Source organism: Mytilus trossulus, unplaced genomic scaffold (genome assembly GCF_036588685.1).
Source record: "Mytilus trossulus isolate FHL-02 unplaced genomic scaffold, PNRI_Mtr1.1.1.hap1 h1tg000247l__unscaffolded, whole genome shotgun sequence".
Lineage (NCBI taxonomy): Eukaryota > Metazoa > Mollusca > Bivalvia > Mytilida > Mytilidae > Mytilus > Mytilus trossulus.
The window spans coordinates 2,852,370-2,991,099 of record NW_026963318.1 but is presented as its reverse complement, the minus strand read 5'-3'; the positions used below and the strand labels follow the sequence as shown (position 1 = coordinate 2,991,099).

At 31.9% G+C, this 138,730-nt stretch overlaps 7 protein-coding genes and 1 long non-coding RNA gene across 8 annotated transcripts; 4 read left to right on the top strand and 4 right to left on the bottom strand.

Moving 5' to 3' along the window:
* Positions 1–11,876: 11,876 nt before the first annotated feature.
* Positions 11,877–13,580, bottom strand: LOC134701675 (uncharacterized). Its single transcript, XM_063562809.1, has one exon. The coding sequence runs from the start codon at positions 13,578–13,580 to the stop codon at positions 11,877–11,879; it is 1,704 nt and encodes a 567-aa protein (XP_063418879.1).
* Positions 13,581–23,970: 10,390 nt separating this feature from the next.
* Positions 23,971–24,588, bottom strand: LOC134701674 (E3 ubiquitin-protein ligase TRIM39-like). The gene has a single exon (XM_063562808.1). The coding sequence runs from the start codon at positions 24,586–24,588 to the stop codon at positions 23,971–23,973; it is 618 nt and encodes a 205-aa protein (XP_063418878.1).
* An 11,510-nt stretch (positions 24,589–36,098) lies between these two features.
* Positions 36,099–41,224, bottom strand: LOC134701580 (tripartite motif-containing protein 2-like). The gene is made up of 2 exons (XM_063562713.1): positions 41,153–41,224; positions 36,099–37,952 (listed from the first exon to the last, which is right to left on the bottom strand). The coding sequence occupies exon 2, from the start codon at positions 37,932–37,934 to the stop codon at positions 36,219–36,221; it is 1,716 nt and encodes a 571-aa protein (XP_063418783.1). The 5' UTR covers positions 37,935–37,952; positions 41,153–41,224; the 3' UTR covers positions 36,099–36,218.
* A 5,773-nt stretch (positions 41,225–46,997) lies between these two features.
* On the top strand, positions 46,998–76,688 carry LOC134701581 (CD82 antigen-like). Its single transcript, XM_063562714.1, has 10 exons — positions 46,998–47,084; positions 60,271–60,338; positions 64,198–64,279; positions 65,499–65,708; positions 66,087–66,161; positions 70,594–70,689; positions 72,662–72,730; positions 73,737–73,856; positions 75,222–75,308; positions 76,508–76,688. Exons 3-10 carry the CDS (start codon positions 64,220–64,222, stop codon positions 76,562–76,564), a joined length of 774 nt encoding a protein of 257 aa, XP_063418784.1. The 5' UTR covers positions 46,998–47,084; positions 60,271–60,338; positions 64,198–64,219; the 3' UTR covers positions 76,565–76,688.
* Positions 76,689–83,873: 7,185 nt separating this feature from the next.
* Positions 83,874–89,650, bottom strand: LOC134701582 (mediator of RNA polymerase II transcription subunit 18-like). Its single transcript, XM_063562715.1, has 7 exons — positions 89,563–89,650; positions 87,841–88,040; positions 86,706–86,772; positions 85,731–85,853; positions 84,940–85,018; positions 84,511–84,647; positions 83,874–84,027 (listed from the first exon to the last, which is right to left on the bottom strand). The coding sequence occupies exons 2-7, from the start codon at positions 88,013–88,015 to the stop codon at positions 83,973–83,975; spliced, it is 636 nt and encodes a 211-aa protein (XP_063418785.1). The 5' UTR covers positions 88,016–88,040; positions 89,563–89,650; the 3' UTR covers positions 83,874–83,972.
* Positions 89,651–94,849: 5,199 nt separating this feature from the next.
* On the top strand, positions 94,850–96,631 carry LOC134701602 (uncharacterized). The gene has a single exon (XM_063562743.1). It carries the CDS (start codon positions 94,858–94,860, stop codon positions 96,547–96,549), a length of 1,692 nt encoding a protein of 563 aa, XP_063418813.1. The 5' UTR covers positions 94,850–94,857; the 3' UTR covers positions 96,550–96,631.
* Positions 96,632–99,626: 2,995 nt separating this feature from the next.
* Positions 99,627–128,811, top strand: LOC134701595 (uncharacterized). Its single transcript, XM_063562736.1, has 10 exons — positions 99,627–99,706; positions 110,399–110,556; positions 110,829–110,907; positions 111,424–111,533; positions 111,851–111,937; positions 116,737–116,840; positions 119,974–120,080; positions 123,362–123,430; positions 125,771–125,839; positions 127,684–128,811. Exons 2-10 carry the CDS (start codon positions 110,422–110,424, stop codon positions 128,649–128,651), a joined length of 1,728 nt encoding a protein of 575 aa, XP_063418806.1. The 5' UTR covers positions 99,627–99,706; positions 110,399–110,421; the 3' UTR covers positions 128,652–128,811.
* Positions 128,812–131,678: 2,867 nt separating this feature from the next.
* On the top strand, positions 131,679–137,301 carry LOC134701620 (uncharacterized). The gene is made up of 2 exons (XR_010104163.1): positions 131,679–131,802; positions 136,973–137,301. It is a non-coding gene; the product is annotated as an uncharacterized LOC134701620 (long non-coding RNA).
* The last annotated feature ends 1,429 nt before the right edge of the window (positions 137,302–138,730 follow it).

The following is a 138,730-nucleotide window of genomic DNA, read 5'->3' as shown; positions in this document are numbered from 1 at the left end:
CATGATGCGTTAAATAAACAGTCACAATCAATAAAATAGTCAAAATATGGGAACATCAGTCATCATCGTATAACAATTTAACAGGACACAACAACATCTACTATCTACGAACACATGGATTGATTTGAGTGTCTGACGTCAGAAAAAATATATACGTCACATAAATTTGTCGTTCAATGTGCATACAATAGTTATCCAAAGTACCTGGATTATAAACAATTTTAAATTTTACATAGGCAATGAGCGCAGACAGGGTTAAAAAATCAAAAGTATGTAAGAATAAATTACAGAAATCAAACTAGTCCAAAAGTTATACATATAATTTATGAGAATCCAACTTTTAAAAGGAACAATTTAACAGGACACAAAAACCTATCCACGAACATATGGATCTACTTGAGTGTCCGACGTCAGAAAAATTATATACGTCACATAAATTTGTCGTTCAATGTGCATACAAACAATTTTAAAATTTACATAGGCAATGTACGCATACAGGGTTAAAAAATCAAAAATATGTAAGAATAAATTACAGAAATAGACCGAGATTCAAACTAGTCCAAAAATTATACATAGAATATATGAGAATCCAAAACTTTTTAAGAACATATGGATTGATTTGAGTGTCTGACGTTAGAAAAATTATATACGTCACATAAATTTGATGTTCAATGTGCATACAAACAATTTTAAAAAAAATTTCATAGGCAATGTAAGCATACAGAGTTAAAAAATCAAAAGTATGTAAGAATAAATTACAGAAATAGACCGAGATTCAAACTAGTTCAAAAGTTATACATAGAATTTATGAGAATCCAAAAATTGTCAATTCCACTACGCCATTGATTGATTTTGACGTTTGTGGTTCAACGTATAAAGTAATTCATAATAGAAATATATCATAATGACATATTATAGACAAATATCATACTGACGGGATCTTTTAAAGTACAGAGTCACGTTATAAGCACAAAAGAAATACAAAGAGTCACATATACAAAACAAATCACCAAAAAATGAAAGCCAATACAAACACATTGACGAGATGTATAAGTACCGAGCCACGTCAAACGGATATCACATAAAACCATTCAACAGTAAAAGTAATCTTAATAATAGAACAAAAACAAATAAAAGAACAATAAAACATGTTGTTAAGATGATACACAACATCAGTACGCAGAATCTATACATCAAGACCATCGTGTATTATTTGAGAAGTTGATACGGAATATTTATCAACAAGGTCTTGGTACCTTCCGATGAACTTTTTTTAGAAAAAGGACGAGACGTTCTTTGACATACCCCTGGTTCATCAACTTTCTACTCAGACACTGATGACGTTTTACAAAGTCTGAGTAGGAGCTGCAAGCTCTTGAATATCGAATAAGTTGGGAAATATATATCCCATATGCAGGTGAAGTTGGTATATTGATACTAAGGTGGGGGAAATTTATAATTTCGAAATTAAAATCGTCTCGTTTGTCATAGATTCTGGTACTGAGATGACTGTGTAAGTCAAATTCGAGATATAAGTCTAAAAATGAGGCGGAGGAAGCCGTGTCTGTTGTTTCTTTAATCTCGAGTTCTGGGGGATATATTAATGGAACCCAATCAGAAAAGTTCGGATTGTTTAAGGAAAGAACATCATCAATATATCTGACAGTGAAATTAAATAATCTGGCTTCTTTGATCCTCTTGTTTTTGACAAGTGTCTGGAGGAACTCCGATTCATATGAAAATAAGAAGAGGTCGGCAAGAAGAGGCGCACAGTTTGTTCCCATAGGAATGCCGACAACTTGTTGGAAAAGTCTACCTCCAAACTCAACAAATATGTTGTCGATAAGAAACTCCAGCATACTGACTACTTGTTCTTCTGTGTAGCATGATTTACCTAAATTTGGTGCAAAAAGACGGTGGGCATGGATGAGATAAACAAGCTCCGTTGGAAATTGGTACTATTTGGGTTCAATTTTCAGAATACAGTAATAAAGTACTAACACCACACATAACTGTTTTATCCAGGTTTTTATTATAAAAACTGGTAAATTTAGAAAATGTTAGTATTGTCGCCTAAGGCAGAATAAATAGTACCGTTTTCCCTTAAGTTCTATGATCGTAGACTTGTTTTGTACATTGTGGATTGAAATGATAAAAAAACAAATATTCACCTTGTATTATGTGTTGGGGTTTTTTTTTGCAAGGCGGCAAATGTGTTAGGCAAAATATCATCATAGTTTAATTGGTCTTAAAGGTTCATTTCTTGGACTTTTTACGACCATCAGTGAAACCCTCGATAAAGTTTTGCGTCTGTTTAGCTGTGCATGATAATATTTAATTTCGAAGCCAAGTCCGGTCAGGAAGTTGACGGTTAGTCCACAGCAACGTGAAGAGAATGTACTATGTCACATTTCTTCACTTAACGAACCCTTTCAAAAACTGTAAGGTGGTTTGTTGCAAGGATAACAATCTGTCACTATCCAAATATATACCCTTATATATCGCTGTTCGTGTTCGATCTTCTTTTTTACAGAACCGACCTAGTGTATTAATTGTTTATTTATCCTGAACATTTATCACGTATTTGACGTTGAACATATTGATCAATTTATAAATACTGTAATATTCTTGACATAACATTGCATTAAATTAACAAAGATGCACTCTCGATATTAAATCATTGAACAGTAAGAACTGTTATAAGTATACAACGTCAAGAAATGATTTCAGTATACTGCAGTCAACAGTGTTTTATTTACTTAAATTCGGTAATAGTTTTGACATGATAGTTTATTTAATGATAACATTATGAAAATATTCCAGGAGTATTAATGTTATCGGACGTTCAACAACAATATATAGACAATAACTGTTTAGTGTCTTTAAATATCAGCTGTATTTGAACTAGGAAATAAGGTGTATGCGAGCTTTTAGCGAGCTACTACACCTGTTTCGACCCGAGTACAAATACAGCTGATATTCAAAGACACTAAATAGTTATTGTCTTTATCCTGCAATTAATTCTGTATATTATTTGTGTTTTGAAAGACACAAAAACACATGTTTTGCATTCATTGTCGATTTGAAATCTTTCTTTAGGCTCGTGTAGTAATACGATACAGTAATCACGCATTCAGCTGAAGATGGGTTCGCAAACAAAAATAATTTCGAATGGTCAACAATAATACATCGCTCAAGGTGAATAATTATCTACTTTCACATAACAACTTATTTCAACAGTAGAAACAAATAACAAAACATTGTCCAATTAGAAACAGTAGTGTACGAGTTGCCTAGGCCTACGCTTCAGACTCGACATGTATGCTGAAATTGACATGGTTGTTTTTGTTACACAATTATACACATTCAAGTTTTGAAATCGATAGTTGTCATCGTAGAAAAGACTGCTGTTCATGTGTGTGTGTTATCAGAAAATTGGTGTGATTCTTATTGCTCTAAAGAAATGTTTGAAAACAAACAGAACGTATAAAATAAATCGTTAATTCGCCATTAATACGTCATTATAATGCGACTGCAATACACATTCCTGGTATAACTTAGTACTTAAAATTGAGAATGGAAATTGGAAATGTGTCAAAGAGGCAACCACCCGACCAACCGTCGTGTTGCTCACGTGATTAAAAACCCAGTAAATAGTCTGATTGTTCCTAATGTAAACTAATTAACTAACTAATTTCATTCAAACTGAGTATAAAATTCAGTACAAAAGGATCATCACTGAAACACATGAACACATATAAAAAAACATATACAAAACAAAACAACAATAAAACATAACAGCCAACAATTTTGACTTATAACAAGCAAGAGACAAAACTCACACTTCAATATTATGCAATTATTCCCACTGATGAATGTCTAATCAAAATACATTTGTTTATATATATAAGAAATCTGGTGAGAACATCAATCTCCGAACAGTTCATTAAATTTTTAAATTTATCAAAATTATCTAAATTACAAAAACATGGTATAATACTAACAATGTCATCATAAAACTTTTCTCTCTCGTCTTGATAGAGGTTGCATTCACATATAAAATGAAACTCATTTATATACATATTAAATGTAATGTAAACAGTTACGGTTACAGACTTTGCAACGAGTTATTTCAACCAAAAATAGGTTAACAATTGTACTGATATTCGTTTGCATATGTCATTTGCCGATTTCTATCCGAAGCAGTTCATTTATTTATGATGTTTAACATTTTAAGATTTTCTAGTAACCCAATCATAATTGAAAGATGTGTCAGATTACAGAAAAAGAATGCTTTTCTTCTTGTATTCGCGACTGAAATGAATGGACCGCGGTTCAGAGAGCCCTTCTATTGCAGATAACAGTTGTCGGTGCTGTTTTCCGTCAGGAGAGATCATTATAAGATAGTTTGGGCTACGACCTACTACGTATATATTACCATCATTATCTACAAAGATGCCCGTGGGTGTCTTTAAAACGCTTTTATTTTGAAATGACCATTGAGTTTTACCTTGTTGATCATAACATGTAACGGTATTATCGCCCGGATTCGTATAATAAAGTTGGTTGTCAAATGTTGTAACGTAGCAGTCAGCTTGCATTCCATTTTCGACTACGTCGCTTATGCTCTCGTCATTTGGATTCACCATTCGAATTCCCCGACGTCGCCCAGAATAAACTAATTTGGATCCATTATATGTTATTCCATCTATATACCCATTTACATAAAAAGATTTCTTGACCCTTTGGTTATGCATGTCAATAATATGTATATACTTAGAAAGAGAACCACCAATTTGAAAGTATTGTCTTCTGCTATGTATGTTACATCGAAGGATGGTGGTGGTAACCCTAGTTCAAAATTTAGTGATCCATTTGCGTTTAGAACGATTTAATAACTGGCGTAATAGCCACTGCTGCAAAATAACATCCTTCCATCGGGTAGCCCACATGTACCAAGAATGTTTTTGTCTTGTTTTATGCTCATAGTCTGCTCTAACTGTAGATTGATATTTTCGAACGATCTTGACAATACTTTTGTCACCATCATTTGAGCTTGTTTTTGCTTATTCGTTGTTAGCTCAATTTCAGACGGTTTACTTTCCACCAGGATCTTTCCGAAATTAGGGATTTCGGATATAAGATTTTGAATTGCAGTGTTGATATTTAATGACAGATCTATCTGATTCATATTCTGATTACTTGATATTGAAGTAAAGTAATCATTTTTGTCAGAGACCTCCGTTTAAAATCGTTTCATCAACTAAAAAGTCTGGAGATCCGATGCATGCTTTTTGTTATCAGAAATACTTTCTTGCAATATCACAATCTTTTGTTGTTTTGCCTCTAAAGAATTAAACAGCTGAAGGATTGTTCTACTCTCCTTGTCTTCCGATGCATATATCTCTTTTATTATATCTGCTTGTATTTTGTCGATATGATTATTGATTGCTGTTCTAGTTTCTAGGATTTCCTTCTCAATTTGTTTTCGTGTCTCGGTGAACGTTTTCAGACTGTTTTGTCGGTCGTCTCGGATTTTTTAAATATTTTCATCGACGTCCTTCAATGTCTGTTCGATCTCATATAATGCATTTTACGATTTGACGTTATTAATGATGTCTTCTATTTTTGAAATTTGAATGAATTTGTTGTGACTTTCACCGTTCATTCACACCATTCCCGATCGCACGTTACACAATCACACCATTACACCATTCCTCTTACACCATACACCATACACCTTACACCATTGCATCATATGCCATACACCATTACACCAAACACGTTTTTTTAGAAAACTTACACCATCCAAGGGCTGTATATCCTAAATATTTGTGTGTTGTCTCTTATTCATTAGTTGCTTTATGAATGTATCGAAAACATTACTAAAACAATCCTGTGAACCAAATTATTGTATCACAAATATTGAAAAATGCCAAACTGCTTGTTGCAACAATTCTGATATCTTATACATGTACAGTGCTTTTGTATTAAATCAATAGCATTATAAGGTTATTCTATCGTATTCTACTCAATTTCTTGAGTAACTATTCTTTAAGACCGAAACATGGCGTCATACGCTTGATAAAATGCCATACTGTATCATTGCAATACATATATGTGCCTTTTCTCCTAAATTTAATACTGAAAGGCTAGTTTATTTTATATTCAATATAGCTGTTATATAATAAATAACTAGTATGGTTCAAATGTCTGGTAAAATTAATCTATGTGTCGACAACAACGTTTGAATACTCAGCGGGAAGACAGATTTCACATCTGAAACATAATCTGAGTCTACTGGAGTGCCTGATTTTACACCCTTGCTTTTAGTTCGGTTCTTGTTGCTCAGATTTCCATGTTGTTGGTTTTTTTTACTGGTGTTTTATGTTCTTTGATTGATGTTTTGTTTTTGCTTAACTTTCGACGTTGGAAAATGTTTGTTTTTCTATATATTTCGCCTTTTTAAGCCCATATTGGTAGGAATATCACCGTTTCAATCTCAAAACCTCGGGTGTTAAGGATGTTCGCTGCTCTGTTTGACAAATTTTACAAGCTTTTTTCGAGATTGTTGTAACATGTTTAAACTGATAGTATATAAATAAAGGAACAGAAAAAGCAGAAAAAACTAATGGTTCGTCTGCTTATTTTTAAGATATAAGTCATTGAAAATTGGCAGGAAATTATTCCCTCTAGATTTTTTACACACCTTTAACATTGGCACCTTTTTTCTTTTAAAAACAATGAACACATAAAAAGGATGTGTTAAGATTTTCAAATATGGCATGTTAAACTATATGAATACATGTAATAATGAGGGAGGAATTATGTCGTGCAATGTGCATGTCGCCTCATTTTGTATAAAGAGACTTCGTCGGTAATTTGTACTTTTCTGCTTCAAGTTGACTCTAATGTCTAAAATAATTTCCTGGATTGCTGACTGAACAGGGAACTAAAAACTATTAGGCAATGACGCTAAATGACAATTTTCATGCTGTTTATTTTATCTCGCATTCATTTATCATAGATTTAAGCAAACATCTTTTTTCATACAATAGAACATTTATCGCAACGTTTAACGTGTGTACACAACTTACAGATAAAAGAATAGTGACAATTTAAAATAAAAAGACAAGGTAAAATAAACAAAGCACTCTCTTTTAGTCACCTTTTTTGGTACAAAATTAGTATAAGATAAATTATCTCATTAATCAATACAAGATGTATTAAATAAGTATTAATCATTTATACAAATTATGTTAAACTCATTAATGTTACCTGGTACTTACGAGTATTTCAGTGATTATCTTATGAGTCGTCCAGGATAATAAATACACAACTGAGCACATGGCGTGAGATGATAAACAATGTATAATAGCTATCATAATAGTATAACATGTATAACTTAGTTATAACATGTATGAATGAAAGTTATTTAACTTTCTCGCTCTCTTTCAAATATATATGTTGTATCTACTTTTTAATGTACAATAAAAAAAATATTTATTTTTAATCATTTTGGAGCACTCAATCATTTCAAATTGAAATAAGGAGACAACTATCAAACAAACTTCGAATTGTGTGGATGTAAGCAATTATAGCCAATCATTCTGCCTTTAATAATAAGAAAATCCATTCCATTTAGGCGGTTCTTAGAGGCCCCGAAATAAAAGGTATGCAATAATTAAATTGAGAAAACTAACGTCCTAATCTATTACAAAACATTATAGGATTAAAAAATATATGACAGAAACACGAGACAAGAGACAAAGACGACCACTAAACTACAGGCTGCTTACTTTGGAAAGGCACATACAGAATGTGACGTGATTAAACATGTGTGTGAGCGCACAACCTTCTCCTTACCTGGAACAGTGGTGTTACAACACAACATAAGTACAAACTATACAAATTAATTGAAAAGTGCTTACGTATCCGATAGATACAAAACAAAAAAAACAAATATTGAACGTCGCTTGGTATGTATCAATTAAATATTCCTAAAAACAAACAAAAACTGAGAGTACTAATAATCAACAATGATCAATGAATATATTTGAAGTTTTAATTATTTTAAACATTTTAGAACATCGGTAAACGAAGTTTGGTTTAACTTGCTTGATAAGATTCCAATATCGACAATTCGTTCTTGTATACTGATTTATGTCATTAATATATGTTTTATTTTTTTAATTATTAGATGGAATTTGTAAAGGCTGTAAGTAATTTGTAATAGGCAATTATTTATTCATTCTGTAAAGCCGAAAAAAAATATAGAAATTTTCAAAATAATGATTTTTCGATTGTTTGTTTTTTATTTGCGTTATGTCCAGTCGCAATTACATAATTTTGAAAGGTCAAACAAGAACAACAATTAAAATATCTTACTTTTATCTGTATCACAATTCTTAAATTGAACAATATTTTAAAGAAGAAAAAAAATTCCAAATAGTGTTTGAGTAAAGATTAAAATGTGCTCTCCCCATACACACACATCTGATGTTAAAAGGATGCTTAAAGATTCAGAACCTTAAATATTCATTGTTTGATAAACATGCAAACAAAGTGTGTATCAGCATACTACAAGGCTAATTCAAATAGAGGAAAGTCCATACAGACTGACATAATCAAACGCTATTAATGAATGGAACCAATGAAAAACAACTTCCATATTCCTAACTTGGTACTGGTAATGTAGTCCGTGCTCTACTTTATCTGGTTATATACGTTATGCCATATCCCGTATAAAAAACGACATTAACGACGAGTACTATTAATATCATACAGAGGTTGAATATTGTTGTTTACATGGTTGTAATTTTTATATACTACAATACAAATATTATACAGGTACAATCTTCATAGTTGGCAAAGACAACCCTAAAAAAACATACGGAATTTCTTTCCATTTGAAACTTAATATAAAATCAGGAGCTTATGAGTTACAACTGGGCATATATACTGAGTGCTCATGAAAACGCAACACTTTTGTTTTTCAAAAAAATCTTATAATTTTTATTTCATTTATATTAGAACTTTGTATAGTTGGTGTAAAATGACTTTTAAGACAATTGACGACAACTTTACGGTTGAGTGATTTTTGGAACAAATGCGAAGTAAGGGTTATTTTGAACGGACATAAACCGAGTTCACCGATTTTCACCATACGCACCATTTTCACGATTTTGTCATTTAAAGCTTGGCTGATGTCATGAATTTTCCCGCCCTTATTGTAAGGAAACTGCAATAAACATCTGAGTAAATGCAAGGACTTTCTGACAACCAGCGACATGCAGTTTTGGGCATGATCCAATGAAGCCTTTTACTGCATACAATTACGAGAAGACTGAAGTTGAAGCCTCACCAATAACCCAAATCATCCACAAATTCACCCAAAATGGATCATTTAATGCTAAGCAACATCCCGGAGTACAAAAAGCAAGAAACGCTCAGCCAGACTGATACCTTTGGTCTTAAACATATTCGATATTGACTCTGATGGGTGCACAAAGGTCACGGAAGATCCTTTCGAGCAATTTCAGAAAGCACTATTATCGCAGAAATTGTTAAAGAGTACCAAAGTCTTTCCTTAGTGACATCTTAACGGCCGTATGGCGTAAATATCGAATTCTGTAGATCAAAAATCATTCATTATGTACCAACAACCGTCAATGGTGGCTACATAGACATTTGGCTCCCATCTTTGCCAAAAGTCATGTGTTTCGCCCGATTTTACTTCGATCGAGCAAATTTTGCATCAGTTGGACATTGTTCAGACGATGAAAACCATCACTAATATCATAAAGTCAGCTTGAGTTTGATATGCGGGACAAGTGGAACAACATTCCTCGAGATCACATTAAACGTCCGGGAAGATTAGTTCCACGGCACTGTCGAGATTGCGCTGCACAACGGGGTTGTAACATGTTTTGTTAGGAGTGTGAGTTGATGAATCGACATTGGATGTTTCGTTTACCTGTAGCGTTTGGAATTTTGCATTTTTGGTTGATATCGATCTATTGTTAGAATTGTTAATTTTCAAGAACAAATTTGAAAGATTATCATTTGTAATATAAATTTTATTTTTGAAAAACCAAGTGTTGCGTTTTCATTGGCACTCAGTATATAAAACGGCTATGTAGCGTTGTTGTTCTTGTTGTTAAAGTGTAATATAAAGTCGATCAATGCAACAGACAGGCGAAGATTAAGATCTGCTCTAAATGTATTCAATGTTCCAAGGGGAATATCTCTGTTTCCTTGAGCGTGTTTTTTAATCGTAATATATTTTATATAGCTTTTGAAATAATAGAGAGTTTGTTGTTTACGCGTTCATATATTTTTTAATTATACTAAAAAGTAAAATCATAAAAAAATACTGAACATAGAGGAAAATTCAAAACAGGAAAGTCCGTTATCAAAAAGCAAAACCCAAAGTTCAAACACATTAAACTATTGTTTTTAAATCATAGATATAGGAAGATGTTGTATAACTGCCAATGAGACAACTCTCCATCCACGTAGCAGTTTATAAAAGTAAACCATTATAGGTCAAGATAAGGCCTTCAGCATGGAGCCTTGGCTCACTTCGAACAGCAAGCTATAAAGGGACCCAAAAATTACTTAAATGTAAAACCATTCAAACGGGAAAACCAACGGGCGGTTCTAATCTATATAAAAACGAAAAACATTTATGAACCACATAAACAGACGACAACCAATTAGCATCAGATTTCTGACTTCGGAAAGTTGCAAAGAGTTGAAGCGTGATTAAACATTTTATTGATACCAACCCTTTTACCTTTTCTGAAGCAATAGTTTAACATTACAACAAAGAACATACCATCTTATATTATTCGCTTAATATTGATTTTTATATCAGACTAAAATGGTTCTTTTTCTGTTTTGGATTTTACTCGCAAACAAGTTGAATATGTTATTGGATTGTATCTGCTTTCATTGTTTATTTCACGGGTTCATTGATGTCGAGAAATATGGTCACCTTTTTGTATTTGTTGTGGTCGTCAATTAAAACCGATATATCCATTTAACTGTACAGCATCTTTGAATTCATTATCACGTCTGGTGATAATACAAAAGGTATAATCCGGTGCTGCATGTAGAAGGAGAGGGTCTTTAAACGACTCTTTAAGGTGTATGTAGGTGGCTAGTAGGTAGGCTGAAATTCTGTTGAATTTTTGCGTCCTGAATATTCATGAAATATAAAAAATGTATATATGTGTGGATCTCTAACTTTCTTTTTACCTAGATCTTGTCCAAATATTTTGCAGATAGGGTTGGGAAGACCAGGTCTATATATTGTTTTTTATGAATTTCTGGTTACAAAGCAGATATGGTTGGGAAGACCAGGTCTATATATTGTTTATATGAATTTCGGGTTACAAGGCAGCAAGATCATAACACTTCACCTTGTGCAATCTTTTGATAAAATATAGCTACTGCTAGGATATTGTAATTAAGGTTAGTTAAATTTCTTTATTTTACACATTTACTGTTTTAAATATGAATATAAATTGTGTTCCTATCTAATTATCAAATCTAATAAAACGGTAGCATTTCTAATAAAGAATACCGGACCAGGTGCTAAATTCAAATCCGTATCGGGGCGCTACAGTTTTATGTCTAAACATTACCCAACAAAGGTGCTACAAAAAGTTAAGTCTTAATTAGATAAAAGAAAATACTAATTTTATTGTTTTTACCTTGGTACCTTTGCAATATATTCAATGCAAGGAACTCAGACCATAATATGTCTATGATACTTAAAGTTTATGCACGATATTAGGAAAATATATTTGTTAATAAAATTTCAAGTGTTAACTTTTCCTGCAGTCACAATATCATAACTGCAAAATTGTTCAGTTTACTGAATATAAGAATGCTTCTCCTCCTCTTTTATTGGCAACAATCAACATATTTTTTTCCTTACTAAAATGAATCGCCCATGGTTCGGAGAGACCGTCAGTTCCAGATAACAGTTGTCGATGTCGTTGTCCATCAGAAGAAACAAGTATAACATTCTTTGATGCACGGCCTACTACATAAATATTACCATCATTATCTACAGAGATGCCTGCGGGTGTCTGCAAAACGCTTCTATTTTGAAATGTCCATTGTATTTTACCTTGGAGATCATAACATGTAACGGTATTATCGTCTGGATTTGTATGATAAATTGTGTTGCCAAATGATGCAACGTAGCATCTATATGTCATTTCTCCTCCGACTATATCGCTTATGGTCTCGTCATTTGGATTGATCATTCGAATTCCTTGAAACCGCCCAGAATAAATCAAACCAGATCCACAATATGTTATCCCATATATAAAATCCTTTTCAGAAATACGTTTCTTTACTTTTTTGTTTTGCATGTCAATAATATAAATACACCTGGAAGCAGAACCACCAGATGATACAGCCAAAGTATTGTCTTTTGTTATATATGTTACATCAAAGGATGATGAAGGTAAGGCTACTTCAAAACTCAATGATCCATTTGCATTCAAAACAGTTATAGTATCCTGTGTATTTATTTTGCGGGAAAATATCATCCTTCCATCGGGTAGCAGATATGTACCAGAAATGTAATTGTCCTGTTTCGTGTATATGGTCTGCTGTAACTTTACATTGATATTTTCAAACGATCTTGCTGGTACTTTTGTCATCATCATTTGAGCTTGTCTTTGCTTGGTCGTGGTTAGCTCAATATTGAACGATTGACTTTTAACAATGATATTTCCTAAATTTGGGATGTCGGAAATGAGATTTTTAATTGCAGTGTTGATAGAAAATGACAGGACTATCTGTTTCAAATTTTTGCTACCGGATAACGACCTGATGTATTCATCTTTGCTAACGACCTCCGTTTCAATTCGTTTCATTGATAAAAATGTCTGAAGGTCTGACGCATGCTGTTTGATATCTGAAATGTTCTTCTGTAATATCTCAATCTCTTGTTGCTTTTCCTCTAAAGAATTTAACAATTGACGGATACTTTTACTCTCCTTGTCTTCCGATGCATAAAGCTCTTTTATTATATTTGCTTGTATTTTGTCGATATGATTATTGATGGCTTTTCGGGTCTTTTGGATTTCCTTCTCGATCTGCTTCCGAGTCTCAGATAATGTCTTGATGTTGTTTTGTCGATCTTTTATGATTTTCTCAATATTTTCGGTTACTTCTGCCAATGCCCGCTCTATTTCGAAGAATTTATTTGAAGTTTTGGCGTTATGAATGACGTCATCTAGTTTTACGATTTCGTCACATTTGTTGTGACTTTGAACAATGCAGCTGCTGCAACATGGACATGCATGCTTCTTGCAGTAAATGATGTATTTTTCCTTGTGTTTGTCACAAAACTGAGATATTTGAACTATATCCTTGGGTAATTTTTCAAATTCAGAAATTGGTATGACAGTATGAGTTCGGGATGATTTCGATAAACTGTGATGCTCCTGACAGCCTTCGCAAAGTCCTTCATCGCATTCACTACACCAAACCGCAGAAGGTTTGGTGATATGGCGTAAATCACAAACACCGCAACTTAAAGATGAAGTCGCCATAATACAATAGAAAATGATTCCCTGAAAAAAAGGAATGACAAGAGGATGAAGTAGCCATTGTATTGTATCATTAGAAATCAACGTTTTGAATTCATAGCGGTTTTCTTATTTATTATCCACATCTGATGCAGTCTCGGGGGCACTTCCATACTTCATTGGTAGGAGAGTGGCTGGTGTGCTGCTACCCCACCCTTTTCATATAATATAGATCTTAGTAATGTTTACCTTTTCTTATATTGCGTAGGTTAAATTGTTACCTTAATCCATGAAGCCTTTGTTTCGTGCGGTGTATTGAAACAATGGAATATTTAAAGCTAAGATTCTGTGTGTAATGTTTAATAACGTCGAGACTATAGGCAGTGAAAAAAGACAGGGCTTTTCATATACAAGAAATTGGAACTTTATCGACATTATCATATATTTCTGTGAGTTTTCCCCATCCATTTCCATATTTTCGAGGTAGGAAAAGCGACCTATTCCAGCAGCACGTCCCATCAGCTTGTATATAGGAAATGCCCCCCCCCTCCCCCCACCGCGAGGATGCAGCATAAATTTATTTTCAATAGCTTTATGTTTTCGTGACAGGTTGTTTGACAGATTTTTTCAATTAGACTATTTTATTTTTTGGAATAAAGTATCATACTAGTACTCGCCTGAGTGGTTTTACATTCCATATTGTCAAACAATCTTATGGACTTTTGAAAATATATGTTTTCGTGACAGGTAGTTTGACAGATTTTTTCAATTAGACTATTTTATTTTTTGGAATCAAGTATCATACTAGTACTCGCCTGAGTGGTTTTACATTCCATATTGTCAAACAATCTTATGGACCTTTGAAAATATATATATATATATATGGATTTGCTTTGCAGTCCTTGTGCTCATAATTTTTTCATATATATTTTAATTATTATTATCTGCCGACAAAAATTGCAATCTACAATTGCACTTGCAAGTAGAAAATAAAAGACAAACCACCAATAAATGTGTTGGTTACTGTAATGTTTGTTTGGCTTCCAAGGCATATATTGCATGCACATCTTGGCCGAGAACAGATAAAGAAAGCAATTGTCATTTTGACTGATTGATTGAACGGAATGAAGAGAAGAGGGTTTTGGTTGCATCGCAAAAGAGACGCCTGGTGAAAATAGGGAAATCCTTAGGAACCCAATCGGATGACTTATATTTCTACATTTATAAATGCCGGTACCAAGTCAGGAATATGACAATTCTTGTCCATTCGTTGTAATGATTATTTTTTTTTTTTTTTTTTTTTGGGGGGGGGTCATACTTATTGAAATATCGTTTTGAGGGGGGTCATTAGGTGGTTAGTAAAATTATGGTGGGTTGCCAACAAAAATTTTGATGTGAAAAAAAATTTGAACCGACCCCCTAAGCGGATAAAAAATGACCATTCCCTAATCACACTTGCACGAGGAAGCTTCAAAAAGAAATCTTGGTCAAAAGTCTATAAGAGAAGCACAAAAACAAAGATTAGATATTACAAAACTGAAAAACGGGCCAACTCAATGAACATATGGGATGTTTGCAGTAAAATAATCTGGAGTTGTTCTCTCTTTTTGTAACTTTCGCTTTCTGTGGAAAAGAAAAAGTGAAATTATACTTACTATTTATATCTTATTTATAGATTAACAAATGATTAATAACAAAACATTTATACAAATCAAGTTAAATTCATTCATTTACCTGATAATTATGAGTGTTTCATTGTTGTTAATAAAAAGGGCGACCAGGAAAGTCATTACACGACTTATCAAGCGTCTTTATATGGTAAATGGTAAACATGATATACACAAAACTAGTTTAACTGCGCGGTATATTTTAAATGTGTTTTATTAAACATGAATAATTTATAAATAGCTTATATCATGCAAACTTAATTGATTATTTCTTATCAGAAGTGATCTATCACTTTATAAACTTAATTATATAGATTATGTGATTCAATAAGTGTAGGACTGGCCCGACATTCATAGTAATAGTTAAACCAATCTATTTTAATATGGCTCCGAAAATGAACCTTGCATTTTTCTCTGAAAACAATGTTAGTAATTGTGTGAAGATGAAAAGGGAAGTGGTGGATGTTGGGTTTCGGTTAGTTTTAATTGTTTAACATGTGTGATAACATCGGTTAAAACAACTGTTGAATAAAGTTATGATCCTGAAAAAAAACACCTTATCACTGAACTAAATTAGAGACATATATCAAGTATTGTAATATATGTCTCTGCATTAAAAATAAAATGAAAGCAACAGGTTCTACTGTAAAGTCCTACAAGTGTTTATAAAGACTGTCTAACAAATGACTGACCTTAACTTTTATTATATTTTACTAGGTCAATGTGATGATTTATCAAACATTGCTTTTGAGGGTCATTTAAGGATGTACACCTCTGAGGAGCCAAAAATTTCTAGAATTAAACTTTTTTTCTTAACCTGATTTTTAGGTTTATAAGACTGTAACAAAACAATTGGTGAAGAAAAAATCATATGGTGGTGTGCTTCTTTTTTTTCTCCGGCCCTTTGAAAATGCCCAATTTTGATGATTTTCTCACTTTTCATCGATTTTTACCTATTTTTGGGCTATTATCGTGAAAAAAATCACAGTTCCACAATTAAACTTTTTTTCATACTTTCCATAAAGATGAAGTGGACCAATCTGAATAAATTTAACTTACAAAAACTATAGGTAGGTGTTAATATAAAAAAGTTTTGTCATATTTTGATGCTTTTTTGTGTAAAATTTACCATACTGCCAATTTTGTATTTTTATGATTTTTCTCATTTTAAAGAACAAAATGCATATTAATTCAACTTTTTTTGTTATAAATGATTGAAAAAATACATATCTAAGAAATTAGAAAAGACCAAAATGAGATGGGATGTATATTATTCTTGTAAAATCATTTTTTGTATCCCTCACCCATTTTCTCAAAATTTTGACTAAAAATACTGACTTGAATGGTCGTAAAATTTGAAAACTGGATTATTCAAAAACCGTTCATGGTAAATACACAATTTTTTCACAGAGTTATGTTTGATTATAATATTTTTAAAGTTTATTGATATTTTCCACTTCTATCATATGTTTGGGAAATAATTGAAGAACGAGATTTCAACGAGACTGAACGAGACTGAAAAGTCAGAAGAATACATCCTTAAGAGATACAATTTAGACAAAACATTTAAAAATGATTCTGTTTTTTTATCAAAAAATGCAATATACGGGAAGTATTGAAAAATTATGATGAAATCAGATTAAACAAACAATAACTAAGAATCGCTGATATATTACAGTGTCTTGCAAACTAATAACTATAACTCTTATGTATTCCTTAACATGGTAACCTTTACATGATACGGCGCTGGGTTTGGCTTGTGCTCAGCAAGTGTGCGCAAACATACATGCAGTTTTTAAAGGTTAAATAATGGAGTTGTATGTTTGTTTTTGGTCAAATGAACATTGGCAATGTTTTCGGGGGCTATATCAATGAATTAAAATTCGTTACAGTCTAGTGCTAAATTACGCGCGAAATGATGAGACTTTATTATGGTTTCATGCACGATTCCTGTGGAGTTGCTATAATTCTTGTAAATATTTTCGTTGGTCATTTTGAAGGTAATGGTGATTGAAGTCATATATCCCTTTGAGATCAAATGAAAATACAGATTTTTATAATACAAATTACCATTATCTATATCACAAACACTAAAGTGAACCTTTTTTTTTAATAACAAAACAAGCAATGGTAACGCAAAGTTTCGCGCCTTACTGCGTGTTGTTATATAGTTTATGTTACAACCTGCATATATTAGTGAAGAGTAACTTCCATCATACAGAGAACAAACTTTAATATTATTTAAGAATTGAATGCTTCTTTTTGTAACTTCATTGGGGTGTAAAATCGTTGACCGAAGTACATTGTGTATGAAGCGCGGAAGAGCTTCATTCTAAAATTGTATGCACGGTCATCGCTTTTACAACCCTATGAAGTTACAAAAAGAAGCATGCAATACTTATAATTACATTTTTTTATCATGAAAACACGAATTTTATATTGTTTTTTACTTAATTCACATGTGCACTTTATTGTGGGACCACGTGTTATCATGGATGATAAGTTTTATTGGGTGATACAATTGTTGAAGGAATAACACGTGATGTGCAATTAGCCAATTAGAATATTAGAGTATCATAATGAAACATACATCTAATGTAATTATTGAATGTTAAAATGCTCCTAATACTATTAGTTAAAATAATATGAGCAATTAAAACGATTTAACAGGAAACGAACGTGTCATTATTCTTAAAGTCAGGACATCGAGGGATAACTCTAACATTTCTATAATGAAGTTTTTGTTTATTCATCATGATATCTTGTTAACCGCTATTACCATATTCAAAATGACATGTCTTATAACAATTATATTAAGTGTTATTATCAGTTTTGTATACTATGATATCACCGAAATTGAAAATAATACAGCCACTTTTAGTAATGTCCACAATGTTCTCATATTCTTTTGACAAAAAGGGATCGACGATGCCAAATTTAGACATGCGATGTGTAGAAAAGTTTATTTTTGTGTTTTTTTAATCCGACCCTTCGAAGGGTTTTTGTTACGTGGACTGTATAATGTCGCAGTCTTTACATCTGTAATCTATCAATGGAAGCAAACATAATGTGAGATTGGTTTGTTTTGTATGATTTACACAGAAGTTTTCTGTATTCGAGGTTGCAGTTAACGAAAAATTTGATATTTCAAATGACTCTTATTCATTTCTATATCTGTGTTGTTAACTTATTCATGTTATTAACACTTGATTTTATGGAAGACCTACTAACATCATCAAATTTCTTTTATTTGTAATGAACGTCAGTATGATTCGAAGTACTGTAAGTTGTTTACCTTAAACTGCTAATGTTGTAATGGTGCACAAAGAATTAGTTCATGTATCATTCCATATCGCCCTTTCTCTAACACTTTCTTCCACCTGAAATCATAACAAAACAAAAACTATAATTTGATATTTACGAGGGAAATTATCCTGAAGGAGTCCTATCGTGCAATTGTGCATGTCATTTACAACTTCAAATTGACCATATTGGCTTTAATATGGGGACGAAGTCCCCAATTACGGTAGAAAAATCAATGAAAAAAAATGAAAAAATAAAAATCTGGGAAAATTTCCCGAATTTTTCATTGTACTAATGAACTCAAAATCGTTAACGTTTTTTTTCAGATCTAGTTCCTGTTCCGGTTTTCCCGCATTTGCGCAGAAATCTGTCTTGTTTGCATGAGACTTTGATTTTTTTTACATTTATCAGTCTACGGTAAAACATAAGATTGGATCTCAATACAAATTCAATTTTAATAATTGTTTGATATGAAAAAAAACCGTTACGTTACCTGATGAAAGCGTTTCTTTTGTTTACATCGAATATGACGTCATAACTTAAAGAACGTCACAGCTAATTCCCTAACAATAGAACCAAAATCGGGAACGTTACGTACGGTATATCGGTTTCTTTTATCAACATGATTGAATTAAGAAAATAATACATTCAGACTTCGTCCCCATTCACAGGTTATGCCTGCCTCATATTAACTTCCCAGATTGCTGACCGAACAAGAAACTTGACAATATTAAGCAACAATGTAACATCATAGTGATCATATTGTTCATGTCCATTCATTTGACATATAATTATGCATATGAGTTCATTCATAAAACAAAACAACAATCGCCACGATAACATTTTGTTCACAACTTTATACCGATAAAAAGAATATTGACAATTTGAAATAAAAAGACAAAGTAAAATAAACAAAGCACTTACGTTTTGTCATTTGTTTGATATGGTAGAAAATTAGTTTGAAAATGAAAAAATAACAGTCGCAAGATGTATTGATTGAGTAAAGATCATTAACAAAATTATGTTCAACCCATTAATGTTACCTTGTAATTACCAGTATTTCAGCGATTATCTAAAGGGGCGTACAGAAAAATAAATAAACAACTGATCACATGGCTTGAGAAGATAACAATGTATGATAACCATTATAATAGTACAATTACATTTATCAATCAAAATCATGTAACGTGCACGTTTAAAATCTGCATATTTTATTGTACATTTATTTATCTATAATAAATTTTTAGCGTTCGTTCGTTTCAAATAAAAATATGGTATGAAATCAATAAGATAACTACCAATGAGCTATATCCAACCAACTTCAAATGAAGTAGGTATAGGCCATTATAGGCATTCATTCAGTTTTCAACAATGAGAAAAAATGCATACCGTATAGTCGGTTATAAAACTTTGCAAAATGAAAAATATGAAAAAGTTATCAAAAGTGCCAGGATTATACATGAGATAATGCAATTTATAAATTTACGAAAAAAATAATAACAGACAAGAAACAAAGACGAGATTTTTTTATTTCAAAATAATGTTTGTCTGATTGTTCGGTTTTTTTTTGCGTTTTGCGTAATGTCCAGTATTAATTACTTTATACAAAAAGGTCAAATAAAATGATGATAAGAATCTATTACTTTTATCTGTAAGAAAATTATTAAATTGAACCATATTAAAAAAAAACAATGATTGAACAAAGATTAGCATGTGCTCTTCCTATGAACACAAACCTGCTGTTAAAAGGACGCTTATAGGTTAAGAACCTGAAATATTCATTGATAACATGCCAAAAATGTGTAGCATCATACTTTACTCCAATGATAATAATAATAGAGTAAGGTCCATAAAGACTGACATAATGAAAAACACCTACCATATTCTTAACTTACTTGGTATTGGAAATATAGTTCGTGCGTTACTTTATCTTGTTATATAATGCATGCCATATCATTGTATGACAAACAAAGAATGCTAGTAATTTATATATGCCATACAGTCAGAGGTTGAGTATTATTGTTTACATGGTTGTTTATTTATCATACTACAGGACAAAAACTATATCGGTTCAAATTCAATATCAAATAAGGAGCAAATGAGTGACAATGGGACATGTTATAAGAGAACAGTTACACACATTTGATATTTATAAAACAGCTGTGTAACGTTGTCGTTCTTGTTGTTACAATAACTATTTTGTAATATAAAGTTGACCATGGTTCGCAACAGACAGATGAAGATCAAGATCTGATCCATAATATTTAGTGTTCCAAGGAGAATACATCTTATCCTTTGAGCGCTCTTTAGGACCATAATATATATAGCTTTAAAAATCATAAAGATAATTGTTTATGCGTTCATATATGTTATCATGATACAAAAAAGTCAAATCATAAAAAAATACTAAACATACTAGAAAGTTGAGAACAGTAAAGTCCCTTATAAAAATGGAAAAAATCTAAAGTTCAAACACATTAAACTATTGTTCTTAAATCATAGATATAGGAAACCTTTTTGTAGTCCTTTGGGTCGTCAATTAACCCCGAAATATCCATTTACTGTACGGCATGTATGAATTCGTTGTAACGTCTAGTCATGATACAAAACGTATGAACCGGTGCTTCATGTAGAATATCCACGAATACTAGTATACAAATTGTCCTACATCCAAATACAATTGATACTAATGAAAATAAAAAAAAAACACAGTATTCGAATCATAACAATGAAATATCTATACGAAGCCTTACTCATGCAATTGTGTATTTAAAAAAAAACTCAAAGTGGCTTATTGTTTTCAAAAGTGACTGTAGTTTATTCAGAAAACATTTTAAGTACGCGGTAGTGTAAAGTTTTCCTGTATAAATAACGTGATTATTTCGCCATATATGCTAGTAGTAAATGCAATGGTGAGGGACCAGTAGTAAAAAATGTAATCGGGAGTACAACAGGTGATATGAGAGTGACGAAATGCAAATGTTTTTATCTTTACATCATCAGATAAAATAATTATCGTCTACCATTGTAAGATACGGTAAACTCACTACTGTTTTATGTGTGTCAAGGTATTCTACTACCTATTATGAGAAATGAAGTAATGGATACCAGTCATTGTCTCATACAATATAATAGTTCATGATACATCGTGTTATAGAATCAACATCCGTATATCAAATTTCTCATCATTTGAATGACATTATACCAATTGTTCGTTGCTGTTCATCATATAATGTGTGTTTGTTTACTTGTTCAACCAATTGTTTTACTTTTTGTTACCATGATTCCTATTACAGAATACTAAACGGTATGGATTTTATAAATTGTTGAAGTCCCTACGATGACCTGTAGTTGTTAAAGTTGTCCTTGTCTTTTGTCGCATTCGCTTTAATATTTCAGTCAAGTTTTCATCTGTGTTGATCTCTCTCTTTCTTTTGACCTAGCTCTTGTTCATTTTTTTTGCAGATAGGGTTGGAAAGACAGTAAGATTATAACACTTCACCTTTGGCAATATTTTGATAAACTATAGCTACTGCTAGGATATTGTTATTAAGGCTAGTTAAATTTCCTTTTTGTAACATATTTATTGTTTTAAATATGAAGATCAACTGTGTTCGTATCTAATTACCATATCTACATGACAACGGTAGCATTTCTAATTAAGAATACCGGACAGCCTGCTAAATTCAAATCCTGATCGGAGCGTTTTTGCTTTAATGTATAACCGTTGCCCCACAAAGGTGTTTTAACAAGTAAACTCTTAATAAGACTAAAGAAAATACTAATGTTATTGTTTTACCTTGGTACCTTTGCAATGCATTCAATGTAAGGAACTCAGACAATAATATTTCTATGAAACTTAAAGATTACGCACGACATTAGGAAAACATTTTTATTAATAAAACTTCAAATGTTTACTTTTTCTGCAGTCACAATAACTTATAGCTAACTGCAAAATTGTTCAGTCTACTGAATGTAAGAATGCTTCTCCTCCTCTTAAATTGGCAACAATCAACATTATTCTTTCCTTACTGAAATGAATCGCACATGGTTCGGAGAGACTGTCATTGGTAGATAACAGTTGTCGGTGTCGTTTTCCATCAGGAGATATCATAATAAGATTGTTTGATATACGTCCTACTACGTAAATATTACCACTTTCATCCACTGAGATGCCCGAGGGTGTCTTCAGTACTCTTTTATTTTCGAAAGCCCATTCTTTATTACCCTTTAGATCATAACATGTAACGGTGTTATCCTTCGGATTTGTATGATAAAGTTTGTTGCCAAATGTTGTAACGTAGCATTCAGAATTCATTTCACCTCCAACAATATTGTTTATTGTCTGGTTATTTGGATTGATCATTCTAGTTCCTTAATTCAGGCCAGAATAAATTAATTTTGATCCGTTATATGTTATCCCATATGCATAATCCTTTACAGAAATAGTTTTCTTTACTTTTTTGTGTTGAATGTCAATAATATCAATACAATAGACCACTTTCGAGTTCATCCGTCACCGAAAAAAACTCGTCAATTATTCGCGCCTTTATCACCGTCATTTGTGCGTTTAGGGGCGTCGTCACTTCCTTCCAATGTTGAGCGAGTGGTTGGAAAACTATAATTCTATATTGTACGAATTATTCGGCAAATTGAATTCTCAAAATTGACAATCAACACTGCTGTCATTAGGGAATTGTCAGTAAGTCCTACATAGTAACCATTATTTCTAGTTTATCCTGCACAAAGACGATCACCAAGACGCTTGATGAACGTAAATAGTGCAGGGATACAGGCGAGCCCCTCTATCTGGTAAATGACGTCATAAAGGCGTGCATAATTGACGAGTTTTTGTCGGTGACGGATGAACTCGAAAGTGGTCTATTGAAATAATAACCATCAGATGATACGGCCAATGTGTTGTCTTCTGTAATGTATGCAACATCAAAGGATAGTGATGGTAATCCTACTTCAAAATCTACTGTTCCATTTGCGTTCAGAACGATTATAGTACCGTACCCATACTTATTGCCGGAAAATACCATCCTCCCATCGGGTAGCAGACATGTACCAAAAGTGTTTTTGTCTTTATTTATACTCATGGTCTGCTGTAATTTTAGCGTGAAATTTTCAAACGATCTTGACTGTACTTTTGTAACCACCATTTGAGCTTGGTTTTGCTTTCTCGTGATAAGCTCAATATTGGACGGTTTACTCTCAACCGTGATCCTTCCGAAATTTGGGATTTTGGTAATGAGATTTTGAAGTGCAGTGTTGAAAGCAAATGACAGACCGATCTTTTTCAAATTATCGCTATCAGATATTGACCTGATGTATTCGTCAGTGCCATATATCTCCTTTTCGATTCGTTTCATAGACAAAAAAGTCTGAAGATCCGAAGCATTCTGTTTGATATCTGATATACTATCCTGCAATGACAAATTTTAAATCTCTTGTTGTTTTTCCTCTAGAGAAATTAACAGTTGACGGATTTTTCTACTCTCCTTGTCTTCTAATGCACAGAGTTCCTTTATCATATCTGCTTGTATTTTGTCGACATGATTATTGATCGCTATTCGGGTCTCTGTGATTTCTTTCTCAATCTGTTTCCGAGTCTCAGATAAGGTCAGGTGGTTCTTTTGTCTGTCTTGTCGGATTTTTCCAATATTTTCGAGTACTTCTACCAATGTCTGCTCGACTTCGTAGAATGCATTTGATGTCTTTGCATTTTTAATGAAATCATCTAGTTTTACGATTTCGTCGCATCTATTGTGACCTTGTACAATGCAGCTGCTACAACAAGGGCATTCATGCTTCTTGCAGTAAATGATGTACTTTTCATTGTGCTTGTCACAGAACTGGGAAATCTTGATAACATCACTTGGTAATTTACGATATTCGGAAATTTGTATAACCGTATGATATCGAGATCCTTTAGATAAGCTGTGATGTTCCTGACAACCCTCGCAAAGTCCTTCATCACATTCAGTACACCAGATCGCTGAAAGTTTAGAAATATTGCGGTGATCACAAACACCACAATTCAAAGATGAAGTCGCCATAATACTATAGAGAATGTGCACCCTACAACAAAATAATATTATAATAACAAAAAGTAGTCATTTCATTATATCATAAGAAATCATCGCTTACAATTCCTAGAGTTGTTCGTATAATCATTTTCCACATTAAATGTAGTATTTATTAATTTATCTATAAATGTATATTGTAATGAAAGCTAGTTTGAAAGATTGCTGCCATTGGTTAAATTTTTCTACGAACCGAATGTTATTTAAAAAAAAAAAGAATCGTCTTAAACATGTTAAAGATATTAGATTGTGTAACTATTATTTGACACCTGCTGATGTGCACATGCGAATAGGCTTTCACTTTAATATCCTAGATATTTATGTAGTTGTCATCGGATTGAATCAGAAATATGACTTAAGCATCTTATTTGCCAAGCGGAGCGATGCTACAAAATTACCAAATGGTTTGGGAACTGCAGAATCCCCGAAGAAGCTATAAAACAAATGATGCAACATCATGTTTCTGGACGTTTCCCAGACCCTTTCTTATTCTAAAAAAGCAAGTATTTTGGTTTAAAAGCAATATGCATAGATTCAGTGTTAGACTTTAATTTAGGGTCAACATCAAAAGATTAACATTAAGAATAAAGCAAAAATGGTATTTACATGGTTAAGTTTGGCTGCTGTTCTTTGTTTACTGGTGTTTCGGCTTGCAAAATTTTAATCTTTTACACCTGTAAAATGTGTTTTTTAATTAAGTTGAAAGGGGTCTGCATATCATTGATATAACTATGTCGAGTAAGTTTTTATAAAACATTACAACTTGATGAAGCTCCTAACTAGGATGCAATTTAAAGTAATGAAGTTGTGAAAGTTAGATAAATAGTCTTAAATAAAATAGATCTCTTGATCAAATTTAAAACAAAATAACTAAATTACAAACGGATTTTGAAACTAAGAGAATACAGAAGGGCAGACAATCAATGCACAAAACACAAACCCGAGAACAGATAAAACAAGAAACGACAAACAATAAGACAAATAACACTGAAAACGAAAAATAAATAAGAAACATGAACACCGAAAAGTTCAAGAACAGACGTTGCTTCTTGCAAGACAATATATTTTAGGTCAGATTAACTATTTTGAAATTACCAAAGAACAAACCATTTATTTGTGATTTTCACAGAGGCTGAGTTATATATTTTCAAAATCCTCCTATATTCGCCTAGAAGAGATACGAAAAGCAAATAACATGTACATTTTATTTTATGGATTGACCGGACTGAAAAGAGAAGGGTGTAGGTTGCATCGAAAAAGTTAATAAGGGATAAAATCTTTTTGAATTCAGTTGGTTGTCTTAATGAAGTGTGTCAAACATTTCATGAAGGGTTTCAAAAGGAAATTTTGTTCAACATTCTATTTGAGAGGCGCAAACACCAAAGATAAAGGATTGCAACACTGAAAACCGGGTCCAGTAACTGTGCTTATGAGACAGGGGTAAATTCAGTAAAAAATCTCACATTGACTTAAATGCTAATATTTGCTTTGATATTAAATTTATACCTCATTTACGTTCAGAAATTAAAAGCTATCATATATCATTCATATCTTTTGCAACAATAAAAACATAGGGTCATGCGCTCAGGTCATGCGGCATATTTGGGCATTCACATGGCCTTGTTTACAAACACTGTAGATTCGCACTTAATTCCTTTACTGACCCACATTAACCCTGTAGTAAAAATAGTTAGTATATTCAACATTTATTTATTTATTACTCTAGATTTGATCCATTTATCTACAAATATTTATAACAAGCATTATCTACTATTTAGAAGAGCACAAGACTTAAGTTTTACACAGAAAGCATTCCTCCAAATTGGAGGTCCCTGATGACGTATATGTATTTACTGAATTTACCCATCTACGCAGTAGAATAATTTGGTGTTGTTCTCTCTTCGTCACTTTCGTTTTTTGTGGTAGAAAAGGAGTATTATTACCATTTATATCTTATTTATAGATTAACAACTGATTGATAACAGATCATTCATCCAAATCATGTTAAATTCATTACCTTACCTGAAAACTACGAATATTTCATAGCTTTTGTTGAAAGGGCGACCAGGAAAGTAAATACATCGCTGATCACGTGACTTTATATAGTAAACGATTAACATGATGTAAACAACACAAGTTAAAGTGCGCAGTATATTTCAAATGTGTTTTATTATACATATATAATTTATAAATAGGGTATATCAAACAAACATAATTGATGATTTTAGAGGGATTCTATCTCTTTATAATCAGTTATGTATAGATATCGTGAATATCAGTTTTTCAAAAATCAATTAAACAAAAAGTTACCAAAACAAAAGACAGTAATTGTTTTCTACCATATTCCGCGAAAAATGTATCAAATGGAAATTATTTTCCAAAAACAAAATTATGCACGTAAAAGAACACGACGTTTTGCGCGGTGAATATAATTTTTTAGGAAGTCAATATGTTTTTTTATTCAAAATCCCATTCATATAGAAAAACTAACTAAAGTTTTATCAATATGGAATAATAACTTTTATTCAATTTTTCTTAGTGAATGTGATATATTATCAAAAATGTCTTTTAAGGGTAATTACTGAGATAAGATTTAGACAAAACATTAAGGTGTGATTCTTTTGAATCCGAAACTGGAGCAAACAGGAAACGTTGAATTTCTTAAGACTAGCAACCGCTTCGGTGAAATTATGATGAAACAAGATTAAAAATATAATAAACAACAAAAACCATCGTTGATATATCACAATGCAAAGCAAAAACCGTATTTTTTTTTTAACATGATAACCTTTACATTATACGGGGCTGTGTTTGGTATGTGCAATGCAAACCAAAAACCCGTATATATTTCTTAACATGATAACCTTTACATGATACGGGGCTGTGTTTGGTATGTGCAATGCAAACCAAAAACCCGTATATATTTCTTAACATGATAACCTTTACACGATACAGGGCTGAGTTTGGCATGTTTTCAGCATGGTCAATTGTGCGAAAAAATACATGCAATTTTAAAGGTAAAATGATGGGGTCGTATATGTTTATTTTGGGTCAAATGAACATCGATAGTATTTGGAAGCTATCTCAATGATGAATTAAATAAAGTCTAGTGCTAAAATACGCGAGAAATGATTATACTTTAAAACGGTTTTATGCACGGTTCCTATGGAACTTTAAAATTTATTTAAATATTTCTCTAGTTAAATTGAAGGTAATTGTGACCGTTATCTGTATCATAAGCATATTTTAAAGTGAACCTTATTTTTAAATAAACCAAACAAGCAATGATAATGCTAATTTCCGCGCGTAACGGCGTGTTTTTATATTGTTTATGTTACAACCCGCATATATTAGTGAAGAGTAAATTCCATCATACAGAGAACGAACTTTATAGTATTGAATGTTAAATACTCCTAATACTTTAGTTAATTAAAATATGAGCAATCAAAATGATTTATCAAAACAAAGAACGTGTCGATCTTAACAATTAGACATGCCATGTGTAGAAAGGTTTTATTTTGTGTTTTATAATCCGACCCTTATGGTTTTAATTTCTTGTTCTGTATAATGTTTCAGTCTTTACACCTGTAAGCTATCAATGGAAGCAAACATAATGTGAGATTTGTTTGTTTTGTAAGACGTTTTCTGTATTCAAGGTTGCAGTTAACGTAAAATACATTTGATATTTCAAATGACTGTTGTTCATTTCTATATCTGTGATGTTAGCTTATTAACACTAGAACTTATGGAAGACTGGACATCATGAAATTTATTTTATTTGTAATGAACATGAGTAGGATTAACCATGATGATAGTTGTTTCCCTCAAATCACTTATGCTGTAATGTTGTATCAAGTATTAGTTCATCTCTTCATTCCCTATCGCCCTTTCTTTAACACTCTCTTCCACCCTGAATCAAAACAAATCAAAAACTATAAATCTATGTTTACGAGCAAAACAAACATGAAAGAGTCATATCGTGCAATTTTGCATGTCGCCTAATTTTGTATATATAAAGGGACCTTGTCGGCAATTTGTACATTTACAGCTTTAAATTGACCCAAAACAACTATTAATTTCCCAGATTGCAGACCGAACAATACACTCGAAAATATAAGCAATCCCGTTACAATATGGTGATCATGTTGTTCACGTCCATTCGCATTCAGTTAACAAAGATGTATGCATTCGACGTCATTCATACAACAAAACAAAAAGCGCAACGTTATTTTAAATAAACATGATAAAAGACAAAGTAAAAAGAACAAAGCACTCACTTTTGGTCATTTGTTTGTTATGGAAGAAAATAAGTAAAAATTAAAAGAAATACAAGACGTATAAAATAATTACAGATCATTATCCAAATTATGTTCAACTCATTAATGTTACCTAGTTATTACGAGTATTTCAGAGATTATATAAAGGGGCGTACAAAAAGGAAAAATAAACAACTGATCACATAACTTGCGAAGATAACAATGTATGACAACCATTATAATACTAGTAGTACAGCATAAATGCATAGAAATTATATACCGCGTGCACATTTAAAATATATTGTACATGTATTTATCTATAATGATTTTGTAGTGTGCATTCGTTTCAAATATAAATAATGTGATATGGTATGAAATCAATGAGATAACTATCCAACAAACTTCAAATGATATAGATGTAAGCAATTATAGGCAATCATTCATTTTTTAACATTGAGAAAACCCATACCGTATGGTCGGTTATAACTATTTATCAAAGGTACCAGGATTATAATTTAGTACGCCAGGCGCGCGTTTCGTCTACATAAGACTCATTAGTGACGCTCATATCAAAATATTTATAAAGTCAAGCAAGTACAAAGTTGAAGAGCATTGAGGATCCAAAATTCCCAAAAGTTGTGCCAAATACGGCTAAGGTAATCCACTCCTGGGATAAGAAATCCTTAGTTTTTCGAAAAATTCAAAGTTTTTAAACAGAAAATTTATAAAAATTACCACATAATTGATATCCATGTCAACACCCTCGGGGACGAAACGCCCACCAGCCGTGGCTAGGACCCAGTGGTAAATAGTTTTCAAAGGTACCAATATTATAATTAAGTACGCCAGACGAGCTTTAACGTTTCGTCTAAATAAGACTCATCAGTGACTCTCATTAATAAATATTTATAAAGCCAAACAAGTACAAAGTTGAAGAGCATTGAGGATTATAAAAGTCCCAGAAATGAAAAACATAAAATACATGAAATAATGCAATTGATAAAACGGCCTACTCTATTACAAAACAACTTACGAAAAAAAGTTATAACAGTCATGAACCAACGACGATATTTTTATTTCAAAATAATGTTTGCTTTTTCGTTTTTTGTTATGTCCAGTAGCAATTACTTTATATAAAAAGGTCAAATAAAATGACGATTAGAATATGATACTTTTATCTGTATAAAAAATATTAAATTGAACCATATTTATAAAAAAAAAACGTCCAAACAGTGATTGAGCAAAGATAAAATCGGGCTCCTCTCATACACACAAACCAGCTGTTAAATTGACTATTTATAGATTTTAAAAGAGCTTGAAATATTTGATTTTTTGATAAACATGCCAAATAAAATATAGCAGCATACTTTCCTCCAATGATTATTTAAATAGAGTAAAGTCCCATAAAGACTGACATAATGAAAAACACCTGCCATATTCCTGACTCGGTACAGGTGATGCAGTCCGTGCGTTACCTTATATTGTTATAGAATATATGCCATATCCTGTATAACAAACGAAGAGTGCTCTTAATTTGTATACTATTGTTTACATTGTTGTTATTTTTGCATACTACAGGATATATTTATATACATGTTCAATCTTTCTTAGTTGGCAAGCACAACCCTACCAAAGATACGGAATATTTTTCCATTTGAAACTAATAATCAAATCAGGAGCTTATGAGTGACAATGGAACATTGTCAAAAGCGAACAGTTACTCTCACTTTATATAAAACGGATGTGTAACGTTGTTACATTCACATTTTTGGGGTAATATAAAGTAGACCACTGCTACAGACAGACGAAGATCAAGATTTGCTCTAAAGGTTTTCAGCTTTCCAAGGGGAATAACTCTGATCCATTAATCGCTGGTTTGAATCATTATATATGTAGGTTTGAAAATCATAGAGAGTGAATTGTTAACGCGTTCATAAATGTTATCATTATACTAAAAAGTAAAATCATAAAAAAAAAATGAAGATAGAGGAAAATTCAAAACAAGAAAGTCCGTTATCAAATGGCAAAATCTATGGTACTCTCATTCCAAAACTCATCGAGGGGGAAATATTACGGTCTTTTCAAAATCGACTTTGGCTTAGAAAAATATTTATTATGACTCTCGTCTACAGATAAAAATATTACTTAGCTGCGATGCTGCAACTTAAAAATACCAATTGAAACAGGACAATGGGTTCGAATTCTTAGAGATGTCATCTCTGCTACCTGTATATTGGAAATGAATTTTACTACTAATTTGAGTGTCAATCTCATATTATTAGAAATTTCAGAGAAAAAAAATAATTTCAAAATATTACCGCATTCATCAAAATGTTTAGAAAATGTAGAGAATGCTTTCATTTTGCAATGTCAAAGTTCTTAAAAATTTATCATTGTTAACTAAGAAACTAGTTAGACTATTGTAATTAGTATGATTTTATGTAAACATTATTTTGTAGAAACCATAGTTATGACTTTGTATTTTGCCTCTTGTTGCACATGTAAATATGCGTCTAAGTGTTTCCAAATAATGTGATCCTGTCTAATTATAATATCTGCATGAGACCGGTTGCAATTCAAATAAAGAATGTCGGATCAACACCTGCTAAATATAGCTTCATAGCTTTATCATCGACAAGTTTATGTACTCAAAAACTATTAAAATATGATCTAAAGTTTATAAGACTTTCACATATTGCTCATCATTATACATGTAAAAGATTTAAAAAAGAAAAATGGGGGTCAAAGGGCAACATTTTTAAGGCATTCCAATGGATAAAACCAGACTAAAAATCCAAAACATGACAAGCGAACATCTTAGTTCATCAGCTGGTAAGGTAAAATTTCAGTTCTGTGTTACACCCCAGAGTACCGCAATTGTTTTGGATAAATCTAAAGAGTAATGTCTGAAGAATATTTTAAGAGGTGTAAGACTATTGAAAAAGTGTCCAAAAGGGGTTAAAACGGTCTTATTTAAGGGAATATCAAAAATTTTGTTTAACACATATATACAGAAAAAAATAAAAAATAACCAAGTATTCGGTACTATTTCTCTTATTAAATTGAACAAATCATATCTTAATAATACCGAGGCTATTTTTTATTTAATTTTAATATCGTATAGGACCAAGAAAAAAAGGGGAATCATGATTTTAAATGAAACAAAGCAAACATACTTTGATGAAAAAGGTATATTTTTTTTACATTGAAACATAGAGCATCAGTTAACTAAAGGCAGTTAAACAAAATTCAAAGGTAAGAATGGGAAAAAAACATGGAATCAATGACAAACACAAACATAAGCAATGTACATCACAGTCATTAAAAACACACACATTGTACTAAAAAATAAAAGAACTGTCAAGGTTTTAAGATCTATATTAAAGTTCTTTTAACAACAGAATCACCATATATTAAGGTCATGAAGAAGGTCAATCCATAGAATCATCTTCATTTTCGTCAATGTCATCTATTGAATTATCATCACTATCATCTTCATCATCTTCGTCGTCATCATCAGCTATATCAACGATTTGATTATTCTTGTTGCTACAAGCATTCGTACATTTGCATCCACTACTACCACTGGGTCGATGCCTCTGCTGGTGGACTATTAGTCCCCGAGGGTATCACCAGCCCAGTAGCCAGTACTTCGGAACTGGCATGAAAATACGGATTTTTTGTGTTATTTAAATTTGCTGTTACAAAATATTAAAAATTATTATAAATTAAGGAATGTATCTCCCTCGTGCAAAGCTCTGATTCCTTTCAAGAATTTGGCTATACTTTTTGGACCCTTTGGATTATAGCTCTTCATCTTTTATATAAGCTTTGGATTTCAAATATTTTGGCCACGAGCATCACTGAAGAGACATGTATTGTCGAAATGCGCATCTGGTGCAACAAAATTGGTACCGTTGATTTTATTACTACCACTGGGTCGATGCCTCTGCTGGTGGACTATTAATCCCCGAGGGTATCACCAGCCCAGTAGCCAGTACTTCGGTACTGGCATGAAAATACGGATTTTTTGTGTTATTAAAATTTGCTGTTACAAAATATTAAAAATTATTATAAATTAAGGAATGTATCTCCCTCGTGCAAAGCTCTGATTCCTTTCACGAATTTGGCTATACTTTTTGGACCTTTTGGATTATAGCTCTTCATCTTTTATATAAGCTTTGGATTTCAAATATTTTGGCCACGAGCATCACTGAAGAGACATGTATTGTCGAAATGCGCATCTGGTGCAACAAAATTGGTACCGTTGATTTTATTGCAGCAATCTGTACAGGATAAACCTTGTCGAACACATGAACATCTTTTGGGGGCACAACCAGCTTTACATGAACAGCTTATTAGTATCAATAAAGCATCTAAGGCTGGCGGTTGGTCTTGCCAATTGATACTGATCAAAACGTTCTTAACCATCCAACCATGGTTGTTTGTCGATGGAACAGTGTAATGTTGAAGAGCAGTTTTCCAATTATTTGCCTGATAGTTGGATCGTTTGATGTCCTTTAACATGGCATCCTTTGTTGGGGGCAGTAGATGACAATGATTTTTTTTTGTATTGCAAAAAATTCTGAATCTTAATTCATTGATGTTATTATTCTCGTACCTGTATGTAGCACACAAAAACCTCTCGAGTGTTTTTGACAGTTCTTCGCCTTCCTCTCCAAATAACCTGCCAAAACGCCGAATGCTTTGCTTTTTCCTTTACCAGACAAAGCACTAACTGAATCACAACTAGTAAAGGCGTGAAATCCTAGCAGTGCTATACAAACAAAAGAATTTCGTCTACCAGATCTCCAAAATGTCAGGTTATCACCAAATTCATTTACAAGTCAGGATTGTAGTCTAGTGGGGTTGTACTTCAACACATGGACACCTTGAGTTAAAATAAGCTCTCTAAAACGAGAGCATAAATCCGTCAGATTTGAAACCTGTAGTCCATGTATAATGTTTTGTTGTACCTCCTTGGCTAGAATATCGAAAGCAGACGTAAAGCTTTCTGGTTCTTCCTCGACTTGTGTTTCATTTTCCTTATATAGAACTGATGTTAAAATCCTAAAACAAGATTTCAGGCGTTTAATTAATAGAGGGTTGCTGTCCTGCTGTGTAGGAGCTTGTTGTATTGTTTCTATCGCTTCATCAGTAAGACATTTTGTTAGAGATTCTAACCTTCTTCTGTCTTTTAATGATGTTTTGTCCTGAAGAAAAATAACACACTCAAAATTATGCGGGAGCTTGGCCACTGGAACATTTATTGCATGTTTTGTAGCGCTATCGGACCTAAGTTTGCGCTTTTGTGAACAAGTGTTTCGTATCAGGGTTAATTTTATGTCCCGCTTCATTGTGTATAGTTGATAACATTTGTTGTAGTATACACCTTTAGGGCCATCTATCCATTTACCTTTCATTATTTCTGAAACTCTGTCATTTCTCGACTCTGCTGCAGCTTTAAAGGTAGTCCAAGTTTGATCAGAAAATGATTTCAGGTTCCCCTTTTCGCCCGATCGATGACATTTATCCCAACTAAAATCAATGTTTTGTTTAGGATTTAATACAAAAGTTTGATCCGTCATATTTTCCCTTATTCATTAAACCCCAAAATTTAAAAAAAGGGAAACAATATATAAAAAAAGTATTAATTTACTTAAAAGACCACAAGAGTAGTTTATAACTATTCAATTCTATATACAAATACCAACATACATGTTATGTAATATCAGAACAACTTTGGGAAATATGCAAATTTGCACAAAAACGGCCAATAAGAGCAAAAAATATGAGATATGATCAATATAACAAGACGGTAACAGTTGTAAACAAAGAAAACAATTAAAATGTGTCAAAAGTCCTATAACATTTATCCCTGCAAAAACAGGAATAACTACCACAACAATGATGGAAACAATGAATAATTTCAAAGGTAACAGAACAGTTTCAACAAACCTTGTTGTACTCCGTGTCAACAAATATACAGAATATAGATCAGTAAAGTGAATGCAAATAAAGCAACAAAATAAGTTGACAGTATGTACAAATTTTATTAAACACAGGTAAATTCATTGAATAGTGAAGAAATATATATACAAGTAACAAGGAAAGAAAAATAATCAAAAACACAATCAAATGAGGAACAATGTAAACATTACAAAAAGCATTTGTTAAGAAACCAGCTGCGACATAATTGTGTGCTAAAGAAAGTAAAAAGTCTGAACAAATTCCACAACTGACTATTTGACCTTCGTTCAAAGCGATGTTTGTCGATTGAATGACTGAACAATTTTAACTCAATCACCACATAGCTAAAACACTAAATGTAATCAAACACACCTTTATTGAGCTCAATAGAGTGCACCTTTCTCAGAATGCAAATAAAATAACCTCAATCTGTCATTTTTTCATAACTATTTTGTTACACATTTACTTTATAAAATAATTTGACTCACAAAAATCTCATAAATCGACAATTTAATGTTTGTTTTTGGTTGCAAATTGATAACCTTAAAGTTCTAATGTGTGCACTCAGGTATGAATAGATTGTCGACTGAATCGAAGACGGTAGTGTGATGATTTCCGGTATTTCACGACTATTTGCATGTACATATGTTTTATTGAATAATTCATATTTTAGACGATAAATAAATACTGCAAATAGTAAAAAAACGATGCATACTGGTCAATTCTTAAGTTCAATTCACAAATACGGGTAATTGAATTGCGAATTTCTTTATGAAATGAGAAAATATACCTTTATTTTAACTAAAAAAATCTGATTGTTTGTAACGTAAATTAACATTTTTTTTAAACAAAAAATCTTCAGTTATACATTAAATATGATAGTTTCATATCTGGTTTTTTTTTTTTTATATACCTATACTTTATTTTTTTTTGCTTTATATTAAAAATTTTAAATATAAATTACTTAGTCGTGAAAACTAAATGAGGGGATCATTGAAAGGTGCGTTCTTAAACCTCTTTTGGACAATTGTTTTTTTAGTCTAACACCTTGTATTTTATCAATTAGATAATGAAGTTGAATTCTATCCAAAAAAATCGCGGTACCCTGGGGTGTAACACAAACTCCTTAACTAGAGCGCTTTTGAGAACTAGTTGATGGACTATCTTAACAAAAGTAAATTTTAATTACAAAATCTTAAAAAATACTGCTGTTTATGTTTGAACTCATGGTACTTTTGCAGGACATTCAATGTAAGGAACTCATACCACATAATATTTAAATGATACTTCATGCACGACATTAGGAAAACATATTTAGTTAAAACATTTCAAATGTTAACTTTTTCCGTAGTCACTAAATGATATTTGCAAAATTGTTCAGTTTACTGAATATAAGAATGCTTCTCCTCCTCGACTATTTGCAACAATTAACAAATTTCTTTCCTGACTAAAATGAATCGCCCTTGGTTCGGAGAGACCGTCACTTCCAGATAACAGTTGTCGGTGTCGTTTTCCATCAGTAGAGATAAGTATAACATTGTTTGATTTGCGTCCTACTACGTATATGTCACCACTGCTATCTACGGTGATGCCTCCTGGTGTCTGCAAAACACTTTCATTTTGAAATGTCCATTGTAGTTTACCTTGAAGATTAAAACATGTAACAGTGTTTTTACCCGGGTTGGTATGATACAGCTTATCACTAAATGTTGTAACGTAGCATTCGGCCTCCATTTGACCTGCGACTATATCGCTTATGGTCTCGTTATGAGGATGTATCTTTCGAATTCCTTCAAGCCGCCCAGAATAAATTAAATCGGTTCCATTATATGTTATCCCATATATATACCCATTTAAAGCAATAGTTTTCTTGACGTTTTGGGTTTGCATGTCAATAATATGAATGCACTGCGCACCAGAACCTCCAGTTGAAACAGCTAAAGAATTAATTTCCGTAATATATGTTACATCAAAAGATGATGATAATGATGGCAATTTGACGTTAAAATTCACTGATCCGTTTGCGTTCAGAACGGTTACAGAAGAGTGTCTATAACTAATACTGCTAGAAAATACCATCCTTCCATCGGGTAGCAGATATGTACCTCTATTTGGTTTGCTTTCTTTGGTGTTAATCGTCTGATGAATGTTTAGACTGATATTTTCAAACGATCTTGATAGTACTTTTGTAACCATTAACTGAGCTTGCTTTTGCTTTCTTGTAGTAAGCTCAATATTGGACGGTATACTTTCAACTATTATCTTTCCGAAATTGGGGATGTCGGTAATGAGATTTTTAATTGCAGTGTTGATATTAAATGACAGAACAATCTGTTTCAAATGGTCGCTACTAGATATTGACCTGATGAATTCATTTTTGTCAAAGACCTCTTTTTCAATACGTTTCATTGACAAAAAAGTCTGAAGATCTGACGCATGCTGTTTGATATCTGAAATGCTCCCTTGCAATATGGCAATCCCTTGTTGTTTTTCCTCTAAAGAATTTAACAGTTGATGGATTTGTTTACTCTTCTGGTCTGCCGATGCATATAGTTCCTTTATTATATCTGCTTGTATTTTGTCGATATGATTATTGATTGATGTTCTAGTTTCTAGGATTTCCTTCTCAATTTGTTTCCGAGTCTCCGGTAAAGTTTTCAGATTGTTTTGTCGGTCTTCCCGGATTTTTTCAATGTTTTCCCCGACTTCCTTTAATGTCTGTTCGATCTCAAAAAATGCATTTGACGATTTGACGTTATTAATGACGTCTTCTATTTTTAATATTTCATGGCATTTGTTGTGACTTTCTACAATGCATTTTCTACAACAAGGACATTCATGCATCTTGCAGTAGATGCTTAACTTCTCATTGTGCTTCTCGCAGAACTGACTAATCTTTACTACATCACGTGGTAATTTACGATATTCGGAAATTGGTATAACAGTATGATTTCGAGATCCTTTAGATAAGCTGTGATGTTCCTGACAGCCTTCGCAAAGTCCTTCATCACATTCAGTACACCAGACCGCAGAAGGTTTGGATACATGACGTAAATCACAAACACTGCAACTTAAAGATGAAGTCGCCATCATACCATAGAAAACGACAACCTTTAAAACAAAATAGTATAATAAGAGCATAAAGTCGACATTTTATTGTGTCAGAAAAAAATCATCGGCTTGAATTCCTCACGTTATTCTTATTCGAATTCCACATTTAATTCAGTATTAATGGACTTTTTTACAGTTTATTTTGCAGTGATAGCTAGTTTGAAAGGTTGATGCCATTAGATGAATTTTCTTAATTCACTTTTATACTTTAATAAACGATTCGAGAAAGATGTGAAAAATGTCACATTTAATTAAAGTTCCTCTAAATTGCATTAAATTAACTGTACTACATAAGCTAATAGGCTTTCTCAATTCTCGTTTTTTAATAGAGATTGGACCATTGGTTTCCTCGTTTTAATAGATTTACACTCAGTCTGGTAATATTTGAAGCCCTTTATAGCTTGCTGTTTGGTGCGAGTCAAGACTCCGTGTTGAAGACCGTATTTTGACCTATAATGGTTATTCTTTTACAAATTGTGATTTGGGTGGATATTTGAATCATTGGCACTCATACCACATCTCCTTGTGTTCCTCTTTTCACTCCAATAGCCAAAAGGTTTATTTGGTTTATCTAAATCAATTGATGTGTGAAATCCTACTTTTGGAATGTTTCGAAAACTTCATTAAAATGGTTTCCATATGTTGTTTTGTTGGTGTATTGTTGTTGGGTTTTTTAGGTCTTTTTTTGCCATAGTGTTGACTTTTCACTTTTTTATATATCTTTCGCCTCTCTATTTGAAAAGTCTAATAGAGATACCGCATTTATTCTAATAAACGCCCCGGGGGCGAAGACAATTTCCGAAAGGGGGGCGTCAATTAGAGATACGAATTTCGTACCTTACTTCATTGACTTTTACCTGAATTTGGTTGAAACAGACTATAGTAACATACACGTGTTTCTTATTGTCTCCATAATCTATAAATAGCGTTTATCGGTAATGTGACCTCATCAAATAGTTTGTTAAAATTTTCGAATAAACAAGCGTGCACATCAATGGAACATAATTTCAACAGCGTACTGTGTAACTGACAGATCTATTTTTGGAACTTGTTCACACTGTTTTTGATTATCGGAGTGGATTACCTGTAAAACATGGGCATTACTGATTTTTCGTTTCATGTTTCTGAGTGACCGGGTCGATGTCTTAGCAATATTGTAATGGGTATTAAGTTTAATTTTATTTTTTTAACTACAAAATGGGGGCGTTTATTAGAAGTCAAAAGTTCTGAACGCATGATTTTCGGTAGGGGGCGTTAATTAGAAGGGGGGCTTTAAATAGAATAAATACGGTAACCCCTTTTCAATCTCTCAAACTCGGCAGTTTTACTATTTCATAAGGTAGTGAATTTTTTTCTCTCAGTCTGATTGTAATGAATTAACTTATATGTACACCTAACAGTACGTACAGTACAGTAAGTGAAAATGGTGATATATAAACTTAATTGTTTTTTTCTTCTTTTAAGAAATGGAAATATAATAAACAAACTCGAACGAGATACCATGTTAATAGTAATTATAACAATATCAAATGGGAATGGATAAACTGTAAAGTTTGGTTCAAGATATTTTTCTTTCACAAATTAATACATAGTTTTGGCTCAGAATCTTTATTTATTGAGTCATTGCTGTTTGATCTTCATCAACACACAGAACAAAAAAATAAATACAATGAGGGATGAAGAGCTACCATTTGTACTGCCACTTTAAAAGAACTATATGTTTGATAAGGCAGAACTTTTGCCTAGAAAAAGCCCCCAATAGACCAATTAGACGGTTGTTGTGGTATAATAGTCCTTACGCGACATTCCCCTTCCACGAGGTTAACGATTAAACATGTTGCAATTCTCATTTTATTATTTTAATTTTAATCGGCTTTGGCTGATTGTTTAAACATTTCATATGGTCAAACAAACAAGTTTACGCAAATTGGTGTTGCAAAATTATGCTGCCTTGGCCCTACCCCCCCCCCCCCCCCCCCCCCCAAATTGTATATGTTTACAGCTGCTTTTTCTTTTTCATAATACCTTAAATTGCAGGTAGACGAGGAACAAACAAACAAGACAAATGTGTTGTATTTATGTTTGTTAGGCTTGCATACAAATCATGGCTGAGACAGATTAAGAAATCAATGCATATGACTTGAACATTTTGATTGGTGTTTACAAATTGTTTTTGAATTTTTTGAAATACTAAGGCTTTTCTACCTCAGGAATAGATTACCTTAGCTGTATTTGGCAAAACTTTTAGGAATTTTGGTTCTCAATGCTCTTCAACTTCGTACCTTATTTGGCATTTTAAACTTTTTTGAATTCGAGCGTCACTGATGAGTCTTTTGTAGACGAAACGCGCGTCTGGCGTATATACTAAATTTAGTCCTGGTATCTATGATGAGTTTATTTACAACCACTGGGTCGATGCCACTGCTGGTGGAGATTTATTTCCCCGAGGGTATCACAAGCCCAGTAGTCAGCACTTTTTGTGCTGACATGAATTGTCATTGATATGGTTATATTTATAAATTTACTGTTTACAAATTGTTTTTGAATTTTTTGAAATACTAAGGCTTTTCTACCTCAGGAATAGATTACCTTAGCTGTATTTGGCAAAACTTTTAGGAATTTTGGTTCTCAATGCTCTTCAACTTCGTACCTTATTTGGCATTTTAAACTTTTTTGAATTCGAGCGTCACTGATGAGTCTTTTGTAGACGAAACGCGCGTCTGGCGTATATACTAAATTTAGTCCTGGTATCTATGATGAGTTTATTTGAATGGAGTGAAAAGAGTGAAGATAGAAGAGTGAAGGTAGAATCGTGAATAGCACACATAGAAACAACTGCCATTTTCAAGAGACGCCTAATGGGATTAGGGAAATACTTTTGAACCTATCAGATGACTAAATATTAAGCATAATCAAACATGCCACGAAGGAGCTTTAAAATGAAATATTGTTCAATAGTCTATAAGAGAGACACAAAAACAAAGATAAATGATTACGACACTGATAACCGGGATACACAAATGTGCATATGAGAGATGTACGCAAGTAAAATAAGCTGGAGTTGTTCTCTCTTTGTCACTTTCGTTTTTTGTGGTAGGAAAGGAGTATAGGATTATACTTACCATTCTTATCTTATTTGTAGATGAACATTGATTGATATTAAAACATTCATACAAATCGTGTTAGATTCAGTTATTTACCTTATGTATCCGAATATGTCATGCCTTTTTGGTAAACGACCGACCAGGAAAGTAAATACACGGCTAATCACGTGACTTTATATGAAAAACGATAAACATGATATGTTCAATTGGGCGGTATATTTCAAATGTGTTTTATCCAACAGTTAATTACACACATAATGCTGAAACTTACTACGAATTCATGCATTATTTCTTTGGAACGTTTGCATTGCGTGAAACTATTTTCACTTAAGTTAATTTGGTGATAATGATGATCAATATGATTCATATGTCCCAGTGAGGTCAAATGAACATAAAAATCTTATTTTAGAAATATCTTAGAATAGATAACCGTTATATGTATCGCAAACATTAAGTGAATCTTAATTTTAAAGTCATCCAAACAAAAAATGAGGACGAAGATCAAATTACAGGTCTTTCTCGTATACGACTTCACACTAACGTCGCAAATCAGTCCGCGCGTTAAGTACTGCGTATTGGTATATATATAGATTCTTACATTGATACCAGTGGATTATCGGATTTATCCAATCAAGATAGTTAAATTATCAATTTTAAAGTCCGAGCCGCCTCGGCGAGGACTTTAAAATTTATAATTTAACTATCGAGATTGGATAAATCCGATAATCCACGAGTAACCATGTAAGAATCTGTTTCTCTAATGATTAAAAAGACATTTTCTTTTTTTGTTAACCGAAAATTCCCTTCGAGTGCCTTTCACATTGCACGAAGTTGTCAATTTCATTAAATCGTATTTTGATTCATTCAGTTAGCTAAAAAGGTCATGACCCTCAAAATCATCCAATGATCTTTTGAGATCACCAGCAACCACACGTTGATTAAAATTCTTTATACAATGGGTTCGGAAAGGGATAAATTTCCATAGAGTTAGAGAAATAATAATTCATGTCACAACCCGCAAAGACATGTAAGTGAAGAGTAGCTTCCAACATACAGAGAACGAACTTGAATATTATCGTTAACATTCTTCTTTCAACTGCAATATGAGCTATCAAAATGATGTAACAGAAAAACAAACATGTCACATGATTATTTCTGAAGTAAGGACAACGAGGGGTAACTCTAAAATTTCTTAAATGAATAGTTATCAAAATTACCAGGATTATAATTTTATACGCCAGACGCGCGTTTCGTCTACATAAGACTCATCAGTGACGCTCAGATCAAAATAGTTAAAAAGCCAAATAAATACAAAGTTGAAGAGCATTGAGGATCCAAAATTCCAAAAAGTTGTGCCAAATACGGCTAAGGTAATCTACTCCTGGGGTAAGAAAATCCTTAGTTTTCGAAAAATTCAAAGTTTAGTTAACAGAAAATTTACAAAAAATGACCATATAATTGATATTCATGTCAACACCGAAGTGCTGACTACTGGGCTGGTGATACCCTCGGGGACGAAACGTCCACCAGCAGTGGCATCGACCCAGTGGTGTAAATAGTTATCAAAATTACCAGGATTATAATTTTATACGCCAGACGCGCGTTTCGTCTACATAAGACTCATCAGTGACGCTCAGATCAAAATAGTTAAAAAGCCAAATAAATACAAAGTTGAAGAGCATTGAGGATCCAAAATTCCAAAAAGTTGTGCCAAATACGGCTAAGGTAATCTACTCCTGGGGTAAGAAAATCCTTAGTTTTCGAAAAATTCAAAGTTTAGTTAACAGAAAATTTACAAAAAATGACCATATAATTGATATTCATGTCAACACCGAAGTGCTGACTACTGGGCTGGTGATACCCTCGGGGACGAAACGTCCACCAGCAGTGGCATCGACCCAGTGGTGTAAATAGTTATCAAAATTACCAGGATTATAATTTTATACGCCAGACGCGCGTTTCGTCTACATAAGACTCATCAGTGACGCTCAGATCAAAATAGTTAAAAAGCCAAATAAATACAAAGTTGAAGAGCATTGAGGATCCAAAATTCCAAAAAGTTGTGCCAAATACGGCTAAGGTAATAACAGTGTGTTTATTCTTCATGCAGTCATGATTATCATATCCAAAATGTCATGTCTTATAATAATTATATTACGTGTTCTTTCAGTTTCGTAAATAAGAATTAAGGTATCCAGAAATTGAAGGAATATAGCTGTTCCGGGCCATATGAGTATGTGTACCATACGCGTATGCATGGTCATGATCGTATGGGTATATATATATATATATACAACTCGTCTAAACATCAACCCAACAATGTTAGATCTGTAAATTTGCTTTCGCAAATTTTTGGTTCTTCCCTCGCCGGGATTCGAACCCTATATATACTCATATGGTCCGACGGTCCATACGCGTATGGTCGGACCGTACGCGTATGGTCGGAGTTAGCAAGTTTACAGTTAATACTTAACTCTTCATAAGGTATGACCCTTCTAGTTGGCAAGTCATTGAAAAGACGATAGCAAAGGTCATTTTATTATATTTAAATGATAAAACGTTTAAATGAATAAAAATAAACAGTTTCACGCATTTTATTTTACTCACTAGTCACAATGACTTGAGAAGACATTTTCCAAAATTTCTTAATGAACTGGTATGTAATGTCCAAAATATTCACCAATAACGCTCCGCACAGCTGCTTAGAAGGCTAGAAAAAGCTCGAACACAACCAAGACGTGCAATTTTAATGCAGAAAAGATATGGTTCTGCGTGGAAGTAAATATCACCATAAGCATTAATGCAATAAAATAACTACCAATGAAAACTAATTGTGGCACCAATATTTGATGTTTATGAAGCCTTTGAATTATGAAATTTATACATTTTCATGTAATCATCATTGTTTTCTTTTAGATAAAATGTATTGTTTTGTTGAAACGTTTTAATACATATTTGAAAAAAATACCCATATGGCAAAAATACTCATATGACCCGGTCCGTTTATAACCGAACGAGTATATACTCATCTGATCCGACCATACGTGAACGGTCGGACCATACGCGTATGGTTGGACCATATGAGTATGCGCATATGGTCCAAATACTCATATGATCCGGAACATAGTCACTTTCGAAAATGATGTTCCTTTTAAAACCTAAATCTTACTTAATTCTTCCAAAAATAACGACTGACGATACCAAATTGCGTCGTGCTATGAGGAGAAGGCTTTTGTTTTGTGTTTTGTAGTCAGACACTTAATTAGTATTGTATTGATTCCCTTTACACATTACCAATTCCAATAAAATCTATGAATGCTGTTGAATGCAAAGCAAAACAAAAATCTTTTTTTTTCTTCTTCTAATTGAAGTGAACTGTATGCATGATTAGATTTTCGTCCATTGAGTACCTTGCATGACCATGCATGGTTGTATAGGAAACCAGAATACATTTGATATTATAAAAAAAACTTTAATTCATTTATATATCTGTGCTGTTAACTGGGCTTATTACATTAAACTAGATTTCATAGAAGTCTGACTTACAACTTAAAATACTTGCTTTTTGTAAGTTCTTCAATAAGGATACGAATTAAGTAGTCTGTAAATTGTTTACCTCAAAATATATAATATTCTAATCCCTATTTCCCTTTCGCTAAGGCACTCCCAGCCACCCTGAACTACTGAAGATAAACCAAATAAGACCAATAACTTGATATGATGGGGTCAAATTAATCATGAAGGATTATCTCATGCAACATCTATTTTTAAACATCTTTTGATACATGTATCTGCTATATGTGCTAGCGGTCTCGTTTGATATTTTTGTTGATATAGTAAGTACCAGAGCCAAAGTTAACATTGTTCTGAATTTAATCCATTTCTCGAACGTCAGTCTATTTTTTCTACGTGAAGATTATTTGTGTCACCATAGCCTGAACCGTATTTGTAAAGGGGCATTAGCTGACAAATTCATGTTCACCGCATTGACTCAAATTCTCATATTAGATTTATTACCATGTAAAACATTTATCCAACTTATAAAAAAGTCTTAAATAAACAATTTATAGGGCATGGTCTCTTTTAATATGTAGCTTTGTTTCGTGTGTATTTTAGTCTGTACGACATCTTAATAACTACCGAGATGACCCTGAAAACAGCCGACGGTCACAAAACACGATATAAACATAAATATAAATATAAACAGATATTTGGACCTCGTGCAAATGGATTTTTCTATGTCTGTTTGATTTCAAGTTTACGGTTAAAAGAATAAGTTTTATTTTTTTATTTTAACTGTATGAAAACGATTTTTTGTGGATTGAATCAGACAATCAAATGATTTACCTTTGTTTCACTTTCATTGTTAACATTTTTCTACTTATAATTCACCTCTATAGTTAAAGGGATTTAACGTTAAATTGAAGTTCACATGAATAGAATACCTTAGTTGTATTTGGCAAAACTTTTAGGAATTATGGTTATCAACTTCAACTTCTTTTTTTTATTTTTGTTTTATTCGAACGTCACTGATTAGTCTTTTGTGTAGACGTTTTTACGGTATACATCATTCAAAGCTGTGTTCTTTTTGAAAAAATCCAATAAAACGTCGAAATAATCGTAACGTCTCCGCATTGCAGGCCGTAAACGTTGATTTTTGACGTTTTTCACTAACACCAAGGCAAGGTAACACATTGATTATTAGACAAAAAACAAAGTCGGTGACCATATGATTATTTTATATCATCAAAACAGAAATTTATATGTCAACATATGATATATATATATTTTTTTTTTAAGAAAAATATATGAAGTAGAATTAATATTAGACATTTGCCGATTTTAAGACAAATTTTATATGTTTTTCGTCGATTTTATGTGCTTCAGTTTTATGTACAAATATGCTCCCATATTGAAAAAAATCAATCTGAAATATTTCAGATAATAAAAAAGATAAATGTATTATTTTTTTCGATTTCATTCAGTTGTAGTTAATGATCATCGAGCCAAGATTGTATGCAAAATTTTAGCATAATCTGTGGCATAGTTCATTTACTGTTCCATGGCATGACCTTAACTAATGCTCTTTTGACATAATGTATCAATTTTAAATTCTATATATTTATTTATTTGTATTTCATACAAAAAAGTCATGTTAGCATATATATTGACGTATCAGAGACTACTGTGTTATAGTAATCTCAGGGTACAACCCGCTTGAAATAACAACTAAAAAGTTAAGAAAGATAATTAATTGAAATACTTTAAATTGAGACTTTAAAGAATTAGATTAATCATATTTAGTGTTGACTCACTGTTTCATGATTGCTTTATATACAAACAGTGTACAACTCACGGGGGTCAACTTCCTATTATTGGGTATACGGGGATGTGCCAAAAATAAGGGTCATAATTTTGCGAGATTTCATATAAAAATGACCCTCCATTTTAACGTCATCCTATATTAAAATGCATTTACATTTGATAAGTGTATATTGATTTGGGGAATGATCTACATATCATATATAAATATGCTATTGAGAATGTCAATTCATATATAAAAAAATAAGGATAGCTGGTATCAGAGACATATATACACATGTATATATGTCTCTGCTGGTATATTTATGAATTATGAGTGATATAAGTATAGGTCAATCTTTCTTAAATATTTATATAACTATTATGTACTGAATTTCAGTGAATGTTATATTAAAATTGGTACGTTTTTTGAGGCAAAAATGGCACACCCCTACCAAAAAAATATCGAAGTTACCCCCCCCCCCCCCCCCCCCCCCCCCCCGTGGTACAACCAGAGACATATAATACAATATTATATGTCTCTGGTACAACTAACCTAGGAACAGTATGTTCCCGAACTAACTTGGGTTATATTTTTTCGCTTGAGATTGCACTGCACTCTTTGAGGTAAGTTGTCGTTCGTAAAGGGAAAAAAATACGGCGTCGCTTTTTATGACACTTCCGTTACACCCAAAACAGGTTCAGTACTGCAAAAACATTTAAGCAAGTAAGTGCTAAATTACACTGTTTTTGACACCCTAGGTTGCAAATTGTTTTATCATTTTACAGTTAAAACATTAATGCATGCATTTACAGAACGAATGATTATTTTGCATTCATGAACATGATGAAATATCGCTTAAACTTAAAGAAAACAATGTTGATATTTGCATAATTTGACGTTTCCACAGGAATGCGCACAAAATCATGTTATCAATAAATAGCAACAAAGTAAAAAAAGTAAAATTCTACTTCCTTTAGTGTGCATTGTCACCTTTTTACAAATCTTCAAGTCCTCTGACTGAGCTGCTTAGGCGTAATAGTTTGTCAAAAGACTACATTTGGAATATATGCCCCCTACATTTCATTTGACTTGTACATGTATAATTTTCCGCATGTTTAGTTAAAAATAGGAGGCAGACAGTACCTGTGAAAGGGGACGAAGCCAATGATTATTTTTTTTTTAATTCAAACATATTTTAACTTCAAAATCTGTTAAAAACAGTTAACCAATAGGACAATACACCTTATCACTAATCCGGGCTGACCTGGCCGTTGAACTTTTGACGCATACAACAATCACTTTTCCATTGTGGCGTCAGATATTTTGTTTTATGACGTCAAAATTTTACAGGATCTGTATGATATCCAGTAATGGCGGACAAATAGAAATAAGGTGTATAGAACTGGCAAAAGTTTATTAAGATTGACGAATCCGGGTCCGTTCGCGCCCATTCATGTTCGCCCCCTTTCACTTTCGCACCCTAAATGTTTGCACTCAAAGTCTGTTCGCACCCTACATGTTCGCGCCCAATTTTAATTGGTTTTGGGTTTAATAACTTTGTAATCAAGTAGTATTCTTATAAGTATAATTGTTTTTCGTTGTCTCATAATAAAGTGACAGCGTTTTTTATTTTGTTGTCTTGAGTAAATTATGCTTTGGATATATAGTGATCGATAGTGTATTGTTAAAAAAAAAATTATTTGTTTCTAAATAAAGTGGGATTCTGCCAACGTTTTATTTTATGTTGAATAACTCTCAATCACGTTTTGGTTAGTGTATTGCTATAACTTTGTTTCATTGACTTGTTTCAAAATCGAGTGAGATTCTGACTACGTTTTTTTTTTGTGTGTTGAACAAATTTGATCATATTTGATTATGTTTTGGTTATACAGTAATAGTGTATTGCTTTATTGTCGAGCCTTCGACTTTTGTCGAAAAAGCGAGACTAAGCGATCCTACATTCCGTCGGCGGCGGCGTCCACAAATATTCACTCTGTGGTTAAAGTTTTTGAAATTTTAATAACTTTCTTAAACTATACTGGATTACTTCCAAACGTGGACAGAAGCTTGTTTATGATCATAAGATAGTATCCAGAAGTAAATTTTGTAAAAATAAAATTCCATTTTTTCCGTATTTTACTTATAGATGGACTTAGTTTTTCTGCAGGGAAACATTATATTCACTCTGTCATTTCTGTGGTTAAAGTTTTTGAAATTTTAATAACTTTCTTAAACTATACTGGATTACTTCCAAACGTGGACAGAAGCTTGTTTATGATCATAAGATAGTATCCAGAAGTAAATTTTGTAAAAATAAAATTCCATTTTTTCCGTATTTTACTTATAGATGGACTTAGTTTTTCTGCAGGGAAACATTATATTCACTCTGTCATTTCTGTGGTTAAAGTTTTTGAAATTTTAATAACTTTCTTAAACTATACTGGATTACTTCCAAACCTGGACAGAAGCTTGTTTATGATCATAAGATAGTATCCAAATGTTAATTTTGTAAATATAAAATTCCATTTTTTCCGTATTTTACTTATAAATGGACTTAGTTTTTCTGAGGGGAAACATTACATTCACTCTGTGGTTCAAGTTTTTAAAATTTTGATAACTTTCTTAAACTATCCTGGTTTGTACCAAACTTAGACAGAAGCTAATTTATGATCAAAAGATAATATGCATAAGGAAAAATAAATTCATTTTTTCCGTATTTTACTTTTAAATGGACTTAGATTTTCTGCCAGGAAATAACATGTTCACTCTGTGGTTAAATTTAAAAAAAAAATACTTTCTTTTGCTACTTTTAATTTGTACCAAACTTAGACAGAAGCTTGTTTAAGATCATAAGCTAGTATTTAGAAGGAAATTTTGATAATATTTTGTACCTGTGTATCTGTTTTTTACTTATAAATGGACTAAGTTTTCTTCCAGTTAACATTACATACAGTCTGCAGTTAAAGTTTTTAAACATTTATTAGATTCATAAACTATCCTGGATTTTTACTAAACTTGGACAGAAGCTACTTAAAATCAAAAGATAGTATCAAGAGGAATATTTTTATTGTTTTTTTCCTCATTTTGTTGAGCCTGTGAATTTCAGAAAAAGTAGGCGAGACACTGGGTTCCGCGGAACCCTTACAATTTTTTTTATTGTATCAAAGGAAACAAGCTGTTAAAAACAATTATCTTTTGTTTTTTTCATTTGAATTTGAAATCTTCAATCTTTTACTCATACCAAGCTATAAATACATTCAGTATTTACAGGAAAGCAATTAAAAACAACAATCATGATTTTCCAATTATTCAACTAGAATTTGAATTAAAATTGGGCGCGAACGTACCTTGGGTGCAAACGTGTAGGGTGCGAAAGTATATTGGGCACGAACGGACCTGATACCAAGATTGATTAACAGGCATGACAGAAGATGATTTAATTTAATACAATGTATTTTATTTGAAATATCTTTTTAATGAAGGTGCACAAATCTTGATTTTTTCAAAATGTGAATTTCCTGCAATTGAAATGTGGTTTAGATTTGTTGTAGTAAACATAAAACCATGAACATTGTAGATAGGCTACAATTCTGTTTCTTTGATTTCTAACCAATTTACTTATGTACATGTAATTGAAATCTGTTGACAAAGAACATCAAGCACCATCAATAGGGGCATTGTGTTTGCCCTAAATTTTACAAAATTCTGATCTTCTATTTGCATCACAATATTATGAAATGTTTTGCACCTCATCAAACATGACAGCATCAATCATCTTTAGAACAGGACTGACTAATAGACTAACAGGATGTGGCCTGTAAAAATATATTTTTGGACTGGTCAAATTTTTTTAATTTAGCATGTTTAGGGATGACATCAAAAGTTCAATGTAGGATAAAAAATGTAATTCACATAGTTTTTTTATCCTACATGTACATCGATCTTTTGAAGTCGTCCCTTATTTAGTAACTCATGAATTCCTATGATAGAAATTTGAAGAATCAACAATTCGGTCATGTAAATGCCAAACCCCTATTACTATGACTGGACAGGAATAAAAAGGGATTTTAATTGGGACAAATGTCTTAACTTCAAAAGAAAAAAGTTAGACCCACATTTTTCAGTTATGAACAGTAATACATTTGTTCAATAAAATATCTTTGATCATGAATAGAATGGATATGAAGTTATACAGTGTACAACATGTACAATGGTGAAGATATAAAATTAAAATTTAGATTATTTTTTTTATCATTTTGTATGTACATCATTTTGTCATGCATATGTTTGTACCTGATTTATATTAATACTGATCATTACTGCTCTACCATTATCTGCAAGATATACTGGTTTGGCTCTTGACCATGTTGACCCAAATTGATTCCACCCACTTCAATACTTTGTTAGATTTTAAGAATGATCGGAATGTATTGAAATAATTAATTAATTAAGGAATATAATCAATGAATATAAATTGTTATATAAATATCATGTATATGATTGCCCAGGATTTGAAAAGAAATGCAACTTTGCTGTTTGTAAACATTATATAATAGATATATACATTGTACAGGTGTATCTACAAAAAAAAATGTAAGAAGATGGGGCATCATGAGTGCCAAAGAGACAATTCTCTATCCAAGTAACAATCTATAAAAGTAACCCATTATATGTCAAAGTTAGGTCTTCAAGCCTTTGAAGACACTGATGAACAGCAAACTTTGAAGGGCCAAAAATAATGACTAGTGTAAAACCATTCAAGCAGGAAAACCAACGTTCTAATAAATCTATACATGTATAAAAAAACGAGAAACACTGATGAACCACATCAACAAACACTGAACATCATGACTAAGGACATGTTTTATAGTAAAGAGAACCAAAGATATAAAATTGAAGTTGGTCAAGAAAAACTGGATTTGAAACGTCTTTTGTCAATTTCTATTTTGATGTCCCATAGTTAACATGGTTAAATCCCTTGATTTTCTCTAATGATATATTCATTTCTATTTTTTGGCGTTTCTGTTGAATGAACATGATGAATATTAAATTCAAAGCTTCTATGACACTTATCTGACAGCCTATCCACACACTCATTCTATATCTTTGTGTTATTCTATAATACTAATGGGTGGATTCAGAAAAAATGAGGCAAAAGTGTGACGAGCATGGTAAAAAATAAACATATTTTTTGGGGTTCAGGATTTGTCTCACCACATTCACCATATCATTTATTTTATGAAACTTAAGTGTCCAGACAAAGCATTTAGACATTAAGAATAATTTTAACTTTTAATAACTAACAAAATCAGTAATTTGAACAAATACAACTGAACATATACACATGATTTACATCAATTAAGAATACATTAAAAGCATAAACATATTTCCTATTAATGCCAGGTTGATTAAGGAACATTTGGATACCAAATTCTCTATACATTATCGCCATCATTTTGAAAAAAATCCTGTTTTAGCACTTTATGTATGGCAGATTATGAATGACCTGGTTATAAAAGTTTAAATACAGAAAAAAATTACTTAAGAATATTAACAAAAACACCTTTCCATTAAAGACGCAACTTTTGGTAACAATCAGCAAAAAAAAATATACCAATATAGGCTACACTTTTAAAGTAATCATCTTTTTAGAAAAGCATCCATTTCTGGGATTTTGTCACACTCCTGACATATTTGACACACAACATATATATCAAAAAATATATAATATGAATGCATTTATCACATGTTGGAAGAAAAGTATCAAAAACCAGCAGGCAATTCTATCGAAATTTCATGAAATTATTGAATATATAGAATATGTTCTCTTTTTTTTTTAATCAACATAAGGGTGGAATCAGAAAAAATGAAGATTTTAACATATTGGGGCATATTGTTTCCCCCATTATATTTAGGAAAGTAAATTTAATGTCAAACCAACAAGTTCAATTACAGCTAACTTGCAGCCAAATTTCATTTAGATATCTTGTACCAGCCAAAAGTTTTATTAAAAAAACATGTCAAATTTGTCAGGAGTGTGACGCTATTTGTGTGACAGGATTTTTTTTTAATAATTTACATGTTGAGTAAAAATTATTATGATGAATGCATGTACATGAAGATGGTTTATAATCATTCTTCAATACTAGGTTTTGTAGATTATAGATTGGTGTTATCATTGCACAAATATTATGTAAATAAATATACATTGTGAAAAGGTATGTACCAAAAATTAATATTGGCAAAATTTGATAATTTCTAAATTAAAGTGTTATGGTTGTATTTTAAAGGAGTATTTGTGTGGAAAACTGGTAAGTATTTATTGTATACATGTATAAGCTATCCATAAAAGGCTATACAGACATCCTGAGGTACTTAATTCACATATTGGATTAACTTCTATACAAGCACCCAAAAATTGTCAGGAGTGACAACTGTCTTTAAACATGTACCAAATTTATATAATGCTTTTCATCTACATTGTTATTTATTTTTCAGAAGCACCTGTTCCATAGAGAAGAAAAACATTTATTGCAGCTGTGATAATCTATATGTTGAATCTACACACTTGATTTTTAGATGTCAGGAGTGTGACACTTTTTTTATACATTCAATGACATATATTGTTTAAATTTTGTATTTACTAACCTTCTTCTATCAAAATTTTGACACCAAGTAACAATGGATCATTTTTTTGAATATATAATTAAAATTTAAACAATGTCATTGAATGTATAAAAAAAGTGTCACACTCCTGACATCTAAAAATCAAGTGTGTAGATTCAACATATAGATTATCACAGCTGCAATAAATGTTTTTCTTCTCTATGGAACAGGTGCTTCTGAAAAATAAATAACAATGTAAGATGAAAAGCATTATATAAATTTGGTACATGTTTAAAGACAGTTGTCACACTCCTGACATTTTTGGGTGCTTGTATAGAAGTTAATCCAATATGTGAATTATGCACCTCAGGATGTCTGTATAGCCTTTTATGGATAGCTTATACATGTATACAATAAATACTTACCAGTTTTACACACAAATACTCCTTTAAAATACAACCATAACACTTTAATTTAGAAATTATCAAATTTTGCCAATATTAATTTTTGGTACATACCTTTTCACAATGTATATTTATTTACATAATATTTGTGCAATGATAACACCAATCTATAATCTACAAAACCTAGTATTGAAGAATGATTATAAACCATCTTCATGTACATGCATTCATCATAATAATTTTTACTCAACATGTAAATTATTAAAAACAAATCCTGTCACACAAAAAGCGTCACACTCCTGACAAATTTGACATGTTTTTTTAATAAAACTTTTGGCTGGTACAAGATATCTAAATGAAATTTGGCTGCAAGTTAGCTGGTATTGAACTTGTTGGTTTGACATTTAATTTACTTTCCTAAATATAATGGGGGAAACAATATGCCCCAATATGTTAAAATCTTCATTTTTTCTGATTCCACCCGTATATAACATCCAATTTGTCAGCCATCATCACGTAAAAGCGATGAATCAAAGAATTCAACTTTATATATAACTAATATAGTACAATGGTGTTGATTAAAAATTGCACCACTCCAGGCCCATTTGTTTTCCATGCTATTAATATTGTCAATAATTAAGAAGTTCCGGATCGAATCCAACACCGATACCAATAGTATATTCACCTGTTACCTATAACCTTATCTGTACGTTCTGCATCTAATAGCTACAAGTATAGGCGCACCACCAAACGGTGTATTTAGAATTTTGCTGTATCATGGTATACTGTTGAGTAAATAATACTCCATTCCAGGCTCTTGTTTTCCAAATTATTAATATCACCAATAAGGCCACACCAATTTGATTCCTTGTTCGACGGACCCGCCCGCACCTATTTTTTTCAAAACAGATTTTTTTTATTTTTATTATATTCCCGCTTCCCGCATCCGGAAATGAAATCATGTCCATTTCCCGCACCGTTTTTTTGTAAATATTATATGAAAATCTCAACATTTGTTTTTTAAAATCACAGTCTAGCCTGTATATAACGATTTTAAACCTATCAGCACCCCACAACACTGTAAATATCTGCGAGAATATTTGTTTCGGCATGAAACCAATTTATTCCAAGCGTGAGTGCTCCGATATAAATAGAAATACCAGTACAGAACAAAACGTTGGTTTCTTTCCCCCTAACTTATATCCCCTATAAAAAAAAATGTTCGTTGTTAAAATAAAGGTCAAAGAACTTCTGAAGGATTTGCCTTCAACTGCAATTATAATGTATGCTGACGGTCATACCCACTGCAGGTTTGTGCACCTGTCCTGGTTGATTCAGAGACCTGTCGTTCAGCAGTTATCGTTTGTTGATGTGGTTCATTGGTATTTTCCCGTTTGGAAATATAATTTAGATCGTTGGTTTTCCTGTTCGAATTGTGTACAGTAGGCCTATTAAGTTGTGGTCTAATATAGCTTGCTGGTTGGTCTTGATCAAAGCACTGTGTAAAATGCCGTACTTTGACCTATGTTTGTTATTATCAGGTTGGGACCAACCCTCCCTCAGACAAGGGCCTTGAAGCGGTCATTTTACCATGTTTACTGTTCAGTCTGTTGTAGAAATGAAAATAGAAATGAAAATAGAAATACTAAGGATTTGCACAGTGCTACTATACTAGACCGAATAATCTGTCTCTAGTGTGGGTTCATTTGTCATTCCATATTTTCTTTTCATCATTTGGCTATTTTATATTTTTTTTTTTTTTTTTTGTGTCCACACGTGGACAAAAAAAAAAAAAAAAAAAAATATAAAATAGCCAAATGATGAAAAGAAAATATGGAATGACAAATGAACCCACACTAGAGACAGATTATTCGGTCTACTACTATACAAAACCTTTGACAACTTAGAATTTTTTACTCAAAGAGAGGAGAAATACATTATATTTTAAACAACTTTTCTAAAAGAGGGATGGGTCCACTTATTTTGAATAATATTAAACTGTTAAAGTAAATGTGTTAACATGGTTAAAGTCCAGGAATATTACAAAATTCTTGGACATATTTTGACCATTTAATACCAAATATTATAGTTCTTTGGGAAAATATAAGCCCTTTTGTACTTTTTTTTTTTTACTCAAAAATATATTATAACTTTTATATTTTGAACCCTCATAAAAGGGACATTCATAACATTAAGGGGTTGTTCTGAACCTGATTATGACTTGGATGGAGAATTGTCTCATTGTCAGTCACACATACATAGACCAGATTTAATTATTCAATTATTTCTTGTTGAACAGGGAAAAAATACTTCATAAATTAAAGAAATGTCAAGATACAAGTGATAAATCAAGTTTTAATATAGTCAAAACCTACTATTTTATGTTTACAAAAAAAAATTATAATCGCTCGCCTTTACTTTTTAAGCTTCGCCTCAAAAATTTGCAAATTAAATATTTTTTTTATTAAAATTTTCAAATCGCTCGCTCGCCCCAATTTTTGGAGTCCAAAAATCCGTAGAACAAGAAATTAAATTGGTGTGGCCTAATTGATAGGATCAAGGTTACATCTCATAATCGGCATTACTTTATCAGATGACAATACCAATAATGAATTAAGGCATACACATAGTTAAATACTTCAATTCAGTCATGGACTCGCGATATCACAGGTGTATACATGAAAAATTGCTTCATTAATTATGTATCAATGCACATTTTGTTTTACAGAAAAAAACTTGACTTTAATCTGCACTTTTATTTTAATCATAAATAAATATAAAAAAATTAGTTCAAACTATAATATGAACATGATCAATAAATATGATATACAATATACATGTATAGTTGTAACAGTATTTATATTGTAAAATAATTAAGGTAAATTTTTTCAAACTTATTTACATGTATTTGTATAGTCATGATAGTAGATCATAAACATGTACATTTGTAGATGACATTTTAAAAGATTTGTCAGATGAATTTAAAATCCAGGTGTTGCCAGTTTCACACTGTGATAATATATTTCTCATATGACAGCTAAATGTTGTTATAATGTAGACCGGTATACTAAGTAACTTTCCATTATAAACACAGGTAGTGAACATTTGTATAGAGTGTCCACAATTAACTAGGTTGAAAAAGTAAGTTTGCTCAAGGGCAGAAAATTCTAATTTATTTTTTTCGAGATGATTTTTTTTGGTGCTAGCCCAGTGGGTAATATATCTGTGGAAACTATAATTGAAATAAATTACTTGTAGGTATAAATTTATAATAAATAACGAGGATGAGAGATTTAAAATTAAATAACATGCATAATATGTCATTCAAATATCTCTGTTCATGTGCATGACAAGGATTTTGATTAAATTAACACTATATCTGTCAAAGCTTAAATTCTACATGTACATGTAGTTTGTTTTTATTGCGTTCTTTTTTGTACATGTACATGTAACTAAAGAGTAAAATTCTTCCGGTTTTGTCAGTTCTGGGAATTTGAAGAGAGTAACGGTAAGAGTTTCAATACAAATTTGATTATAACTTGCTTCAAAAGAATATTATATTACAATTTACATTGTACGTTTACTGAAGTTCATAAGGAGATGTGGGTTATATAGTCAATGATAGTTGCCAATGCATATTAAACCTGTCATGCCTGTAAAAGAATGTGCATTTTAAGTATAAACTGAGATACTACCATGCATGCCATGACTACAGTGATAGATATTGACCTCTGAATCCTAAGAATGATGTCTTTAAATTTATGTGCACAGATACATGTATAAACACACATTTCAAACATGTACAATTCATTTTCTACATGTATTTAAAAGTATCCATGAAATGTAACTTCTATGAGAAATACTTAACTTTGTAAGAAATTGAAATTTACATCATGATATATACATGTACATGCATGATACAAGACATGTAAGATGGTTGAGTTGTATAGTTAGAATTGAGATACTTGTACCCCAGTGGTGGACCCTTCTTCTTTTTTTAAGATCAATGCTGAATTGGAACATTGGTGGAAACAACCTGTAAGTCAGGTTCCTCCCTTCCAATCTCTCCCTTTTTATTGTCCATGATATCAATGTTTGACATTCAATTTTTAAGATACATACATTTGTACATTTATCATGTTTATAGTAGTAATAGTACATTGCATAAACAAGAATTGAAGATAAAAGATATTAATCCATTACAATAAAATGATGATCTGACAACATGATTCCCTTGTGTTATAGACAATGTAACAGGGATGATTCATTCTGTAAACAATGGTTTAACAAATAACAAATCCTTGATCTGGAAACACTGTCAGAAAAGATTGTTAATTGTTTAGAGAGATATGGATAATAGATTCCATAGAGAAACAGGCTGTGAAAACATTGAAAACAGTCAACAGTTTCTGCAGATTTAAATGATACTGAGGTACTATACATGCTAATGTTTGTACTTGAAGCTAATTACATGTTCTTGAAGCTAATCGTAAATATAATGGGTTCTGGTTTTAGAACATTTGGAGTATATCTTGTATCAGCTACTTTGGAAGTTGATAACAGTAGTGTACATTATGTACATGCATTTACCACTGGAGATTAAATATAAACAACCAATAGTCAATCAATTTATTTATTTAAGTTGGAAAAAAAGAACGATTTCCAGATAATTTTATTTCCAGCTGTGATATAATTGTAGCCTTTGGTTTTGTGTTAGTTCAGAAGCAATGAAATACATTTTATCATTTAGATCAGTTCCAGATATATATGATGATGACATAAATTTTGGTATTATTCATATTGGTTTTTCCATCAATGTGATTCTTTAGAGTGTTTGTGTACGTAAGGAGGTATGGAATAGATGGAGTACAGACAATTGGTTTGATCTGTCTTCTCTCAGTTGTACATCATCAGGTATTGACTATAGCTAGATAGCTATATTTATACAGGGTTCTGGCTAAGGATATTTTAAGGCGAGTCCAGGGACTCGTCATTTTTGGCAATGGTGAGTCCAACAGCAAGAAGAAGATTTTTTATTGCAATATAATGTAATATGTTAGTTTCCATGGCCTAACAGAGCAATGAAATGACATTAAATTCAGATTACTTTTAAACTGTTGCTATAAAATGATGGTATTTGTGTTTAACTGTGTTCAGTTTATACAAAATATTTTAATCTTAATGCATCTATGGACTCATCGGTATTGAAAATGGTGAGTCCAGACAGATTTTGATGAGTCCAGGACTCATGGACTCGCCTTAGTGAGAACCCTGTTTATATACATGTATATAGTTCAAAGTCACTTATTATCTTCATCTAGTTGACCAATGAAAGAACTTGATTGTGACTGTAAAATATGTATGGATAATTGTCAATAAGAAAACTCTCCACTAGAGACCAAACAACACAGAAATTAACCAATATAGATCCTTCAATATTGAGCAAAGCCCTGGCATGCATATGCTTCAATTGAAGGTACACATATTCACAAGTAAACACGAATGAAAACAAAAATCCCTGAAAATAAAAATAGGTTGGTTTTCAATAACTAATAAATTTCTATGCATGTATACTATAACCTTATAGTCATGATAGTTAGTGTAGTATTTACACTGATCTTCAATTTTTGTTTGTGTATATCTTGTAGATAGGTGGGGATTTTATACATGTTATACATGTTATGTGATTATTGGTCCCAAAAAAAAAGAATTAACATTAATATTGACTACGAATAAATTCTATACGCCTCAGATGAGTCATTATAATAATACTATCTTACAAATAAACATATATTTTGACTTACTACCTACGAATTTGTTAAAGGTAAGCTGTGTTCATCTATTAATTATTTTATGGAGTTGTAGTTCTTAATCAAAGTAAATGTAGTAGCCCTTTTGCTTTCAATTTGAAAGTACAAATAATATGTTGCAGGGGAATAATATATGTTGTATGGACCTGTAGCTACAGGTATAAGTCTTTTATTTTGAAATATAACAGGATGGAATATATGTCATCATGTATGTCTTTGGAATTGTACCTAAATACATTACAGCAGATTTCAGTGAGTATGTAGCTAATTGTAATATCTTTGGTTAGCTTGCTTGTTTGCTGAACCGTGAAGTCATTGTTAGGTAAGGTATACTACCCTCCTTTTAAAGTAGCTTAGTCCTACAGAGAGATAGATTGGTTATCTGTTGGGCTAGTCTACTATTTAAGGAGGGTAGTTTACCTAACCTAACAATGACTTTACGGTTCAGCTAACAAGCAAGCTAACCAAAGATATTACCTTTAGCTAAATACTCACTGAAATCTGCTGTAATGGTTAACAATGATTGAAGTTATTTTTATTTCCAAAGAGCAAATAATCATCATGGTACCCTGTACATGCTGTTGAAATTGACAAATATTTTCATTGTCTTAAAATTTAATTCATCCTGCATATATGAATATATATTATAAAGCTGAAACAATATTTAAATTCCATACAGTAATGACAGTGGAAAAGACTTCATACACACGCAAATTCATGTATTTTAGATAAACTTTAAAATAGTTATCATGGTTATCACTCATTTACGACTTTTAAAGTGTGTCGTTCTGTAAAAGAAATTAATTGATTTTGACAATTTTAACGACATGCCTTGATTATAAAATAATAACATCTGATCTATTTGTGTTGATTAACAACAGCATAAAACCCATTTCTGCTGTAACCCTAAAATCCAGAGACCAGACTATCATGACTAGTTCTGACTTAAGTATGGTTTTCCATCATGGTCTGCTATTTATCAAGATCTGTGGTAGAGAGAAGGGAATTGGTTTTCATTGACTGAGATTATACTGATCAGTGATGCTAGTTCATCAATATTGACGAATTCTCATGATTTATGTTTTTCAGACCTTTGTAAACAAACCAAATACAGATTTGGAGAGAAGAAAAGTACTTTGCTGATTAAAGACTGAAAGGTAATTATATGCAATCATTTATCTAATTGGACGCAAATTAGCAAAGGTGCACCACATTGGGAAAAAATATAAGGGGAGGTAAGGCATGTCAGAAAGAAATTGCATATTTATTGTGTGTTAATTTTTTCTGATATGATGTGACAATTTTTTTTTCTGAATCAGTAGCAACACCAAATATTTTATAGAGTTTGATAATGTTGAAATCAACAAAAGCGCATGCATAAAAAAAATATTCTATAAAAAAAAAAAAACTTATTTTAGACGGGCTTCATCTTTGGTAGCCATGTACGTGTATTATTGTTATTTACAATCTAGTCCATTCCTTTTATATTGAAGATGAGTGGCCATGGGATGATGCTTTTTGTGTAGAACAAATAATTGTGTTGTGTATAATTGACTATATAATAGAATACCATGAATAATGTATAGTGTATTGAAACTACCTTTTCACACTTTTTCCTTCAACAAACATATATGTACCTATTCGTTCTATTACTTTTCATGAATCCTTTGTTAAATCTAAATATAGATTCCTTTTATGCACCTCAAGTATTGTACATTGCCATTTCCATGATTTCATGATTTGAATAGTCTCTATATAGCTATGCTGTTCAATTATGCATTCATCGGTTTTATAATGACCAAGATGAAGCTAAATATAGAAATGTTATGGCACATAAAAAATAGACATTTAATTGTCAGATTTGATTTTACCATGACCTTTTTGTTTTATTGGTGATGAATACGTTTCAATATTGGAAACGGAGGACATAAAATTGTAATTGGTTGAAACTGATGTTCACTTCATGGTAGCTCTTTTGATAATGTGTTCTCCTACAATTCATTAACTGGCGAAAAATTCAATACTGAATATATTTCACTTTATAAAGCTTAAAACTGGAATAATCGTTTATATTGGGAAAAAATGGTAGAGTATAATGATTATTGGTTCAATATTCCTATTGGAATGTTAAAATCTGCAACTTCTCTTTTTCATCTACGGCTATGGTTATTTTTCATTTGTTCATCTTTGGTCTAGTTTGTTCATATATATTCAGTTACTAAACAATGGCAGATCCAGAAATTTTCACAAGAGGAAGCATTGACTGGCTTAAAGAGGGGGCCCACTCCAGTAATGATTCCGTTATTCCATATATAATCATCCAAATTTTCCTTCAAATGGTGAACCCTCTAAATCTGCCTCTGTAAAATGGATAAGCTTTGAAAAAAATGATTGATTATATAATCATGACAATTGGAAATTAATTATTAATAATGTTATCATTTAAAGATCATCATTATATATTATTGATGATTAATGATGAGTGATGTCAATTATTAATTTGTGAGCCATGATTCATGAAATTGGTACAATGAATATCTATGTATAATATGATATACAAACATTGTATTGAATCTAAATTTAGATATTGAAATATAGTACTTTGAAATTATCTGATATTTGATGGGAAGTTTATATTTTTAGAAACACGCAAATCCCTTCATTAAACATGTTAAACATGTAAATTTAGATCTAATAAAGTTTTTTAAAAAGACTAGACCTATTTATACAATTTAATGTTGGGTTCCTACAGTGAATAGACCTAAACCTAGTGACATTCTTATGTATTATATGTCTGACATAAAATGGGAGTTGGGTGTGTCAAATGTCCATTCTTTAAATGTAGTGTAATTAGCACTAAGTCACAGCTATTGCATCATGATGTAGGTGGACATAAATATATAAATACAGTGGACCTTTAAATAGCCAAAGAATGTTGATTGTTCAATACACAAAAGAAATAGTTTATTTTTATACGTTGTGAATACACCCACACACAAAAGTTTACATTTGGTATCAATATCATTGTCTATAACTTCCGTAAATGATTGTACATGGTCCGAGAACACAATTAATTCGTAGTGCATTTCTTTTAGAACATAAATGAAAATTAAAAAATCCCACCTGCGCTTTCTCAATGAAATTTTCACAGTGTGTTGTACTACTTTTGGGACAAATTATATCAAAATTATAGAAAACTTCATCGTCTCTAACTCAAAATACGGACAAATTTATCTTTAGGGCGTCTTGAAATCTTTTGACAGCTTCCGAAGTGCTATTTTTCAACCTTTTTCACCTGGACCAAATTACTACTTTCCTTTAAAATTCTGGACCCAAATTTTTTTACAGTGTAATTTCAACCCCCTACTTACAATTTGAGGCATTAAACATGGAGAAATAAATTTGGAAAGGGTATAATAATTAATGGCAAGTAACCCACTGTTAACAATAGGGACTATATTCGTGAACAACGAAAATCAAGGGACGACAAATCAAGGGACGACAATTGTGGTCTCGGACCACATGTAGTGATTTTACATTAAATCCAAATTCTTCTTGAAATTTTGTAAGTGACTTTTTTTTTGTTAATTTTGTAAACTGTAAATGAATTTATTGATGATTCAACTACCTGCTTACTTTTTTTTTTTTATCCAATAAGGACTTATTTTTCTAATTAATTTTTATGTTTTTTTTCTAATAACTACTTTATTTTCTTCTAAATTCACATGTTTTTTGTTTATTTCCTGACAGAACATTTAATCTTTTATATTTTATTCATGACCAGGTTTCATGAACATGTTTAACCCATATATATTTATGTCAAATCGTTAATCTTTTCATTTTGTTCTAATACTAAGTTGCTACCTCTTAATATTTGTCCATGTGATTAAATTTGTTTAGGAGAATGTTACATTAAACTCTTAGCAGGGAAAGCAATGATTATTGCCTTATTAATTTCATGGAATTTTTTGTTGTTGCTAAACTATATAAAAACAAAGAGTTCCACATGCACATTAACAATGAAAATATTTTAAAAGCAACTTGTGGTACAAATTTTAGATTAATTTCCATAATTTGCAGGGGAAAAATGTAAATGGCACATTATTCCAGGCTTCTTAATATTAGATCTGGGCTAGCTTGACCCCTAGATTTCGGCAGAAAATGTCTGTAGTGCTAATTAATGCTGTGTTATTGTAATCTGTTGTATTGCGGCAGGCCCCTTGATGCAAAATGTTACACTTTTCGGCTGCTATGAATTCTTGTCCTGCTTTCAGATGCAAGGCTGAGTTTTTAAAAATATGTATTTATTTAAGTATACATCTGTAGACAGTCATTAATAACTGACCATTATCAATTACCATCATAAACATGTGTGATCTCAAAAGTTTACAGCTGTATAAAAATGGATCAATTGTCATAGTTATCTTTTGATAAGATGATATGATAAAAAAGAAACTAAAAGAACAAAATTTTGGGATGTTTTAAGTCAAATAATTGCCTTCTCACTACCAATTACTTTTCAGTGAACTATACACCATACAATAGACATGATAGACATTCATAATTCAAGCAGTTCTATTCATGGAGATTTAATCCTCACATTTTAAAAATACAATTGTAACATCATAATCTGGATATAGTTTCACAAAGGTCAAGTTAATGACGTTAGAGTTTAAAAAATTCATTAATTGTAGTACTCAGGTATATTGAACTCTTGATCTAAACAAATAGCGATTTTTTTCAAATTTTCAAGGGTAATTTTATACACCTTGTATTTTAAACATCTTAATCATGTTAGTATGTTTTTTTCCCCTCTCAATTTTTTTTTATATACTTTGTAAAGATATTTATAACTTAAATGAAGAAAAGGAAGCTAGATAAAAAAATTAAAAAATAACCACATTGGTTCAAAGAATAAGGAAGTTGAGTAAGTTTGAATATTTTGGCGTCTATTTGTACACTTGACTCATACATGTACATTTTTTGCTGATAAGAAATTTGTTTATTTTATTTCAGATTTGAAGATTAAAGGATAAAGATGGATTGTTGTGCATCAATTGCAAGAGCTTTGTTGATTTTCTTCAACTTTATTTTCTGGGTAATTATTTTATACTATACATGTATACATATTATATTCATTCAGTGTCCCCCCCTTCTTATATTCCATATACTAAATGATCATTTGCTGTTAGATCTGTATTTTTTATTGGCATTACAAAAAATGTTAGTAAAGAATGGGAGTTTTAATTTGCTATTTCTATATTTGCATATGTATAGCTTTAATTGTACATCATGATCATGTATTGTCTTGCATTCTCCAACAATTTATAAACTAAATAAATAACCAAAAGTTCTAACCATCCACTCCCTAGAGGAATTAAAAATTTAAAACTAAATCTATTTATTATGAGTGTTAGGAAATTTTTAATTGAAAACAAATATATTTACCAACCATGCGAACTGAGCACCAACTTTGATAAATGGCATATGAACCAAGAAAGTAAAATTTTAAAACATTCATTTGTATTTTTTAACATATTTCTTTTTACGATATTCTAAGTCATTTAAAAATAGGTATTGTATTCATGCAATGAAGAATGATCTCCCATTTCATTTACAGCTAATTTTCTAATGCATGTAAAGTAAAACTTTGGTTGGCTTGCTTGCTTTGTTTGTATAATTGTTTATGCAAGCTTTGAAAATAAGATTGACATCTTTAAACAATATATATAGACATAGTTTAACATGTATATATAATATTTGAATTTAATTGGGTGTTATCCTTATGATTGTACAATATAAAAATAAAGCAAGCAAGCTAACTAAAGTCTTGATCTACATGCATTAGGAAATTAGCTGTAAATGACACAATTTTCCACCATAGCTGAATATCAACTAACCACCTAGACCATATAAACCTAAAAGCCACTTATATCCACACTTGAGTGAATATAAGGTTGAGAATGGAAATGAGGAATGGGTCAAAGAGACAACAACAGGACCAAAAAGGAGAAAACTGCCAAAGGCCACCAATATGTCTTCAACATAGTGAAAAAATCTTGCACCTGGAAGTTGGCTTCAGCTGGCCCCTAAACAAAAATGTGTACATGTTCAGTGATAATGGATGTCATACTTAACTCCTTAATATATAAATGAACTAAAATCAAAAATCATACAAGAAAAACAAATTCCAGAGGCTCCTAAGTCAGGACAGGGACAACAATGTGGTGGGATTATACATGTTTTTGAGATCTCAACTCTTCCCCATTACCTTAGCCAATGTAGAAAATAATAGCCATTCTCCTTTCTCTTTTCAGATATGTGGAGGTGCCATATTAGGAGTTGGAATCTGGTTCCTTGTTGACAAAGACATCAGTAGCAGGATAGAGATTGTCCAGATTGATAGCGGAGATGACTACTTCAAATTTGCTGCCTACCTGTTCATTGCTTTCGGAGCATTTGTTTTCATTGTTGGGTTTGCTGGTATGTGTGGAGCTATCAGAGCCAGTAAATGTCTCCTTGGATTTGTAAGTTTTTTAGAATGATATTCTTTTGATGTATTTGGTGTACATATTCTGTTCGTAACTCTTTTTATTCTAATTTCTTTTTGCTAAATAAAAAGGGCATTATTCTTACTTCAAATCTATTACCTGGTAGTCTTTACTTTAGTCATTTAGTCCAAGTGCTGCATGTTTTGAGAATCATCAATTACCAATTATTTATTTTTTTAATTAATTGACCTTGTTGAGGTTAAAAAAAAAATCTCACACTCAGGCAAGATTGCTATAACCTCACCTAGGCCGTTATGAAAAAAGGAAAATTATTGTCACTAAGTTGATTTTGTCAAGTTTCAATTTTTTTTTCTTCATAGATCTTATTTTATTATCTGTGTGTTTTTTTTTCAGTACATCTTCTTCGTATTACTGGTTATTTTCGCTGAGATTGGTGCAGCAGTTCTTCTGATCCTGTATAGAATGGAGGTAGGTATAGTTATAGACATATGTAACAGGCATGGGGTAATCGTAATCAGCTGTACAGATTGTAAGGAGGTAGGTAAAGTGGTAGACAGGCATGGGGTAATCGTAATCAGCTGTACAGATTGTAAGAACATGTTATCATTGCTTCGTCTGCTAGTTTCTACAGAATAGTATACAATGTAGGTATCTCCAACATTTAGGGTCTTAATAAAAAGCCTTAACATTTTGTAAGAATTACAAGTTAAATGAAAAGTGTATATTATGGGTAGCAAGGGTTTTAATAAAAAGCATTTAAATTTTGTAAAAACTACCAGTTGAATGAAAAGTGTATATGGGTATTAAGGGTCTCAATAAAAAGCCTTTGGCTTTACATTTTGTAAGAATTAAGAGTTAATGAAAAGTGTATATTATGCGTAGCAAGGGTCTCAATGAAATGTCTCAACATTTTGTAAGAAGTACAAGTTAAATGAAAAGTGAATATTATGGGTATTTAGGGTCTCAATAAAAAGCCTTTACATTTTGTAAGAATTAAGAGTTAAATGAAAACGTTATATTATTGGTATTAAGGGTCTCAATAAAAAGCCTTTACATTTTGTAAGAATTAAAAGTTAAATGAAAACGTTATATTATGGGTATTAGGTTGTCTCAATAAAAAGCCTTTACATTTTGTAAGAATTACAAGTTAAATGAAAACGTTATATTATAGGTATTAAGGGTCTCAATAAAAAACCTTAACATTTTGTAAGAATATTATGTAAATTGAAAAGTTTAAATTATGGGTAGTAAGGGTTTAACTAAAAAGCCTCAAGATTTTGTAAGAATTGTAAGCTGATGGTCTAATGAAAAGTTTAAATTATGGGTAGTAAGGGTCTTAATAAAAAGCCTTTATATTTTGTAAGAATTACAAGTTAATGAAAAGATTATATTATTGTTAGTACATGTAGCAAGGGTTTTAATAAAAAAAAAAAACACTGCCTTTGCCCTCTTCCTGGTTTCCTTCTCCTGTTAGCCTCTAATCTCCAGCAGTATTTAACCTTACAAAACCCTTTCTCTGAAGCAGAAACTGAATTGCATAATATAAACAAACTAAGCCAAGTAATATAAACAAAATCAAAACATGGACTCAATTGATCAATGTTGACACGATATTCATCTATTTTAAGTAGCTGGATTATTTTCAACTCGATAATTATAAAACCCAGTGAGTAATCAATAATCAATAAACTTCTAACAGATATGAAATATACATTTCTGTCACAAGCCTAGTAAACAATTCTGATTAATCTATTGTCAACAAAACAAAAAAAATATATTATTTATTTAAAGGTTACATGATATTGGATGATGAGGGTCTGGAATCTGGATGGGAGGAGCTTCATTTCTTTAGTTTTTCCTTTCTTTGCCAGGTTTCTTAACTTTATTTTTTAAACTTTTGTTCATTATTTGTTATTCTTTAAATTTCAACACCCTAATGTCTGTATTTTTGGGGTTTTTTTTGGTGGACCATTTTTTCACAATTCATTATTTTTTACTCCAATTCATTCACTATGCAGTAAACCCCATTTAGAGCCTCTGACATGCAGTGGAGTTAATATTCTGATTGGATTATCTATTCAATGTTGCAGTTTTCATAGAATGGAAAGAAAAAATATGTAACATTGATTGGCTCGCTGTCATTTTCAATAGTGCAGAGTGAATAATTTATCGGTATATTGGAAAAGTTGTTGAGCTGTGAAAATTTCTTATTATACTGTTATCTATTGATTGATGCCTGTTGTGTTTTAGAAATTTTGTTTTCAATTTCATTTAACTAATGAATTTTAAATGTCAGCGCAAAATTTTTAAATTATTAGTAGTGCAGATAGTTACAAGTATTGTAAAATTATGTTTGGGGCAAGGTAGAAATGATCTGTTTGTTATTGTCATTCACTTAAATCTTATGTAACAGATTTTTTATACGACCGCAAATTTTGAAAAAAAATTCGTCGTATATTGCTATCACGTTGGCGTCGTAGTCTGCGTCGTCGTTGACATTCGTCCGAATACTTTTAGTTTTCGCACTCTTACTTAAGTAAAAGTGAATAGAAATCTATGAAATTTTAACACCAGGTTTATGACCATAAAAGGAAGGTTGGTATTGATTTTGGGAGTTTTGGTCCCAACATTTTAGGAATTAGGGGCCAAAAAGGGCCCAAATAAGCATTTTCTTGGTTTTCGCACTATAACTTTAGTTTAAGTTAATAGAAATCTATGAAATTTTGACACAAGGTTTATGACCACAAAAGAAAGGTTGGGATTGATTTTGGGAGTTTTGGTTTCAACAGTTTAGGAATTAGGGGCCAAAAAAAGGGCCCAAATAAGCATTATTCTTGGTTTTTGCACAATAACTTTAGGTTAGGTAAATAGAAATCAATGAAATTTAAACACAATGTTTATGACTACAAAAGGAAGGTTGGTATTGATTTTGGGAGTTTAGGTCCCAACAGTTAAGGAATTAGGGGCCAAAAAGGGCCCAAATAAGCATTTTCTTGGTTTTCGCACTATTACTTTAGTTTAAGTTAATAGAAATCTATGAAATTTTGACACAAGGTTTATGACCACAAAAGAAAGGTTGGGATTGATTTTGGGAGTTTTGGTTTCAACAGTTTAGGAAAAGGGGCCCAAAGGGTCCAAAATTAAACTTTGTTTGATTTCATCAAAATTGAATAATTGGGGTTCTTTGATATGCCGAATCTAACTGTGAATGTAGATTCTTAACTTTTGGTCATGTTTTCAAATTGGTCTACATTAAGGTCCAAAGGGTCCAAAATTAAACTTAGTTTGATTTTGACAAAAAATGAATCGGTTGGGTTCTTTGATATGTTGAATCTAAAAATGTACTTAGATTCTTGATTATTGGCCCAGTTTTCAAGTTGGTCCAAATCTGGGTCCAAAATTAAACTTTATTTGATTTCTTCAAAAATTGAATAAATGGGGTTCTTTGATATGCCAAATCTAACTGTGTATGTAGATTCTTCATTTTTGGTCCCGTTTTCAAATTGGCCTACATTAAAGTCTAAAGGGTCCAAAATTAAACTAAGTTTGATTTTAACAAAAAAATAAATTCTTGGGCCTCTTTGATATGCTTAATCTAAACATGTACTTAGATTTTTGATTATGGGCCCAATTTTCAAGTTGGTCCAAATCAGGATCTAAAATTATTATATAAAGTATTGTGCATTAGCAAGTCTTTTCAATTGCACAGTATTGTGCAATGGCAAGAAATATCTAATTTCACAATATTGTGAAATAGCCAATTTTTTTTTAATTAAAGTTATCTTTCTTTGTCCAGAATAGTAAGTAAGAAATATCTTATTGCAAGATTTTTTTTTAATTGGAGTTATCTTTCTTTGTCCAGAATCAACTTAAATCTTTGTTATATACAATATACAATGTATATTCATTTTTTACTACCAACTGATAAATTTAAATAATCTTTACCATTCAGTGATAACAAGCAGTTTTTTTACATCTTAATATTTTATGATGTATTTAAATGAGTAGTTATTGTTGCAAACTCCATTAGAATATTTTAATTGGGATTAGTTTTGGAAAAAGGGAAAGGGGGATGTGATTTAAAAATTGGGTTCAATTTTTCTCATTTGAAATTTCATAAATAAAAAGAAAATTTCTTCAAACATTTTTTTGAGAGGATTAATATTCAACAGCATAGTGAATTGCTCTAAGAGAAAACAAAAAATTTAAGTTCATTAAAACACATTCATTCTGTGTCAGAAACCTTTGCTGTGTCAACTATTAAATCACAATCCAAATTTAGAGCTGAATCCAGCTTGAATGTTGTGTCCATACTTGCCCCAACCGTTCAGGGTTCAACCTCTGCGGTCGTATAAAGCTACGCCCTGCCGAGCATCTGGTTCTCATATACTGTATGTAATTTCCTGAGGTCATTTGTAGGTCAGAGTTTTGTCACTTGAATGATACAGAATATGAAGTAGAATTCTCACAGGTTTAAATTTTCTTTTTATTATAATTTTGTTGTGAAGTTCTTTCTGTTTAGGCGGATGATGGCACAAATATTTTTTGGGATATTTATTTGCATAATATTTCCACTAAATTGTAAAGATTGATATTTGTTTATGTATTGTAAGGTTTATTTTTGGAGAAACTACAAAGAAAATTCTGAAAAAGACATCCATTTAAACTTTAGACAATTTTTCATTCTCCAACTCCTATTCCTTATTTATGTCTGATTATTAGCTTCAATTAACCTTCAAAATGACAAAAATTAATGATGAGAATTAAAGTGTACATTACTACTGTCAGAAAATCCTACAGAGGTACAAATAGTTAAGAAGATATGTGTTCAATTTATGCAATATAAATGCGAAACAAGTTTTGAATACATAAATGTAACACAAATATTGCTTTTTTTCAGGTCGAGGACAATATCGTTAAACTGTTACAAGAAAATATTAAGAAGAGGTACAGTGAAGAGACTGTCAGGACAGGATGGGACTTGGCTCAGTTGGAGGTGAGGACTTCAGGCGGAGATCTATATGAGTTCATCATTGTTCTCCAAAGTTATAATTTTGTACCCCTGCTTTAAAAAAAGGGGGGAAGACTGGTTTACCTCTGTTTGTTCATCATTCAGTCCATTGTTCTGTGATTTTTTTTGTCATATTTTTCTCAGGAACTACTTTACAAGGATTTCTGAAATTTGGTTTACAGGTTTATACAAGTCAGTTATACTGTGTGATGCATTTTCAGATTCATCACTCAACAACTTCCTTTTTATCCAACACTTGTATAATTTTACACATGATAGCCGAGTTGAAAATTTTCGTCACATTTTTCTCAGAAACTGCAATACAAGGATTTCTGAAAATTGGGTTCAGCATTTATATAAGTCAGTTATACTGTGTAATCTGTTTTCAGATTCATCACTCACCAACTTCCTGTTTATCGAAATATTTTGGTGGGGATATCATCAGTGAGCAGTAGCATACAGTTTTACTTGATCTTTTAGAATCCTGGTGCTCAAGGAAATTTGTAATGCCATCTTGTTTCTAAAAACTATTGCATCACATCCATAATTATACCCCACGCAACGAGTTGCAGAGGGTATTATGTTTTTGACCCATCTGTCTGTCAGTCCTTCTGTCAGTCCGTCCGTCAGTCTTGTTTCTTGTCATTGCAACTCCTCTCAAACCACAGAACAGAATTTCACGAAACCTTTTCAGATAAAAAGGACATACTATGTAGAAGTGCATATCGACGTGAAATTGCTATTCAATTTTTTTCTAGGAGTAACTCCCCTTTGAACTTATTTACTTTAATGTACTACTGCAACAGTTTGGCATCGCAACTCCTCTCAAATCACACAACAGAATTTCACGAAACCTTTTCAGATAATAAGGACATACTATGTAGTTGTACATATCAACGGGAAATTGCGATTCAATTTTTTTCTAAGAGTTACGCCACTTTGAACTTATTTACTTTAATGTACTACTGCAACAGTTTGTCATCTCAACTCCTCTGAAACTACTCAACAGAGTTTCATGAAATTACAATTACAATTTTTTGTTCTTACACTTATTTAATTTCTCCAATGACATTGTTGGGACGTGGGGTATGTGAGCGTGCTCACTAAGGTTCTTTAATTTAATCTATAAGAAAACCAATTCATATAGCATCACATTCTAGAAATATAGCATGACATTACCATGATGCATAAAGTCCCTATGGAGAAAAGTCGTCTGGTTATATGGAACAGAAGAGGTCATTTTGTGTTTAAAAATTGGACACCAAGTCAATATGACTGTATTTTCGATACATACAAATAAAAAAAATAAAAACTTTTTCCTGATTCACCTTATGAGATTTTTTTAGTTTGATCTTAGCAAATGACCTTAATATATATCAGAAAAAACAACGTTATATAAATTTTATGCACCCCTAGTGCATTTCTTGACTTATCATCATAAAAGCCATAACAATTGAAAAGATGTATGCCATGTATGCTAGCCATTGGTACTCTTATATAGTCTATGACTGAATCACATAAATCTGCTTATAAAGGTCGAGTGGTTAAATTAATAAGTTGCTGGTATATAGTTACTCTCTACCTATTTATAATTCGAATCAGGATGGTTATTAGTTATTAGTTATTCATTTTATTTTATTAAAAAAAACTAATGAATATTGTAATGAATTGTTGATTTATAAAATAAAATTAAGAATTGAAATGGGGAATTTGTCAAAGAGAAGAAAACAGCTGAAGGCCACCAATGGGTCTTCAATACAGCACCAGGAGTGTATATTGTTGTTCATGTTGATATACAAAATAAAATTGAGAATGGAAATTGGGAATTTATCAAGGCGATAACAACCTGATTTAAGAGAAGAAAACAGTCGAAGTTGGCCCCTCAATAAAACTGTGTACACAGTAAACTCCAAAACATGTAAATAGTATAATATATGCTTATTTGATCTATTTTTAGTTTGAGTGTTGTGGAGCAGTCAATTCTATGGATTATGACAATATTACTTATTCTTTCCCAGGAAGCCAGGTATGTAAATAAAAATTTTGTGAAAACAACAAAAAACAAGGCAGTTGCTAGCATCATCTTGCAGTCTAGATAAATAAGAATATTCCTCAAATAATAGTATTAAGATATAGAGGTATAAAAAAAGGTCAAATTTCAAAACTTTAAACTTATTCTTTTCTTCTAAAAAAAACAAGTACAAGTTGGGACCATATCTGACAGTACAAGAAATATACACATGTATTTTAACATAATAGGTTGTTTATGATCATGATTGGTCCAAATGAGCATGAAAAAGTTTAAGTTAATTTTTTATGCATTAACGATTGTATTAAATTGTATGCAAATAATGTGAACAATCTAAGCAAATTAACTTTGACCTTGACTTTCTTAATTTCTCAAAGCTAAAAGTTTGTAAAATGTACATGTATATATTTAATTGAGAATGGAAATGGGGAATGTGTCAAAGAGACAACAACTTAACCAAAGATCAAAATTAGTCCAAGGATACCAATGGGTCTTTAACACAGCTGGAAAATCCAGTACCAAGATGCAGGCTTCAACTGGCCCCTACACAAAAATGGGTACTAGTTCAGTGATAATGGATGTCACACTAAACTAAACATTTAAATGAACTAAAAATGTAGATGCATAGTTCACAAAAATTAAAAAAAATATTTGTTGGCTATAAAAAAAATCCTTATTTTCAAAATTCCAATAGAATTTTTTCAATGATTGAAAAGAAAATACAAATGTTATGTCACAGTCAGCCATGCAGTTGAGAGGAAAATAAAGAACTGAAGAAGGTCAATGGCCAAAAGTCTCTAAAAATTGGTTTATTGATACAATTATATAAAAAAAAAATTATACAAAATTGATCTGATTCAAACTGGTTCAACAGATACCCATAAAATGATAGTTATTACTTCTGCAACACCTTAGCCTGATCAGTCAGTTGACTGAAATATATTGTATTTTGTACATAAGTAAAACCTTTAACATTCATAACTTTTAATATTTCTTGTTTCAGACTGTTCCTAATACTTGTTGTAAATTGTCAAACAGGGAAGCTGCTTTAGATGACCCATCAAAGGCTACACCTAGCGATTCAGCTAAATGCTACAATCGTGTTGATACCGACATTAATACGGTATGAAAACAAATACTGTAAATTCAGAAATTATTGTGTGCATTTATTATTGCGATTTTGTCATTTTAGTGTTAAAAGTGATTTTAATTTGCAATATTGATAAAAATCCTGTTTCATTCGTATAAAAAAAAATCAAAATGGGGGGTTTAAATTACTGCAATTATAACCCTGATGCATTTTTCACAATAATAAAAAAAATCGCAATAACTTCTGAATTTACAGTTCAACAATTTATTGTATAGCAATATAATATTTCCAACAGAAAGTAACGAAAAGTAAGCATGCAATAAATTCTATTATTGCATTAGTGCAATAAATTTTCAAAATTCATGACGTCTTCAACAACAAAATGTCAGTTTATACCAATTTATACTTTTAAATATTATATTGCTATACAATAAAAGGGTTATTGCATGAATGTTGGGGAATATTGTCCCTCGTAGAACATATATATTGCACTCGCAAGCTCGTGCAATATAAAATACTACTCGGGACAATATTTCCCAATATTCATGCAATAACCCTATAATATTATATGAATAGGCTTTTGGATATTTACCTGGCAAATTAATGGGTTTATATGCCCCATATCACATGGAGAAAAGGGGCTTAATTATGATTTGCCTTTTTTTGTGCACAAATACATACTATAGATATGACCATTCCAGAATTAGTTTCTGTTTGCTTACTTTAGTTTGATTCAACCAAATGATATGAAACTTATACACAATACTAATTACCACCCCAAACATTTTTAGCATTTTGGTTGTGTCACTTTCACAAGTACTGTTCTCAAGTTATGTCCCTTTATCATTGCAAAATTTACTGAATTTGCAGTATATTTTAAAGTGAATTTGTTTCTACTGGAAAAACCTGGAGATAAAACTATGAATGGAAATGGGGAATATGTCAAAGAGACAACAACCCAAACCAAAGAGATGATAACAGATGAAGGCCACCAATGGGTCTATTAATTTTTTTTCTAAATCTTCAAAACTCTGAACAGGTAATGGATATCAATACTAACAGTCAAATTCAAAATTGATTGCATGCATTTATTATTGCGATTGTTCAAGAATGGACAAAATCCAAGTTTAGTCATTGATATATTGGAGAAAAAAAACCAAACTATACACAGATTGATCTATGTTTCAGTTATCCGAATGGGAGTTCTTATTATTTTGATACCTATTCAGTCACATTATTCGCAATACTGAAATCTCGCAATAGTTTCTGAATTTGCAGTAACACATTTGTTATTAGAACTAGATGAGCTAATCAAGAGGGTTGGGAGACAACTGAATCAGGTTTTCCTTGCTTCATAAGTTGACCAAGACTTAATGAGATGTCTTTTATTTATTACAGAAAGGATGTAAGGATAGTTTGAAGGACTGGGCCCTGAAACACAGTACAATTATCATAGGTGTTGGTATTGGTATTGCTGTACTTGAGGTAAGAATGTATTCTTTACAATTAACCAATAATTTTATCTTTCCCACAAGGAAAGCTGCGGGGAGGTGGGATATAGAAATCACTAGGGGGAGGGGGGTGAAAGAAATAACTAGGGTGTCCCGTCATCTGTCCTGTAAAGTATTGATTGATTGATTGTTGGAGATTTTATGTCACTTTTAAGCATCATTTAGGCTGTTTCATGGCGGTCAGTTTTTATTGGTGGAGGAAGCCGGAGTGCTGGAGAAAAATTACATACCTTCGATAGGAAACTGACAATCCTAGTCAATTAAGATTTGAGTCAAGTCCACCTGCAGGGGTGGGATTCAAACTCATAACCTCATTGTTGATTGGCTAGTGATTACAGCAGTAGAACTACTTAAACCACTTGTCCACCGAGGCCCTTTAGTATCAGAAACAATCATCTCACATTTTTATGAAGTTGATATTAAAAAAGCAATGACTCATTTCAATACACAGATCAGTGTCAAATAATCATGTAGTTTGATGATTATTAATCACGCAATAAAAAGAGCTATACATACCACTTGGAAATATAAGTTAAATGGAAAATCTTATTATAAGTTCTCTCACTTCTACATTTCTTATAGGACTGCTATAAAATTTATAGTAAAGATTAACGTCAGCAAGATTTTGAATGAGTTATAAAATCAATGCTGATCAATTATTTTTCTGGAGTATTATCTCTGAAATATAAATTCAATAGATAATATTTTTTATGCCCCACCTACGATAGTAGAGGGGCATTATGTTTTCTGGTCTGTGCCTCCGTTCGTCTGTTCGTTCGTCCTGCTTCAGGTTCAAGTTTTTGATCAAGGTTATTTTTTGATGCAGCTGAAGTCCAATCAACTTGAAACTTAGTACACTTGCTGCTTATGATATGTTCTTTCTAATTTTAAAGCCAAATTAGACTTTTGACCCCAATTTCACGGTCCATTGGACATGGAAATTGATAGTGCAATTGGGCATCCATGTACTTAGGACACATTCTTGTTTTTAGCACTCTTAGAAATACAAATCAAATGCAGGCATGTCATGTTATTTCTCAAGTTTGTATTTGCATATAGTTCAAAGGTTAATTGCAGGTTAAAAATTACTAGTTCAGAAAATTCTGAATATTAAGCAAATAAGCTTAATATGCAATTAATTGAAACTCACTGTAATCATTGTTTATTTTACAGATATTCAGTATTGTTTGGGCCTGCTGCTTCTGTAGAAACATTGGAAAAGACGACTAAGACCTAAAGACAGATACCCCACCTTAAAACTTACAAACATAATACAGTTTTATTTTTTTGTATATGATTTCCAAAGTCAACTTATTTTTCTGTAGTCACATCTTTCTCTTTAAGTTGAGATAAGTTATAGTAAATCAAGAAACAAGGTGTAGTTTAAGAACTAAGGTTATTTTGAATCATGTGTCCAGAGTCTTTTTTTACCAATGCAAGGAACAATTTGACCATTGGGATTGAACTTCATTTACAGGTTGCTGAAATCATTAAAAACCTTAGTTCTAAAAGTGTTGTCTTAAAATTAACCTTCATATGCCATTATTTTTATATTTACAGTTGAACAAGATGTTTTATTTTTATGTATTCAATAATTTTATTGGTTACACTAAACCAATTTTGTCTAAAAATACCATGACATTGTTATATGATTTAATGTGTATTTTTAAATTAATATAAACTTTATAGTAATGCAGTTGAATACTTTTTTTTTTTTTTTTTTTGTAGATTGCATGAAATGAATCTCTTATTTAAAGTTCAAATTCTCATGTTTTTATTACATACAATTATTGTTTAGAGGAACAGAAAGGCATATGCATTGGGCATGATATTTTGTTATTTACAAACCTAATACTATGCTTGTGATTGGAGTTTTACAGGGTTAAAAGTTTCATAATTCTAATTAACATATAAATGATATTTATTTGAAAATGATTTTTGAAACATACAAATAATTGTTAGATGTCAAATATTTTTAATTTATTTTTTCAATACTATTTCAAATTTAATTTTGATTTGTCGAAAGTCTTCAAAGCACACTTAAACTTTGTTCTTGTAATTTGGAAAAATTGTTATAAGAGCCTTAAGGAAAATGAAATAATCTGTAAAAAGATATTTGAAAGGTTTTTGAAAACAGATTGTTAATCACAATACCATAATTACATTTGAAGAACCACCCAACTCATATAATACTCAAGTGTTAGTTTTGTTATGTCTTGATTCTAGTGTTCTGTAAAGTGTGGTTTTTTGCTAAAGTTTGTTTTAATAATAGAATTCTTAAAAAGTTTGCAACGTTTTTATTTTTGATACAAATTGTGACCAGCTGGATGTCACATAAATAAAAACTCACATTTTAAATTTTGATGGCATTATTTGTAAGTGGCACTTTCTGAAATCGCAGTAATTAAACTTGCATCTGTGTTAATTGTCCAACAAAAGCCATAATGAATGAACATTATATTTTCTGAATTTACAATCCCAAATGTGTTCATCAGGTTTATTGTTGCTGGATCTAATAGTCTTTAAAGATAAAATTTTATGCAGTGGGAATTTATTTTTTGTGTTTTTATCTAATTGGAAAAATGAAACATAGCGTTAATCTCACACTTTACAGTTATTTGTGATATAAATGATTCTACTTTTGCTGAGTAGAGGAGAAATCACAAACATTATGATTCATAGATGTTTTCATGTTTTGTTATTATTCGTTTTCATTATGCTTTAAGACATTTTATTCTCTGCCACATTGATAGATTCAGTTTTTTTCTTCCAGATATCAAAATATTCTGTGTATTGCAAATTTGATATTGACTTATAAGAATAAGTAATTGGTTATAACTTTTAATGAAAATGTTGAATGAAATATTACCTGAAACCAATTAGAGCTTCACATTAGATGTTTTATTAGATATTTTCTGTCATATGAGGGGTTTTAATAGGAATCTCATTATTTTGTTATCAAGTACACTCCAATTTCTTCTGATCATTCTATGATAATTTGGTTTTCTATAGAAATTCATTTCCAATTATTAAAACTTTATTTATGAATGACCTTTCATTAAGTTGCAGTATGAATTTAGTGTTATTTCTGTCTCCCATTTTAAACCAAATTATGAATATTATTTTTATTTGTTTGTTCCTTTCTATAAACATTGTTATACTGCAGCAGTTTTTAATTGAGTGGTTGTAAAATAAGTAAACAAGATCTATGTTAATGAATGTTTAAGGAGATATTCCTTAGCTAAGGGACCTAACTCTTACATCAGTAATGTGTTTGTATTAGACAGTTTCATAGGTATTTTGTAAATATTGATATGAAGCAGAATTACAGAAATATTTCAAGGTGTCTAAGAAGCTTGGAAACTATTAATGAAAACTGGTAGTTAAAACATAGCAGTGATTTGAAAGAGTTATGTCCCTTAATAGGTCTACCTCATTAATAGCTTTATAGATGATGGTATATTTTATCATATGTATATTATGCATTGTATTTGTAAAGGTGTTTTGTCTTACTATAGATTTTATAACTGTTTATTGTTCTTCTCACAGGGTAACTTGAAATATTTGAAATTTTAAAGAAACATGTTGTTAGTTGAAGTTGCAGGGCAGGAACGTTGAATTTGTTTATTTTTCTCTAAAGAAATTTTAGATTTCATCAAAGGTGATTTAAAATTTGTATTCTCAAAGGTCAATTAAAATCAAATATCCAGGTGTCTGTCACAAAATATAGTAAATAACAAATTTAGAAACAGTTGCAAAATTTCATTAACAGACTTCTCTCAATCAGTTTTGGCAGAAAATGTTTGTCGATATTTAAAGAAAGTTTCATGAAAATAAGATTTTGTTCTACTTGGTTTTTTGTCACTGATGTTTTACATTGCAATAAGAGAAAAATGATGTAAATATTTTATTTAATTGGAAACTGTAATTTCTAAATTTAGAATAGAATTATGCTTACATATATTTAGCTAATTGTTAATATATTAAATTTAACATGTATTTTATAATTCATCTGTGTGGGCAGTTGTTAGGTAGTGAGGATTTTAAGATATACTTGTTTGCGGTTTTTCTGACTGACCTTTGAAAAGTATCGGAAACTATATGAAAAAAAGATTTTTACAGAAAAAGGGAAAGGAAATAATAATACAAATTCCAGTTGGGGAAATAAATGAATGTTCAGTCAGAAAAATAGTGAATGATTATTTTTGTCCTGAGTAAGATTGTACAAAGATTAACTAATAATTGAATATAGCTTGCCTTTTTCTAGTCAAGATGTGATTAGTTTCTTAAAGGCTATATACCAAAGTAAATTAAAGCCTCGTAAAAACTTGATACCTCATATTTATGAAATATATTTATAGAATTTCAGGTATGTTTTCTTGTCAATATGTGTTAGAGAAAGTTATAAAGACAAAAATATATGTATATTTGGTGTTTTTAGAAATCGTGAAAACAAAGCATTTAAATTTCAATTTTGAGCAGCTATTGAGAAGAATTATGAAACGGCTATTTTGTTATACAGAATTGTTTTAAGTGTTGTGTACTTATAAGTACAAAATGAGCACATCCACTACTGTATTGCACAGATTAGAAGAAATTTAATTTTGCAATTTTTGATGTTTTTTAGTCAAATCAAGTCCAGTAACTCTGTTCGTCTGTGGTTAATCTCTAAGTCAAAAGTCTTAACATATATAATGCAACTATTATCACACTGTTGTAGTAACTGGTCAGCATATAGTACCCATTTAAGTCAATATAAATGTTAATATTTCAAGTTTAGTCATTGTCAGTTAAAACCATTGCTAGGTATTTTAATTATATTGTTGAAAAAAACGCTGTTCTCAGTCATGGAGGTACTGGCTAAGCATAATACATTGTACATGTTTTGGTTCTTGAATAAAGTTTTAATGAACAGCAATATCTAAATAAAATGAATGTTTAAAATGCAAACAAATCTTATAATTTTAGTGTAATTTTTCTATTAAAACAAAAGTAACATCTTTGTAATTAACGTATACATATAGTCACACAGTAGCCAATTTATTTCACTATCAAATTATAAGAAAAATGGCTGTGTCAAAGATTAAAACTTTTATTACACTAAAATTTTCTCAAAGTCAAGTCTGAAGAACAGACATCTTTTAGTACTGAGATATTATAAAAGTCAGTATGGTTGAACAATTGCCAGTTTAAAGTATATACTATAGTCTTAATAAATTAATTAGTTTTGCCCCTAGATCTCAAAATGTTCTCTGAGTTGTGCCTTAAAATAAGCAGTTTACTTTTAAAGTCTACTTAAAGGTTAAAAATGGTAGCTTCATAATTGTTAAAACTTGTGCCATTAGAGGAATTATTGCATCTTGAAATTCTGAAATGTTTATGGAAAGAGAAAAAGATCTGAAATATTTATTTAAAGAGCAATTATTTATTAAATGTAACAATTTTGACGTTCATTGCATTTTTTCCATTGCTTTTCAAGATTGTACAGATTTTAGATATAACCAGTGCATGTAAATAGGCTTTTAATTTTATTTAAAATTTTTAACATGCTAAATTATTGTATTTATGGGAGATCTTACAAGATTCATTTTGTGTTCAATTTATTCACATGTGGAATAGGTGCAGATTTTACTTTAGAAAATAAACAGTAAAGATGTTGCCTTTAACAGGAGCATCATGTCATTAACAACACATTGTTTATTATCAAAGATACTTGTTGAACCATAGTTAGCATGGACTAAGAATTGATACCAATTGATGTCCCTCTAGAATATTGTTTTTTTTTTAATCTTTTATTTGTTTTTCAATAGTCAGGATTTTACACACCCCATTACACTACCACCTGACAATGGTATCAAGGGGTAAATACAGAATATATAAGAAAGAAAAAAAATAGCAATATACAAAAAGAATCTCTTGACTAATTAATTTTTAACAATAAAAATATTTTAGGTTACATATAAATTGTATTTGATATATCTCTCCTCTCTCTCTAGAATATTGTTAGATGCCTCCAAAGTACATAAGATATGTTTAAATTAAATATATTTGAAGAGTCACATTTTAAAAGAAGGTTTTCTATTTACATTATTACAAGTATGACATATTCTTACAGTAAATGAACAGCTGTTTATTTTCTACATGGAAGCTTCAAATGACAATACCCCAAATATATGTTTTGATTGAATTTTAATTTAATAAAAGTTCTTTTAAATTGGTAAAAGTTTTGATGGTAAATTAAATTGAAACAGGCTGAGGTCAAATCCCTTAGGACAGATGGGTTTGGTAACTTGTAACTTTATGATTTCAGTAGCATCCATTGGTCTATCTATTCATACATGTTACAAAGGGTACACTATATTATGTAAACAAAGTTTTGTTCAATTGATCATCAGAAAAATTTGATATTTTTATGTGAGTCTCAGTTCTTTGCATAATACTTGCTCAAAACTGGAACAACTTTGGTTTCATCTTTGTTTCGGTTACTGTATTACTGTATATTTACATCAATTCATCTTTTTACTTGTACAATTATAAAAAATAACCAAAAGTGAATAATGCAATACTAATTAACCTACTCGATATATATTTTTTTGTGTGTAAAACTGGTGTTTTGATAAACCAAATTATATACGTGTAAGCAGACATTTTCAATCTTAAACTAGACTAATGCCTTGTACATAAAGTCATGTTGTAATTGATAGTTACATTTTGTTAAGGCCATGGGAAATTAATTTTTTGTTTTTCAGATTTTGATCTTGAAAAAAAAGGGGAGGTAATAAACTTTCCCCAATATCTATTAAACCATAACTCTAATATCTATTATACACAAACTCAATTTCTAAAGTATTTTTTCATGAGCAATTATTTCTTAGAATAAAAATTCAAATCAGACATGTCTGACAAAATTTATTGCTATTCTAAAAAAAAAAAGAGTGCTTTTCACATCTAGAGAATATGAATTTGAAAACCAGGAAATTAATTTGGTGTGGCCTTAGTCATGAATTTATGTGTACCTTTTTAGTGCTGTTATATATTGTCCCCCAAAGTTCAGTGTTTTAATGCTTTAAAAGTTTATTCTGTGTATTTTATAGTGAGAAAGAAAGTAAATAAGAATTATATTGTAATTTTTACATGAATAAAGTTGATAGAATTAGCTCATATTTTTTTATTTGGTACTTCTTTCATGTCAAGAAGTCCATATGGCAGTTTCAGATAGATTCTGTGATTATTGCCTGGCAATGCATGGTCCCCAACATGTTAAAAATTTATTGGACAAGAACAAAAGATTGATACTTGATTGTTAACTGGGTAATGGTGTAAACTAAATATCTTCAACACAAAGAAACGAGTGGAAAACTGATTTAACTGATAAACAGACATAGTCAAAATAAAGTCCCTTTCGACTCTGTAAGATGGGGACCATAACTAAATGCTCTAAAGAGCCTGTGTTGCTCACTTTGGTCTTTGGGTCAAAGTTGTGAAAAATTCTTTGTACATTTTCATAATGGCAGGTCCATAACTTCAACAGTATGTACAATTGTCTGTGAAGTCTGTGGGATCTTGGTTGAAAAATGTTTAACTGTTTTGTACACCTTGTTTTAATGTTGTACTGTTGCGCCACTGTCTCGGGTTAGGGAAGGGTTGGGTGCCTGCTTACATATTTAACCTCTACACATTCTGTATGTGCATGTTCAAAGTCAGGACCCTGTAATTCATTGAATGTCTTTGTTGGGGTTAATCACATTTATTTTTCTTTTAATATACATGCATATATATCATTCTTTTCCTTATTCCATTCGGATTCATTTAACAGTTTGTCATTTCTGGGTCTTTTATGGTTTGTTATGTTGTAAGGGTTTCTCATTGTCAAAGGTGACCTATAGTTTCTTATTTCTAAGCTATTTGGTCTCTGGTGGAGATTTGTCTCATTGGCAATCTTCCCACATCCAACTTTTATAAGTTCTGAAATCTTGAAAATTCAGAAAAAAATCCTCAAACAATTCCACAAAAGCAGGATCACTTCAACAAATGTTTATTCCTCCCCTGAAGTTTCAGAAATCTGGGTTGAAAATTTCGAGGAGTTGATTACACAAATTATGTATTGGTACCATCAATCTGAATCAAAATATACATGTTATAAAAAAGAAGATGTGGTATGATTGCCAATGAGACAACTATCCACAAAAGACCAAAATGACACAAACATTAACAACTATAGGTCACCGTACGGCCTTCAACAATGAGCAAAGCCCATACCGCATAGTCAACTATAAAAGGCCCCGATAAGACAATGTAAAACAATTCGATCGAGAAAACTAACTTATGTTACTTTGTATAAATTGACAAAAAATCTTCCAGCAAGATATGTACTTTTATACATTTTAATATTCATCAATGGTACAGCAATAAAGTATTCATTCTGAAACTGTCTTTGACATATACTTTTTTTGCTGGTTCATGATCATATACATCTAACCAGACAATTGTGTCCTTCAAATTGACTAATGAACCTGTCGGTTTGAGATTCTAGATCAGCATTAGTCGATTATATCCAGCCAATTGCAAGAAACTCAATTTCATGACTTTTAATATCCGCCCAAGCAGTTATGTTGTGTTTAAGTTGTAAATCTGATGGTTATGTCCCAGTGGCTTGTAATCTTCTGTGATCTATCTTCTCAAGCTGCACAAGACTGATAAAAATTAAGAATAATAAAATTTATAAATTGTGAGTTTTGTACAAAAAGGGAGATAAACCATTCTTTGCTTCAATAAGTCATGATGTGTAAATTGATAATTTATTTTTGTTTAATTATTCGGAGTAATTCCTCTTCTAGATATGCAGCTAGATAAAATATTGTGGAAATATAATTTGTCATGGTGTACAAATATTTTATTGATTTCAAGGGTAAAGCCTAAAGTAAGTATAATAGATTTTCTATATACAGACTTTAGCAAAATAAAATTTGGAATACTTTTCAAGAATTTTTTTTTTAATGAAATGACTATTTCCCCTCAACCCACAAAGGTAAATGAATCCTCTGTAACAAAACATTTATGTGCTTACATGTATGCTAACTGGTCTAAGCAAACTTATCACTGGAACATGTGGAAAGGACAAAGCCTTGCCTAGGTCATTTGCAAACAATTTTCATAACAAAATTTTTAAAGGATACGGTTTGAGTTGTTCTGCAAAGTTTTTCATGTCTTCAGCAATAGCATCTTGTCCAGCCGTCGCCAGTACACTGAGTTCTACCAAGTAGGATGGCACTATTGATTCCAAATTGTCTGTTGTGTGCCCTTGTTGCAGCATCTAGCAAGCATAAATACAAATCTTTGATTAAATTAATTGTTTTGTAGTCATATTCAACTGGTGTCAAAAATATAAAAATTTCTAGAAATTTGGAACGACACACTTTAAAGGAATAACTCCTTTGATGTAAAGCATTTTGACAAAAATCTAATCTTGATCATTGAGAAGCTTGATTTATCTTTACTAGTAGTACATGCATGTGATTTAAAAATACAGGGAATTTTAGAGTTAACTCCTTAAGTGTTCTGCACCTTAATAAGTCTTTGTATCACTTCTGTTTTTAAAATCCTACCTTAAATATTTTGGAGACTGTCACTTTCATTCTGCCTTTATGGAAATAAAAACCTTTTACTACAAATTCATGGTCTAATCTACAAAATAAACGGGCATAGATTGACAAAATAAAACATATGAAGCAACCTGAAGTTTCTGTGAAATGTGATTGGACTGATAAACATACCATATTATATACTGTGTTTTCCTAAGTATTTTTAAATAGCACAATGAAATTTGAAAAAGTGAATCTACAAACCTATAACACCACTTTTAAAAGTCCTTATCATTTTAATTTATTTCCAAATTAAGTCTTAATTCATTGACAAGGATAGTTGCAATCAAATATGGGTAGTTACATGTAGACACGATTTCACAATGTCAGGAGTAAAAGTTTCTACAAAGGCAAAATATTAGTGTTAATTTTTTTGGTCTGCACCTTACTACGAAAGCATTATATTGGAATCAAATAATATAGTTAAAAGGTAACTTTTAGTTTTTTGGACACAACCTTTCACTCCGACTCAAAAAATTGTTAACTTTTTATACATTGTAACTTGGATGGTGAGTTGTGTCATTGGCACTCATACCACATCTTCTAATTCAAATCACAAAACAATGAGCTGGGCTCATTTTGTGAGAGAATTGTTTGAGCTAACATGTTAATAATAACTCTCCAAATGAGACCAAATGACACAGAAATTAACATTTATAGGTCACTGTACAACCTTCAACAATGAGTAAAGCCTATACCGCATGGTCAGCCATAAATGACAAATGTTAAACAATTCGAACAGAATTATTACAAACCTGAAACCAACTTCATGAAGAAACTGTAAAACATTATCTGAGGTAGCTACATCAACACAGTTCCTAATTAGTGTGTGTCGACTTTTATCTCCCATCTCAGAATGACCAAGGTATCGTAGTTGCCTGAAAAAACAAGATTACACATTTAACTATTTAAAGTAAACATTTACAGTACATGTACCATCTTTACTGCACCTAATACACATCTCAACAATTTATATTACTTTATTGGTGCTTGAGGTTAAATTTGTTTAAATCACAACCGTAATACAAACGTTGAAAGCCTATATAAGCGAAAAGGTTAAAAAAAAGTGTAGCAAAATTTATACAAGGAATAAGACCTATAGATGCATGGAGGAAATATTCAGATACATTCCTTCATTCAAAATCATTTCCTTATTGCATATGAGCAAGTTTAAAAGAAACAATACAGATATATAATTTCATGCCAATTCTGAATACGCTGAATCAACAAAAAAACAAACTATAAAGGTAAAAAAACTAAAAAATACTGTCATGATTTATTACATTTCATGCAATTTGGTCAAAACTTGAAAGAACTGCAACTATTCATCTATTTTCATAAAATAATCATAAGAGAATAAAAATTTCAGTATACATGTCTTCTTCTTTTTCTTTGAAGCAAGGAACCGGATTCAATAACTGAATGTATTCCATCCTGCAAAACCTTTGCGCATGTACATGTAAAGTATAAGAAAATTTTCATTACTTATTCTTTTTTCCTTTTGTGACTTTTATTGGTGAAAATAGTTGAAGTTACACATGTTTCATGCATGTACATGCATATGTGTACCTTATGAAATCTTTTCAAATTGTAAAATATTTTTAGGCAGATCTATAGCAACTGCTTCTAAAAATGAAATCATAATATTTGCAATTTTTTTCATTACCTTTCTAAATTAAATTTACATCGATTCAATTTCTCAACACAATGAGTACTGGACATTTACTTACCAGTTTTCTGGCTGCACCAGGGAATGTCTGACACTATACTGTAATGGCTGAGGAATGCTGGCATTCTCTGATATATTAATAAATAAAACAGAAAAGATTAAATGCAAAACAAGACCTTATGTTTATTATTCGTTGGATACCAATTTTCCTGGATTTTGTGGGTACAAATAAATGAATCCATAGTAATAGATTTAAGAAGATGGGGTATGAGTGCAAATGAGACATCTATCCATCCAAATCACAGCATTTCTTGTCACCGATTTTGGAGAATGGTATTAGGTGTACAATAGTTAGTAAAACACACAGATGGTCTTATCCTAAAATTTACTTCATCTGTTTTTCATTCTTTTCTTTGTTCATTTAAAATAAGGCCGTCAGTTTTCTTGTTTGAATTGTTTTACATTTGAAATTTTGAGGCCTTAAATAGCTGACAATGGGGTATGTGCTTTGCTCATTGTTGAAGGCAGTACAACTACTTAGAGTAAATTTCTTTGTCATTTAGTCTCTTGTGGAGAGATGTCTCATTTTCAATTTAATGGCATCTTCTTTTTTATATTATATTTAAATGTTTAAAAAAATAAATTGAGCATATTTTTTTGTTTTATGTTATTATAAAGTTATAAACATGCAAATTGTTCAAGTGCATCAAATACATTTAGATAACTATGATATTAAATTACTTCCTCATTTAGTTCTGTTGTTTAGCTAATATTCAATTAAGAATTAAATGGTTTTTTTGTAAATTTCTTAGGATGTAAAAGTGTTGACCTAGGTACATTTTTTATGAGCCACAGACAATGACAGAAGCACTTCATTCTAAAAATGTGCACAGTCAACACTTCAACAACCCTATAAACTTATTTAAAGAAGCATTCAATATTTATAATTAAATTCTTTTGCTAGAAAATTCTAGAATCATGAAAACAAGACTTTCTTTATTTATATGTGCATGTTATTGTGAAAGATCCTGTCTTCATAAATTTTATGTTACATTTTTGATTTTCATTTGAAAATTAAGGTTAATTTCAGAATGACTCCAGATTGCAGTTAGCCAATTAACGTAACATATATTGAAACATAACATGTACATGTAATGTAATTATTCAACTTTACCGTCATTTTAATGAATACTTACTGATGGCATACACCATTTCATGATCTACAAATTTTTCTTCAGGAGAATCAGCATGATCACAAAGACCTTTCAGTCTACACAGTAAGACTTCTAACGAACTGTCTAAAATGCTTCCTTGTAGAAGGTATTCATTGGTTGGTGCTGCCTTTAATGCTTGTGCTAATTGTGGATCCATCCTATTTATCAACAATTATTCATTTCTGGAAAATAAACCAATTTAACCTCTATCTTGTATATCATTCAGATCAGAAAGGATACTTTTCAATATGTGTACTTCTATGGCATACTTCATCTAATAAATAAATTCATTGAAGTTCCAATCGTGCCTGAAACAGTCAATTTATCTACTTGAAATGTATACTTAAATTTTTTTCCCTTCTAAATAATACATGTTAATCATGTTAATAGAAGCAGCAGCACAAAGAGTACATGATATTCCTGTCTTCATGGTCTTGTGTATATCAGTCTGAACCATTATCAACTAGTCCAATGCCCTAGTCCAAATAATTATGAAGTCTGGCAAGGCTACTTTATTTTTTTTTCTGGGACGACTGCCTCAGACTAGGAAAATCTTAAATGGACTAGTAACCTTTCACAAAAATTTGTTAAGACCAAGTAGAAAAATGTCAGAATATTCATCCCCTTTCAAGATAAAGCCTGCCTCTTATCAAACTTATGATTTTTCATTCAATTTCAGAGCACAGGTACAGTACTTCAAATGTAGTCCAAATTATTATGACATCTTGAAAGGCTATTATACTTTTTTTTTAACACCTTACATCCATGCAGGAAGGCGTCAAAGCAAAAATAAAAAATATCCATCCAAGACGTCATAATTATTTGGACTACTTCACATGGTGCATGGTTCCCTCGTTTACTGACCTCTTTTTTTACTTGTAATGTATGACTTTTCTTTTTTTCTAATTTATTTTCTTATATTTTATGTCTTCTTACTCTTATCCATACTTGTCATATTTACAGCAATGGTTTTTATACTATTTTTTATATGGGGACGAAGTCCCCTTTTACCATGTTTACAGTAGAAAAATCAATAAAAAAAAAAAAATATTCATTCTACTAATGAACTCAAAATCGTTCAAATTTTTTTTTGGTCGCTATTTTTAAATCCCGCATTACCGCAGAACGCAGAAATCTACTTCCTTTATCCGGTCTCGTTGTCGTGATACTTTGAGTATATAGTCTAGTAAAATATAGGAACACAATACCAATATTTTATTTTTAATAATTCTTTGTCTTTGATACGAATTAATATTTCCTGATGCATTGCGTTTCGTTGTTTACATTGAACATGACCTCATAACTTAAATAGCGTCACAAGTAAAATCCCTAACAACAGAACACAGGCACTTGTTTCTATCCATTGGAAGACCCACGATCAACACATATATGTCGTCCAATGGATCTGATAGAAACGATCGTGGGTCTTTCAATGGATAGAAACAAGTGCCTGTGCAACAGAACCAATATCGGACATGTTACGGTATTTCCGTTTCTTTTTTTTAATAACTATGTAAGTTACAAAAAAAATAATTAATACAGGTTTCGTCCCCTCACAGGTAACAGGGTAATGCCTGCCTCATATTAGATGATATATTTTGCCCTTTTATTCTTATTTCCCTACTGTTATTGCTTTGAGCGACATTGTGCTCTATCACTTATATTAGAATTAAACCTCTAGTGATATTGAAGTATTACAGTTACCATTAAAATGTTCGATTACAGGCAATAGTACCAAAATACATTGTTCAGTTTCTGAAAAATAAAAACAAAACTGAAACCGGAAACTGTGGTAACCATATAAAAACGAAATCGATTTCCGTTTCAACGACAAACGGTTTCGGAATCAAAGGTTATTTTTAAGGGTGAAGAGTACGCCGGTTATTTAGATAGCTACTTTGAAATTGGGATTATTCTCTGGACATTATTAGTTTCTTTAATCAGTATATATATATATATGCTTTATCCAATTGTTTAATTTTGCAGCCCTGTTATCACCTCTTCTTATAACAACCCATTATTCTCTATTCATTATTTTTTTGTTCCCTATTCTTCAATCTGTAAACCCCATCCACACCCTCTTAAATATATAAAGTTGTTTTCTTCCGTAATGTTATTAGAATGCCTTCGCAAGGATTTTTAGTTCACGAAATCATACAACTATTGACGCAAGAATGGTTAAAATCAGAGACATATAATACAATTTCATTGGCCGTTATATAGACTCTACTAGAGTTGCCAATCTCTTGTATTATATGTCTCTGTTAAAATCAAGGATTTGTATAGTCTAGACCAAACTATACAAATCCTTGTTAAAATGAAGCCGTTTCTGTCTCAACAAAATTTTGCCGTTTGTATAAAGGAAATAAATTAATAAATACTGAAATAGGAAAGAACGAGCGACTACAATTTAGAAAAGTTGAAGAAATATTATGTTTATATCTAAAACGCCACTATCAATTAACTATCGTACTCGTAAACCGGCTGTGCATGTACACGGAATTTTAAAATTCCCGCTGTTTACCCGTTTAAAACGATCACATGAATAATAATCTATCTAGGTGATAAACTACACGAGAATGAATATATGTCATTATGAATTAAAAAGGTATTTTTTTTAGATTTCATTCGATATCTCCTATATTTACATTTTTTTCTTCTTTGATTGTTGCGTGTTGTTTATTTTCTCTATGTATATAATATTGCTATAACATAAATAAGTGATTTGTCAAAATATATAATTTCTACTTTCGTTCTGGTGCAAGGTATTTGTTTTTGTTTTATCACCAACCCTTAAGATTTGGTCATCTATTGCATGTATGTTTACGACAGGCAGTGAAAACCTTGACTTGTCAAGGTAGTTTTTGATTAAGTTGAACTCTTAATTAGAGTTTTGACCCAAATGTTAAGGTCCACTGAACATAAAAAATGATGGTGCGAGTGAGGCATCCGTAAACTGTTTTAAAAAAACTCTTCTTTCGCTATATTCTTATATTGGTTCCTCTCTTTATAAGAAGAACCCGACAAAACTACATTGAAGCAGGGCACTGTCATTACATGCAATGTGCTACAAGGAAACTTTAAGCATAGCCAGTCTAGCTATTCAATTCAATCGTTAATTAACCTTTATGAGAGGCCCAGATAGTTTAACAATATTACAAGTAGTATCATGAGTTTCCAGCAGGGTCAAAAACTACCTGCGACCTCTATCTTGGCTTTTTAGTGTCGACTTCCGACCTGAGAGCCTTCTAAAAACGACCTGCGACCTGTAAAATTTGGAAAAAAACGACTTCCGTCCTCTAGGTTGGGAAAACGACCTGCGACCTGTACATTTCCCTTAAAAACGACACCTCGACCAATTTAAAAGCGACCTTGCGACCTGAGGGGGATGCCCTGTGGGAGCCTTTATCATGCCAGGTTATATATATTTTATAGTTTCTTTTTGGTCATATAGCTCTTCAACAATTAAGGTTATTATCAAATCTTAGCTTTCAAATATTCGGCTTTGGGCGTGATGGTAAATCCAGAAAAGTACCTCGGTCTCATGAAATTTATAACTTGTTTTCATATTTTATAAAAATTGAAGTAATATTTGTTTTAATAAAATCTATTTCTGAACAAGAAATTTTGTATTTTTATACAAATATAGCTTTATTCTTATTCGGACTCTTCCTGTACCTCTGATTGTCCGGACGGAGTTAGGAGAATAGTAAATGAACTTATGTGTTATGATGTAAATTTCTGTGATTTATTTCATAACTTTTCAATACTGTTGTTAAAATCTTTCTCACTTTTAATCGTCATCTGCTTGAAGTTTAATTAGTAAAATAGAACTTAAAAGGCCAGTGTCATTTTGAAATAAAGGATTAGGCTTAATTAATACTTGTGAATAGACCGAATTTGTCAAATGTTTATTAATTAGTGTCATTTTATATTCGAGCAATCGACATTTGTTATAAAAAGAGATAATAACAAAATATAGTCAGCGAGAATTACCGAACGTTAAAATACGGATGACCCTGTGTTGCTACATTTAAGTACTTTCCAGCAGACTGTGCCCTTTTTATAGTTTTATGGACTCCCTTATGTGATTTTGTTTTATGTAATTATATCAATTTATTTTAGAATCGACAATAGAACATTGAAGGTACAATCTATGCATTTCTTATTCATTCAAATCTACCGTTAGTTCTCTCGTGATGTAAAATCACAATATGTCAGACTCCGAAAAATTAAGAGAAAATTGACAAAACATTAATGTGTACTTTGTTTTTCTTATGTTGCCATGGCGCTGTCAGTTTATTTTCGACTTATGACTTATGAGTTTTAATGTCCCTTTGATATGTTTCGCCTCTTATTTGTAGTCATGGGGCTACGCTAACTTTGATTGTTGTGGTAATTGATGGTACGTGATGGCACACGTAATGGTGTTATAGGCTGATGATGACGATGTTGTTGTTGTAAACACCTACTGTTATAATTATTATTCATTATTTCATTATTATATTACATAAATAAGTGAAATTTGTCAACATATATAATTTCTACTTTCGTTCTGGTGCAAGGTATTTGTCTTTGTTTTATCAACAACCCTTAAGATATGGTCATCTATTGCATGTATTTTTACGACAGGCAGTGAAAACCTTGACTTGTGAAGGTAGTTTTTGATGAAGTTGAACTCTAAATTAGAGTTTTGACCCAAATGTTAGGGTCCACTGAACATAAAAAATGATGGTGCGAGTGAGGCATCCGTAAACTGTTTTAAAAACTCTTATTTCGCGTTTTCTTATAAATTTATAACGTGTTTTCATATTTTATAGAAATTGAAGTAATATTTGTTTTAATAAAATCTATTTCTGAACAAGAAATTTTGTATTTTTATACAAATATAGCTTTCTTCTTATTCGGACCCTTCCTGTACCTCTGATTGTCCGGACGGAGTTAAGAGAATAGTGAATGAACTTATGTGTTATGATGTAAATTTCTGTGATTTATTTCATAACTTTTCAATACTGTTGTAACAATCTTTCTCAATTTTAATCGTCATCTGCTTGAAGTTTAATTAGTAAAATAGAACTTAAAAGACCAATGTCATTTTGAGATAAAGGATTAGGCTTAATTAATACTTGTGAATAGACCGAATTTGTCAAATGTTTATTAATTAGTGTCATTTTATATTCGAGCAATCGACATTTATTATAAAAAGAGACAATAAGAAAATATAGTCCGCGAGAATTACCGAACGTTAGAATACGGATGACCCTGTGTTGCTACATTTAAGTACTTTCCAGCAGACTGTGCCCTTTTTATAGTTGTATGGACTTCCTTATGTGATTTTGTTTTATGTTATTATATTGATTTATTTTAGATTCAACAATAGAACATTGAAGGTACAATCTATGCATTTCTTATTCATTCAAATCTACCGTTAGTTCTCTCGTGTTGTAAAATCACAATATGTCAGACTCCGAAAAATTAAGAGAAAATTGACAAAACATTAATGTGTACTTTGTTTTTCTTATGTTGCCATGGCGCTGTCAGTTTATTTTCGACTTATGACTTATGAGTTTTAATGTCCCTTTGATATGTTTCGCCTCTTATTTGTAGTCATGGGGCTACGCTAACTTTGATTGTTGTGGTAATTGATGGTGATGGCACACGTAATGGTGTTATAGGCTGATGATGACGATGTTGTTGTTGTAAACACCTACTGTTATAATTATTATTCATTATTTCATTATTATATTACATAAATAAGTGAAATTTGTCAACATATATAATTTCTACTTTCGTTCTGGTGCAAGGTATTTGTCTTTGTTTTATCAACAACCCTTAAGATATGGTCATCTATTGCATGTATTTTTACGACAGGCAGTGAAAACCTTGACTTTTGAAGGTAGTTTTTGATGAAGTTGAACTCTAAATTAGAGTTTTGACCCAAATGTTAGGGTCCACTGAACATAAAAAATGATGGTGCGAGTGAGGCATCCGTAAACTGTTTTAAAAACTCTTATTTCGCGTTTTCTTATAAATTTATAACGTGTTTTCATATTTTATAGAAATTGAAGTAATATTTGTTTTAATAAAATCTATTTCTGAACAAGAAATTTTGTATTTTTATACAAATATAGCTTTCTTCTTATTCGGACCCTTCCTGTACCTCTGATTGTCCGGACGGAGTTAAGAGAATAGTGAATGAACTTATGTGTTATGATGTAAATTTCTGTGATTTATTTCATAACTTTTCAATACTGTTGTAACAATCTTTCTCAATTTTAATCGTCATCTGCTTGAAGTTTAATTAGTAAAATAGAACTTAAAAGACCAATGTCATTTTGAGATAAAGGATTAGGCTTAATTAATACTTGTGAATAGACCGAATTTGTCAAATGTTTATTAATTAGTGTCATTTTATATTCGAGCAATCGACATTTATTATAAAAAGAGACAATAAGAAAATATAGTCCGCGAGAATTACCGAACGTTAGAATACGGATGACCCTGTGTTGCTACATTTAAGTACTTTCCAGCAGACTGTGCCCTTTTTATAGTTGTATGGACTTCCTTATGTGATTTTGTTTTATGTTATTATATTGATTTATTTTAGATTCAACAATAGAACATTGAAGGTACAATCTATGCATTTCTTATTCATTCAAATCTACCGTTAGTTCTCTCGTGTTGTAAAATCACAATATGTCAGACTCCGAAAAATTAAGAGAAAATTGACAAAACATTAATGTGTACTTTGTTTTTCTTATGTTGCCATGGCGCTGTCAGTTTATTTTCGACTTATGACTTAAGAGTTTTAATGTCCCTTTGATATGTTTCGCCTCTTATTTGTAGTCATGGGGCTACGCTAACTTTGATTGTTGTGGTAATTGATGGTGATGGCACACGTAATGGTGTTATAGGCTGATGATGACGATGTTGTTGTTGTAAACACCTACTGTTATAATTATTATTCATTATTTATATTTATTTGCAGCTTTGTGTGTAATGGCGACATCCTCTCAAAGCTGTGGTGTTTGTGACCAACGTCACATCAACAAACCATCTACAATCTGGTGTACAGAATGTGACGAGGGACTATGCACAGAATGCCAGGAACATCACAGTTTGTCCAAAGGAACCAGAAACCATAAAGTGACACCAATCATTGAATACACGCAATTACCAGCTGATGTACTAAAGATTAGTCAAAGCTGTAGCAAACACAATCAAAAGTTTCAAATTTATTGCCAGAGGCATGAGTGTCCTTGTTGCAGCAAGTGTATTGTAGAAAGCCATAAAGAATGCCATGACATCGTTAATTTAGATGACGTCATTCTTAATTCAAAAACATCGAATGCCTTGTTTGAGATAGAAGAAACATTAGTTGAAGTAGTAGAAAACATTAAACAAATTCGTGAGCACCAACAGGACAATCTTTCAACTTTGAAAGAGAGGAGAAAGGAAATTGAAGAAGAAATCGAGAAGACCAGAATAAAGATCAACAACCGTCTTGACAAATTACAAAAAGATTTAATAAAACAACTGAATGCGTACAAAGATAAAGAAAACTCGAAAATTCGTCAGTTGATATCATCATTGGAACAGAAGGAAAAGGAAGTTGCCGATTGTCAGCGAAACATTCGAAACATCAAACAACACGGAACGCATCTTCAGATGTTTCTTTCAATGAAGCCTATACAAGAGGACATCTCTAGTAAAGAAAAGTTCCTGCACTCACTTTTTCAAGGTGAGGATTTGAACCAGAATTCTCTAGAGTATAAAATAAACGGTGCTATTCAGAATATCATGTCAAATGTAACTAGTTTTGGAGAAGTATATATTGAAGCTAAACCTTGCGATCTTGTCCTGAGTAGAAAGAATGCTAAACAAGCCCAGATAATGGTACCAACCGTTCAAGCAAGATCCATTGAAGATATACAGCTGCGTATAAACAAGACAATAAACATACAAGGACAACGCGTTTACGGATGTTGCATGCTGCTGGATGGTAGATTAGTATTTACTTTTCGCGATGAAAGCACAGTAAAAGTCTTCAACATGGAGGGATCAAAAGATTTTGAGATGGAGATACCGTGTGGTGTATTTCATATAGTAAACATAGGCGATACTAATACATTGGTTGTTACATCCGGGGAATCAGAGAAGCAATGTCTTACCATTATAGACCTGGAGAGGAAACTAATCAAGAAAACAATTTCACTGGCTTCTCAGAATTATGGCTTAGTATTGAGGGACAATCAGTTAATTTATTCCGCTTACAACAAAGGCATACGAATGATAAATCTGTACGACGAGTCTTCGAGTAACATAGTCCAAGAAGAGATGGCAACTGAAGGTTACCTAGCAACATTCAAAGACAACATTTATCATACAAACAGACTAGCACACACTGTTACATGTTATAACCTTCAAGGTGGAATACAATGGACCTTTCAAAATGAAAGCGTTCTGGATAATCCACTAGGGGTCGCTGTAGATAATGATGGTTATGTGTATGTTGTGGGGTTTTGGAAGAACAATCTTGTAGTTATTTCCCCTGACGGACAACAACACAGAGAAGTGTTGACAGAAAGGGATGGTCTTTATAATCCCGTCTCTATTCATTATTGCGGATTAAAGAAACAGCTTCTAGTAGCGAACTGGAATGACCAGGTTCACTTGTTTGATTTTATTTAAACAATGTATATAAGAAATTTCTCTCTTTTAAATCAGAGCGAAATTTTTCGATATCAATTTAATTAAATGCACCTTTATCGTTTGTTTTATAAATTGTTTGTTAAGTATGATTAACAGTTTATTCGGTCAATTAAATATATTTTTTTATCTTAAGCGTTTAAAATGATTCAAAATGGTGTATGTTTTCCCTCTATAACTGTCACAGATAAAGCTTTGATAAAAATGTCAGACATAAAAGTGAGAGGTTTAGCTAGGTTAAATCTTTATTTTCTGCGTGAGGAAATACCTGTGCCATGTCATAATATGAAAAAAATAATTTGTGTTTGAACTTTTAATTTTTTCATATCATTTGTGATTTCTGGTTTGAATTTCTTTTGAAGTTTGGTAAACGCGCGTCTAAATTATAATCCTGGTACCTTTGATAACTATTTACACCACTGGGTCGTTCCCGAGGGTATCACCAGCCCAGTAGTCAACACTTCGGTGTTGACATGAATATCAATAATGTGGTAATTTTTATAAATTTCCAGTTAACAAAACATTGAATTTTTGGAAAAACTAAGGATTTTCTTATCCCAGGCATAGATTACCTGAGCAGTATTTGGCACAACTTTTTGGAATTTTGAATCCTCAATGCTCTTCAATTTTGTACTTCTTTGGCTTTATAAATATTTTGATATGAGCGTCACTGATGAGTCTTATGTAGACGAAACGCGCGTCTGGCGTACTAGATTATAATCCTGGTACCTTTGATAACTATTTACACCACTGGATCGATGCCACTGCTGGTGGACGTTTCGTCCCCGAGGGTATCACCAGCCCAGGAGTCAACACTTCGGTGTTGACATAAATATCAATAATGTGGTCATTTTTTTTTATAAATTTCCAGTTAACAAAACATTGTTTTTTTTGGAAAAACTAAGGATTTGTGTTGACATGTATATTTTTGTTTATTCAAAAATAATTATAATAGACTCAACATTCGTTACAAAATGTGTGGAATTCTTACCAGTTTGAAGTAACCATGAATCATAAAAATTACAAGATTCAAGATTTTGACACTGAACATACAAAATTATGTCTATTAATGTGTAGAAATATAAAGTTGTGTGCATAACTGTAGAAGAAAATAACCAAGTGTTTTCATTTAATGCATTCATGGTATATATCTATTGAAATAATAGATTGAAACTTGCTGCTTTTTTAAGAATAGAGCGTCGTAAACCGACCATCATTGAATTTTTACATTCTAAGATGTATTTCTATTTGTATCCACCTGGTGACTGAAGCCCTTTTAAACTAATTTTTGTTGTTCGTTTTTATGTTGTACTATCTCAGGAAAGGGGAATGTTGGGATCCCGCTGATATATTTAACCCGCCATATTATGTATGTATGTGCCTGTCCCAAGCCAGGTGCATGTAATTCAGTGGTTGTCGCTTGTTGATATATTATATATTTTTTTTCGTTCATTTTGTGTACATATAATATTATTAGGCCGTTAGTTGGCAGTAAAATCATTTCCAACGTGGGGCATCTGTTTGTTTGTGGGATGTTTGAATTTGCAGCAATGTTTAATTAGAACTGGTATGCTGAACCTGATGTCTTGCGAAGAGAGAGTTCCACTCGTTTTGTATGTTAAGGAATCATAAAAACAACTCAGCTGTCCGTAAGTGTCATGCTGTAAGGTAAAATATCTGTCCCCATCCAACACGTCATAGTTTTTAGTTGCAGTTAAAATCTCGCTACATCTCTACCTACCCATCTCGTAGAATCGAATTATGAAGGACGTATGTTGACTTATAATTGCTTACTTTTACACCATTCGGTTGATGACCAAGAGTTGTCTAATTGGCAATCAATTCAATATATTTCTTTTGTGTAAATAGTTACTTGTCCTAGATATAAATGCATACACTCAATGTCATTAGACAATCCATCTATAATAAAATTGAGAATGGAAATGGGGAATGTGTCAAAGAGACAACAACCCGACCAAATAAAAAAACAACAGCAATGAATGAAATTGACAAGCATGTCGTTTCTAACAGAGACTTTAGAATTAGTATAGAAGGTCCTTGCTACTAATCAAATAAAGTGTTATCTTTTCATATGATCATCGTTTACCAATGATCTATGGACTTGTTGCTTCGAACGTTTTAGAAGTATTAGATGAAATCTTTAAATAACGTTCGTATATACGTTTTTTTCCTAACAAATATTCTTATCCCGAGTTTGATGAATAAAATATTCCGGTCAAGCAGATCTAGATGACAAAAAATAAGATATTATGATTTGTGAATCCATTTATTCCCCATATCTTATATTGCCAAATTAAGAGAAAAACAATATGATGTGATTGATAGCTTTAGAAAACTTAAAACATATGATGGCATTTTTACGCCAGAAAAAAGTCTGACTCAAGCCAAAAAAAACCCAACAACACACACACTATCCCTCTTAAAAGAAAAAAAAACCAAAACGTTGCATATTGTTTAATTTGGCTGAAAATGCAAATAAGCACATGAAAACACCTATCGACAAAAATACGAGAAAATCTACACCCAGAGGCCTGTTTCAGCTGGCTCCTAAAAACAGGGGACTCGTTCAGTGCAAATGGGCGTCATACTAAACTCCGAAATATATAAAAAGATATACATATATAAGACACAACTGCATGCACCATGCGGACTGAACATTATTAATATCTGCCGAACAAAAAAAAAAGATAAAACGTTGTAGACGATGGCTTTGTAAACAAAATGTGTGGCTAGTTTACAAAAAAATCACAAGGTGAAAACAATCAGATCCAAGCACTTTTACATAATTACGAAAAATTATAAGCTAATCGTGGATGTTTATATAAATAAGTGAACAGACTATTGTTAACCAAGGATTTGTATATATACTAAAATACAAATTTTTGGTTAATAATAGTCTGTTCACCTATTTATCAAAATAAATCGTTAGGACAAAACTGAAAATAAATTGCTCTACGTAATTATTTGTTTCGGTGAGAAATAAAAACAAGTATGCATGCACGATACTATTGAATTTAAAAAATCCCGCCATGTATTAGTTTCTTAAATAATCACATGGATATCCATATTAGTTATTTTCTAGATGGGAATGAACTCTTGATGAATTTCGCATTAAAATGTAAGTGTTTGATTTAATATTGTATTCGAAATTTCCAAGATTAACTCTCTTTTAAGTTTAAAGCTATTATTCGAATTCTTTCTGATGTAACTATGAGCTTACTGAGTAAACTGTGTAGAAGTTTATAATTTCAACTTCCGTTTTGACGCCAGAAAAAAATCAAATCCAAAAGTAGCGTCCGTTTGACAGTGTGGAATTATAGTGGGATGTTTACACACACACACATGTTCACGCCCGGTCGATTGTTTTTGGGACCTTTATAAAGAGTGTAACGCTCTCTCAAGGAAATTGGTTTAGCCAAAGATGTAATATCCATACATCTATGGTTTAGCATATACACTTATAACAAAAGGAAAACCTACTTGTAAAATTGAGAATGGAAATGGGGAATGTGTCAAAGAGACAACAACCCGACCAAATAAAAAACAACAGCAGAAGGTCACCAACAGGTCTTCAATGTAGCGAGAAATTCCCGCTCCCGGAGGCGTCCTTCAGCTGGCCCCTAAACAAATATATACTAGTTCAGTGATAATGAACGCCATACTAATTTCCAAATTGTACACAATTGTGTTTACACCTAAACATTTATATTACCAGATATATTTTTTTAATACACATGCATGGTGCTTCAGAGAGATAAAACCATTTTTTGGGGAGGGGATTTCGGTGGACATTTTGTTTTCTGAAGAAGGTGTAAATATAAACTTAATAAATATATTACATCTTTGAGATAATTGCATAAAAATGTATCGATTTAATTTGATATGTACATAAAAAATATTATTATAAACAAACGTTGATTAACATTGTGAGTGTAACTGAGGGACAGTATACCATGTTATTCAGATGTTTGTTTACTTTACCATCAAATGCAGTGGGAGTATAAAATTCCCCAAAAGATTAATCCGCTTTTACTGGCCGATGCATGAGTATAACATAATGATATTTTTTTACATAAATACGGCCGTTAGTTTTCTTATCGGTGCCTTTTATAGCTGAATTTATGCGGTATGGGCTTTGCTCATTGTTGAAGGCCGTACGTTGACCTATAATTGTTAATGTTTGTGTCATTTTGGTCTTTTTGGATAGTTGTCTCATTGGCAATCATACCACATCTTCTTTTTTATATAACAGTAAGAAACGAAACTAACAGCATTGTAATGGATAAATTTATATATAATGTATCCGACCGTGGAAGGCTGTATAGCCAGTCAAGATAGTTCAAAACTTCCATTTGTTACATTGAAATGGTTAAGAAACAACCTTTTATCAGTAAATTTGTGACCGACTGCAGACTGTTAAAAATGAAAACAAGACTTTAGTTATTTACGTGCTCTAAATTTATCATATGCACTTCTTTATTTACTTGGCATGGTCATACTTTAATATTTTTCTGTACAATAATTTGATTTAAATAACCTGTAAGTACGCAATTTACTGCTTTCCTTAGCTAGTAAATTTAAATGCCAATTATTTTGGTACATAATAAATAGATTGTTTTCAATATTTTTAATAACAGACTTGCTCAAAATACATTCAATATTACATTACTGATTAAGATCAAGTTCTTTAAACTTTGTTTTCACTCTACAGTTCCAATTTTTTACTTTATTAAAACTGATATTATTACTCCAAAGAAAAATTATCTTATTAAGTCTACAATTAGACATCTTATTAAATCGTGACCATGTTCTAAATATGGAAGACCTATATGCGATAATAGCCGAATCTATCTTAGGTCAACTTTAGCTTTAAAAATATAAACAAAAAAATGAAGACTTAGTTTCTTAAACATTTCTAAATTAATCAAGTGACACAATAATTCCCCTTTCTACATGACGGTTCCCTACTGTAAATACATATGTCTCAAATACTGCTTAAAGTAATTAGAAACAAAACGTAAAATCACAAAAATACTGAACTTAGAGGAAAATCCATTCGGAAAGTCCCTAATCACATGGCAAAATCAAATAACGATACGCATCAAAAACGAATGGACAAGAACTGTCATATTCCTTACTTGGTACATGCAGGCATTTTCAAATGTAGAAAATGGTGGATAAAACCTGGTTCTATAGCACTAACCCTCTCACTTTAATGACAAGTGACCGAAGAAAAATAATGTTAATCCAATTTTTGAACCAATGGGTACATATATCATTAACTAAGTCTTATGTGCACTATTCTATCATTTTTTTTCGTATTATCGTCAAAAAATAATTCAATTATTCACTGTTGAAAATATGGCAGCTAATCAATCGTCGTGTTATGAAGCCGTTGAAAACCATTAACAACGAATCATTGATATTCAGGTAAGCACGTGTATAACAGTTACAATACGATATAGACTATTTTGATTAAGGAGCAATGTCTTCGTTACTAAACGGTTTTCCATTCGTATTCTGTATTGGGGATAGCAGATTTTTACGAGAAAGGTCACGCTGCATACGGAAAACATTTTCGCCGAATTGTTTGCTGGAAGCAAGCAATTAAAAAAAATTAAACTTCTTTTAAATTTGGACAAATAATAGAATTTTCGTGAAAAAAAAGTATATGTTCAAGAGTTTTTTTAATAAAAACTAGCCATTTAGTTATATGGGGAATGCGTCAAAGCGACAACAACCAGACCATAGAACAGACAACAGCAGAAGGTCACCAATATGTCTTCAATGCAGGGAGAAATTCCCGCACCAGGAAATATGCATTGTTTTTAATTTGATGTTTCAAATGACTTAAAAAGAGGGACGAAAGATACAAGAGAGACATTCACACTCATAAATCGAAATAAAAGGACACATATATGGCTAAAACAAAAACAAAAAGAAACACACAATGGTACATAAAACAGAGAATATTAAACTGAAGACTAAGCAACACGAAATCAACTTAAATCTTGGGGTAATCTCAAGTGCTCCGAAAGGCGGAGCAGATCCTTCTCCAAATGTGGCATCCGTCGTGTTGCTCGTGTAAGTACAAACCCTGTAATAAGATTAATTCGGTAGGTCATGTTTGTGAAAATATGACAGGATTGTAGTTACAGCATTAGAAATATATAAGCTATCATCTGTCAAACGGATATTTAATAACGGTCAACCAACTCGTGATGCCGTTCATAAAATTGACGAAATGATGATTTCAACTTCATCATATGACACTCTTGGATTAATAGCTTCATTGTGAACAGCAACTCTCTTTCAAAGTAATCATGCCATGCAATACTAGCCCGGTAATATCGTATCAATTGTTCCTGTCGGATGATTTCGTGCAGATTCAGGGTTATCGGACTAAGATAATTCACTGAAATAATCAGTTTTCCTCACTCTTTTTTGTCACCCTTGAAGATATTGATTTGATAATTGGTATATGGTTTTATCATGAAAAGTTACAGATCAAGTTCGAATTTTAATCCTGCCAGATGATTTTTGTGCAGAGTAATGGTCCTGGAATAATCGGGTTTTATGCTTGAACATATTGACTTGATATTCGTTATATAGTTTACACAATGATAAGTTATAGATCAAGGTAGAATTTTGATCTAATTCAAAACGTTCAAATAGTAGGGAACTATGTATTGCTATAGAATAACCGTTTCACAGATGATATCGGACGTCGCAACTACAATCTCCTTCCCTTTTTATGTTTGTGATTACCGAATTAGACTATTTACCGGGTTTGTAATAACATAAGCAACATGACAGATGGCACATGTAGAGCAGGATCTGCTTACCCTTCCGGAGCACCTGAGATCAACCCCAGTTTTTGGTGAGGTTCGTGTTGCTTAGCCTTTAGTTTTCTATGTATGTTGTGCTGTGTACTATTATTGATCTGTTTGTCTTTTTCTTTCTTAGCCATGGCGTTATCAGTTTATTTTTTATCTCTGGTATCTTTCGACCCTCTATTACAGAATGATTGTTGACTTTTATTTTGGAATGGGGAATATTTGGGTAAAGTGTAGAAAAGTCAAATGTTTAGTACAATTGCAAAAAGAAAGAGGCTTAGATTGTATGCACTCTAGGAGATCTTTGTTTTTTTAAGTATCCACATCTGAATCACGCCACCTCTAGAAGACATGTAGAAAAAATAAATGGAAGTTTTTAACGACCTTGACTAGCTATACGGTTTAGAAAAAGAGATTTACGTGTCACGGTATTTATCTATTTATGTATTTGGTTTTGATGTTATATTTGTTATTCTCATAGAATGCTTTGTTCGATTCTGTGTGTGTTACATTTTAATGTTGTGTCGTTGTTCTCCTCTTATATTTAATGCGTTTCCCTCAGTTTTAGTTTGTTACCCCTATTTTGTTTTTTGTCCATGGATTTATGAGTTTTGAACAGCAATATACTACTGTTATTCCTTTATTTCGAGGAGCACTTGGAAGATCCAACAATATATCGTTGTTAGTTAGAACATTGATGTAGTTTAGGTACATAAAGGCAACAGTAGTATACCGCTGTTCAAAACTCATAAATCCATGGACAGAAAACAAAATCGGGGTAACAAACCAAAACCGAGCGAAACGCATTAAATATAAGAGGAGAACAACGACACAACACCGAAACTGACCAATACCCAGACTTAAGTGTTCATGCTATTGAGGACATGCCAATATTTTCTATGTAAAAAAACGAATGTAAGGGTAGTATGCATGCTACATTTATAAACTACTGCTATTGTAAAATTGCAAAGATAAAAACAAGCACACCTTTTCTTGATAAAAGAACTAAATTGAAATTTTTTTTTATTAGAGCTGCAGAAATACAATATATAAAAAGTTTGAGACGATGGATTTTTATAAACAAAATGTTTCGCTACATAAGGAAATACAAATCACAGCGAGGATGACAAGGTGAAAAAAAATTGAGGCCCCAGTTAGTACTTGTCTGTTCACTTATTCAATAGAATAGGTCCAAAGGAGAGAACTAGATATAGCAGGATAAATTTACCCTATGTAATTACTTGTTTTAAGAAATAAATACAACATTGAACAAGTGTGATTAAATGTGCATAAACAGTAATACTAAAGATTTCACAGATGGGAATGAACTCATAATGATTGTTTCGCACTATACATGTTATAGTACTAAGTTTTTGATTTTATTCGGAATTCTGATAATTAACCTGCTTTTAATTTCGAGGTTTTATATCCTTTCTCATTTATATGATTAATATATACCATAGTCAACAAGTCCGTTTGGCAGTGTAGGGTGCATGAATACACAATCACGTCCGGGCGATATGGGAACGTTTAGGTAGGAGTGTCACGCTCTTTTCAAGTTAATTTGTCCACCATAAACTGATTACAAAAAGACAGAAATGGCTGTACATGTGATACTTTAACATTTATATAACGATGATTACGAGACAAGTAAATGCGTTTGGTGTTTCAACAAGATTAATATTTTTTGGGGATTTCGATTTGCATTTGTTTTCGGATCTCAAGAAGGTGTAAAATAAACTTAATAGATTGATTAACTTTTTTAGATGTCCCTTTATGTTATGATTGTGTTGATTGATATTAACATAATGGATAATACTTGATAAACAAAAGTTGATCTAAATGGTGTTATTGAAGGAAAGTGTGAAATGTAGTTCAGTCATGCGCTTGTTTCACCAAAATTTCCCCCCGAAAGATTGATTATATAATCTTTCACAGGCCACTTTTTTATATGTGCCTTTTGCCTATTATATTGAAAACTTTAAGCCTAAACAACAGAAAAAAACCAACTTCTACAAATCAGTCAACATACACAAATCGTCATTAAAAAAGAGGGACGAAAGATACCAAAGGAACAGACAAACTCATAAATCTAAAATAAACTGACAACGCCATGGCTAAAAATGAAAAAAACAAAAAGACAAAAGTACACATGACACAACAAAGAAAACTTAAAAATAAACAACACTAACCCCACCAAAATTAGGGATGATCACGGTAGGTCACATTCATGAGAGGGAAGGGGATTGTAGTTACGATGTAAAGAACATGACCGATATCATTTTTGAAACGGTTATTCCATAACGGTCAACCAGCTCATGATGGCGTCCGTAAAATTTACGAAGGGAGGATTTCAACTTCACCATTTGGAACTCTAGGTCTAATAGATTCCTTGTGAGCAGCAACCCTCTATCAAGAAAATCATGATAGAAAATGCAAGCACGGGAGTATCGTATCAATTGGGAGATATATACCCCGTATGCAGGTGCTGCTGGAATGTTGCTTTTTAGAAATGGAAAGTTCACAATTGGAAAGCTGAAATCATCTCTTTTGTCATAAAGTTTTGTTTTCAATCGACCCTCATTGACAAGAGTTATTGCCTTTAAATGACGAATTTTAGCAATTTTGTATACGACCACAACAAATTTTGCGGTCGTATATTGGTTTCACGTCGGCGTCGTCAGCGTCAGAGTCGTTCGAAGACATTCAGTTTATGGCAATAACTTATGTATAAGTAAATAGAAATTTATGAAGGTTTCAAACTACAAAAGGAAGGTTGGGATAACTTTTGGAGGTAATGGTCCAAACTTTTTAGGAATAAGAGTCCAAAAAGGGGCACAGAACACATGTTTTCTAGTTTCCAGGCAAGAACGTGTGAATCAGTGTATGGATCTCTCTGAAATTATACCACAAGTTTCCATACTTTCAAGGGATAACTAGGATTGGCTTTGGGGGTGTATTACTCAAACCGTTTATGATTTATGGATAAAAAAGGAAGAACAAGTATTGCCTGGTTAAGGGACAATCAATCAAGTATTGGTCTTTGGATCTCTATGAGATAGATAATTGGATCATTAAGCATTATTTAAGGGATAGTATTTGATTGATCATGATATTTCACAGTATATAGAAGAGAACAAATTTTTTGGATTTTGATTTTGAGAAAGCTTTGATTTTTTATGTTGGACTTTTTGCTATAAATATTAAAAATGTTCATAATATAAGTATCACAATTTTATATGTTGAATTTAACTACGTATTTTGTTGTTGTGCCCATTTTCTAATTGGTCCCAAATTTGGTCCTGTAAAATTCGGTTGTAAAATTTGTTTTGTTTGATTTAATATACATAAAATTAAATTTAGAAGATAATAATTACAATTTTATATTTGAATTACCTCCCTTCTAGTGTTTTAAATTACGTAAAATATTCAGCTAGCTCTAGTTTGAGTGTTTTAGGCTGTCTGTAGAAACTTCACCTACTGTGATGGAAGTATATATAATAAACTTATATTGTATATCAGAAGATTCAGTGGTAATACAGTTTCATATTCTGAAATGCTTGTGTTTTCTTAGCATTAAGAATCACTTCCCTTACATTATGGTTGTGTTATAAAGAAATGTTGTATTGTCTTTAGATGATTAGCTGTCAATTTTTTATGCTTTAATTATGTATTTTAATAATTTAAATGGGTTTTTATAGTCGCAAACTCTATTTGAAATTTGAATTGAAATCATGACCATATCTTGAGGAAATTTCTTTTTGGAAAAAAGGGGAGGTCAATAAAAATAATAACTGAGGGGGGAGGTAAATACAATTCGGGTGGATTGGGATACAGGTATCCTCAAGATTCCAAAATCTATAAAAAAATTTACTGAAATATTTAATTGGGCAAAAACGAGAGAAGGGTCTGTTTTACTTCCCGATAAAAGAAATTGTCAATTTTTTTAAGAATAATTGTGTGTCACAATTTCTAAGTCCTTGTATATCATCTGAACACAAATTTTTATAGTGTGTTTTTCTATGTTGTGATGTTATACTTTTGTTTCAGAACTCAAAGGCTCCGTGTTGAAGGCCGTACCTTGACCTATAATGTTTTTTATAAATTGTTACATGGATGTAGAGTTGTCTCATTGGCACTCCTACCATATCTCCCTTTATCTATTTATAAGTATTGTGCAACATCACATTGCATTGCAAAAAGCAAGCATTAAAATATATATTCAAATGATATGACCAATTCTTAATTCTTTGTATAAAGTTATAATGTGCCAAAAACCTATAATGTGTCAAGTATTTATTTACAATCCACATCCCAAATTAAAAAAAACCAAGTTGATATTTTTTGAATGTTGATTTCTTTCTTATTATTAGTAATAGGATAATTATATTTAAAGGTCCCCGTTAAACGGTTTCTCATTTGACCTCGTCCTCATTACATGAATCAGTGAACAGGATTAAGTTTTTCGTGGTTAAGTCCATATATCAGATATTATAAGCAATACGTCTACTAAATTTGGTGTATGGAATGATTCTTAGATGTATATGTCAAACTGGCAGGGGTCATCTGATCTTGAACTCATTTTCATGCTTCAGTGATATAAGTTTAATTTTTCAGTTTTGGTCTTTTTTTTTCTAATACTTTATGCAATAGGTCAAATATAATTGGTATATGGAAACATTGTATGATGTACATGTACGATTTTATTAGACTTTGACCTAATTTTCACGGTTGATTGCTCAGTTTTTGTGTTTTGGTCTCTTTTTCTTATACTATAAGCTATAGGTCAACTTTTTTTTATACGACCGCAATGCGTCGTTACATGGTATCATGTTGTCGTTGTCTATGTCGTCAGCGTCATCTGTGTCGTCAGCGTCGTCTGCGTCGTCGTCCGAAGACGCATGGTTTCCGAATGATAACGTTATAATAAGTAAGTAGAAATTTATCAAATTTTAACACAATGTTCATTACCACAAAAGGAAGGTTGGGATGGATTTTGAGGTTATGATCCCAAAGGTTTAAGAAAAAGAGGCCCAAAAAAGTATTTTCTTATAGTTTTCAGTCAATAACTATGTTTTAGTGTTCAATTCTCACTGAAATTATACCACACGTTTCCATACCACAAAGGGATGGTTATGGAAGGTTCTGGCTCAAATCCTATAGCAATTAGGGACAAAAAAGGGGGAAAACAAGATTTTTTTTCTGGTTGAAAGACAATTAAAAAGCCGTGTTATGGAGGTAATCCAATTTAAATTTAAAGAATACTGTTATATATTTGTTTAAATACTTGATTACCCCCCTCACACTGCTTGAAACTTATGTACTAAGAAATAATGATGGTCTTGAGATGTGTAGCTGTAAATTTATTTTTAGAATTTAATTTTAATTAATATTAATCTGAACCTTGACTGTATGTCATTTTATATTTAATGATTTATGACGTATTTAAATGAGTAGATATAGTTGCCAACTCCATTAAAAATTTGAATTGAGATCATTTATGGAATAAGGGAAAGGGCGAGGTAAAACAATATTTAAAGTTTTCTCATTTCAGATGTTTGAACTTAAAAAGAATTTTTCTTCAATTTTTTTTTTGAGGGGATTAATATTCAAAAGCATATAAAGCTGCGCCCTGCAGAGCATCTGGGGTTTTAAGGAATGATTGCAAGGTTTATATCATCTGACCTTGACCTCATTTTCATGGATCACTGGTCAATGTTAAGTTTCCAGGGTTAAGTTTGTTTCTCAGATACTTTGAGCAACAAGTCAACTATATTTAATGCAAAGATTGATTGGTAGTTGTATATGTCTGTATGCCATGGTTCATCGGACCTTGCTATTATTATTATAGTTCATTGGTCAATGTTTAGTTTTTTGTTAATACTCTTTCTTGGAAACTATAAGTAATAGGTCAACTATATTTGGTGTATTGCATGATTGTAAGGTTTATTTTTCATTTGGTTTATCTAACCTTGATTTCATTTTCTTGGATCATGTTAAGTTTATGTGATACTTGTAATAAATCTTTATTTCCAGGTCTATCGACATAACATCAATGATAAGTAAAAACGGCGAGACATGTCAGCGTATGCACTCTTGTTTCTATTTCTCAAATACCTTAAACAATGTGGCCGCTTTATATTTCTATAAGATTGGTGTCTGACAGGTAAAGTTTACCTGACCTAGCTTCATTTCAGTGTTTGCGCTTCTTTCTCTCAGACAATTTATGCAATAGGTTTACAATACTTTCGTATGGCATGATAGTAAGGGGTAGATGTCTGTCTGGGATGTTTCATATGATCATGGTCTCATTTTCATAATTATGTCTGCTAATCAGCTTCTATAAGCAATATGATAACAGTATTTGAATCGATTGAATGTAAGGTGTACATGTCAGACTGGCAGGGCTCATATTCATCGATATCATTTTCAGAGACCTTGATTAATGTTAAATTGGTTTAATGCGATCTGTTTCAATGCGCTATAAGCATGATAAGCAAAAAGTAAAATAACAACGATACCAAGCTCTGAGAGAACCCCAAACGAAAGACCTATATAACGTGGCATAATCAAAACCTGAAGTATATTTAAAGAAATGAAAACAAATGTTACATTCCTGACATGGTAACAGCATTTCCTTATGCATGTTATGTAGACAATGGATACTTTAATCTTCTTTAATAGCTCAACCTCTCACTAGTATGAAAGACAATAGGACCTCTATGTTTGGTGTATGGAATGATTGAAATGTAAAGATGTCTGTGTAGAATTGTTGTACTGACATTGAACGCATTTACATTGATCATAATAATTTTACGTGTATGTTATACTTGTAGTAACACTATTAACATTCAACACTATTCAATCACAAGTTAAGACATTTAAGCTTGTGTCCACTTGTTTGTGTTTGTCTCCTTCGGTGTATCTGGTAAAAATCGAAGCAATAGTGCACGACAAATATTATTAATTTTCAGAGTTAAAAAGTATTATCAGGGTCATGGAGAAGTTTACAGTGCGAAGAGATTTGATGGAAATGGTTATAGGTGCAACCATACAAGAGGCAAGAGGTGTTGAGGGTGTGACCGGAATAGAATTAGACGAAAAATCCTGTACATTTAGAATATATGGAAAGGTAGATAACAGTAAGGTCTATGAAATTGCAACCACTATATATGCATAAGGCGTCATTGCTTTTTTGATGTTTCAGTGTCAATGCAAGCATGACAAGTAGCATTGCATGCATATATTTTTAGTCCGATACAAACTCTCTACGATTGAAGAATTGTTTAGACATGACTGATTCTAGTTAAACTATGTTTTCCTTTGACAATATTTAGGCATATATTGCTTTTAATATAACAAAATCCTGAAAATCATTAAATGTTGTTTTTTTCATTTCACCAGTCCCAGAAAGTTGTAAAAATAGCAAGAGCCAAGTTAGAATATGTTGAAGAAACATTACAAGTGCCAATGGAATTAGTAGGTAAGTAAGTTGAATTTGCCCTTTATAGCTTGTTGTTCGGTGTGAGCCAAGGCTCCGTGTTGAAGGCCGTACTTTAACCTATAATGGTTTAATTTTTAAATTGTTATTTGGATGGAGAGTTGTCTCATTGGCACTCACACCACATCTTCCTATATCTATGAAAGCCGCTATAGGTTCATACATGTATATCTGCAACATAAGCTGAATATATAATATTTAATCAAAACAATCAGGAAAACAATAAGTAGAACGCAATGTTGTCATGATTATGATTATTTTAAACAAGAATTTGATTTCGTTTCCAAGATTTGTTTACCATAACATTCCATCCTTGGCTTTATTTTAATCGTTTGGACATTACTGACCAATGTTATCTTAGGTAAAATCCAGAAATGTACTTTGGAGACCCTAGATATATTTAGTGCTATTGCTATTGTCTACTTTAGTCAAAACTGTGTTAAGTTTATAGCAAAGATATTCAGAAATATTGGGTTTTTTTTCCTTTTTTTTTTAAAGCAAAATTCATTGGAAAAAATGGTAAAAATTTTCAAGACATTATCGATAAATCTGGTGTTGTAAAATACACAATGGACCGAGATGGTGTGATAGAAGCGCCACGACAAGAGGTAAATAGTGTTTCTCTTCCAAAGTCATCAATCGTTTTTGCAATTTATTCTTAATCCATAAAAAGTTATACTCATTTTATGAACAAAACTTTAGCAAACTTGTTTGATTCGTTAACGTTTGTAACAATTGGTTTTATATCGTTTTACATTTTCCCATATTGTCATTTTTAGATGTAAAAGTAACATTTTTCAGAGATTTTTTATATTTTACGATGAATATTTTGTCTTTCAGAAAAAGAAAAAGAAACGTAATAAAGAAAAAGTAATTAAAATTAGATTTATAAAACAAATCCATTTGATATTATTAATGTTTTCAGGGTCATGTTCCTTTTTTGTTTGTTGGAACAATGGAAAGCATTCAAACTGCTAAAATTTTATTAGAATATCAATTAGATCATTTGAAGGTAAGTTTAAAAAGGCACAGAAGGTGCTGTCAGATATATATGCGAATAATCTACATGTATAATGTGTTTCGTTTTTGCTTGAAGACTGTACACCATGTATAAATGTTGATCGGAAATAACACCTTTTCAACAACAAAGAAACACAATTCACTGATAAAAATGTTTGGCATTGTTAACTTATTTTTATTCAACTGATCTGTTCAATTTAATATATATACCTGTATTAGTATGTCAGATATGGAAATCGATATAGTCCGGCGGCTTTGTGAAAAATTGTGCACGTCCTGTTACAAGCATGAAATTTGGCTAAGACCTTCCTCAAATATTACTCTTTTATTTCAGATAGGGAGGCATTTGAAAAAAATGTCTCACTTCCGGTTAAATCCAAAATGGCGGACGTCACACTTAAATCAGCCCTATATCGAAAGCTAGCGTGTAAAAATGTGTTATTATCATGCTACTATCATAATATTTGGTACAGACCTTTGTTTTTTACTACTTTTGATAAATCAAATAGATAAGATGTCTTCAGAAACCCCACTTCCGGTTAAAATCCAACATGGCGGACATTGTACTTAAATAACCTTATTTTTTAGGGAGGGTCATTGAAATGTGCTTTAACGTATTGCTACTATCATTACATTGTGTGGGAACCTTTCTTTGGTGCTTCTGATGGATACAATGTATAAGACATTTGTCTTTAAAACCCTTACTTCCGGAAGTATCCAAAATGGCGGACATAGAAATATCCATTTTTTATTCAAATTTTCAACTTTTTTCAAAATGTAAAGAAAATGATTTTATTTTGTGCTGGTCATTAAACTTTTGGCTTTAAGTTAAACCCAAAACCACTTATTCTAGCATGTTGTAAATATTTAGATATAAAGTTGACACTTCCGTTAAAAATATGACGTAAATTTCAAAGATAAGTCCTCAATCTATTTCTTCGATGTAGAGTTTTGGATAGATTGATTAAAACAAAATAAAATCACTATAGTACTAAAAAATATTTAAAATTACTACTATTTGGCCAAGAATACATCGTTTATTCACATTCACCACCACATGCACACAAGGCAGTGCACGGGAGACCCGATTTTACACATTAAAAATAACCGCGGCATCCTTTCTTACATCCATAATGTACAAGCTTCTGAAAAAATTATTAGGTCTCAGAAAGAGTTTTTTTTTTTAAAAGGGACCCTCTTTGTCCCTTCGCAATCCATTAGTGTCAAGACTAGGTAGCATAAGAGTCAATCACAAGCTCGTCTCACTAAACACCTGCATTGGTATATTGCACGTTTTGCATGCTTGAAAAGACTAGACCAATCGTGGGAATATCCTCACACTTATAATGAGCTTTCCCTTTTGTGAAAAAATTGACTTTCTTGCATCGTTAATCATGTTGGATATGATAAGTTTGTGCGATCTTACAGTAAAACCCCGGTGATTTAGGCTGATCAATCATCATTCTTTATGTTAAAGTCACATCTTCAAATACCATCAATGTCTCCCACGCAGTCTTTTTTTTCCTTTTCAAGCAAAGAAAGAACAGTATCACAAGCGGTAAAGGTATTGGTCAGAAATAAAAGTGTATGATCACTCATTGCCTAGTGCATTTGAAAGGCCATTGATAGATATTAATTCAAAGATTTTTGCCTCCCCAAACACAATCTATAGTTCGTCTGCCCCCGGTATGTCACGGAATAGCGAAATAGTATTGACAGCATCATCAGTGACTGTTAATCATGACTCGTTTAAGTTCGTGTTTCACAGCATCAGACAAATGCTCTATGATTTAAGTGTCAGTCTCTTTATGTGAACATGGTGCTACACTTAAAATACATCACGTGGTGGATAAGATAGAATATCCTGAGCATTTGTTGCTACAACTGCCATACTTATCAAAGACTTCATCCACTCTTGTTACAGTTTCAAGGTATTTTATTAAGGTAATATCCAATCATCATACTCGTTTGGAAACACATTGAAACTGTAACAACAGTGGATGTAGTGTTGGATGTGAACATAGACAATACTGGTAGTTTGAAAGCTGCTAAAAGAAGGAAGAGCAACATTTAGGGGAAAGGGAATACACAGACGAATCAAGGATTAAAAACAGCCTAAAAATCGGCAAAGTTTTCTGAGAAATGACAACAGTAAGAAAGAACTTTTAAGTTTTCATTCACAGAAGCTTGCTCAATGCAATTTTGAGTACAAGGTAGTTAAAGCAACAAATGCTCAGGAGGTTCACTGTTATCCACCACTTGATGATGTTTCAAGTTTCGCACCATGTTTACACTAAGAGACTGACACACAGACTTAACTGAGCCATGACCCAAACAGTCGATACTGATGTCATTTCTGTTTCGCTATTCCGTGACATAGGGGCACACACAATTTGGTTTGTATTTGGAAGGGGGAAAAGTATAAGATATATATCAATCAATGACCTTTCAAATACACTAGGCATTAAAAGATAACACGTATGCTGGAAAAGGAACTGCGTTGGTGACATTAATGGAGTTTGGACATGTGACTATAGCATTAAGAATGATGATTGACCAGCCAACATCACCATATGGATTTGATAAGTCATTGAAAACGATACGTGGTTTTCTTGTAAGATCGAAATAAAGAAACAGATTGGGTTAACAAGGCAAGAAAATATGTGTTTTTGCAGAATTTATGGATGTGATAAACAATACCGCAGTCTTTGTAAATGTTGGAAATCAGCTCTCCGATTGTGAATTGCGGCCTAACGAGTATGCTGATTGGGTATTATGTCCTTACCTCAATAAAATACCTTGAAACTGAAATACGAGTGGATGAAGTCTTGGATACGTATGGTAGTTATAGCAACAAATGGTCAGGATATTCTATCTTATCCACCACGTGATGTATTTCAAGTTCAGCACCAAGTTCATATTTAGAGGCAGACACTAAAATCATGGTGCATGTGTCTGATGCTGAGAAACACGAACTTAAACGATTCATGATTCGAACAGTCGTTAATGATGCTGCTGTCACTACTGTTTCGCTATTACGTCACATAGGGGTAGACGAACTATGGATTGTGTTTAGGAGGGCAAAAGACTTTGGATTAATATCTACCAATGGCCTTTCAAATGCACTAGGCAACGAGTGATCTGAGTGATCTGGCACACTTATTGATATCCATGCCCTTACCTGTTGTGTTATGGTTCTCTCTTTGCTTGAAAGGGGAAAAAAGACTATGTGGGAGACATTGATTGCATTTGAAGATGTGACTTTAACAAAAAGAATGATGATAAATCAGACTAAATCACCGGGGTTTTACTGTAACACGGTTTACGAAGCAAGAAAACAACTATTTGCGCAAAAGGGAAGGCTTTTTGAGGCTATTCCCTCAACTTGGTCTAGTCTTTTCTAGCATGTAAATCATGCAATATACTTAGGTGGGTGTTCAGGGAGACGAGCTTTGGATTGGCTCTAATACTACCCACTCCAGGCGATCATTTTGTCAAAAGCTTGTACATTATGGATGTAAGAAAGGATACCGCGGTCATTTTAAATGTGGACTATTGGGTATCCCGTGTACTGTGATGTGTACATGTCATGGTGACTGTGAATAAACATGTATTCTTGGCCAAAAAGAAGTAATTTTAAATATTTTTTAGTACTATAGAGATTTTATTTTGTTTTAATCATTCTATCGAAAACTCTACATTGAAGAAATAGATTGAGGACTCTTTTTTGAAATTTACGTCATATTTTTACCGGAAGTGTCAACTTTATCTATTTACAACAGGCTAGAATAAGTGGTTTTGGGGATAACTTTAAGCTTAACGTTTAATGACCAGCACAAAAAAAGTTATTTTCTTTACATTTTGAAAAAAGTTGAAAATTTGAATGAAAAATTGATATTACTATGTCCGCCATTTTGGATATTACCGGAAGTAAGGAATTTCAAGACATATGTCTTATACATTGTATCCATCAGAAGCACCAAAGAAAGGTTCCTACACAATGTATTGATAGAAGCAATACGTTAAAGCACATTTCAATGACCCTCCCTAAAAAATAAGCTTATTTAAGTACAATGTCCGCCATGTTGAATTTAAACCGGAAGTTGGGTTTCTGAGACACCTTATCTATTTAATTTATCCGAAAGTAGTAAAAAACAAAGGTCTGTACCAAATATTAGGTTAGTAGCATGATAATAACACATTTTTACACGCTAGCCTTCGATATTTGGCTGATTTAGGTATGACGTCCGCCATTTTGGATTTTACCGGAAGTGAGACATTTTTTTCAAATGCCTCCCTATCTGAAATAAAAGAGTAATAGTTGAGGAAGGTCTATGCCAAATTTCATGCTTGTAACATGATGTGCACAATTCGTCTGAAATATGCTTGTAGCCGCCGGACTAATATAAGTCAGGTGGTACAGCTGGTCTAGGGTTTATATTTGCTGTTGTTCCTTTAGTTGGAGCACCGATGATGTGTAGAAACGCATGTCTGGCATCCGAAATATGTGTACATTGTATGTGCAGTAATGACTTTTTTGAACTTATTTTAGCACACTTATTAACAACACTGCGTTAAATTGAAACCGAATTTATTAAATGCAAGAAATGAACAGCTAAATCCAGAATACATTTAGTTATATATCTGTAAGTTTTATTTTTTTTGAAGATGTAAAGGATCGAAGCTTAGTTAACTTATCTTCAACCAGCAAGAAATTTATTATAAAGCATAAAATGCAAAGACAAAGACTTGTTTGGTTTATATTCTCAATTAATAATTATTTTTTATCAGGAGGAAGAAAAGCTAAAACAAGAAAAGATGGAAATAGACCAACAATTACGGAATTTATCTGTCTCACAACCAAGGCCTTACTTTCAACCACAAAGTGAACGAAGGTAAAGAAAAGGCTTTTATAGACGTTTTAGCAACATACTAGTAGTTAAAAATTGCATGTGTTTGATAATGCTTTGGCCTGCAGTAGAAATATGCATGGACTGATTGATGGCTTTAGGATGAGGATGTTTCTCTGATTAGTCAATTTGATATTTTTTCAACTAACAACTGTAGAAACAAGCTTATTTTTAGGGATGAATTATTTGCGGGTTTAGCTATTTCTAGTCCCCAATGAGACTATTTTGATTTGCGATTTTCAAATTAACTGGATGTAGTTAGACAAGAAAAGATCCAATGGATGAAGTTGATAATTTATTTTGGTGAAAATCGAGAAAATAAATAGCTTGAGAAAATTAGTTGGATTGCAGTTTATTCTGTCACAAAATAAGTCGGCAAGAGTTCCTCAAAAGAACTTCACAATTTTTCACAAATAAATAAAGACTAAGAAGCATATTGTCATGATGTTATTGGTATTCTAATGATGCTGTTTTCTGTTAGATAGATAATGTATATTTTCAGCTTTATCTTGTCAAGAACCTACCATGGGGTGTCAGGATTGTACTAATTAAAGACCGAATGTAGTCTGGGTTTTTCCCGTGGGCTTTCCTGACACCCCAGTGTATGTTAAAAGACAAAAAACCTTACAATATGCATGATCTGATTTATGTACGTCAGATAAAAATTAAACCCATTTTTTGTTGTTGATATAAACGTTATTTATAACCAATATCTGTCCAGTTTAAATATGATTTTACTGTTATTGCATGACACAAGAAATTATTCATTTCTATTGGTACATATTTTAAATACGCGATGCATAAAAGAAGTCACTACAATGGTGAGAAATTATTATGTATTGGCTTCATTAAAGACGGGTTTGACTTTTCTCTATGGTTGTATGACATTTAACCTTAAAGCTAATCATTGTTTTTTTTTGTAAAATAGCCTGGCAATACGTTTTTTTCTCTCTCTAAAATCGAAAAAGAATATTTTTTTTTTAACTTGCATAATTTTGCGTTTCAAAAGTGTTCTAGTACTATTCCTGCAATACAATAAATGATCAGAAGTGAGCAATTGTTATAGAATTAAACGCCTTTTAAAGGAATTTATTGGTGTATAAACTCGACCAATTCACTCACATACAAATACAAGTCCAAAGGACTTTAATGATATGTCAGTGAGTGACTTGGTATAGTTTATACACCAATGAATTCCTTTAAAAAGGCGTTTAATCGTTATATATTCTTTAAAATTGGAGATCAGGAATTTATTCTTCCACAGTCGTAACTTCTATCACACGAAAATTATATATTTGTGTCATTGAATTGGCATGGCGCATGCATTTATTTGTTGGTTAATGCGAAAATAGGAACTCCAGGTTTTCCTATCTAATACAAAATAAACTACGAAAACTCTTATTATCATTCAAATGAATGTTTTGTGTTTATTTTTCAATTAAACTTAAAACGCGAAGTGAAAATAATTTTATGTTTACGTCGAGCTTGAATTGTGTTTTAATCGCCACCATCTTGTTAACATTTATCACGAAAAGAAGTTTGGTCAACGTCGTCTATCGAAAAATAAACAACGTCAAGAACAATTACCGGAAGTCCTCTCGACCAAGAATAACCGTCGTTCTGAAAGAAAACAATAAATTAATGAATTATTATTTATTCTCTTTAAGAAGGTTCCTAAAATGTTTGTTTTATCAAAATGGTTATATTCTTGTCTACATTTACAAACATTTGTACAAATCTTGAACTTTTGACAATTCTAATACCCCGTTCACACTATGCATTTTTAAACCGGGTTAGACCCGAATTAATTAATCCGGATTAAATACCAATAGTGTGAACACGTTAAACTGGGGCGAACCCGGATTAAAATTACCCCTCATCTGAGGTGGAGTTAATGTGGGGCGAACCCGGATTAGTTACCCCACATTCTAGTGTGAACGCAAAGTGGAGTTAATGTGGGGTTGTTGCCATAGCGTTACGTGACGTTGTCTGCCGTCTGTCATTGCCAATACAGAATATAGACATGGATGCCGAACAAAATTCTTCAAAAAAGAGAGGTCTAACCTGGAGTGAGGGAGAAGGGAAAATCGGCAGTCAGAATTGGACAATTCAACAAGAAATATGAGCGTCTATTCATCAATAATACGTTGTTTCTTGCCATCAAATATATCCTCATTCTTCTCAACCTAGCAAACTTATTTTTCGCTTTAAATTTGTACTCTTTCGCCGATTTTTCCGTATCAGTTACAAAAGAAAGAAGAACAGTACCGTGGCGGTTCCCATTTCGTTGAGGGTGGTAAAGGGGGATACTTGCCAGGAAAAAACGTGAAATAAGACATAATTTCACGTTGAACGTGAAATAATTTCTGTCATGAACGTTGCACGAAAAACAAAGACTTTGATGTTACCCTTTTGTGACCGTGTCACTGTCTTCTTGTATATATAAACTCTCTGTTTTACTTGATATTCCCGATTTAGTATACACATTTATGATATAAATGGTTTACGGCGTTGAAAAAGTGTTTCTTGACGATCCCTTCCAAGTGTTTGAATTTAATTTTTTTAAATACTGAGCACGCAAAATAAGCATTTGAAAATCACGATGCACGTAAAATAAAATAAGCAAAACACGTTGAACGAGGCACCTGTCTTGCACGTCAAATACAATCTCCGGCGCAGAGCTCACATATCCGTTCCGTTCAATACTTTGTAACACTACACTCAATATGACCTCGTCATATTAAGTGCAGTATTGCAAAGCATGTATGGAACGGATATGAACTCTGCGCCGGAGATTGCGTCAAATAAAAAAAGTAAAAACACGTTGAACTTGAAATAAAACACGGCGATCACGTTGCACGAAAATAACCCTTTACCACCCTCTTCTTTTGTTGTCACAGACGCTGTTTACAAGATGTTGCGTATGCGTGTCTATTTTTGTTGAAGGGAAAAACCCAAAGTGCGGTAATTCTTTTTCAAGTGTGAACCGGTGTAATTAATTCGGATTAACTAACCTGTGTTTGACCCGGTTTAGATTTCATAGTGTGAACACGGTATTAGTTACTTATTAATTTAGATTATTCATGTAATTGAAGAACTCTCTATTTTATATTTTTAGAAGTAATAATTACATTTGGTCTGAAAGAGGAAGAAGAGGGGGATCTGGCAGAGGAAGAGGACGTGGAGGTAGACGATGGGCTAATAAAAGACCAGAAATGAATCATGGTAATTTTATAATGTCTGAACTTTACATTGTTCACTCTCTCTATTGTAGTTATTTAAAATAACTAAAATACCAAACTCAGAAGTAAATTCAAAACGGAGAGTCCGTAATTAAATGACAAAGCCAAAAACTCAAACATACCAATGAATGTATAACAGCTGTCATATTCCTGACTTGGTACAAGTACTTTGTTATGTAGAAAATGGTGGATTAAACCTGTCTTTTTTATTAAGTTTTTTAGTTGATAATTCTTTTTTAAGGTAGATTGATGGTATACCGCCATCTTGGATTGTACAATCACAGTACAAAATCGGTCTAGTTAAATGCCTAAATCTGCAAATTTGGAGACAGATATGCAATTCAATGGTTAAAATATTTTTCTATTTAAAGAAAACTTGTTAATTAATTGAATAATACAAAATATTTTAACAAATATCAATTTGTTTGGTTTTAAATCGTTTTTTTTTCTAATGAGCTATTTCAGGGGAGATAACTCTTTAAGTACAAAATTTATACTGGTCTATTAGGGATTTTTTTTTTTTTACTTGTAGCAAGAAAACAAGTTCGGTGACACCATTTTTTCTTTTTATTTTCTTTAAGCATATTATGAAACCTTTCTTCTCACAATTTATTTCAAAATTCTATCTCATAGAATTTTTTTTATGCACACTAATGTGGATTTTCATGAACAAACTAACCAATTTTTTGCAATTTTCAACGACTCATAGCTTGAAAAATAGCACGGTGACCCATACTTTTTATTAAAGTTTTGAAAAGAGCATAGTAAAATCTTCATTTTGGCAAATTATAAAAAAATTCTGTCTCAAAAAAAATATACTTGTGATCTACCTTAAGACGTCTTAAAGATAGTGACAGTCAAGTCAATAGGGTTATAAATGCAATAGACACAACAGCACTGCAATCCTGTATAACTGACTGTTATTACAAGAATGTAGTGTTAATCCTGTATTCAGTGCTTATAACGTTTTTTTCAGTGAATGTTTATGGTTGTTGATATCCAAAATTTGATAATTCAAAATTTTGTGAAATATTAAGGTTGCGCACCATTTACAAGAGAAAATTTATATAGTTTACGTGTTTGGAGAATGTTATTTTCAAGTTTGTCACATATTTTCATTTTTTAAGCCATAACATGTGCAAAAAATACAAAATATTAATCCATTTTACAGCTGGAAGAGATTTGACAAATACAGCTGGGAAACATTACACCATTTTGGCCTTAATGAAAAGTTAATATCCAAAATGATTAAAACAAGGAAAAGTTTTTTTCCCTGCGGTCCATAGAATTGTGGAAAAATTAACCTTTTTGCGATTAAATTATTTTGAATAATAAATTTTCCTGTAGGCCTATATAACTGTATAATTGTACTGAAACGAACACGAAAATAAGTTTGCTAAGTTCCAATCAAATGTAAGTAGATAAAAAAACAAGATTTCTCATATGTCTCTTTTTACCTCACACTCATTATGGCATAGATTCCATACCACGGAAGGAAGGTTGGATTGAATTTGTTGATAATAACTGAATCTGACTAGGAGTTAGGAGCAAACAAATAACAAAACAAGTATTTTTTGAAACTTTGGTTGAATTGCTAAACATTGACAATTTGAATGGGGTTTACTAATCTTGACAGGGACAGGAATTATTTGGGTTCTTTGATATTCTTAATCTGACAGTACATGTGTATTTTGAGTTTTTATTTTTTTTTCATGTTTTTGTGTCAGTCCAAATAAGCATGCGGAATTAAACTTTAATTGATTTTTTGCTAATTTAGATGTTTACTTTTACGATTATTGTTTTATTTTCCGACGTTTTTCGTAACGTGTACTTAAATGATTTACTTTACATTATTATTTGATTAAATAAATGCGTTCACACAACTTTAGCTAGATTGTTTAATGAAGCATTCCATTCTTATCTTTTTTTTTATTGAGTATTTTAAAAACGTAGCTAATATTTTCCATTAGCATATGTATTAATCAAATATTCAGTGTCCTTGTATAGGCTTAAATTTAGTGTGTGTATTTAGCAGTTAAAAATTTTATAAATAAAAGTCCAACTTCAAATTTTCAGTTCTTTGACCTCAATAATTCTGTATCAGAAACCAATAGACTAATTTCCTGTGAGAGTAATATTGGAGAGACCATATCAATATGGAATTCAAAAAGATGCTTCACATGATAATTGTTTACATATCTGTGTATGGCGAATGACGCAGAAGACAATATTATGAAAGATATTTAACTGGTTTTTTTTGTTTTTTTTGTTGGTGGGGTTCGTGTTTGCTATGTCTTTAGTTTTCTTTGTTGTGTCATGTGAACTAGTATTTATCTGTTTGTCTTTTTCTTTTTTAGCCATGATGTGGTCAATTTATTTTCCATCTACGAGTTTGCCTGTCCCTCTGGTGTCTTTCGTCCCTTTTCGATAGGAGAACCATTTGAGTTTGATCCTTGTCCGTCTGCATGTACGAATGTCTGTCCGTATCACAAAAAATGGCTTACGTTCTTCAACTTTAGTTTGCCTCAACCAAATGTTATGAAACTTATAAACAATGCTAATTAGTACAAAAAGCAGATCAATTTTGAATTCGGATAGTGTCTCTTTTACCCTTTTAATGTTATGCCTCATATTTTTTTTATTAAAGTAATGATTGCGGAATTTTTTGTTCTATTTTTTCAACTATATTTTGCCTTAACAAAATATCATGTAACTTATACACAATGCTAATTACAACAAAACACAGATTAAATTTGATTATTGGTGGCCTCACTTATACCATTTTGGAGTTCCTTTACAAATGGAAAATTGATGAAATATTCGTTTCTGTTCTTTAGTTTTAGTTTGTCTCAGCCATATGTATTGAAACTAATGCACAGTGTCTTTACCACTAAACACACATCAAATTCAATCTACCGTTTTAGAGTTATGCCCCTTTACAAATGGAACAATTGCTCAATTTCTCGTTTCTGATCTTTAACTTAGGTTTGCCCAAATTAAATGTATTTTTACTTTTAAGCAATGCTTGTAGCCACAAAACTCCAGTACAAATCTGAGTAGCTTAACTTTTACAATTCTCGAGTTATGTTCCTTTATAACGTTACATGCAACCTTGGGCATGATGTGTGTCCAGTTGACTCATTTGCCATTAATCATTTTGGATGGTAAAGTCAACTAATCGGGTTAATTTGTTGTCCACTATATTAAAATATGATTGTATATAATTCAGGGCTAGTTTTAAAACGAAAACTTTCTGTTGAATAGGGGATGCATTTGTATTACGTTCAAAAGTTTACTGGTCTAAGGGTGTTATGGAAGAGGAACAACAGAAAGGTAATAAAACTGATTGCATAACAATAAAGAGATGTGATAGAATTGACAAGAACAGCCCACTTAGGACTTTAGTTCAAATAACATAGATATAGTTGTAGGTGACAGTACAGCTTTCGACAATTAAAATATTTACATTTAGAAGGCTTGACAAAACAGTTTTCTTTGAGGAAACAAAGCGGACATGGTTTATGTTATCCATCATTGACAGTTTTACTGTTGTTATATAGAAAGCATCCCTGTAATTAAATGGACTGTTTGTAAAGTCCTACCTTTCTTTGAAAGATAGTGTGTTTGTTACAGTAGAACAATGCGAATAATAAAAGATACATGTATGACCCCTAATTGAATGGACAATTTGAATGATGAAAAGTCAATAATAAATATTTTGACAAGTTTGCCAAGCTAAGTGTACTTAATGTAAATTCAAAGATTGTCCCTCGATTTGTATTGAAAAGCTAGCATGAGATCAATCGCAACTCGAGTTTTAGTGGAACATTTGCCATTGTGGAAAACACAAGTATAAAAGATATATATGGGATAATGCATGTTCATCAACTTCTTTAATTTCTTTCATCATGTTTCAAGTTAATACCTTTTAATTTGACCTTTTTAGCGCACCTGAGGAAAAGAGTCAATCGATTTGTTCTCCTTACTTGGCGTCCGTGATCTTCGTCGCACCTAAACGTCTAGTTTTAAACTAATAAGCTAATTGGAACCAACTTTCCCTGAAATATATTAATCATCATAAGTGTATCTTGTTTAAAAATGTGTTTATTAGTCCCGCCTGCCAACACATATGGCTATTATGGGTGAAAATAGTACAAAGAGGATAAAATGCAAGCTGTGTCTGTTATTTTGATAACCTCTTAACATAAAGAAAATCTGCATGGCAAAAATGTTACAGATGATAAGACCTAGTCCATTTACATCAAATCTGTCAGATTCATATCACAGATAACAAACAAATTAGGTTTGTCATCAACCATGTCTTTAAACGGAGTCTATTTTTTAAATGAATAAATTATAAGAGATGGGCAATTAGTTTTCAAATATATTTAATATTAGTACCAACCTTGTTCTGTATCAGAATGTAATTCAACACTTAAATTCAAATTCATATAATAAATATTGATGTTGAAGCCTACTAGCCATTATAGTATATAAATTATTATTAAAAAAATCTTCAAATCAAAAAGACAAAGAGACAAGTTCACTGTTCTTAGAGAGAGGCAAAGGATCTCAAAGAAACTATCAAATCTTAAGTCGACTATTAGATGCCACAGCCATGACAAAATACGATAAACATGATAAAGGCAGACCAACAAACAACAGTAAACAAAAGACAATAAAAAAAGCAAAGACCAACTAGGCAACTTGAACCCCATCAACAACTGGGGTGATCATAGTTGTTCTTGAAGGGTAGGCAAATGTGGCACCGTCATGCTGCTAATGTTAGTAAATACCCAGTGATAAGTCTAATTTGATTGATAACATTCGGGGAAAAGGTACAGAATTGTAGTAACTACAATTGAAACATATCCTTTGTCATACGTGTATGAGTCATATTTAAAGTGTTTGGTTTCAAAAAATAAATAATTAGGGATCTTTGATATACTGGATATAACCTTGTCTTAAGATTTGTATTTGTGGAGATTGTTTTTATATTGCTTCACATTAAGATCCAAACTGTACAAAATTAAACGTTTGATTTTGAACAAGTTTTCGAGTCGGTCCAAATTTTGGTCCCAAATGAAACTTTGTTTGATTTCATCAAAAAAATATATATATAGGATTCTTTGATATGCTGAATCTAACCATGTATTCAAATTTAGAATTTTGATCCGCGGTATAAAAAATTTCCACATCGAGGTTCAAGGGCAAGACAAAATCTACAAATAGGTGACAACTGTCGAAATGTCAGTCGACTTCTAAGAAATAATGGTCCTAGACTACGATTTTTTTTACCATTTTCTGTGTATTGTTGGCTAAAACTAAAGTAGACAAGCAGGACTATATTTATAAGAAATCAAGTGACCATTATAATTGACACCTGAACAAGGTTATTGTCCTCTACAACTCAAGTCCTCAAATATATTTAACCTGTTCATAATCTTACATAGTTATAATAGATTTCTGTCATTAGTTGGTGCTTTGGGTTAAAATGTGTCATATACCAGGTTTCTCTGAGCCTCTTTTTAAGGATTAATTTCTATAGTTGAGTCAACTAATCACGTACTTAGTAAATCCGCTTATCTTATGAACTATTGGTTATATTTTAAAAACATGTACTATATATATGTCAGAATAAGAGTTTATAAAAAAAACCTTTCTGTTGAATAGATGAAGAATCGGTTTTAGGTCCTAAAGTTGACTGTTCAGAGGAAGAAGATATGGAGAGGCAACAGAAAGGTAATAATATAGGTGTAATACCGCCACATCATGGTGCGTCACATCCGGTTGTAGGTCGAAAAAAATATTCCCTTGAATTTGACAATTGTATTAGGTTATTAATCCAATATTTTATTGCAGTAAAAACATGTCTGTGTCATAAACATATATCTTGGGTATTTACTATTTCTTATTTGTGATTTCTATAGAAAATTTTGTAATCTTGAGTTACATGGTGACTAAACTTTGTACACAGATGAAATAAGGGGAGAACTTTGATTGGTTAACTTCAAATGATGGTAATTTTCTTATATTCTGCTATGATATAACATTTTCCTAGGAAATACTAAAATAAACATACAGTTATAAGTAGATGAAATTATTTCTTATGCTGTAACGACAAATTATTCATTAAAAGATAAGCCTTTTATGTCCCTTTCTTGGACCGACATACATGTAAATGTTATTTGTACGTAAGGACTTATTGAAACCGCCTTGGACATGTTAGAGACAGGAAAGACCAGTAAACTTTTATATGGATTGTTCATTCTGCTAAAATGCTTCAATTACTCATTTCTTAGAACATTTCTTCCATAAATGAGTGAAAGTTACCCCATTATTTTTATTTATTGGCCTGGAAAGTTTCCATTTGAGTTAAAAAAAAAAAAGATAACGTTATAGGTGACGGTACGGCATTTTGCAATTAGAAACCAACCATATCATATAGTAAGACCTGACATAAAATTGTTCGTTAAGGATTCAAACGCCTGAAATTTAAAAAAAAAAAAAAAAAAATAAGAGATTGTTAGTTGATTATTAATTGAAATCATTCGCCGCTGGTTCAAATAGTGATTTTTATCATTTTTAGAAAATATAATAACGGAAATAAATTTTGAATTACTTAAGTAATAAATATGGAAATTGAGATCTACAATGAATTTATTTGATTTTCAATGCTGTTAAAAAGAATGAAATTCCATTTGGAGAAAAGTTGAAGAATGACCTTCTTTCCGTACAATTTTGCTAACTAGACCTAGACAAAGCTGAAAAGGCGAGACTGGTGTGTGCTATTACCGGAGCATCAGAGTCGGCTGCATCAAATAAGTTGTTGATTTATTCACTTTAGAATAACCACCTTTGTATAAGGTCAATACAATATTTTATTCATTTGTTAACATTTATAAGAAGGCGCATTTCATTTCATGCAGGAAAAAGAGTTTGCCAAACGCTGAGTCTTACAATTTTCTACAGTTAAAATGTTAAAGATTGTGATTAGTTCAGTTTAAGGAGAATCAGACAGTTGCATGACTTTCTGTTAATTTATATTCATGGAGATTATTTGACACCGTCAATCAGTCATTTGTTTTGACTATAAGTTTACATAGTTACATGTAAAAGATTTTGTTTAGGTAAGTTTGAATATGATTCAATGATACATTATATTACAGTTGTATTAAAATTACTAACTTTGAATGTTTGGCCTTCCATCGCCAGTCATCATGTATTGCTTTCGACTGTTTTAAAACTTTTCATGTAACAGTATTGTCCTTTCAATATAGCATTTCCACAATATTGTTTAACTGACCTGAATATGAACCTTAGTTCAGTTATGCAATTGTTGAGTGTGTAGAATAAATTTTGAAACAATTAGTACCCTTGGTCTGAAGCAATCATTTGGTCAATGGAATATCATCACATTTTATAGCGTTCTAGAACTCTTAATTATTTTGCATTTTCTTTGCCGTGTGTTTGTCTCTGATGATAGTTTAAGTTGCTAGTTATATTTACGATTGATTGCAATACTGTTACTGTTAACAATATTTACATCTTTTGTGACTATTGATTGTATACTATTGTTTTTGTAGTTTTGTGTTATGATGTAACATCCTCCCAGAGTTGTGGTGTTTGTGACCTTCGACACATTACAAAACCATGTAGTGTCTGGTGTACAGAATGCGACGAAGGACTATGCAATGAATGTCAAGAACACCATAGTTTGTCCAAGGCGTCGACGAACCATAGTGTGATTGCTATCACCGATTACCAAAAATTACCGACAGATGTACTAAAGATTAATCAACACTGTAGTAAACACAATAAAAAATTTGAAATGTACTGCCAGAAGCACGAACGACCTTGCTGCAGCAAGTGTTTAGTAGAAAATCACAAAGAATGCCGGGATATAGTCGATTTAGATGACGTGATTCAAAATGCGAAATCATCCAATTCACTCAGTGAGATAGAAGAAGCATTACTTGAAGTAGCAGAAAATCTACAGAAAATTCGAAAGCATCATAAAGACAATCTGGCCATTTTAAAAGAAAAAAGGAAGGAAATTGAAAACGTAATAAAGATTACCAGAATAAATATCAACAATCATCTTGACAAACTACAAGAAGATTTTATGAAACAAGTGTATGCGGTCGAAGACAAAGAAAACTCGAAGTACTATCAGTTGGAAAGGGAGGAAAAAGAGGTAGCCGATTGTCAGAGTAATATTATAAATATCAAACAACACGCAACGGACCTGCAGCTCTTCCTTTCGATGAAGCAAATAGAAGAGGACGTCTCGGTAAAAGATAAATTTCTGCACTCATTATGCCAAGATGGAGAGTTGAAGAAGCATTTCATTGTATATGAAATAAACGGTACTATTCAGAATATCATGTCTGATATCAATAGTTTTGGGGAAGTAAAAATTGAAGCCAGACCTTGCAATATCGTTCTGAGCACGAAGAAGAAAAAACAAGCCCAGATAATGGTACCAACAGTTCAAGCAAGATCCATTGAAAATACACACCTGCAGACCAACATGACAATAAACACCGATTAATAGAGTTAAAGAGTTTAAATTACAAATGTACCTCATGGAATTTTAATTTCTTAAATTGTCTATCGATTATTCAGCTTTAGAAAAATGTTTATCATTAATATAAAATGTGGATCAAATGACGTAAAAAACAGTCGTAACTGACATTATCCATCTTGCAACGAATACTATTCGGAAGAAAAATCTCATAACTAACACCTCCTCAAAGTAATTTATTAGCGGAATTGGTAAATACAGTTTCTCTTGAAGCTCATACACTAAAAGGGCATATTGAAGTAGTCCTATGTATGAAGCACAATGCATCTGAAAATATTTAAAATAAGCATAGAAAAATCTTCGTTTTTCACCTAGCACTATTAACACGTGCAACTATAAAGCCACCGTATGATACTTCAATCAATTTACTTTTTAACGTTAATTCGTAAGAAGGTTAATATCTGATTAAGGGCATACGATACAGTTTTGATCCTGTATTTACAAGTTCATGAAAATTTGCATATAGGCTATTTTTTACCTGATTAAATCAAATATGTAAAAAAAAATATACCTTCATGTGCTACTTTTTGAGTAAAATGAGGTCGAAATTTTGTATATTTGCTCAAAATTCAGATTTGTGGACGTAATTTCTTTTTCGAAAGAAAGACATAACTTTTTTGTTATAAAAGATAAACACAAATTTTTTGTTTGTTAAATAATCGGTAATTTCTGTATGTTATAAATATTTAAAAAAAATATGCAATTTTTTTGGCAGAAATAATTTTTCATCAAATGTTCATGAATTGAGGAAAAAACGTCATTTTTTACTGCATGTTTATCAAAATTTAAAAAAATCCTCTATTTACAGTTTTATAAAATTTGGGTGACATAATCTCCCTGCAAAATGAAACAAAATGCCGTTTTGAAAAATAGGGGTCCATGAACTCGTTTTCAAATTAAATCAGTTTGAATGATAAAAATCAGTCGAAAAATGCATCTTTTCCCGATATGTCACAGTTTGACGTCGCGAAAATAACAAATTACGTTAGCAACGTCATTACCTTCCCTGTAACTGTATCGTATGCCCTTTTATATCAGCTTTTTATAAGGAATTCGAGTCCGGATATTTGTCACACATTAACCGAAAGTTGTGGTTTCTAGTTATACGCGATTAAAGTCATAAGAAGGAAGCTATTAAAATAAAGTAAACTTCTTCTAAATATGAAAGAATTTTCTTCCCAAAAGAGTATATGTACATAAGTTTATAATGAAAACTATCCATTGAGATATAAAAAAAAACATATGCATTATTTTTTTTTATTTAAGGTTTCTTATGACTTATGACCCCTTTTGTAGCCATTTTTGTACGAACTTTTCAAACTTCAATTGTATCAAAACTACAAATACAATGAATAATAGAGATAGGCCATTTTGTACATATACCAGGGGGAAACTTGATGCAAAGCATTACTATGTACTGTTTCATTGCATTAAATAGAAAAAGAGTACTTTGTGGCAAATGAACCAAGAATTTTATAGGAAATCCACAGCCTTTAATACGGAGATTTTTGTTATTAAATTTGAAACATAGATAAATCACTTGCTTTTCTATGATGTGCAAGTGCTATTTGATAGAAAAAACAACACAATATATAGAAAATGCAATGCACCACCAAGAGTTAGTTTTGCATATATATTTTGCAATAAATGTTTATAATACCAATTGCTTGTGTATTGTTTTGAAATCAGCATAAAATCCGGGTGATAACTTCGGGTCTAGCTTTAAACGCAGAAATAAAATAAGTTTATTACATTTAAGTTACCAAGTTTACTGCACCAGATTCGTGTTTCGATAATACACGTCTCTTTGGTTGGGATCGAGGCAAAAAATACGAAAACTTATACAAACGTTGCAGAGATGATGATAAAACCAAAAACGACATAAAGTATAGCCAAATCCGGAAAGGAATCTGCTGCAGAGCTTACATTAGGGAAACATATTCAGAGCTTGCACGAAGGAGATATATTTCTTTATTTATAGTGCAGATAGCTACTATTTTTTAATAGAGACGGACATGCTCCGAAACACTTGGGATAACATCTTTTTAACAGAATAGTTGTTTGGAAAAATGCATAGGTTTTCTCGTACTTTCGACCACTTCCCTCTACATCCAAAGATCTACGCCCCTTCCCACTCTATTCAATACGGCGGCATCAACCGATAAGCAATAATCGAGACATGATATAGTGGTTTCTCATGGTGGTGGTATTCCACTTTGTTTTAAGTTGTTAAAGTCAGGCATTGTCTAAAAGTTACTTATTAATAAGAACTTAGCATGATTTTTAATGATATACCTATAAACCATTCTTGTCTTGTTAAGCCGAAAAGCCTTTCAAGTCCTAATGCATTGTTCAGATTCATTGTCTTGATATAGCTTTTCTTTTCGTCATTTTAAGGGTATTTTATAATCTCTTAAGTTCGTGAATAAACCCTTGGACTTTTGAATTGTTTGGCCTCGCGCATCACTGAAGAGTGATTTCTTGTTGAATGGGCACCTGATGTTATAACACTGGTATACAAGAGAGTATAAATAGAGTAATGAGCTACTACAGTAAGTAATGGTATAAAACGATGAATAGAGAAAAATGAGCAACAATGTTAAGAGCATCGGTTGTACGGTTCATAAAAAATTTCACGGAAGCAGCTTACTTGCCATTTTTCAATCCATATTTCCTTGTTGATTAAAAATCATTAATTTGAGGATCAAGGACCAAAGTTCCCGCACGTTACAGACGAAAACAGTCATTCCTGAATTTAATTTATGTAATTAGTTTTTCAACTCGCTCAATTTTTTCAAAATGTAATACTATAAGGTATGGGGAAATTTGCATTCAGAACAATTATTTCCATCAAAATGGGGATCATTCTATTAAAAAAAAAGAAGTTCCCTAACCATGATAACTACGTTTAAAAACCATTTGTACAAAAGGTGTTGAACAGAAACGACTCATATTATGTTGAGCTGGAACGACACAAAGTGCTATTGAGTGTCTTTATAAATCGAAACTTTCCTCAATTAATTAGTTCCGTATTACACATTATACAGTCACAGTCATGTGAATATTCATCAACTTCCTGATTAATCAGATGGAGATGAAAAATAGTCCACATTCAAACGTAAGTTTTTGATTCTAGTCGATACTTCCAAGATTAAGTCTATGTTACTTCTCACATTACCATATTCACTCTTGTGTATCAATGACTTTAGTACAGGAAATTAAAAAAAAATATACATTCAACTAGCTTTCGTTTCAATGCAAAATATAAGTTTTCCCAAAATATAGAGATAAGGAACTTCATTTGTGTGTTCATGATGTATGAACATACCACCTTGCATTTCATCTTTTTGGTTCCGTATGTTATCTGTTTCAAGGCAGAATTTCTGTCCCAACGCAACATACCGAGCTCTTTCTAATGCCAATCAAAATTATCAAACCGGAGGATGCCTGGTATATGTTTCCAAATTCATAATTTATTTTAAGGGCACTTACTGTCAAATTCATGTTCACCGATTTGACTCAAATTCATATTAGATTTATAAACAATGTTGTTGAATTTAAAAAAAGAGTGAAAAAGGCATTTATTCTGATTACAAGCTTCAACTAGTAAAAGAGGGACCAAAGATACCAAAGGGACAGTCAAACTCGTAAATCTAAAACAAACTGACAACGCCATGGCTAAAAATGAAAAAGACAAACAGAAAAACAATAGTACACATGACACAATATAGAAAACTAAAGAATAAACAACACGAACCCCACCAAAAACTAGGGGTGATCTCAGGTGCTCCGGAAGGGTAAGCAGATCCTGCTCCACATGCGGCACCCGTCGTGTTGCTTATGTGATTACAAATCCGGCAAAAAGTCTGATTCGGTAGGTCAAATTCATGAAAGGGAAGGGGATTGTAGTTACGACGTAAGGAACATATCCGATATCATTTGTGAAACGGTTATTCCATAACGGTCAACCAACTCGTGATGGCGTCCGTAAAATTTACGAAGGGATGATTTCAACTTCACCATTTGGAACTCTTGGTTTAATAGCTTCCTTGTGAGCAGTAACCCTCTATCAAGAAAATCGTGATAGGAAATGCAAGCACGGGAATATCGTATCAATTGGGATATATATACCCCGTATGCAGGTCCTGCTGGAATGTTGCTACTAAGAAATGGAAAGTTCACAATTGGAAAGCTGAAATCATCTCTTTTGTCGTAAAGTTTTGTCTTCAACCGACCCTCATTGTCAATTTCTAGATGTAAGTCAAGATATGAAGCCGACTTAACTGTATCTGTAGAATCCTTTATCTCCAATTCGATGGGATAGATGCGATCCACATAGTCACCAAATTTTGAATTGTTTAGTAAAAGAACGTCATCTATATAGCGGAAAGTAGAGTTCAAGGATATTGCTAACTTCTTATCTTTCTTCCTAAGAAGTTCCTGCATGACGTCAGCCTCATAATAATAAAGAAACAAGTCAGCAAGCAGAGGGGCACAGTTTGTTTCCATTGGTATGCCGACAGTCTGTTGAAAAACACGTCCTCCGAACGTAAAAAATATGTTGTCAATCAAGAAATCAAGCATCTTGATAATATCGGTTTCAGAGAATTTTTTATTTGAATCAGAATGAAAGGAAATGGGGAATGTGTCAAAACGACAACAACCCGACCATGGAACAGACAACAGCCGAAGGCAACCAATGGGTCTTCAATGTAGCGAGAAACTCTCGCACCCGTAGGTGCTTTCCAGCTGGCCTCTTAAAAAATATGTACAATAATACAGTGATAATGGACGTCATACTAAACTCCGAATTATACACAAGAAACTAAAATTAAAAATCGTACAAGACTAACAAAGGCCAGAGGCTCCTGAATTGGGACAGGCGCACTTGCGGCGGGATTAAAACTATTTATGAGATCTCAACCCTCCCCTATATCTCTAGCCAATGTAGAAAAGTAAAAGCATAACAATACGTAAATTAAAATTCAGTTCAAGAGAAGTCCGAGTCTGATGTCAGAAGATGTAACAATAGGAAATAATTAAAATGACAAGAATAGATACATACAACTATACTACTAGACCTCAATTGAACTGATTGAAAGATTTTGTTTTCATCATATGAATATCAGGCACAATCCCTCCAGTTAGGGGTGTAGTATCATACTATCATAAAATATATAAGAATAACATAACCCGTGTCATGCCAAAAACTGTTATTTTTAAATAAATGTGTTAAGTTCCGATATTATCAAATGGGTAACAACTATTACAAATGTATTATATTCTTGACTTCGTAAAGACATTCACTTATGTCGAAAATGGTGGTTTTGAACCTCTTTATTGACAGATGCATAAAATTGTATGAAAACCACCAATTCCTTCAATTTTTAAAATGAATAAGTTTTTTTCTTTAAAAAAACACACTTAAACGATCATTATTCATACCAAATGAATGAGATGGCTGTGTTAACCCCCCCCCCCCCCCCCCCCCCATAAAAACTCTGATGAGTATTTTTAAACATATTTTGTATTTTAAAATAATAGATTTTAAAGAATTTGAAAAGTATGGTAAAACAATCAATTTTAATTCGTGTCTTCAAATTGATTAATTTTGTGCAACAACTCAAACGTTTACCTTGCATTTATCGTCAATCAAAACTATTTGTAAGCATAGATGAATCTGCTCTTCTATTTCTTTTTAAATTTTCTAAATTATTTTATTTATACTATCTATGAATGTTATTTGTATTGAAAAACTAACACGTGAGTGAAAATGAACAACCTATTTTGCTAAACAGAATATGAATAATTTTACGAATTATCGTTTCTGAATTATTCGATTTTACCTCTTCAGAAAACTAAATTCACAAATTTAAGAACCTACGAACATGTAATTTTTGCACAGACCGTTAAAATTTATACCGACGGATAAAAGTAATTTCCCAATGCGTATTTAATTGGCAAAATAATAATGTAATATGAGTGATACTGTTTTTTTCTAATGATTATAACATATTCCTTTTTTTTGCTTACAGTGGTTAGTCATCAATCATGTCAATAGCACATACACTTCTTACGTGAAAAGACTCTCTATAATAACCCCTCATCCTAATAATTGTCTCTCCCTCTTGGTGGTTTTTCTTAGTTATGTTTTTCGCCAAACACTAAACATACTTTAATTCTATATATAAGAGATAATATATAAATATAAAAAATAACAAAATTTGTTAAGAAATCAAGGTTCTGGATTTCATTGGTTTTTTTTCTCAAAACATTCAATTGGTGCATGTGCTCCATTGGCCTATTTAATTATCTAACAGATAGTTCTCAATTAGTACCAACTTTTAAAAAAAAACAGGTTTACTGAGTTATAAAGTTATATCACTATTCACTGTCATTTTCCATGCCAATCTTAAGGATGTTCGCTGCTCAGTTTCAAAATAAATAACTTTTCATAAAACTAGTATGTATTGATAGGGAAAAAATTGAGGAATCAAAATAGCAAACAAAATACAGGGGTCCATGTGCTTGTTTTAGAGATATTAGCTATTGACGTTTTGGCGGGAAAATGTTCTCTCTTGACATTTCATAGCTTTATCATACACCAGTTAAAGTTCTCAAATACTATTAAAAAATAAATAAAATTTTATAAGACTTTTACAAATGACTTATAATTAAACATTTAAAAGATTTATAAAAAGAAAATGGGGGTTCATGGGGAATGTTTTTTAAGGCATTCAAATGGATAAAACCAGAGGATTCCGAAAATATGACAAAATTCAAAAAACATGACAAGCAGATATCTTTAACACATTGTTGGGCCATGGTTGGTTTTGCATGGTAAATTTTAGACACGGACGGTTAAGTTTTTTACATATATCCATACATAGTAAAACTGCAGATTCGAAGGTCAATCCAATTCAATAATCTCTACAATAGACAACTTTCGAGTTCATCCGTCACCGGAAAAAACTCGTCAATTATACGCGCCTTTATCGCAGTCATCTGTGCGTTTAGGGGCGTCGTCACTTCCTTACAAGGTTGAGCGAGTGGTTGGAAAATTATAATTCTATATTGTACGAATTATTCGGCAAATTGAATTCTAAAAATAGACAATCAACACTGCTGTCATTAGGGAATTGTCAGTAAGTACCTACAGAGCAACCATTATTTCTAGTTTATCCTGCACAATAACGATCACTAAGACGCTTGATGAACGTAAATAGTGCAGGGATACAGGCTAGCCCCTCTATCTGGTAAATGACGTCATAAAGGCGTGCATAATTGACGAGTTTTTGCCGGTGACGGATGAACTCGAAAGTGGTCTATTAGATGAATTAATAAATGAAAACCATGTACCCAAAAGTTGAATAACAAAAATACTGGACTCCAAGGAAATTTCAAATCGGAAAGTCCCCTGTTACATGTTTTCAAATGGCAAAATCAAAAGCTTAAACACACCAAAAGAACGGGAAACAACTGCCACACTCCTGTCTTCGCACAGATATTTTCTCATAGAGAAAGCCTATTAATTCTTTAACAATAAGAACGAGGCTCATACTTACACATTCCACCTTTACATGACATTGCGGACTGCTTTTTACATCACAACGAGATGGACGGGGGAATTCCAAATGACCGTATTTTGCACTACCAGTCGATCATAAACTAGCTCTTGAAAATATCAAATACTTAAAGGGAGTTAAAACACTTCAATAGTGATTTTAACATTTTGCTTATTTGTAGCTTATGTCATAACACAAAAGACAGTAAGTGCAACAAAGATGACCAACACATTTCAATATATATATATATATAATTGTCCTTTATGTATGATATTGGTATAAAACACAAAATTAGTCCTAATCATCACTTGTTTACTGTAACTTCAGTACGAGAGTAATCTCACAGTTTTATTGAATTCGTGCTCCAAAAGATCAATTTTACAAGCGTACTGATTCGTGATAAATTCTGATACAATCAAGATTATTTGTCAGTTCGAATACCAAATGTCAAGATACGATACAAATCATTGAACCTGGATATTAGTTATCCGAAATATTTAATATTAGTTAATTTTTTTTTATGTTATACCTTTTTAGTTTTAGACTTGCTTACTATATATCATATTTTGCAGTTTACTGTACCATATTTGTATGATAAATTGCCAACAACATTAATTGTAGGCTATTATTGCGACCTTTAATATTTCATACTGTATATACTTTAGATTATATAATAAAACAATGATAATTATATTTGATGATATGGTATTGATTTGTTTTTAGTCTCGTGTTTCATGGCGACTTCCTCTCAAAGCTGTTGTGTTTGTGACCTCCGACTGATCACCAAGCCGTGCGTTGTTTGGTGTACAGAATGCGATGAAGGCCTATGTAAGGAATGTCATGAACATCATAGTTTGTCCAAGGCGTCGAGGAGCCATAGTGTGATACCATTTACCGATTACCAAAAATTACCAAGCGATGTACTGAAGATCACTCAATACTGTAGCGAACACAATAAAAAGTTTGAAATGTTTTGCCAGAAACACGAACGACCTTGCTGCAGCAAATGTATAGTAGATTCACATAAAAAATGTCGGGATATCGTCGACTTAGATGACGTTATTAAAAATTACGAAACGCCTAATGCCCTTTCTGAGATCGAGAAAACATTAGTTGAAGTAGCAGCAAATTTACAAAAAAATCGCCAACATCAACAGGACAATATGTCGACGTTGAAAGAAAAAAGAAAGAAAATTGAAAAATCAATTAAGAAGACTAGAATGGAGATCAACAATCATTTCGACAAAATTGAAGAAGATTTTATGAAACAACTCTATGAGCTCGAAGAAAAGGAAAACTCGAGAACTGGTCAGTTATTGTCATCGTTAGAAAAGAAAGAAAAAGAAGTTGAAGAATGCCAGAAAAATATAATGAACATCAAACAACATGCAACAAACCTTTAGATGTTTCTTTCAGTGAAGCAAATAGAAGAAGACGTCTCTAGCAAAGATAAATTCATGCACTCATTACTTGAAGGGGAGGGTTTGAACCAGTATTTTCTGGTATTTGAAAAAAATAGAGCTTTTCAGACAATAATGTTTGATATCAAAAGTTATGGAGAAGTACATATTGAAGAAAAACCTGCTGATATTGTTCTCAGCAGATAGAAAGCTAAAGAAGCCCAGATAATAGTACCGATCGTTCAATCAAGATCTTTTGAAAACATTAAAATGAAGATAAACAAAAAAATAAACCTGCAAGGCAAACGGATTTACGGATGTTGCATGCTGTCGGATGGTAGATTAGTGTTTACTTACAACCGTGAAGGGAAAGTGAGCGTGTTTAATTACCAAGTATCAAAAGAATATGAGATGAAGATACCATGTGGAGCGTTTGATATAGTATACATCAGTAATACCAATACATTGGCTGTTACATCCGGGGAATCAGAGAAGCAATGTCTTACCATTATAGACCTGGAGAGGAAAGAAATTAAGAAAACAATTTCACTGAGTTCGGATAACTATGGCATAGTATTGAAAGACAACCGATTGATTTATTCTGCCTTCAACAAAGGTATAAGAATGATATATCTGTACAAGTTCGACGAGGCTATGGGCGACATAGTCCGAGAAGAAATGGCTAGTGAAGGTTACATTGCCACATTTAAAGACAACATTTATCATACAAATAGACTAACAAAGACTGTTACATGTTGAAATCGTCAAGGTGGAATACAATGGACATTTCAAAATGAAATAGTTCTGAATATTCCTCTTGGTATTGTTGTAGATAATGATGGTAATGTGTTCGTGGTGGGATACTATACGCACAATGTGGTTGTTATCTCCCCTGATGGACAACGACACAAGGTATTGGCAGCAAATGATGGTATTGACCGTCCAATGGCACTTCGTTATTGTAGATATAAGAACCAATTGCTAGTTGCAAACCAGCATAACGAGGCTAGACTGTTTGATTTTATCTCAAAAAGTAAACCTTTTAATTTTTTCTCTCTTTGGTTTATCGTGCACCACATAA

Excerpts from the sequence above, each read along its gene's own strand:
- LOC134701582 (XM_063562715.1), bottom strand. The coding sequence starts at position 88,015 with ATGGATCCACAATTAGCACAAGCATTAAAGGCAGCACCAACCAATGAA. Across the intron at positions 86,773-87,840 it reads TGAAATGGTGTATGCCATCA|AGAATGCCAGCATTCCTCAG; the intron begins GTAAGTATTCAT and ends TTAATATATCAG. Across the intron at positions 84,648-84,939 it reads CAGTCTCCAAAATATTTAAG|ATGCTGCAACAAGGGCACAC; the intron begins GTAGGATTTTAA and ends TATGCTTGCTAG.
- LOC134701595 (XM_063562736.1), top strand. The coding sequence starts at position 110,422 with ATGGAGAAGTTTACAGTGCGAAGAGATTTGATGGAAATGGTTATAGGT. Across the intron at positions 110,908-111,423 it reads AGTGCCAATGGAATTAGTAG|CAAAATTCATTGGAAAAAAT; the intron begins GTAAGTAAGTTG and ends TTTTTTTTAAAG. Across the intron at positions 125,840-127,683 it reads TATGGAGAGGCAACAGAAAG|TTTTGTGTTATGATGTAACA; the intron begins GTAATAATATAG and ends TTGTTTTTGTAG.
- LOC134701675 (XM_063562809.1), bottom strand. The coding sequence starts at position 13,580 with ATGGCGACTTCATCTTTAAGTTGCGGTGTTTGTGATTTACGCCATATC.
- LOC134701580 (XM_063562713.1), bottom strand. The coding sequence starts at position 37,934 with ATGATGGCGACTTCATCTTTAAGTTGCAGTGTTTGTGATTTACGTCAT.
- LOC134701674 (XM_063562808.1), bottom strand. The coding sequence starts at position 24,588 with ATGGCGACTTCATCTTTGAATTGTGGTGTTTGTGATCACCGCAATATT.
- LOC134701602 (XM_063562743.1), top strand. The coding sequence starts at position 94,858 with ATGGCGACATCCTCTCAAAGCTGTGGTGTTTGTGACCAACGTCACATC.
- LOC134701581 (XM_063562714.1), top strand. The coding sequence starts at position 64,220 with ATGGATTGTTGTGCATCAATTGCAAGAGCTTTGTTGATTTTCTTCAAC. Across the intron at positions 64,280-65,498 it reads TCTTCAACTTTATTTTCTGG|ATATGTGGAGGTGCCATATT; the intron begins GTAATTATTTTA and ends TTCTCTTTTCAG. Across the intron at positions 75,309-76,507 it reads TTGGTATTGCTGTACTTGAG|ATATTCAGTATTGTTTGGGC; the intron begins GTAAGAATGTAT and ends TTTATTTTACAG.